This window comes from Eutrigla gurnardus (genome assembly GCF_963514095.1).
Source record: "Eutrigla gurnardus genome assembly, chromosome: 20".
Lineage (NCBI taxonomy): Eukaryota > Metazoa > Chordata > Actinopteri > Perciformes > Triglidae > Eutrigla > Eutrigla gurnardus.
The window spans coordinates 10,839,414-10,982,002 of record NC_139931.1 but is presented as its reverse complement, the minus strand read 5'-3'; the positions used below and the strand labels follow the sequence as shown (position 1 = coordinate 10,982,002).

General features: G+C 45.2%; 1 protein-coding gene across 1 annotated transcript; it reads left to right on the top strand.

Moving 5' to 3' along the window:
• The first annotated feature begins 50,325 nt into the window (after nt 1-50,325).
• Nucleotides 50,326-142,202, top strand: adgrl1a (adhesion G protein-coupled receptor L1a). The gene is made up of 25 exons (XM_084037343.1): nt 50,326-50,550; nt 87,005-87,196; nt 99,708-99,921; nt 101,137-101,246; nt 115,301-115,508; nt 115,719-115,983; nt 117,180-117,507; nt 119,212-119,505; nt 120,895-120,998; nt 122,025-122,210; nt 122,404-122,442; nt 123,962-124,142; nt 124,269-124,391; nt 125,236-125,438; nt 125,538-125,711; nt 126,307-126,516; nt 126,973-127,193; nt 127,502-127,568; nt 127,755-127,846; nt 127,966-128,134; nt 128,360-128,515; nt 129,554-129,650; nt 132,545-132,667; nt 136,706-136,723; nt 136,868-142,202. The coding sequence occupies exons 2-25, from the start codon at nt 87,127-87,129 to the stop codon at nt 137,785-137,787; spliced, it is 4,572 nt and encodes a 1,523-aa protein (XP_083893469.1). The 5' UTR covers nt 50,326-50,550; nt 87,005-87,126; the 3' UTR covers nt 137,788-142,202.
• The last annotated feature ends 387 nt before the right edge of the window (nt 142,203-142,589 follow it).

Sequence of the window (142,589 nt, the reverse complement as noted above, 5' to 3'; positions counted from 1 at the left end):
ACACTCTCTCTCTCTCTCTCTCTCTCTCTCTCTCCCTCCACCTCTCTCTCTCTGCCGTCGGGAGTTTTTTTTTTTTTTTAACCGTCAACTGGCTCTAACGGTTTTTTTTTTTTTTTTTTTTTTTTACTTCTTGCACTGAGTGTCTGACACTTTCTTGCTGTATTGGATAAAAAATAAAATAAAGCTAGTAGTGGTATAAATAATATTAAGCTACACACACGCCCCCCCCCCTCCCTCTCTCATGATCAGTGATACAGAATAATGAGTGACACAGAGAATACCAGTCAGAGTTTTCTTAATTTAAATCCCGCCCACTTTCGGGTTAGGCCCCGTCCACTCCGAGTACAGATACAGATACAGATAATTCATATGGTTAACAGATACAGATACAGATACAGATAATGCTGTACTCGCTCATCCCTAATATGTATGTTCTCACTGAGCCAACTGAACATTGTAACCACTGTGTTCGTAAAAAAAAAAAAGTGTGTCTCCAATGTATGAAGTAAATTACCACAAATTAATTACAGTAATGTGGTTATTATATTATCATGGCCATATGATCGGGTCTTTGTGAATAAGTACTGTATGTGAAGCCACACTGAACCACTAACAGCTCAGCAGTTGCACACTGCAGAGCGCTGATGTCTGTGGCTAATGTGGATTTAAGCATTCGCTACTGTCAGCAACAAGTCCGAGATAGCCCATTTGTCTTGAAGCGAGCCCCTGCAGACCCATTCAACATTTCTAAGTTAATAATCATAGACCGATGCACTTCATATTGTATGAAACACATTGGAACTAGATTATGCAGGCACTTGATTGGGAGCCTTTACAGTATAAATGTAAATGGGATAGCGCTCTCTGAATAGCATGAATAAACAACAACAACAACAAAAAAACCTGCAGGGCTGCTCAAGGGATAAATAATGAAACCCTTATACATGATAACATTGGGATAATTACATTGCAGTATCCTCAATAGTGTAGTGTAGCAATTCATACCATTAGTTGTGTCCATGCATGCATGCACGTGTAAAGGGAATACGGAGTTGCACCCATAGGTCTTCCAGGAGTCATGAGTGCAAAAAGTGTTTGGATCCACAAGAGCGCTCAGGCAAAAAAATAATAAAAAATCTGCTTACCCCATAAAAAAGTAGCTTGGAAATACTTTTGAGTGGGAATGTGAAAATAGTGATACAAGGTGGAATCATTCAGAACTCAACGCCAAATACCTATAACCGACTTAATGAGACCAATTTGTGTGTTTTAATTACTACAAAACAACCACTAGGTTTAAGGCTGTGTATGAATCTGTTTCATTGTTCATTTCCTTTTCTGTTCCGGCACAAAGCACGACTTATTATCAAACCGTACGGTAAAGGAGTGACAATTAGTGTGAGCAAACACCGCTGTAGGTGTATTAGTTGCACTCCCAAATCCCAGATCTCAGTTTGAAAGCTGTATATGCGCATCATTTTTAAATTCCTTTGAGCTCACATCTGAGAAATCATGATGTGTTGATGTTCTTATGCTTTGTACATTTGCCGCTCTATTGTCCCAACTGCTATTCAAGCACCGCAAGCACAAGCGCTTGTCTGTGTAGGATTAATAGAGAATAATTCATTTAGACATCAACGCTTGTCAGAGGAATTGCTTTAGGAGTTGCCTCGAGAACAACAATAGCACAGCTTTAAGTCTCATCAGTGGGCTTTATCCGAACATGGTGCAGTGGTAGGTTAGTCATGTGATCACAACTGAAATGTTTGCCAACTCTAAAATAATTCAAAGCCTGTCAATTCTGCAAGTCAAAGATCCAATTCAGTCTCTCCAGCTTGAGCGTTATATCAGTGCTGCTCAGAATCAGAATGTGCATTCCAGTTTAACTTCAGTCGGGGCTGAGCTGCAGAGAGCTCCTGCTGTAAACGACAAACTGTAGATAAAGCAGGAGTTGGTCAAGTGGCCACATACAGTAGGGGAGGGTGTGAGGCTTGTTGTGCTCGTGCTCAACCAGCAGGATGCACTGCAGACCCATCACGCACCAGCTTTAATGTCAGGAAAAAAACCCATCAAGCTGAAAAGCATCATTTCAGCCAGTCTCAGATGGATATTTATGCGTGTGGGAAAATGAATACCACTTTCCACACAAATAAATATCTGCGCTCAAATTAGAGGTTGGAGAAATGGCGGAGATTAGGGTGTTGCTTAATGCTTAATTTGAAGTCAGCTTCTAATTAGCTTGGCTATTATCATCCAACTTAGCAACAATTCCCTATTTCTAAAAGGTTTCAACATGGCGAGAATAGAATTTGGCCCTGAGAAATAAATTTAAAGCTACTGCATTGTGAAGAATTCTAATCTGTGTCCTCTTGTCACAGCGTCACCCACTGTGACCTCTTTTTAATTCTTATCCTGCTCAACATTAATTAAGCTAAGAGCAAAATCTCTGAATTAATGTGCCTTCAGTCTTTTTTCTTGCCGTGTCACCCTCATTACATGCTATGTGAGTGCTGGGTGTTTTACCTTTCACAAGGCAAATGGAAGCGCTATATCTCCGGCACATTTCCTTTCGCTTTCATTCGCGCTGGCTGAGACAAATGACATAGTGTTTGCCACACAGAATGGAGTTGTGCATGGAGCATTGGGGGCCCTGAATGGACTCCCCGTGGTTTTCATAAGAGTATAATTCCTCTGCTTGTGTCTGCACTGCAGGCTGGTGGCAGCTCTGATTGTGACCATACTGCGCAGCTGCCAGTGTGAATGAATTGTTCCAGAGTGATGTCCTGCACAAATAGCTTACCTGGGAACAGAGTGAGACACATTCGGTTGCGCTGCAGCCGCGCCAGGAATTCTGGACCACAAACACTGGCACACCTGCAAGGTGTTTTCTGGCGCGTCGGACGTCCACAAGCAGCTGAAGCGGCACTAGTGTTTATTGATAATTTCTGAGCTGGGGGGTGACACCCACCCAGTCACCCTCCAACCCACTAAATACAGTATATTCTAAACACCTGTCTGCCTGCAGCTCCCATTCTGCCACCTCATTCTCCTCCAGACCCCCCCCCCCCCACTCACACACACCTCCCTTTGAATTATTGAGCTCTTTCTGGGGACCAGTTCCTCTCATCAAATGTGTAGGCCATCAAGCTTGCTTCACCGCTCTTTCACCCGTGGCTGCAGCCGCCCCCATGTTGCCTCATGACATTGAGGAAATCACTCACACGTCCCTCACTTACTTCTCACTCCCTCCACCACTTTCTCCCTCTCAATCTTTCTCCGAGCTCCCGCCCTCCTAACCCCCTTCTTTTGAATCTCTCCCTTTTGCCCTCACAATTTCCACACCTCTTTTTCTGCAATGTTCCTCCCTCCTTCCTTTGCTCTGTTTTTCCTGTAATGACACGGCCCACTGCTGGGTGTCACTGAGTTGATGGAGGGAGAAAACGGAGGACCGAGGCGAGGGAGGGGCTTGACAGGAGTGTGTGTGTGTGTATGTGTGTGTGTGTGGAAACGTTGGTATGAGTGACGGGGAGAGAGAGAGGCAGAGCGACAGACATTATGCCTGCGGGTGTGTCTTGTTTAAAATGCTCCATTCTGGTGAAAACACACTTAGCAGTTAGTGCGCCACTGCTTGCAATAAAGTCAAACAGCCTGGTGTTTGTGACTCCTCTAATGGTGTTACATTACAGTCTCCCAAAGGACTTCTTTCTGTACATACACACACTCTGTCTGTCAGTTTCCACCATGCCACACCATCTTGTTCCACCTGAAACCAAGTGCACGTTTTGGTATAATGCACATGAACGCTAGCATACTGGTTAAACTCTTTGTAATACTGCATCCCGTGTTTACCGCCTCTACCTGGAAGAAGAGCAAAGCACCCTTTGTAGAAGGAAAGAGACCAATGACGCCTTTATTCTCCGCTCCGTTGTCGTAGGCTCATTTGCGCCACAGAACGCAGTGAAGCAAACCTCTTAAGTATCCCTTTTAAAAGCGATGGAGGCAGCGAGTGTGATCTAAAGCCTAATCAGGCAGACGTGTCAGCTTGGTGCAATTGCAACATTATGAGAGTCGATAGGACCACACTGTTTAATACAATGATGTTCACGTGTCATCTCTCTTTATCTCCCAGGTCAGTCAATAGAATTGATTCAATCAGCGGCTCAGGACAAAACGCAAACCAAAAAAATAAAAAACAAAAAATCACGCATTTAGTGAACATTTCACACCGACAGTAGCAAACATCTCAACCCCACAATGCACCAACACACATGCACGGGGATTTGGGGGGATTTGAGGTATTTATGTGCGTAGGATTTGGACTGTGAATTTGGGTGTGAATTCTGTTTGAGGAAAAGACAGATGTGTGCTCAGCCACCAAGACAGTAAATTCAGCAGGAAGTGCTTTTGGAAAGCCCCCCACAGCTAGTCAAACAGATTAACAGCAACAAACAGCCAAACAAAGCATAATAAAACACTGATAGTGGATGGTGGCCAACTGACCGATGTCAACAATTGATTTATGCTTCATGGGATGTACGTAGTGTACAGGAGGTTAGGAGGTTTGCAAGAGGAAATAAAAGACAAAAAAAGTATTGTGTGACTTCCTGTGTGCAGGATTAGGGTTGAAAAAGGTTTTTGGCATGAGTGAGTGGTAAAAATGCCCCAACTCCTGTGATACGTGATGATCTGAGGAGGAAGTGGGAAGTGGCTGATCCGGTCCATGTTATTAGTCGAGCTCTGTTAGACCATGTAATAGCCTCACAGCGCAACAGGGAGTCGCTGTTCCAAGAGCCGACTCTGCCCAGTATGACATCCTGATAGGAAGATATTCGAAACGGTGCTACAGAGAAACTCTCTGGATGGCTGTGTACAGGTGTGTGTTAGTGTGTGTGTAAGTGTGTGTGTGTGTGGCTAGCTCCTCAGAGTGTTTGCATAAGTGCTGATTCTGCTCTTCCAAACCCTTCAACTCTGCATTTTTTCACAGACTTTCCCCCACCTCTGCTGTGCCCTCATCTCCTCTCCTCTCTTCATCGCCACACAGCTTGCCTCCTCGCCCTTTGCCTCAATTCGTCACACATACCTTTTCATTACCCCTTCAGCCCCTTCCAACCCTGCCAAAAAAACGGTGAAAAAAAAAAAAGCCCTCCCCCACCTCTGCCAACTCCTCCACCAACTCCTTGCAGAGAGTTGCATACAACATGAGGTAGCGGGCATCTAGCAATATCCTCCGGTGGAAAAGTGGGAACTTGACATTTATGCGACAGCTATGATGCTTGGTGATGGTGAAAGGAGCAAGTGTGGACAGAGTGGAGTGTGAGATAGGAAGCAGGCGATAAGACGGAGGGAGGCGTCGAGCCAAGTGTAAGGCAATTACGATGAGAAAAAAAAAACACGTCAAGAGGGGATTAGATAAGATTCTCCTGACAAAGGATAACATGCCTGGTCTACATGATCAAGTGTAACTTGAGGAGAAAATGGTTTTGTATAATGTGAGAAAAGAAAGAAATGAAGAAAATAAAAAAACACAGGCAATTGTGTTTATGAGTCACTCCAGGTCTGCTATGGAGCTCAGGAGAATGTTGATCTTATTTCTCTGGAGAGCAACTCACCTGTTTCCTGTACTTCAGATAACAAGAGGTTGACAAGTAGCGAAGTAGAGAAGCATTACCACTTTTCAAGATTAAACAGGAAGCACGTCTACCCGCAGAAGTTAAAAACGGAGCCGTGTGCAGTTTAACTGACACTTAAAACTTGCTACTCTGCTGGGTTTTCAACTTTTTTTCAATTGTTTTACTAGAGAGAATATTTTGGAACGGGTCTCTTGTACATACACAAAGAAGCTTAGATACTCATCAGAGCATAAACACACACACACACACACACACACACACAGTCTACACTCCGCGGTGTGTCCATGCTCATGCAACCATACAGCATATTTAGCTAAGTAATAAAACAGCATTGTTTAAAGAGAGAAAATACAGCAAATGAATCAATATACAGCCCCCATGCCAGGGCATTTTATGTGGCATCTGTTTTCCATTCCTTTGCTCGGCACAAAGAGCTGGCCGGGTGCCGCGGCACTGTGGCCAATCTCTCTCAGCCAGGGTTGAGGTATGCAATCTGCATTGGGATTCATCTCGTTTGAGCTCACACCAGCCTGGCCCAACATGCCTTTTGTTTCCCAGGAGTTTGGATGTATATCTATCAGAATGGGTGCAGAACAAAGACAAAAAGCAACTATTGAACTTTACAGGAGAACTGTAATGCACTTTACAGTGAGCCGGTGCAGTGTGGTATCATTTCCCCTTGTCCTCTTTTGCCAACATTACACTCCCTCTGTTGTTCTGATCCATAGTCCCTCTTCTTCTCTCCCGTTTCTTTGCTTGCCTGCATCCCTCCCTCCCTCTTTTCCAGAGATTATTTGTCTCCCCTCTCCCTTGTCTCTCTCTCTTTCCCTCATTCTTAGCTATTGTAGTACCACTGGGATCTCATTAAGCCACTAACTTCAAATAAATAAAACAAACTGCAGAGACAAAATGTGGGATCTATATATTACAAAACGAGAAAACTGGGTTGTAATGACTTTTCTTCCCCCCTGTTCTGACACCTTTCTCCACTCTCTTCGCCGTCTTTGTCTCACTTGCTGCCTCTGTCAATTCAATTAATTTCAAACAGGCTTTATTGGCATGACAGAGGCATTTTGAAGGTGCCAAAGCTTTACAAAAAAAGGAAAAAAAAGTGCTGTATTATATCTGCCTCTCCATGTCTTTCTCGCTTTGCAGCCTTAGCGCTTCCCCACTCTCTCGCTGCCAGCATGCAATCACTGTAGCCAGCAGAACGCACAAACCATCTCCTTCCTGCTTGCCCATCTTCCTCAGCCCCTCCTCTGTTTGGGTATTTTTCCTTTATTGTCCATCTGTAAGAGCCCTCAAACAGACATTTTCTATTTGTCTTTCCCATTAGAGATGAAAAGACAGAAGTGTGGATGGTTTGGAAGCTACATCTTTGCTTGTTTCTCTTTCTCCTCTTACACTTTGCTTCCATCATTGGCCTCCCTCCTTTCCTCTCTCAGTGTGTGTGTGTGTGTATGTGTGTGCGCAGCAGCAGGTCTGGGTATTTTACCATCTTATACAGGCTTCAGTCCCAGCTCATCATTTCTTTGTCCGGGGGCGATGAGAGAACTGAAGCCGATCCAGGGGTTCCTTTCAAACACACGAACGGGGAGGCTTGACCCGCTGTTGCAAGGGTCGTCTTTGTTACATACAGATGAACTGGGAGTGGGATGTGGCAGAGCAGAGGTGTGTGTGTGTGTGTGTGTGTGTGTGTGTCACGGAGACAAGTTGAGCATCCTGGGAAAATATCTTATTATTTTAATCGATCAACCTGAGAGGGTGAGCCCCACCAAAGATCTACCAGTGGAGTGACTGGTGCTTGGTGCTCCAAGGACTTCCACTGAGATCAAGAAGATGCCGATGTCGATTGAGGAAAGGGAGAGGGAGAGAGAGAGGAAACAGAGCGGTGGGGGAAAGCCAAAGAGAATAAATAGAAGGATAAAAGAAATCTTGATTTTGTCTGAGAGAGTATTGATTTTTTCCTCTGGGTTGGCCATGTGCACACAGCCTGTTATTAGTTTAGAAACAAAAAAAAGTGGAATGTGGAGAGAGTTGGCTGGTGTGTGTGTGTGTGTGGACTTTTGTACTGTGTTAGAGTTTATGTTGCCTGAGTGGCATCACGTATGTGAGGCGTGTGTGTGTGTGTGTGTGTGTGTACAGAGGCATGGCTATTGGACTGGTGTACGGGCCCGCATGGTTTAGAGCCCCTGGCTGGTTGGAGATGTTGGGATTAGGGGGAGATTAGAGCAGTGATTACACAATGTCTTCGCTCTAATGATCCCAACTGTTTGTTCATCTTATCAGCCACGCTGCACTGGATTCCACGACTGACGCTGATATGAGATAACACGTGCGCATTACTCCGGTGCACCCCAACCCCATCCAGTCCCCCCCCGACTCCAGCCAGGCCAGTCGGGGAGAGGAGTGACCCGGGCAGAGCGGGCAAACAAACCCTCGGGGAGACAGAGAGAAAGAGATGGACATGTACTGCAGGAAATTCATAGACGGAGAGGGTGACTCACAAGGCTGACCTCTTGAGTCCACAGAAGCATTAGCCAGAGTGCTCATTGTTCACTGAGACAATACACTGACCCCCCGGAGAGCCCTTGGTCTGCAGTGCAATGTTCCCACAGAGCCGCAGCATATTACAGCGGGAGCAGTGGGTGGAAATACCGATAAGGTGTCCAATGTTCGCTGGTATACTATGAGGTGTGAGTGAACATTTTCTCGCTGTTGGGGAGAAGTATGATGTTATTAGTGTGCGTTTGTGTACATATTTCTCTGTATTTGGTTTCAGTCAGCGCAGTGGCCTATGAAATAAAAGAGTTTATAATAAAGTAAGGATGCGCAGATTTGTGTGCTTAAGTGGGTTTGCCCAAATATGACTGAGAGAATACAGTGTTTGTGCGTATCAGCATATGTGTGTGCACTTCTCTCCATGCCTGCATGCCACTCTGATCTCCCCATTACAAGGTCGATTAAGCCACTAATCCCCAAAATACACGCGTCCAACAGCACGACACTGGAAAAGAAAAAAAAAAAAAATTCTCTCCCAAGGAAAAAAAATGGCTGAATCTTCCCTTCCCTGTTGCTCGGAGCTTAAGCCACACACCAGTGCAGCATGCTACAGAGCATGAGCACGGAAATGTGTTTTACCTCCATAACCACACAGGCAGGGGATTAACAGGCACCTAAACCCTGGAAAAGCAGCTACTTTTACACTTCTGTGGCCTTGGAAGTAAAAAAAAAAACGAAGAAGAAAAAAAAAGAAAAAGAAATATGAAGCCACACTGACACAGCAGGACATTGCATGATATACATTAGTTATTGTTCACGTTAACTTCAAATTTGTTTAGTTTTGGTCTGCGTGACTGTTTGACACGGCAAATGGATGCAAAAGATTAAAAAACGCTGAGCACGGGTTTGAATGGAAATCTCCCTACACCCTTTTTCCCTCTAAGGCTAGTATGCGCACCCAATACTCTAATCTCATCTTCATGAGTGCATACTGAAAACCAGTAATTACCGTGGCTCTTTATTTATGTATCCCTGTTGTCCTGCCCTGCTCACTGGAGGAGATGTGTAGGAATCTGCATAACCTTTAATTAGATTGCTGCTTTTCGGAGTGGAGGATCCGTCGGGGAGATGGACCAGATCAGCGGACCAGGGGCCCTCGGAGGCATGCTGATTCCACCGCCTACTTCCTAATTTGGCCTGATTCACCTGAAGCCATGCCTTGGCCCTCATCCTGCTCCATTCCTCCTGGTCTCTCCATGTCAGTACTGTGGCTGAATGCCACAGATGTGCTGGATTTGTTAAGTATCTCATGAAAAACAAGATTTGGGTTTATATCAATATTTAGGTTGTTCAGGGTACGTTAGGCGACAACACATTTTGTTTGCCACAAATTGCAGACTAAGGATCACATTTGGGTCTGTATAGTGTAATCACCAAAGAACAATACAGCACCTTAAGATTGTTAGCGATGAGTACTTTGATAATAAATTGTCTCTTTATCCCACACCATATTGCTAAACACGGAGATTTTCAATATGGTGTTATTGCTAGGCAACAGCTTGGGTCCAATGCTAATTTTCCTGTAAGATGATGTCATTCACATACAGGAGAAAAAAAAGTGGGACATATTTTGAATAAATATAGAATAAATAATCTGCACACTCTGAACCTGAGAAACGTTATGTTCATTGCCGTGGATGTTGTTCCAGAAGAGGCCCTTTCAGTGTGTTCAGTGTTAGCGTTCTGTTTTCCTAACGAATGCCAGCTTGCTGACCTGAATGACCTGAAATGTTTGTTTTGCAAACAGTCGCTGGTCTTGCTCAGTGAGGAACTACAGTAAATACAAACCTTAACACAGAACGCTACTATCAGATTGAATCATCTTGTTGCAACCAATCATCATCGTTTTTTTGTACTATGGGACAAAGAATGAAGAACAAACCTCCACGGTATGTACAGTCAAGCTTTCTTCCAAGGTTTTGCAACGATTTCTAACAACAATGGATGACTTTCTACTCTGTAAAGCAAAACAGATTGGTTGAACTAAAATGTAAGGATCAAGTAACATTAAATGAAAATGTAATTGTACTGTACGGAATGTTCCTGCATTGGCATAGAGTAGTTTACTGGCTTTATGCTGGGCACATTTGCATCTTCTCCCCATCCACCACCTACACACAAACTGAACCGATTCACCAGGTCCCCGTGTGTAGTAGTAGCACACAGCGCACTGCCTGTTTGTATGCTCCCTCGGTGTCCCATCGCAGCTGGGGGGTATGGATCTGTTCTGCTCTCCATGGATCCAGTTAACATGGCTGACCTCTCTCTCAGCAGGTTGTCTCAGGCTGACGTTTGGTACGCCACCAGGAGCTGCCCGGGAGAGCCTCTGTCATGACCCCGGTATAATTGAATTGTAATGAATCAGAATTCTTGTTTCTGGCCTCTAATGCATGTATATGTCTGGAAACAACTTCTTACACTTGAAGTGCATCTTGTAGTTGTAATCATATAGATTGGAACCGTATTGATAATCATGATGGCAAAAGACAGAGTTGCCCGTTTTGTGATGGATTAAAATGAAGCATGTGGATGGTAATCAAACTAATTAGCATCTAGCTTACTGAGATAATTAGTATGAAGCGATGCATGCGCAGACAGTTCATTTGTCCTGCTTACTCATGGCCTATGAATGCATAATTAGCCATGTTAAGGGCACAGGTGATGTATTGTAGCTGTACAGGCCCGACATTAATAATGGATATGCATCACCTCTTCTAAAAAATTCTCACAAACTGCAAAGTGAGATAATCCACCAGAATTTAGACACATTAGAATTAAACTGCATGTAAATTATCCAACTCATCTCACAAAAATAGACGTCAGTGTCATTCTTCCTTGTTGTAATCTCCCTTACGTAATGATTCAAATCTGGTGTGACTTTGCTCCATTTTAAATAAAAGGGTTCCCTGACTCGATGGGCTAATGTTAACAGTATTAATTATGGTAATAATATCTTAAAAGCGTTAGATGTATCCCCATCAGTGCTCGATTTAAGCTGAATACCTGGTTTATCCTCGATTATCTTCTAATGAGAAAATAATGTGTTTTTCAAAAACACAACAGACGAGCTCTGGGTCCCTCAATTATAATCTCCCGGTTGGTTTTGACAACCTTAAAAAACATCCTCGTGACAACGTATCCACACCACCGAGCTCAGAAACACACACAAAAAAACACACACACGGCACAATAGTACACACCGTTAAAAATTAAATAAATAAAAAAGAAGGCTCCAAGGAGAAGCATCGCAATGTGCGCTGTGACAGATGAGTACATTGTTTCTATTCAAATAGAATTTATTCACACTTTACTGCAGTTTTTCTTCCTCTCCGTGCTGTCGCAGGAAATCTCCAGAGTCCAGGCGTCGCCTGTGGGTGAATGAGTATGTGTATGATTTTGTGTTTGTTGAGTCGAGCTGTTTTTTTTCTTGTTTTTTTGTCGCGTAATTATAAAGTGCACTTTGCAGAATGGTGCTGCTGCTCCAGGTGAACAATCAATGAGTAATGAGAGACCTGTGAGAGATTGACTGCAACCCGTGTCCCTTCTTCTCATTCAGGTCTTAATCTCAGTGGTCCCGTAGGATCCCATCATGTTTGCCTGGAAATGTTTGGGCCTGCTTGACTCAACAGGGCTATGCACTCCCAACCCCCCTTTCTCTCTCGCTGTTCCTTCCTTCCCTCCCACCTTCCTCCCCCCCCCTGCCTGATGGAAGTGGAAGGATGGAATTGAAGCCAAGAGCTGGACTGTAGCATACCTGAGGGGGCAAAGTGGTTCTAAAATGGAGAGGTGAGGCAGCTCATGAAAAGCATTTTAACCTGAGGACAAAGTCTGCTGGTTAAAATGTCCACTTTCAATTGCTCAGGGTCAAAATGAAAATGGTGCAGAGAGATTCAATGAAATCCTTAATGAAAATCATTGGTATCTACAGGCAACCTTATTCAGCTGGGGCCACTGCTTAATTGCATTTTCAAAAGCCTTTTCATTTGATTGGTATATTTTTTGTCTTCTTGAAGCAGCATGGGGCTAGACTGTAAATGCTGTTCTTGTCCTGTGTAATTTCTTATAAGATTAATATTCATCGCTGGTTCTCCTCTGCTTTTAATCATTCTGGTCGTTATGAATGTTTGGCCTTGGCACACCCACACGTAGCCAACCTCAACGGTTCAGAGAAGCCATTGTGGGATTTCCATTTAAGTATATTTAATAACCTCGATGTAGATTTGAAAAATATCATGATAAAGTATGTCACTGTCATTGCTGTCAGCGCTGAAGTCCCCAGTTTTTCCCACTGATGTGATTTGCTTGGAAGGAAGGAAATAAATGTGTTGTTAAGACTCCATTATTCAATGTAAAATATTGGGGTCAGCTCATATCATAATGCTAATGTGGAGTACATGTTGACGGAAAATGTTACCACAGTAACAGCAGATATACTGCCTGCTGAAAAATAAAGTGGGAGAGGAGAAAGGGAGGGAAAGACATTGTAAAAGTTGCTTTAAGAAAAAAAATTAAGAAGGCATGAAATATTCAACAGTTAAGGACCGCAGGCAGTTTTTAATACACAGAATTAGACACCTGCACCCTGAAAAGAGAGTAAAAGAAGAAGAGGGTGACAAAGAGGGAGGGAGATGATTGAAAGGCAGAGGGGGGGAGGAGGGATGAATAGTGTGCTGCAGTGAGCCAGTCCCTCAGGAGCACATTAAGTGAACAGTTCTTTAGTGTGTAGGTGTGTAATGTCCCTTTGTAAAACCTGCCCTTGCTTCTATAGCAACACGCCTCTGTGGCTCGATGCGCCAACGTGTAAACTCGGCTCTGCATGCTTTTCCGATGGCCACCATCCTCAAGTGTTCCCACACTCTTTCACTTAACAGGAATAACAACACTCTACTCCACCGTGCTTGAGCCACAGTCGCCGCATTGTTGTCCTTTCGAGTGTGCTTACGCTAGCTAATTTGTAAGCACAACTGCTTTGTGGGTTTTTTTTTTTTTGGTTCCCTTTCACTTAAACTCACTCACACCTGTGCATATAAAGATGCAACCATTAAAAAAAAAAAACATCCCCCCAAAAATTCCCATAGAAAAACTTGGCAGTATTATGATAAATGTTTTCCCTTCAGGCAGGCAGTAGGCTGATTTAAAGGTCTGTTAAGTAATCTATGACCTCTATCGACCTCTATTGGCAACCAGCAGGAATTGCAGCAACATTAATAGAACTCATCTCCTCCTACACAGCCAACGCCCCCCACCCCCCACCATCCCAACTGCTCCCTTCATCCAAGGTGGTCTGTAAGCGAAAAAAATGGTGAAGTCATACAAGTGAGATGAATAAGGTGGCTAATTATAAGAGAGATCTAATAGAAATCTGTCTGTAAAAAGGTAATACATCGCTGTTCAACATACAAACTACTGCAATTATAATACTGCGGTGTCATTTGCTTTTTGGGGGGTTTTAGCACAAGGAAGCCAGCCTTTGCTTCATGTTGAAACATTTGTTTTAACACAGCAATATAAAATGTGAGTATATAAAGGAGGTTTAAAAGCCACCAAGGGAAATGATCAGTTAGTCATGCGTATTGATCAGAATAACACCCGCTGTGTATATTATGATCATATTGTAGAAGCTATGTTGTGGGAATAAGACTGCATTTATTGTCCCTGGAAAGTGTGCAAATTGTTAAGAAACCCAGCACGCTCAGCTGTGCTGCTCTGTGACTGGCCAAACATCAGCAAACTGTGCACAATAAAAAAAAAAAAAAAACCTCCCAGAGCGGAGGATGTTATTTCAGTGGAGCTGTCAAATGAGTTTCCTGAGATTCACTCATTAGACAGCTTGAATGTTTAACTGCTGCATGGTCGGTCCCACCGCCACATGGTCAGTACGATGCCTTGAATGTGGAATGTTACAACAATTTAAGGAACGCATTCTCTGTTCATGGCAGATGGGCAGATTGTACACACAAATCTATCTCTCTCTCACACACACACACACGTTCATTGAGTTATTTTTGCTGCTGTGCATATTTGAAATTCCTGAGCTTCAGGCAAGGGGCATGTGAGGAGGAGGGGGGGGGGGGGGGGGGGCTGAGAGGATGTGCAGCAAAGCTTCTGATAAAGCCACTAAAATACTACCTAAGCTTCACGTTCAAACATGTCATCTGGGATTAATTTATAAGCCTTAGTAGCTGAAAAACTATTACGAGGCTCAATATAACTCCCCACTTTTAAATGCCCACATTGGTTCAAGAAGACAAACACAGTTAGTTGATTCAGTAAACAACTGTGAAGGGACTCATACGGACTATGTCCCATTTGGGCATTGAACACCTGTTTTTCTTCTAGAAGTTAAATGATTCTTTTGCTAAAACATTGTCTTCCAAAATTAAGCAAATCCCTCACAAGAATAGACTAAGTGTATTTGAATCCCTGCTTCCAGAGAAAATAAACTGGTTGTGCGGCACCTGTTATCAGCCTACTCGCCAGAAATGTATCACCAGTGTCCATATGGTCACTGCCACGCCACGTCAGTCAATTAAAAATAAACACTTACATTTTTGGAAATATACTTGTAAGTGAACTAAATTGGTGTTGAGAGGGATGATGAGACAGGACAAGCAGGAAGCAAAAAAAAAGTGTAAAAAGCTGACAGAGCACTTATTTGGTGAAGAATGTGTGAAAGCGTTGACTGCGGCAGGCAGATGTGTTGAAAGCGAGCTCGTTCGCCATTTTAATAAACGAATGTGTTTATTTGGAAGGTGAAAAACACAACAAGACCGCGTCACAACCCCAACATGAAAAAAATGAGAATTATACCATCATAAGGTACATACAGAATTTACTGCTGCAATATAACTATAAGATTAAATGCTAGTCTAGTACAGTAAGTACAATATCTCTGCACACTCCTTTCAGTTGCCAGTTCTTTGGGCAGCACAAAGAGGTCAGATTAATTTTCATTACTTTCAGGGTTAAGTGCTTCTCGTTTCATCCTCCTCCGCAGTGCAGTCACAGATCTGTGACAGCTCTGCCAATCCAAGAAAGACATCTTAATTTCCCGTGCTGTTATGGACAGTTTTATCTTATTTTAAGGCAGAGTATAGAAGAAATGAAAAAGACGAGACACACACACACACACACACACACACACACATTATGAATGTGACTGGACAGCTGACAGGTGACGGCAGAATGAAAGGCATCATATCAGGATATTCCGTGCATAAAGATTCTGCGAGCCTTTCATTATTATTAATTGCTCTTGGGGAATTTCACCGCATGTTGGTTCCCTGTCAATTAAGTGCACAACAATGGAGACAAGCTCACCTCCATTGGCCCTCTGCTGCGAGCACAACTGCTTTTATTTTTTCTTCTTCTTCCCAGGAATCAATTCTCAATGGTAGACTTCAGTAAGCTCATTAGGCTCTCACTAGGCACCGACTCCATTACGGCTGTATAATTACCACAGTTCTGCCTTCATCCCCATCTCTGAAAGAAACACCTTCATTCTGGGCCTGACAGTGATTATTGTTATGATACATCACCTGGGAACGAGAGCTGAAATCATTCTTTACATTGCACCATACCGTATCTGCATGCTGTGTGCTTGTAAACCCGAATTAGCCACATATAACAGGCGAGCGGTAGGCACAGTTGTGTGTCGAGTCTTGTGGTTTTTCTTTCTTTCCTCCGTCTAGATTATGTCCTTGTTCATGTTCACTGCTCACGCCTGATATGCCTGTCTTGTGTTCATCAGGTATTCTACCATGCATAAACGACAATAGATATTTATTTGATTTACATATGTTCTTCTGCTCTTGCATATGCGATTGCGCGCGGTTGTACGGTCACATGAAAGTGTGCATTTGTTTCTATTTCCACTGCTTGTGTGTGTGTGTGTGTGTGTGTGTGAGAGTGTGTGTGCTTCCATGCAAACTGTGCATGTGTGAGTAAATGGGCAGATGGGATTCGGGTGGCTGGAGCAGGGAAGACTGCAGTAGGAGCAGCAGCCACGCTTTGCCCGTCTTTCCTCTCACAGGCGGTGCTAAGGAAGTGTAACATGACGTGAGGATAATTAAAGAAGCAGATACATATATATTAAAAAAGCAAAAGGTGGGAGGACAGGGCCAGGAGTCATTAGGATTCTGTCCATAATTTAAACTTAAACTGGGCCTTAGCCAACCACCCTGAAGGCAGAAAAAGCCTCTCAGAGACGTGATATTTCATTACTCCAGTCTGGAGGGACTGAATGCGCCCCACCTCCCCAGCTCCCCGGCTCGATCTGCACCTGCCCCATGGAGAGCTTTGAGACACCCTATGGGACCAGAGCTCACACTGTGCAGCTTCACGCTGGACACTGGACTGGATTTTCAATCCAACCCACACATGTGAGGGTGACTCAACAAGCACTTAGCACTTGTAGATGCTGCTTCTCTGAAAAATGTAATATTAAATGTTACTGCTTGGCCGAAAAGAAAGAAAAAACATTTAAGAATAATCTTTCGCTGGCCAGCTGCTAGGAATATCAGCACAACGGATTGCTATCAGGTACATTTTATTACTTTTAGCTGATTTACATGAGAGAGAGCTGCTGTAAATAAGGTGTGAAACCAGACATCGTGTGCCAGTAAAGCAACAGGGGATGTATATCACGTTGTCAATAATGTGGCGTCAACACGTCTGTGCCTGTCTTGCACATGTGCTGCTGTGAGCGAGAGCAGCCATCACTCTCGCGCGGTCCGGACAAATGCCTGCCATTATCCGTTAAACAGGTTACTTCCTGTATGCATCTTTGCTCTGCTTTGCGTGTGCATTTCCTGAAGTGGACCATTTATGTTGCAGCCTCTGGCCACCCCGAGAGCAAAGGAATTGGCCATGATAACAGCTGTAACAACAGAGTATATGATCTAATAGCCCAGTTGTTCAGAGGTGAATATATTTCTTGAGGGGATGATTAAATGAGAACATTGCAGAGGAGGTGATAGATGAAAAGAGAGAGAGAGATTGAAACGTGTTGGGAAGGAGTGGGAAGGCAGCAGATAGTGAGGGAGAGAGAAAGGCAGGGAAAAGTGAAAATTAACAGGTGGGAGTGGAAGAGCCAAAATAAAGAAAGAAAGAGAGCGAGGGAGGGAGGGAGGGAGGCTGAAAGTAATAAGACATATCATGGAGCGGGAAGAAGGGAGGAGAAGAGTCTGATTGCTGGGAAGAGAAGGAACAAGAACATTAGCTGTTTCATTACACAGAGCAAGAGAGCCTGAATCTTTCCACAGAAAAGGGTATCTTCCATTAGAGGGCTCCGTCTCCCAAAATACCCCCAGAGCAGAGCTCTCCACTTGGCCCTGATTTTCCCTCCCATTCACCATGAAAGCCGGGTCACAGCAGAGTTGTGAGCAGTGCTGCCTCTATGTGTGTGTGTGTGTGTGTGTGTGTGTGTGTGTGTGTGTGTGTGTGTGTGTGTGTGTGTGTGCTCAGTCAATTAATTTAACACGTTTACACAAGTCTACTTTGTAAAACACAAGATCTTATTCTGTGCAGGCAATGTTCCAGGTACTGCTCTTTAGAGGGACAGTTCACCCCAAAATTAAAATAATAATTTTATCATGGAACTAGATGGCACGCGGTTTGTGGTCGTCAAAGTGCCAACCCCCCCCCCCCATGCATCTACTCTACGTGACAGTGGACATAAATGGCGTGCTCTTTGGCTGGCTAGCTCAGTGGTGCTAGGTGAGCTAACAGTAAAACAGTACAGGGATGACATCATTCCTCGGGCAACCCAGGATGTTAGCATCTCTCGATAAAGAGCCAATCGATTTCCATTCGATTTTGGAATCTATTCAAGGAACGACACCCTTTTGCATGAGTGCAACTATACACAAGGCTTTAAACGCGGACTAGTCAACATTTAGTATTCTCATTTAGCCACTTCGCCTTTTTAAAGACAAATAAAGCTTCAAAATTCTTCCAAACAAGAGAGGTATTAACTGACGTATTTGATATTGTAGAACAAAACCTTAAACTCTCTTAAGCTTAACCATAAACCATATTTCAGGCATCTAATCAAAAACCCATTATAAAAGCCAGTGACTATGAGACCAGTGAACTGGAAGTGCAAAAAATGCAAACTATAGATGCACGCCTCCTTGCTGGAATGAAAATCTCTACGGCACTTGGCAACTCACACCGAAACAATCTAGAGTGATAAGCAGCACCACGGGTAAGAAGGAAAATATATATAATATGTGTGTATTTTTGGATTTTCTGGCAAACCGTTTCTTTAAAGGTTGCATGTTAAACAGGGCAGAGATTATGTGGAAGGCAGCTTTCCGCAGCGTGTGTGTGTGTGTGCATGCGTTTCTTTTTTACTGTATCTGTGAAAGAGAGCGAGAGCCGCAGGTGACTTCATCAGTCAGGGAGACAGGTGGGTTCCGTCAGTGTGACGGCCTCGTCAGCGGCCCATATTAAACACATTAAACACTGGGCCGAGCTCCTCATTAATCAGCCCAGAGGGATGACAGCCAGAGCTGCTATCGGCCCCATACATCCACGCATGCCCAGGGCTGTCTGGGCCCCAGGTAATATACCTCTTCCGCAGATAACACCATGATAGATCGATGCAGCCCCTCTGATTGGGGCTCGCTAGTGTAATACCACCTTGTCTGGTTTTATCAGAGAAGCCCATTGAGCAGTCATGGCAGATCAGCTTCTCAAGAGCTTCATGATTCAACTGATTTTTGACTGGAAGGCAGTGTAGTGAGGATCGGGTCAGCTGATTTAGTGTCAGACCTATAGGGTGAGACAAGTATTTTAAATGTACCATCCAATCATAATTGTCACATCCACCCCCTCTTGGGGAGAATAATGACATGCTGTATGCAACCTGTCACATTAATTCAAACAGTGTTATTAACCCCTGAAGAGAAGCTTCAGCTTGAGAGGTGTGACTGATTAATTCTCAGTTTCCTGCAGTTCATGTGATGTTTGGTGTTTTTGATTTCACTTAGATATCCGAGGTGTTTGGGCAGACTTTTCCTCACGCAATTTTTTTTTAATACCACAATTAACAGAAATCATGTTTGTTTACTGACAGAATAGAATAAAGGCAAATGGAAATGGAAGGGTAGATGTTAGAGTAACCTTTGAGCAGGCTACCCCAAAAGCAATCTTTTTTTTTTTTTGCATTCTGAATTAAAGTAATTTCTAATTACACCAACGACCTGAAGGGTGGCTTTTAATCATCCTCGGTCAGTAATATGAGTCTCATTTCTCTTATGTACGACACACCAAGCAGCCACGAAAGCTGGCACCTCATCCATAACCATCGGATCTCTACTTTGTCCGTTTCATCTCTGTTTAAAAAAAAGAAAAACCTCATTCTTTTGGAAAGGAGGCTTGAAGCTGATAGCGAGTAATGTGCAAATCACACCAATAATTGCCGTAGTTAGTGGTTCAATTTGATTAATGTGGCTTCGTTAAAGGCCCTTTTAAGGGAGGAGTTCGTGTGACAATGTTAAGTCAACTGGGGTAGAGCGTCGTCCACGCCGAGAGGTAGAAGGTTTGTTCTGTACCACTAGGTGTCTCTCTTCAGATAGGCTGGAGACCGAGGCTTGGAGCTGACAGGGGGGCTGAGAGAGGTCAGGCCCAGAGAAGAGAGTGGAGAGGGGGGAGAGGAAAGAGGCCAGGGCAACTCCACTTGGCCCTCTGCTTCTCTTAATGCCTTTGTTTTTACACAGACAAGACTGCGTGGTGCCTAACTGTCAAACCTTGCTTGTTGTTTTTCTTAATAATGCTTCAGGTGCATTCTGCTCACCTATTCGCCTCAACTCATTTATGATGTAAAATGCAGGTTGCCTATAAGTACTGCAGAGATAAAACGTTCCTAAACTCCCGAAGCCAGTGAATGAAATGTCTCTTTTTCATGTTTTCATTTACCCAACAAGTACTTTGTATTCATTATTTATCGTCCTTTTTCACCTCCTCAGGCCTTTAGTCCTGCCAAACGCAAATTCTCTTTCTCTTCCTCTCTGGTTCAGTTGAGATATGCTGCTCTGCATTTCCATTCCTTTGTCCTCCCCCTTTCAGGAGGAACTCACACATTTACTCCCTGCTCTTTATTGTCTGCTCTTCTATTCCCTTGTATCAACCGCAATCCTACGCTACAGAGGTTATACCGTTTTGTATGGGAAGGTCAGGAGTGCAGCAGTATGTTCGCCCACGGGCAGCTTATCTCAGCAACGCCATAAGACAAGATTCGAGCAAATCCCAATGAAACCACGTAACATATTCGAGCTTGGTGAAATACTTGCAAGAGTGAATAGGGAGCGGAAAAAAAACTGCAGCACAAAAACATCCATAGGCTTTCTATCACCTCATAGGCAGAAACCCTTTCGTTCCCTGGTGCCTGCTGTTTCCGTGTGACAGTGGCCCATCAGGCCCCTCAACGGTGATTCTCCAGAGTGAGTGTGAACGAGGCCGGTGCAGCGTGCGTCATGGTGCCACAGCCTGCATGCGTCGCCGCCACTGTGCTGCGGAGCAGACACGGAGCCGGCGTAATTACTTCCATTATCATCACGCCACACAACACAGAGCTGCAGAGGCGAGGGGGACGAGAAGTGAGGGCTCTCACAGTGGGGATATATGAGATTTACCTTCAGCTCGTGCACGCCGCCATATTGAGAGAGAATGATGGAGTCAAAGAGAGAGGTAGGGACAGGAGACGGGATGAAAAAGATGGGAAGTGTAAAAAAAAAAGAAGAAGATTCTGGGTTTGTCGCAGTTCGGTGCATGGCCTGAGTGCTTGAGCCTTTTTCTCTTTTTCCATGTTTGCAAGGAGAGGAGCGCTGTGCAATCAGCTTCTCTCTCCGGCTTGTAATCAGCAGGCATGTCAGTAAACACATTTAATGGGGGTGGACACTCTCCCCCTTCTCACCCAAGACCCCTGCAGTAGCTAATTGGGATAAATGCAACACCATGCTTCATTTACCCACACCCTCTCTATTCCTTTCTGTCTTTTCACCTCACGTATCCTCCCTCCTCCTTCGCTCCTACTTTAACCCCTCCTCCACATCTTCTGTTGCTCTCTTTGCCCGTGCTTGTTAATGGCGTCCCGGCTCATTGATACCCCAGATGTTTTTTTTAGAATCAAAACATGAGAAGCGGCAGCGTGGACTTGCCGTCGTCTCTCTTCCATCACGGCTGATTGCAACGAGCCGTTTGCTGTGTTTAACATGGGCCCGCGATACAAAAAACCCAGTGTTATGTTCAGGTATGAGATACTGTGAGCAAATGTTAATACAACTCACTTGTTCCAATTTTCTATGATTGGTGTAATCTAATCACCATACCGAGGGTTCCTGCATATATCCATACTTCGTGTAAAGAAATAACTAGTTGATTTGATATCATTCATTATGATTTATTATCTTGCTGCCATCCTCCTCCTATGCTCTGCGTGTTTTTATATATATATATATATATATATATATGATGGTGTAATGTATTCGTGGGTCTTGCTGCACCATCATTGCTTTTGTGATGTAATCTCTTTTCCCCTGGCTTGGACCCCACCTGTGGGAGAGGGAGAGTGAGCTGTAAGTGCTTGTGTGATGTAAAATGCCTAATTTGGGGGGTGATTGATGGTTTAATATTGCAGCCTGCAACCTTGCTGCCCCCACCTACCCAATGAAGCTGCAGGCAGGCACGAAACCGTAGCACTGTGTGTGTGTATAATGTCACTTTCCATTCTCACATTCAAACCCAGCTGGTGGAATTAAACCAATTCTGAGCTTGTTTGTATTGGTGTGTGTGTGTGTGTGTGTGTGTGCATTGTGGGTGTGCAGAAGCGTTTCTTCTATCGCGGCACAGCTAAAATCCACTTAGATATATTGACTGTGGTCTGGAGTCAGTGGTCACTTATTGCAGCCTTTTCTATTTTCCTCATTTTAACCAATCTTGCCTCATCTTTCCCGTCTCCTCTGTTGTCCCAGACACACACAGTGCGACGTCTCTGTCACCCATTACAGTTCCCTTAATGTCACGAATACCCTCAACTTCCTTTGTTGTCTTTCCCTGTCTCACCTTTCCACTCGTCTGTTTGTTATACAAGGATCCTGCAGATTTCCATGCTCATTAGTGACATCAATCAGATACTGGATCGGTTTGATGTTGCTTTTAACAAAGAGATTAGATTTACCTCTTTTAAAATTACAGCATTGGTTGTTAAATGGAGCCATGGTGTGGCTCTGAGGTTAGGGTGCTAGCGTCAGTCAGACTATTGTTCTTATCCTGCTTCCTACAAACAGATTTATTTCTAACCATGACTAAGATATTTACATAACTTTAACAAAGTCTTTTTTGTGCCTGAACCTAACCAAACCTTTTGCTGCTTTCACGTGGAATCAGGCAGATGGTAGACGGCTAAACGGATATCACTTTAGCAGGATGGTAAAATTTAGTGAGGCTGGCACGGAATATCGTCATTGCTGTCCAAATTATTTAAACTTTTTGTTGACAACCGTATGTAATGTAACTCCCTCACACCAGATACCTTTAAGTTTGCAATAAAATATTAAGAGAAAAGCTGCATTTTATAGCGACTAGAATAATTACATCAATTAGAAGATTTTTAGATTAGATTTGATTGTATATATTTTATTCCACCACCATAGCAACCGATTGTGTGTTTTGTTTTGCTGTTTTTGTCAACTTAGATTAAGCATTAGATATAGAGATGGCAGATTATATTATTATATCAATCATTTTGTAATGGTCATCTGTGTTTTTAGAAAGTACTGCAAACACTGAGGTCCTTCTGGTTTAGAAAGTGCTCATATGGATGTTGGAAGGCAACATGCTTTCTTCTCCAGTTTGGGCAATTTCTTGAAAAGAGTATCAAAGACTATCGGCGCGATCCAAACTAATTTATTCAGATTTTTAATTAGTTCCTGTTGTTCTAAAATCATAACTTAGACAATTTAGGAAAAACAGAATTGAATTGAAGGTGTATATTCCTTCACGTTTAACGGGGAAGGAAGGTTCCCAGAATTTAAATCCAGTGAGTAGCAGGTGTGTAATAGCTGTGTAATACCCCAACTTTAGTTATTGAATTCAGATTTAGGAGACATAAAGTGGAATTATTTGAGTGAAGACTCAATATAAGATGCCTGCTGTTATCTCATTTGTATGGGGATGAATGGTCTCTAAACGCACCGTGGAATAGCAGGCACTGCAGGATTGACCATCAATGTGAGAACAAATGAAGGTTGAAAGATTATAAAAAAATGGAACTTCGTCCAAAAAAGTGCCCAAAGGAGCTGATTTGTCAAATCACAGACAGAGATGCAGGTCATTAAGTTTTTGTCTTCACCAGATCTGAAAGAATATCTGTGCAGAAGGCAATTGTAAAGTTTCTGAAAGTCCTTTTTTTTGGTATGACCCTTCCCACGAACAACAAAAATGAAGCGCTGCTCGGCACATACTCATGCAAATTCATGGAGACAGTGGCGGGTTGCTCATTTACTCAATGCATGCTAACAAGCAAAGTTCGCCGAGGCTTATGAGCACTGACATGCCCACAGCAACTAGCAAGAGGTGGCAAAGGTGACGACTCAATTGGTGGTCCGCTTTAATGCAAAGAATATTCTAATTGGGCAACTTAAATCCTTTTGTTTTCTACATTTGTTGTTGTTTGCGCAGCCTTTTAATCCATCAAAAGCTTTCTTGTTCTTCCCCGTAGCTGACCTCCCTTCAAGTGAAGATGGATGCTTCCTGAGGGGGAGACGGACAAATGACGAGCAGTTTGAAAAGTTAGATAAAGTGCCTTTAGATGCTTCTGGAAGAGTTGATGTTGATCTGTATTCCGTACAGTTCTCAGTGGAGAAATGAATCATACTATGCCTCTGAGTCATCTAGCCGTGCAGAAACTATGGTGTCATTATGTTGATATTTTGTCTACTATTAGCCATAAGGAACAGCTGCTCACGGTGATATGCATAATTCCAGCCAGCGTGGACAAGCGCTAAGAAATACTTGAATACTTTTTGTGAATTTAAAAATGCAGACGCACACACACACCACACGCGAATGTGTGTGGACCCCGGTCTCAAATGGTTGTTGTGCTAATATGTTTTTAATGTCTTTGGGATGCAGTCGACATCTCTAATTTGTTTTTGTCTAAGCTGTGTGCTTATGTGGATGGGGGACATCAAAGCAGTAAAAATAGCATTTCTCATTAACCAGACTTTCCCTCTCATTTATTTTCCTCATCCTCACTTGCCAGTTTGTCCACATGAGTGTTTTTTTTTTTTTTCCAGGCGCAGCTTGTGAAGTTGTGAGGAGGAGTTGCAGGAGAAAAGATAATGGGCCGACACTCGGTGTCCGTTTCTTTCAGCGCCTTCCTGAATGCAGCCCTCAGCCCGGCTTCATCAAAAACTCATCTTCATTTGAATGATCAACCCTAAGAAAGCTTGCCACAGATCCAGCTATATAAAGTGAATGAAACAGCTGGTTTAGCTCTTCAAATGATGGTTCCTGGCTCGGTACGAATAATGTTTAACAACAGCTAAGTGATTTAATAAAGTAAGATCTGATTTTTCATGACAAAGCTGAACTTGTTTACCGGGTTCATTCACGCCATTGACTTTCTTTAACACTAGATGGATTTAAAATCTGGTCTGGGAAGGCCTTGGTGTACCCGAGGAAGAGCTGGAAAACACTTTTTCAACTTCAATGACAATTTTTGTATTGAGTCAAATAGACGGATAATGAGCTTTATTTGAAAACATAAAAAGGCAGTGGGTAAAGAAAAACAAAATCATTTAGTTTACTTTAGCCAAAGTTAGGCTCCAATTCAACCTAACCTCATAAGATGGTTTGTATCATATCTTATGAAAAGGTATTTTGTGATTCTTCATGGGTTTTCCTACAAATGTCCAGCAATGTGAGCGATCATTGCACCTCTGCAAGCCACTGCAAAGTTTAGGGAACAAAATTAAAAATGTAGGTTTTGGAAAAGATCTTGTTAAAAGATGACGCAACTTAAGAATGGAAAATACTACAGACTACCGACTCACTTCACTAGTGAGTGACAAATGAGTCATGTGACGATCGACTCACATGGCTATGGCGACTGAATGATTATAGGAAATGCATGTCAACGAACATTGGACATAAAAACAGGTCTCCTCGACAAAAGTCCTGCATTTTTGGTAAATGGATGCATTGGTTTCCATGGAACTGCAGCTTCTGAATGAGGCTTACAAAAATATACCCGTCTTGGTGACGGCACCATGATGTGGGTGTTCGTGTCTCTGTGAGCTGAAACCTTATGGCTTCATTAGACAATTCAAAATGGCAAAAGGAAGAAAGGACAAGTTGTATGGTCCTACTAAGTTATTTGTCAACCACTCACTAATTAAGAAGAATTAGGACTGCTTTGACATACGCATGCCTGTAGGTTCTCTCATTACCACAGTAACCATTTTAATAGCAGCAGCAGCAAGGATTACTGAACATATGGAATCCATCCTGCCCACCATTTTTGTGGGCAAATAAGATTTCCCCTCTGCCTCACAAACAGCATTGCTGTGGCTGTAATTGTAATAAAAAACAGCCTCTATCAAACAGCCAGTGAGGTTGGGGTGAGAGCTGTGTGTGACTGACTGATTTAGCTGATGATGAAAAGTATCTCAAGCCATTACAGTCTTATCATTCAGTTCATTATGACAGTTTAATGTCATCTCGCCTGTTTATTCTCCATTTGTCTTGTGTCTGCTGCCACACCAGGTAGAGACTCAACAGCAAGTCACGATGTTTAAAATGACCCTTTAAATATCTCCTGAAATCCATCATTTGACTGATTGTTAAAGGTGCAGTGTGTAGGATTTGGGTGGCATTGAGCGTTGTATGAATACTGAATACTGAATCCCCCCTCCACTCATTCCTCCCTTTCTAAGTGACCCGCCAAGTGCAAAACAGTGGTAAAGCCACTCTACCATGATAACACCACTTTAGGAGCAAAGGAAGTCAGGCGGCGGCGGGGTTTACCGCGGTTCTGCACTCTCTGGCTCACGTCAAGTTTCACAAGTGGGTCGGAGAACTACGGTGGCCTTCAAGTAACGGAAAACACGACAGGCTCTAGCTAGACCACCTGTTTGGTTTGCCGGTTCTGGTCTCCTGTAGAAACATGATGGTGGACTCAGTGAAGATGAAGATATAAACGACTCATTCAAAGGTAAGAAAAACACAACAATTCTTGGTTTGAAGTGATTATACACTCATGAAATCATATTTATGGATATTACATTCCATTACTCTTAATGGGTCTCCAAACTGCTTTTAGAAGAACAGCATGTGTCCTCTGCTCTGATCTTTGGTTTTGTGTGGTCAGAGTTTAGCAGGGCGTGGTGAACCTTCTGCACATTGTTTCATTGGTTTTTGTTCGAGCTCCTCATCTGAAACATGCATGGATGCAACATGAATGGTTTTGATGTGATGATCCATTTCACAATAAAAGTCAATTTGTTACATTATGTTTCAGTACAATTGTGGTGAATCAGAATCAAGAATATATGCAAATATTCATTGGTTGGAAGCTGCTGGTTTGCAAGTGATTAGAGAGTATTTCTTGATCTGCTCGCTACTGATTCAGACTGCTTGTGAGTTACAATACGGTCAAATGTTGTTGCTGGAAAATAGTCAGTTCTGAAAGATGTGATCTTGGCCTTAATTTCTGAATTGGATTGGATTTGGTTTCCATAGTAATAGCCACAGACTAGGCCATTCATCATCAAATAGTGCCAGTGGACATTCATTTTTATGACTACTCAGCCAGTCTTTATTTACATTCACATCCCCTCAACATCACTATTCAAAAACTCTTCTTATTTGAATCATACAGCTAAGCCAGTGGCAGGTTACAATCATTTCTGAGCTGCCTTTAAAACAGCAGTGGGAGACAAGGAGTCTCACACGGATGTTGAAACAAAACAGGGTAATGCTAATCACCCCAGCCATAACAGAATAAATTATTCTTAGCCACTTCATGTTGCTGTGGAAACTGTTTGAGTCAGTAGGTCTGCCAAGGGTGTGCAGATAAACATGTCAATGCAGATGTGTGTGTGTGTGGATATTTGTGTGGCTTGGCATACTATGTGTTTTATCAATTGAAATGTTGCACTACCCCACAGTGGCAATGCATGTTTGACAGGTTCATTTCAGAGAGAGGAGAGAAGAAAAAAAAAACAGATTCAAGGAGATTCATGTTGGGTGAGAAAGAAATTAAAAAGTAATGAGGGAGGGAAAAGAAACAGCCAGTTGATGGGGGAGGAAGAGGCACTGAGAATGGCGAGGGACGGAGAGCGAAAAGAACGAGGATAGAGTGGATCAGGAGAAAGAATGAGACAGAGACGGAGAGCGAAAGCTTGAGATATAGAGAGATTAGAGTTGTGACATGTACAGGAGTATATATAGATTGTTATGGGGGCGTGTATTAAAGCCTCACTGCGATGAATTGGCTCTATTAATGAAAGTGTGAGCCGCTGTGTGGTCATGGATCCACGACGCACACACATATAGACACACTGTGCTCCCTCTCCAGGCTCATATCATTACCCATCATTACACCCCCCATTTGGCATCAGCCGGCCAGATCGATCATGGCCGATAACTCTGTCTCACTCCAGGCCGGTCTATCTATCTCTATCTCACCCCCTCTCATATCTTGCTTTCGCCACATCTCTATTTTTCACACCATATCTCCTATGTCCCTCCCTCAACCCCCTCACGCAACTCTCTCCTGCCTACAAACTGTATCACTTTCAAAATTACTTAAATCGTCCGCCTACCCTATCCTCCTTTGCTTTTTAGCTTCGCTCCCTCCAAAGTATCGCTTCATCTCCTGTCGGCGAAATCTCGCTATCTAACACTCACTAATCTCCTGCTGACTCCTCTCTAGGTTCTGTACCGTCCCCCCCCCTCACTCATATCTCCAGCTTTTGCCACTGTGACAGGCATATCAATCACCTTGTATTTCCATTTGTCGCTGACCTGCTTTCAGCTTCACTATAATACGCCTCCTCTCCTTCCACTGTACCCTCCCCACCGCCTTTCATCTTTCTCTCAGTCTCTGTCGCCCATCTTGCTCTCACTCAGGCAGCCCAGTCACACCAGCTGTGTCTATGCACATGACTCACCATCGTTTCCCCTCTTCTTTTTCTGTGCTTTCCTCCCCTCCTCCTTCTCAATCTTCTCCACCACCACCACCACCACCACCTCCTCCTTCTGCTCCTCCTCCTATTTTAACTCTGCATCCCTTTGTTCTCCTTGTCTGCAGATAGAGAGTGGTGCTTACATCAAGACGGGGAGGCTCAAGGCTGGGCTTGCTTCGAAAAGTTATGGGTTCTTTGTGTGTGTGTGTGTGTGTGTGCAGCGTGGTACTGCTTGTGTGTAAACGTGCAAAAAAGGCAACTGACAGTCGGACGCGGAGATGAACACTCGAAGAACTGAAAAGAAGCAAACCAAATTTCATTCATGCTGATCTCATTTGAAGATAAACATGGCCTCAAAGGGAGGAGAGCGATCAGCTGCTTCTCTCCATCACTGTCCCTCACTTTACTTACGTCTCTTGATCTAATGATGCTCTTGCTTGTGTATGTTCCACATTGATTCTAATTCAGTTTGCATGGAGCGGGTCTTTCAGACAATTGTCTGCAGCAAGGGCCCCAGATGGATTTTTAGCTTCTTCTGCGAGCATGAGAGATTAATGGGCAGATAGCCACACTGGACGAAAGACAGCAACAATCAATTCCTCAATAATTCCATATTTACACGTTCTCCTTTAAAGAGAGTTATAAAGAAAGGAGAAAAGGGAGGAGAATGCACCACGTTGGATTGCAGAGAATGGAGCGTTTCCTCTCCTGGGAGAAAAAAAAAAAAAAGCGGTAATGCAGGAAGAAATGAATGCAACATAGCCACAAGGCGAGTCTGTGTTGTTGTTGTTTTTTACAATGACATGCTCCTAGATGCATTACGGTGAATTGATAGTCATTTCTGAATCACTATAAGCCAGTAACACCTCCAAATAGTAAACAAATTGAAGCTAAAATCAGATCAGCACACATGTACTTACTGAGTATCACAGCTTCAGGTCTCAGCAAACAAGCTATTGAAGAAACGGTTGTAACCAGTATATAAACCAAAATATTGTGTTGTTCTTTGAACACCTTGCTAGCCAGCCCATGCAGAGTCAGAGCTGTCAATGCTATCACCCACTGACACGCAGCTTATACTGTAGACTCACTTTGACTGTTGTCTGTTTTCATGGCCACTGCTGTGACAACGTTGCCACAGGGAACTAAGTGCATTGTGTCTGCCTTTGTACATGTATGTAAGCACGCTGTTGTCCGTGACCTGAGGTGTATCGTATCATATAAAGCGACCTAAAGCAGCGCGGGCCCACAGAGCAGCCTCCCTGGCCCCAGAATATCCCCGGCTGTCTGTAGTGGCTATTGTTTTCCTGGCTTTTGCAGTTCTTTGAGCATCTGGCTGGAATGGTCTCTGGAGGCCGTGCTATAAGCCCCAGACTCGCTCCCTGCAGGCCGTCTCACTGACAGGAGATCAGGCTACATCAGTATGTGTGAGAGGTACAGCGGGATCTGAGGGATGGATCCTATTTCAGCTGATCAAGCACACTGAGAGGTGGTTGCCAGACTCACAAAAAAAAACTTACTTTGTGCACCTCTCTCTCTCTCTCTGTGTGTGTGTGTGTGTGTGTGTGTGAGTGGACATGCCTAGTTGTGTGTGATGTGAGTGGGTTTTTAAGAAAAAGATAGTACTGAAAGACAGTTGAGACAGTGTATGTATGTGTGAGAGAGTGAGTGAGAGAGAGAGAGAGAGAGAGAAAGAGAGAGAGAGAATATGTTTGCCCTGTTCACACCGATCTGTTTGTGTGGGAGTGCATTAACATCTATGTGGGCTGGAAGGGAGGCTGAATATGCAAAACAGTATGAACAAAGGCTAATAACTCTGGAGCTGCTGTGCAAAAAAAAAAAGATGGTACATTTCCTTGACTTTTGTGGAAGCCAAAGAGGATTTTGTATCGTTTGGAGGAGGAACACAAGTTTCTGGTATTTGAGGAGTTTAGAGACTTTATCTGAGCCATGGGGAGAAATTGGGCGTCTCAGATAGCCGACTGACGGGTGAAATTTAAACTACTTAGCCTTCACATTTGCATGCTTTCTCTCTAAGCGAGTTCATCTGTTATCCTTTAGTTTAAGTAATACCAAAGATAAAACAACGCTTTATTTAACAGCCAACAGCCTGATAAAACACTATTAAATCCAAGTGTCGATAGCAAGAATGTCAGGCTAACAAGGACTGATGAAATGAAAGTGATAACGCTAATAATTTGAATGAATTTGAGGGTGTGATCTCGAATTATTAATTCAAGGGAGCAAATTAAGTCATTTGAGGGTACAAATTACTAACTTGAGGGAAGTCAAAAAGATATAGAGCTCACAGATGAGTAACTGAGCAAATGATTTGCATTTGATGATTTGTAATTCCTGAAAACATTTCTGTCCAGAACCGACCCGGCTCCTTAGAAAACAGAGAAACCAGCCATTGTTTTCACTCTTGAAATATCTTTTTTATCACTGAAATATTTGCTCAGTCATTCAGCTGAGGAAGTACGAGTAATGTCGGGATTATGTTGCATTTTGTGTAAATTGTGTGTGCGTGTGTGTGCAGGGACCTGTGTGTCTATGTGCTCATGTTTGCGAGAACACATAGATATTGGGCGTAAAAATGAACGTGTGTGCGACTTCCTTTATTTCGGTAGTGGAAGGTTCCTGGCATTAAAGGGATTTGAAAAGTGCGATTTTGAACTTCTTCATGTTAGAAGTCAGTTTGATCAATGTCTGCTGCAGCTCCCACTTGCTTCAGGGCACAGTGAACCACTGATAAATGAATTCCTCTGTGTGAGTCCACGGAGTGATGTGTAGGTGTACAGTGAGAAAAAGAGAACAAAAGCAAATCAAAGAGTCTAAAAGTGTGTGTGTGTGTGTGTCTGCATGCGTGCATGTACACACATAGGATGATATCTACATCTTTTTACTGCGGGAAAAGGTGTGGGTGTTGTGTGTCTGTGAGCTTCTGTGTCTATCTGTGTGTCTGTGTGTGTGTGTGTGTGTGTAGTGTTCACTGATTGAATCACATATTCAAAGCCCCTAATTAGTATCATCTTACTCGTAGACTCGTAGCGGCTAACAAAGACACCAATGAGTCTCTGGACTTTATCAGCCCGTCCAGCCATGGAGTCGGGCTGGCAGTCAGGCCCCAGTGCTTAGCCTGGCCCTGGAGCCCAGCGGCCTGCAGAAGAACCCATGTGCAGAAAACCTTTTAGAGCTCCAGCAATCCGATTAAGGCGGCTCTTTTTTTTTTCCTGCAGCACTGTTGATGCTGAGATAAGTGTTCTAGTGGGCTCCTCAGATCAACTCTAAAAGCACTATTTCATTAAACCAAGAACTCAAATTTCTGAGTGGACCATTTTGGGTTTCTTTATACATTTTGAGGAGGTGAGATGAGGAGTATGGCAGCTTGCATACATGTGCGCGCGCACACACAGACACACAGCAGCAGACATGGAGATGTGAAATAATTACGCTGGATAAAAGGCAGTGAAGCTGCTGCTGACAGAGTGAGCAGGAGAAAATAGGCAGGAGAAAGATGGACTTTTTTTTTTCTACATTTGATTTAAAGAAATAGATTCGGATTTGAGTCTGTGTCTCTATGAGTGTTTATGATTGTGTGGCTTTCAAAGACATGCAGGTACGACTTGAAAAGCCTCCATATTTATCCCTAAGTGTTCTGGCAGAGCGTCAGTAGGATGATGGATGATGTCTTCATCGGTGGCCAATTCTCTAAAGTTGTGGTTTGAGCGCTGGACTGAAAAACAAGATTACATTTAATGGACATTCACTCACATCCAGAATTAACTGCAGGCTAAACACATACAGCTGCGCATAACATGGCGTCCAACAAACCAACCCGGTGTTTACAGAAATGGCGGAGAAACTTTCAGCTAAATAAAATTACTCGCAATTTCCACAATAAAGTCTTTAGTGAATATTGGTTTGAGTGTCAGCTGAATTAAATAAAAAGCAGGCTGATTATTCAAATATTGGTTTCATATTATTTTAACATTAACAAATTGGATATGAAACCACAGATAACCTAGTTGGAAGCTTCTAGTGACATTCTTGAATTTCTTGCTGATGTAATGTAACACCAAACACATGCCACTAAATACTGGGCCACTTGCTAATGTACTCTACACACAGACAAATCGTGTCCTGGGAAGTCAATTTGTTTAGGTTGCATTGTTTAGGTGGTTAATGCCCTTGCACAGCTTGACAAGGATATTGCACTCTGCCCATCTTCTGTTGCCAAGCTGCACGCGCATACTTAACGAACAGCATCATTGTTTACAAACCGTAAAAAGGGTCTGTACAAATAACGATGCCATTTCCATTTTGTGACCTTGTTCGGAGCCAAGGTGGAAACCGTGTGCTTTAACATTAATTCGCTCTCTAAAGAGGACGACAGGAACAGAAAATTCCAATTTAGAACGAAAGTGGTTTTTGTTGTGGACATAAGAAAGGAGATGTTCAGGCATGCAAAGTCACCAGGGGTGAAAAAGGGTGACACTTTTGATTTCCCAAAAGGCCCAGGTACAGGTAACAATAAGCTGTAACACAGCATCTAGTATGCTGAGAAATTGAGGACTCCAACATGCATATCATAATAATAAATAATAAAAGGCTGTGCTACCTGTGGAAGACATTCACTTAATCTATTTCCACCTTGGCTACATGCCATCGTAGATGCCATTTACTTTCGTAGCTGTTTTATTGCGTTCTGCATGTTGTTTGAAAGCAGCGGGGCCTTTTCCCACATCCCATTTCCTTGTTGTGCGTTAGCGTGTTGCATTTGCATTCACACAGCCCACAGCGGTGGAGCAACGCCGACACACCGCCCTCCTCTTATAGGCCACACCACTCTCTCTCCCTCTCTCTCCGTTGTAGCAGACTGGGAAAGCACAGGCAGGTATTCCAGCTCCGGCGTTTCATTTCCAGTCTCCATAGTGTGAATGCCTCGCATGCCAATCAGGTGGTTGTGTTAATCAGCATATGTTGCAAGAAGGGTACGGCTACAAGGTTCCCGACCTTAACAACAATGCTGCTTAAGTGACACAAAGGCCTTGATTACGCATCCAATTAACTTATTCACCAACTACTTAATCAACATGCTCCTAATTGTACCCTTCTGTACAACTATTAATGCACTAATTTCTGAGTAGACGTTAGTCATGCTTTTCTCTTGTTCTTCCCCCCCCCCCGTTTTCCACTGCACTGTTAGCAATCACTACACACAACTGCTGCTTTGAATTGAAAGGGTGCGAACATGTGGATTGACTTGGTAATAAGGTTTCCAGCCAGTTAAGACACTAAATAGGTATGCAGAGCCAGTTGCAGCTCCCTATCTCCATCAGAGGGTGACCTTTAGCATGGCCTGTTCCTGTATAGTTTCCCTCAGGGTGCGAGGTTGTGGGCAGAGCTCGGCTATATACAGTAGGAGTACTCAGCAGGATCAATAGCTCTCTCTAAAGCTGTTCCCAGACACACCTGCACTACCCGAGGTGGCCTTTGTGACACGGAGATAAAGAGAAAACACTCCCCAGGCTGTTAGTGTCTGCCGATCTCCTCCTGTCCCTGCATTCCCTCCTCCTCCTCCTCTTCCTCCTCAACCTGCACAGAGGAAGACGGATAAATCAAACTCCCAAGACAGAGGGGGGAAGTATTGCTAATATTTTCACGATCCACAACAATATCGTCGTGACTTAACCTTTTCTTAAAGGCGAGGGGGGGGAAAAAAAACTCCTCTATCCATCCATGCCGCGGTGTGCTGCTGAGACAGCTGAAAGAGCTGGAGGGCGGGGTCCATGTATATTCACTAACTCTCTGCTCCATTAATCAAAAGACACAGCATGTTGGCTCCACCTGTCTGTCAGTGTCCTCTCACATTCCCCGGCCACTTCCTCTCCCCCGGCCACTCCATGGTCTCCTACACTTGATATGTGCATGTTTAAGGAGAGCGCTCACCTCTTTGTCTTCCCCGACTCTTTTCCGTCCCTGGTCTTTTCTTGCTGACTCCAATCTGCCACCCGTTTGCTGTCTTATTCTCTCAGCCGTCTCCTCCTTGTTCAACTCCTGTACGAAATTTCCCAGTGCTCCCGGAACAGTAGTAGTGTGTAGTGCGAGTGTGCTGTCCAAGCAGGTTAGAGAGGGTAATTTGAGCCTCAGAGGGCGCCGTGGGGCTCGGATCTAGTTTTGGAAGGTGTGCTGACAGTCAGCAATCCGGCACTGATCACACCAAAGTCACACAGATCGGTTAGAAGTGTAAAAACCTGGTGGGAAGAGGGTAGGTGTAAATGAGTTAAGGAGGGGTGCGCAGAGACAGAAGTGATTGTAGTTTCATCCACATAGACAGTCGACAAAGATGTCACTTTCCACCAAGGGCAATGTTAGCTTTTGAGCTGAAGTCCATTTGCACCTGACACGACGGGGGAGCATGTTTTCTGCCTGAATCCACACGTGTGCTGGATAAAGGGTACGTTTTGTGCTTTGTGTGTGTGTGTGTGTGTGTGTGTAATGTGAGTTTAGAAATATCTATCACATTTAAATGTGTGTAAATACAATAACACGTCGAAGCTAAAAGCTTACTTTCAACATCGCCATTGACACACAGTGGAACAGCACACAACTACACCCAGAAAGAAAGAGAGTTGGAGTTGAAGTTTGAGTTTGAGAGGAGTAGACATGCGTCTGGTATAGAAGCAGTTTTAATATGTTAGCCTGTCTCCCTGCTGGCCTCCCCTCCCCCTTTCAGGGACGGCACTAATGCCATTAAGTGTGGGACAGATCTGTTCCATGTCTGCAGGCCTGCCAGTCTACTGGTCTGCCCCGAGACCACTCTCCATCTAATCCTATCCTTTCTCTCCCTCTATCCTCCGCCTCCCCTCCACGCCAGAGACAGGAAGAGGCGGCTGGGAGAAAAATCTAATAAATAAATGAGAGGATGCAAGAGGAAAAAAATATATATAAATTAAGTTCTCCGTTCTCGTAAATCATGTTGCCAACTTCCAGTAGACAGGAGGGCGGAGCTTAGGGGGGAGAGAGAGGGAAACCATAGGAGGAACAGGCAGAGGGAAAGAGAGGGGGGGGGGGTAGAGATTGTGAGAAGGAGAGAAAGAGGGAGTGAGTGCGGGAAGCGTTTCTGTTCCACCCTCAACCTAGGCTCGGCTCTGGAGACTCGGCGGCGAGGTGTTTTTAATTGATTTTTGATTAGATAGACATGAGGACGGGGGGGTTTCCATTAGCATGAGGGGAATGAACCTCTGAGAGGAAGTGAGTGAGAGAGCAAGGAACAGTGAAAGAGAGAGAGAGAGTGGGAGATAAAGAATTGTCAAAGACACTGTGAAGCGAATGACAAGTAAATAAATGCATAATGCATATTTGATACGCACCGATGGGATAGAACATTTTCCTTTAATTCAAACTGCTTTGCAGCTTAATTGACTACTTTATCTGCATTAATTATACCCTATTACCCATGTGTGTAAGGTTTTCCCTGATATAGGAGCATTTTCATACCTGGAGATCGACGCTGAATGAACCATACAGGATACAATCCAGGCTCTTTTACTACTCCTTTGCCCTTCCTGCTCAGATCAACTCTTTTATTGATGTTATACAATAAAGTTCAAATCTATGTATACATTATGTAACTTGATACCAGCCATTGGCAACACCCACCTATTTTCCTACATCGGAACTGCAAGGAAGAGGTGGCTAGTCAAATTCAAGTTCACAAAGAAGGCTCCATGACTCCTGGTGCCTGAAAGCTTCACCTATGAAATTACATTTCAGATGTTGATCCAGAGTGGAATTGACAGGTGGTGAGTCTGTGAGTCCAGCGCATGCTATCCGATCCATGGGGAATCATGGGGTTGTCTTAGCAATGATCTTAGATAGTACATTGGCAACTTGTTACCAAAACTTAAGATGCAATAGGTCATATAAAAACAGGGTGAAGACAGAACTTATAGCAGTTTAAGTTCATAGCACAGGGACAACTGTAAGGAAGCCTTCATTTATTGTATATAAGAAGTGGACCCAGTCATGGTGACATCACTCATTGGTTTGCGGACTATGGTTTTGAATTCATAAACATCAAGAATCAAGTGAGAAGTAGAGTCAACTCCTTGTAGACTACAAGGATAGAATCTGACTTCTTTTTGCAGCTAGAGGAGTCGCCCCCTGATGGCCACTTAAAAGAATTCAGGTTTAAGGCACTTCAGATCCGGTGGTTGCTGACCGGTTTAAAAAAATATAACACATACACACCCATCCTCAATTCAATACACTTAGGGGTCAGTTACAGTATGACAGGGGGCTAATGTTAACCTTTGGTTATGGTCCACATTTCTTTAGTTATAGCCATTCATTGTGATTTACATTCAGAAAATACCTCTTTATACATTTGTTTTCATTGTCATGTTGCAGAGACCACCATTCTGGATTTAAATTAGCTTCAGACGCTGGGGGGGATTCATGGTCGCAATTATTTCTGACTGACTTCTTTATTCTAACAAAGTGGGTTTGTTTGGCTGCGTTGGAAACAGACACAGCAGTGTATTTTTTTGACAAATTAGCTGCTCAAGGAGTGTTAAGTCATATTCTACAAATCAATCAGGACTGAAATCTAAAGGATTACAACTTTAAACATATCCCTCACCAATTGTAAAAGGGTATAAAGGAGAGCTTTACTGAGTGGTACCAAGTGAATCATCCCCAATAAGACTAAAGAGTCTGTAATCTGTAGCTTACACATGTCTGATGAAGTGACTAGCCACTTGTCTGTAGTAAACTGTGAAAGCCTACGATTGTACAAGCAGAGCTCATAAAGAGTGTCCCTCTATCTCGTCGTTAGCCCTCTCCCAGCCTCAGTGCAGTTATTTGCTGTTATTTGGAGACTGATTGGCATTGTTCTAGCTCGTCTAAATGAAACATAAACCGTTCCACCGTTCCAATAAACCGCCTCCAACATGTTTTGGCGTGATCACGCTCTAAGTGTCCCCTCATGGTCACTGCGATTGGCAAAAAAAAAAATCCTCTCTCAGTGCTTGACTGCGAAGGAGCCGAAGCTAAAACACTATTTTTTTGTGATACACATTCTTGATCAATACACCTTACTAGAAACACATTCATGTGTTTGTAAAGCTGTGAATTATTAATAAATCATATTTGCCCCTTTGGACAAATGCATTCGGTATGTTTTGTACTTTCATAAACCTGAGTAAATATTAATTCGTAATTTCATAAATCTGAGGTGCAAACTCTTCTCAATCAGTCAACACAGTTATAATTATTTTTAGTCTTAAGAACTCCGGTATTCAGATGATTATGACGTAATTAATTATGAGTATTTTGTTATTTATTAGATGAGTTTTGATGTCAAATGTCCTCCCAACCTAAAGTGGTAATTTAATTGTATCTTGACACCACCTATGCATGCTAATATTCTGAAAACAGAAGGGAATTTACTGCAAGAATGGGAGAAGAAAATCCCATACAGGAGAACTGTGTAGCCATAAAGAAACAATGAAGCACCCTTGCACAGAAAAAGGCACTAACAAATGACCTCTCACATATTGATTACTGTTCACCCAGACCCTCACACACAGCATAATAACCAACAGCGAGCACAGGAGCGTTGATATTTGTTGTATTTTTTTTTTTTTTCAGATTTCCTATTTGTCCTCAGGTTTAGTTTTAATGGCTGAGCAAACCAAGGAGAGAAACACAACATAGTATTCTCCAACCATAAATTAGATTTGCACCTCCAGCAAACTTTCACTTTGCTACTTGGTAACTTGTCTCAGTTCTCATAAGTTTTCTAGTCTCCAGACGCAGCCCCCCCCTCCTCTCTCTGCTCTCCCCAACTCTCATCCTCCTGGTCAGTGAAACCGGTCCCAGCTGCACTTAAACAGAAACCCAGAGCTGCGGACGTAGACACATTCACACACTCCCACTCCCTCACCGATTCCCTCGGAGGCACATAGGGTTAGAGTAATATCCAAAGTGCAGGTGGGACCTTGCTTTCGTAGCGAGGCTGAACAAAGCAGGGCGAGAGCATGAGACAAGTAATGGAGTGATGATCACTGCAGAGATTGAACAATCAAAGTGGGGAGGCTGGTGGTGCGGGCACTCATGGACTTGGGGAACTTGCACACTAATTGTATCTTATGACTAATTGGTAAATTAGTGAAACCTATTTCAAGGCGCCAGGCTTAGCTTTGGGGGACACCCACAGCTCATTATAGACTCATATTCTGGGTAGAGGAGGAGAAAAATAAAGGAAATTATACAATTGCTCAGGTGAGAATGGCAATTAAGCAAGTGCTTAAGAAGAAGAGGAAATTAAGCCTCATACACGCATAATTTACTATACTCTCTTGTGCTTTAAATCACCGCCGGTCCAGGGCGCATATTTATGGTGGCATGGAGAGGGAACAAACACGGCATGGGTTTTTGTTTGTACTTATTCGCATCAATGTGTGCGTTTTCCTGCGCAGGCAAACATGTGTGCACGTCTTTATTTCCCTATGGGTGTGTAGATGCACAACTCAGGTTGATGTGGTTGCACTATGAGTTTTAATCTATAACTTAAATGCAAATTAATGAATTATTTACTGCCATCACTGCTGGGTCCGTAAAAAGCATGTTTGCCCTCCCAGTGAAAGCATTATGAACTTTCCCTTTTTACGCACATTAATGTTATTATTTTTTAACAGTTAAGGCTGGATTCTGTGAAGATTCCTCCAATGGTGAGACGATCTCATCAAAGAACAAACAGTCGAGCAGGGTAGAGAGATATACTGAATATATGGCTGTATTTTTAGATGCAGGGCAGTCCATGAAGATAGATGGCTGCAGAGATGAGAACGCTAGTTTAACTGGTTTCCCAGCTTTGAGAGCCAGCTGTTTGTTTTCTCAAATATTGATTTACTTGTCGAAGATCACACAAATTACACCTCAAATTCTGTTTAAGGGTAGATTTTCACTGCTCCAGAGTGTACTCATGAGAAAACCGTGAGCTACAGTAAGTCATATCCAAAAATACATACGGAAGTACGAGGCTCTGCGGAGCGAAAGTTAGAAATGTTGGTAAGCAGATAGAGCAATCAAGAGGCCAGATATGTGGAATGGAGCCATCTACATCTTTTCTTTGTCTGATATCGAAAGGTGTACCTTTCAGGCAATCACAGAATGTGCCCAAAAAGCTGTGGAGGTGAGACAAAGTGTTGTTCTGGATGAGTCCTTAACCTTCAGCCCGGCTCATCTTATCCCTTCTCCTCCACAGTACGCCGTAACACACTATTACTGCATGTTGGAGTATTTCTTCACCTGCCTCCTCGGATGTTTTGTGTTCCCTCTCCTCATCACTATTTGGAGGGCATTTTGGATATTTCCACAAGGACAGCATCGATCCCTCCAAGCCCCCTCCCAAACCACCCTCCCCATCCAATTTACCAGCAGTAAAACTAATATTGTCTTAAATCCAATGCAATTAGGCCTGCAAGTTAAGATCTCCTACCAATTAAAACTCATTAGGCCCATAATGTCATTAGGGGAGTCTCGAGTAACCACTGCTTGCATAGGCGGCTCACTCATCACAAACAACGGTGGCTGTGGCCCATGTGAACTGCTTCTTTAAAGGAAGCACAGAGGAGAGGAGGTTCACTCAGTTTAAGTGAAGAAATAGCAATCATCCGTTCAACCTCACATCTCTGCACAACCTCAGATGGACGCGTCGGTCAAAGTAGCAGTCAGGGTGACTTTTTCCAGTTCTAACTGAACGGTTCTTTTTTTCTCTTTTACCCTTGTAACTATAAAGCGAAGCCATTTATATGTTAAAGTTCAAACAGTGCATAAGTTAAAGTCATTCTTCTGGTGCAGTAACAGCATCACAGCATTGCTGTCTGGCCCCGTGTCATTCACCAAATGCGAATTTAATAGAGCGTCCCTTTTGTACTTTTCTATCAAGTATTTTTTTTTTGTTGAAGAAGAATTTGGCGTCAAAGGAAGCAGAACAGATTAATGACCTGAGCTTTTTTTCTCTATCGCATTAAATCATCGGGATATTTTTATAAACCGGTGTCATTTGAAATGTTGCATATTTTTTAACCCTGAACACAAATGCCAGCTATTCTCACAGTATTTCAACAGTGATAATGTTTAATGAATGTATCATGGTGTTAGTCATTCTATTTGGCATCGTTTAGCCTTGAAGTCTATAAATACACTGCTTTATATTCTGATAATACTGTGCTGACACATGTGATATAGATAAAGCCAAGCGCATCCGTTAATATATATATATATACAGACAAATAAAATAAATTCCACACAATATTGGTTAAGCAGTGAGCATAACCTGTGTTGTTTGGAAACAAACGGTATATGCACAATAACGTAATATTACAGTACTGTCTCCATAAATCAAAGAACAAGCATGCAATAATACAGAAGACCGTGTCACTTCTCTAACACCACTAAACAAAAGCAGTAGCGAGGTCAAAATTTACATTTTCATGACTGACTGCGAAATAACAAACTAAATTGATTACAGCTTACAAACCTAATTAAACATAAAAAAAAAACAACGGATGCAAACAAAATGAAAATATATGAAATAACCCACTTTTTATTTTGCCATACAATAAGCTGCTAAAAAAAAAAAATGTTGAACAAACCGAGACGGCAAAACTGCTGAAGCTATATTGAATTTGTGAGTCTCTCTGTCGTGCTCAAAAGCAGTTCATCATTGAGTCCTGTGCCCGCTGCTGACGAGCTTTTCTAAAGCCTTGAGACAGCACTACCTTGAAGTTAACGCGCTAAAGGCACACAGACACGGTGCTCTGGTAGATAGAAATTCATATTATCTCAACACTGCCTTTGAAAGCTCTCAGAGTACACAATTTTCCTTGGCCATGTAAAGAAACCTTAAAGCATATCATTATGTAATTTGCCAAACTTTAAACTACCCAAGCAGGAACCCATTTAATATGTACAGTATGCCGGTGATAAGGCAGGAGGGGCTGCATGGTGCAAAGGGCATTATCAGTAAAGGGGGTTTCACTTCTGTGAGTCGAGCCTGTAAAATGTGTGACACCAATCGGCACTAATTACCGTAGGGGTTTGAGTTTTTCTCCCGCCTCTAATTGGCCTTTGCTGTCAATCAACAAGTGATTTCTGTTCACAATTAAACTAAGGGGAATGATAGAAGCAGCGATGGAGGCATAATTGAAAATAATTGAGCAAATTGCGGATTTGAGAAGTTGGCTTCATCAGCACTGCGGGGGTGGAATAGAAGCATGTGGAGAGAAGAGAGGTGAACAGAGGAAAAGCCAGATCTTAATGATAATGAACAAAACACTCGCCTCCATTTTGCCTCCGCCCCCGAGGACAGACCTGCTTATCTGAATAATCAGGCCCGTACATGTCTCAATGTCACATGCATGGGAGAAGATGAGCACCTTTGATCTGAGCATCCTGAGCCTCGGCAGCGATTCAGCAGCCTGAGGGCTTACATCCTGGCCCCAGTCTGAAAAGCCTCTCAAGCGCAGAGGAAGTATACCTCTGTGGTGCAACTGTGCTGGAGTCTCTGCATTTAATTAAATGTGTGAATTCAGCGCCGGGCATCTGAGCCTAAGAGGGACGGAAAATGTTTACATGTCAATTTTAACGACTCCGGAAGTGTCCACTATTAAGTCATATTGTAAATGTCATGGCTAAGTGGTGCACTTTTTTTCATAATAACTTTATTCGGGCTTTACTGTGTACGGCACGCAGCAGCAGAGATGAACCTCAGTAGAGTTTGTTCCGCGTGAATCTGATAGAGAAGCAATACTGACAAGCTATTGGGACTAAAGGCAGTCCCTCAGTTTCAGTTGTTTGTCATCTTTTCCTTTTCTTCCTCCCACTCTCCCCGTCCTCAAGAGCTGCTTACCTTCCACAGCTTTGAAAAAAGAAAAAAAAAAAAAAAACATCTCGCCTGCAATTTACATTTCCATATGCTGCCAGTGGCGCCAGAGAGAGTGGATAATTGGGTTGAAAGTGGTGACGGTGAGAGTAGGATAGAAAGGGATACAGAGAAGGCCAACTGAAAAAAAAAACACAAGCCATTACAGAATGGTTCTCTTTTTTTTCCCCCTTCACTCGTCATTTTGCCATGCTGCTCTTAACCACTTGTGTAGCTGAAAAGATTTACCTTGGCCTCTCATTCTCTCTCACTCCGGCAGAATCACTCTGTACTTGCCTCCCCCAGAGCCTCACTCCCGCCCTGCTGCTGCCTCATCCATATTCATCCTGCGTCTCTCTCTCTCTCTCCCTCTCTCTCTCTCTCTCTCTCTCCTTTCCCTCACTGTGTCACCCACAGCATGGCGTTAATACACCAATTAGTACTAAGAGCAGATAATGGACTATGTCATATTGCAAAAGGGAAAGCGAGACACAGCGAGTGAAAAAGAGAAAAAGAGAGCAAGATTGAGAGGGTGAGTGAGAAAACGGAGCGAGACGGAGAGAGGGAGATAGAGAGAGACAGAGGGGTGGTGGAGGTCTCTTTATGGATGTGGTCTCTGAAATTGTTGAAATGCTGCATTTGTTGTGAACATCCATCCAATGGGAAGAGCACGGAGGGAAGAGCGCCTCGGCGGTCGCAGGGTTGCTATATAAAAGCTGAGGTGTTACACCAACGCTTTGCTGGCTCCAAATACTGCCGTCTGCTTGGCTTTGTCGGACTTTTAATCCCTTTCCATTTGTTTCTTCCCCTTTCACCACTGGAAATGCCATCCAGTTCCCTTCCCTGCCACCGTTCACATCTACGCCCACAGGCCCTCGTACTCCGCCGCGCTGCGTGTGCGGAGCACGGCACGCATGAAAGGCCACGGAGACTTCTCCCAGTGACGGCCGTTCTTGTAGTTTTTATTTGACCGTAAATAGGATATTGATTTTTCTAAACCTTAATCCTTAGTCATGATTTAACAACACAGCCTCGCTGCGAAAACAAATGCGGGTATTTTGGCACCGATATATAACACAATCACATCACAGGGGTTTGTATGAAACAGATGCATTTGGAAGTAATGCATTGCAGATTTTTAATATAGAACTGATCAATATCAGTCAGTCGTTTTTTTATTATAACAAATAGTTGTGTTTCATCCGTAAAAAATGTGAACTCCTGTTGCCGATTATTTTATACGGCACATTGCAAAAATGCAAAGTGGTTTCACAACACGGATCATAACAAAATAAAATGTGATGTTGTGTTCTGCAGTAAAGGTGATAATTTTTCAATCACTGCAAAACAAGAAGCTATATAACTGTGAAAGTAGGAGCTATTTGCAAATAGGGCAAGGTGTTATGTAAATAATGGTGCTGCATAAGCATGAGTTCTGACTAGGAAAAATTGGCATTAATCAAACATGAGCTAGAACAAATTAAAATATGCCAGCTGTATGACTCCATTTTCTGCTGCTTCTTGGGAGGAAAAAAAGAAAAAAGAAATTTGAAATATTCAGGCAAACAGGACCACTGATGCTTTGTTGATAATGCCTGTGTTATCGTGAAGACATCTCTATTGAGAATATGAATGCAACATGGAAAAGAAGTGACCAAAAAGAATGATTATTAACAATGACGGAAATTTTCACAGTCATGGTCGAGCCTGAATGAATTTATTCAGCGCTAGAACGTCCCCGCACACCAGTACAAAAACACTACAGCTACAGGCAGTGGCAGGCTCTTATCTTGGACTGCCTTTCATTTTCCCCCCATACCCTGTGTTTTTTAACCACCGCATTTATCTACACGGATCTGGATCATTTTATTTGGGCGAATGCTGGAAAGTAATTATGATATGGTGTCTAAAAATTGAAGTCTACTTTATAGCTGGAGCTGCCAGACTTTTTGATCAGTCCCTGATCCAGTAAATCAGTTTCTTGTGCTTTTCTGAGATGCCTCTATTGATTTGAGCCTCGTCAGAGAATAGGACCATAAAAAGAGCAATTTAATGTCATCCTTAACATTAACCTTGAATGTACAGTATACTGATATCTGTTTTGACCTCCACGCAAAATGACAATCACAGTCATCAGCTTAGAATGACTGGAAGGCAGATGATAACGATATCTGAGGACAGTGACCTTTGTACGTGAACAATCCGTATATTTGGAAATATAATAAAGAATATAGTTGTAACTGTGTACTGTTATACAGTGGAGGTTTTCCAATAAGCTGCTCATTGTGTTCAAAGTGTATTTTAAGACCACTTCACGGATACAAACACAAATGTTTAACTTTCATTACCAGAGAACGTGATGATAATAAGCCTTCATTAACAACGTATATGGCGTTGAATTTTTTTTTTATGGTGGTCTTTATCCTTGACTTTCTACAATGATGCTATTTGTGAGTTAAAGCGAGTGATCCAGCAGCGAGCGCTGCGGTATTTGTACTGTAACAAAGCACCACTGCTTGCATTTAGGAGGCCAATCAGCACTTAATCATGTGTAGTCACTACTGTTGTTGCTAAGAGACCGGGGCGTGATGAGCAACTGCTCAGACTGTGCAAAGCATGACTCGATGCTGTAAAATCCGCTGGGTTCTTTATTGGTCCTCTCTGTACAGTGGGCGAGGTGGTCTGCATACGGTCTCCTCCGAGCACTGTGCAATCGCATGAATAACATCTGATCTTGAAAAATAAAATCCTGATAGTGTGTGACTGCCACAGAGCACAAACCACATTATGCTAGCTGTTTATTGGCACAATGAGTCAGGCAGCCCATGAAGGTCAATTGACTGGATTTGAGAGCAGTATAACAGAGTAGGTAGACTACTGTGTGACAGAAGGCTAAGTGGCAAAGGCGTGTAGAGCCCATTCAATAGAGCCCAGTATTAGCTATCATAATAGAAACTGACAAAGGCATTTTCAGAGGGGAAAGAAAGATTGCAACACGCCCGGCGTACCGCTGCAATTATTGCATGTGATATGGAAGTGGAATGATTTCATCCGGCATGTGTAGCCTACACTGTGTTGACCTGGAGACCAAAGACAGCAATTAATCCAGAATTATTAGCATCAGGCAAAGATGATGTAGAAAAATAAATAAACAAAAAAAAAAAAGATACATTCTGGATTCAGACATTTTTGTTTATAGAGTTCAACATATAATTAGTGGGTTCAAAACAGATACAGCAAACCAGTTTCCACGAAAAACATGTACAGAGATGAACAAAGAAAGATATTTCAACAAATTTTCTTTAAAGTGTAACTTTGTAACTTTTTTCTGAACAGCCGCTACGACGACAATTGAAGGATAATAGCCCATTAAATTCTGCTTCTTTGTCCAATTTTCTCATGTTTCAGATACATCTAAAGACATCATAATTAGGCACCATGAATGAAAATAAATAGAGGAAAGTAAACCTGTCTCTTGGTGAGGCTTTCTTTGTTGCCTTCTTAATATTGTTGTATTTTTCTAAAAATGTCTATGAACATAATGTAACAGTTACACAAGTTAAGGAGTGTCTTTAAGTCATTGAATTGACGCAGATGACAGTTTTACATCCGCACAGTTACGACACACACACACACACACACACACACACACACACACACACACACGCCAACAACATGCCGTCGGGGTGAAAGTACTTCAGCGTGATTGAAAAAGACAAAAAGCTCGTCATTTGGCATTAGAACAATCCAAAATAAACTGTGGAAGATGAACTCACTTCATCACTTATTTTATTGTAATTCATTCCCGTGCTTGCTGCTCGGAGTAATTGTGAGCACGTAAATCACAGCCCTGCTGATAAAGGGAGCCAACAGCTAACACTAACAGAGTTTGCATTGCCTTGTGTTATATGTTCAAGCTATTCATTAAAACAGAGTATTGGGTGAAGGTTAATTATAACGCTGTCGTGATGTATTCATAATCCTGCTAAATGTAGTTTTTGGGCGAGAAACTTGAATAAATACAGTTGTTTGAAGGAGATGTTTTACAGTAATACAAAATAGACATTACAAAGGGAATTAAGACCTGTTTAACTTCCTAACAATATATTATTAAAACTATGCCACTAATGCCAATATTGTCACTAAAGCAAGCAACTAAAAATACAATCATTTATGTCCTCATCATTAGAATTGTGTAATTTCCCCACATATAACCACATTAGATGCAAATACATTATAAAAGTTGACGGGATGATTGAAATAATTATTCAGGATGCATGGCAGATAACGGCTGTAGAGCCTTGCTGTCAATTATAGTTCTGGGAATCGGCAAAAATAGAAGGGGCAGTTTAGACTTCGGCCAAGAAAATGACAACGGTGCACCTCTAGTCAAAATCCAGGAGGCCTTACGGGCCCCGTAAAAAGAGAAGGCCAGATAATAGACCTGTTGAGCCACAGCAAACAGGACAAGAGCAGCCTGGAGGGGAAAAAAACTCCAAAAGAAGAAGCACAGAAACAGGCCTATTCTATAACACGGCCTATAAAAAGAGCAGGCAGAACCAGAGGTGGTCATCGACTATTGGAACTGTAAGTCTCCTATACCCGACCTGTCAACAACAAAAGGAGATCTAAGGCCCGGCATATGGGAGGAACACCACCAAGGACGTAGCAGTAAGAGGAGATGGAGGTTAGAAAGAGTTTACTAGTTATAGAAGTTAATTTAGAACAAATGAAATGTCTAATCATCTTGTTGAAATGAAAAGAGAAATAAAAGGACTAATAAATCACCTGGTTTGGTTTATGACTCGACAAGTCCTGGGTGTACGACCTGAAGGTGGGGTTGATATGTAGTTCTTAAATGATCAGTTTGCTGTATCAACGTTGAGATTTATTACTGCAACATTTAAATCTCCAACGGATCTGCAATTATATTCCATCTAAGCAAAGCAAAGTAACATTTAAAAAAACACTATTTTCCTTCAATAATCAGGACTTTTTAACTTTCTTAATCATATGAGAGCACTTATGAAAACATCCACATCCAATCTGTACAAAATAACATAAATTAAGGAAAAGGGTCCTTCCCCAGAACATTTTTAACAGCGCACGTGTCATTTCCTGTTATCTGGCTACATGAGAAATAGTACATTTTGTAAAGTGGTTGGATCCTGTCAGATCACATATTTGAAAATATTAAAAAGCTCAAAATTGATTCCATGACTAATTCAGAGGATCTATTTATGCTTGCATGCGATTGCAATTCCTGTTGAATTAATTTCTGTTGATGTTATCAAGTCAACGAGTTAAGTAGAGAGGACAACTGTAGTCAGAGTACATTCTCCAACAAACGACATCGCCGTTATTCCTTATTATATGCTTTCCCATCGATAATAACGAGTCCCGACAACGTGAGCCGAGCCTCTATTTAGAGCTCATTTTCTCAAGTGACAGAAATCAACATTCTGGTAATTAACAACAATACATGTTGAGGACCAGTCACGCTTTCATTGTTCACAACGGGGTGCATTTACACGCGTTACTGCCCACCTCTGGCAACGAGAATGAGCCAGTCAGAGGCAGAGTAGTGCATCATGTTAATATGATCCCATGTCTAACTGTAAAGCCCTTATATGTGATTTCAGGACATTTTAATGCTATAGAAATACACCACAAGTATACACTTGCATTGGAACCAGGAGTGAACAAATGGTCAGGGCACCATAAGGTGAATAACAACTGCTACAATAAAGGAGGGAGCTGTTGTTTACTAGTGTCTTCACAAGGTATTTCTAAGTCTGGCCACTAAGGGTGCTAGTGAGAAGGTATTGCTGCTTTAGAGGCTTTGGGAAGAAGACAGCTAATAGCTGGATGAATCTCCTCCTCACCAGCACCAGTCTATTCTGATTACGATGTCCTGTATGAAAATAGGCAGGCTAATCATAACCACTCTAATGTGACGACTGGCCTGCACCCTTGCACTGCAGTGCCAGAGTAACAGTGTGCGTGCTTGAATATATATCTGGATGTGTGTTTATGCACCTATTATGTATATGTGAATGCATTCAATGTACCGAGCCTACTCATAAAAATATTCTCATAACTGTATATTGCTTTCTCCTGATGCTACAAATCCCCTTGTGCTGTGGTGGGGTGTATGTGATAAGCACAAAACTGTAAATGATATCATGTGGTACATTATGGCATAAATAATGCATTGGAAATAAAGGATATGTAGTATGTAGCCTGTATGTATATATGTCTTATAGACCTATTATTCTTATATATAGCACAAGGTTAACCCTTTGGTGTCCAAAAGGTACTAGAGAGAAATAAGACATGATAGCTTATTACTAACAACTGTAAGTGAATCATTGATTTGTGAATTACTTTGCGCAGTATAGCACCAACCTGCACTGCCTGTGTTTAAGAATAAGTGGCTTCCGGCCAGTTTTCTATTTATACCTCCAGAAGAAAACTGCAAGTGAGAAGCTGACAACTTAGTGTTGGATGCTCGGAGTTCCAACTCCGCTTGAAACGGTTGCCGTGTGTCATCCGCTCACCCATTAGAGCATCGCGTCTGCGCTGTAGCCAAATCATGTTCCAGCATTGAGTTTTAACTTGTTCTTCTTCTTTGATTTCCTCTCTTTTCCCGTTCACCTTTGAACATCCCGAAAAAGCCACTCAACTTTTAATTTCAACAATCCTTCAGCCCCGTCAGCAACCTGTCAGTGGAAGTGTAGCGCAAAAAAAAAAAATCTTTAGGAAAATCCCTCTGTGCCTCTGCACATTAGAAGGTGCTGTAAAACGAATTAAAAAAATATAATAAATCCATACGAAATATATAAATATGATGTTATGTATGAGAATTCTTGGATCCTTCTTAAATTGGTAAATCTGAAACTCAGCCTTTAGGTAAATCTTACTTCAAACATCATCTGACATACACTATTCAATATGGAGACATACAGGTAGTTGAATTAGCTGTACTTGGTTATTATATATAGTGGATTCATCTTAAATAACCACATATGAATGAATACTGTAGAGTAATATATGAGAATATATGTGGAAGATAACAGTGATATAACAGTTCAACTGTAAATCAAGTCTTCAATATTTTCCTCATGCAGGAACTTTTACACCAGTGGATTCAAACTTTCGCAGGACAACCCCAGCTCATCATTTCAAGGATGTCAGTTTCCAACCCCACCTTGGGAAACCACGTGAGTTAGGAAACTAAAAAAAAAAAAGAAAAAAAAAAAGTAAAGTGCTGGTGTTACATCGAGGATACAATTACACGAGTGGGCGGGCAGAAGTGGAAGAATCTTCCCAGCATTAAGTCCGGGTTGGTTATAAAAACGGTGTTGTTACTTGTCTTAACGCCGCCAAAAGTGTGTGTGAAAAGGCAACGATGAATGCGCTGGGATGTAATAGGCCTGATGCACAACTGCAGTGGGCGAAAGTAACGTGTGAATGGTGCTGATGAGAGTGTGCGCTGCCTGCCGACGAGGAGGGAAACAGAGACGAGTGATCCGCTCGGTGCGTCAGGACGCACGAGACAACTGCAGATGGTCCGTGTAGACTCTCCGAGTCCCAACGCGTCATTTCAAACCGTACAGCTTTCCTTTTTTTCCCACAGAGAGACTACAGCACATGAAGGTGAAGAGTCTGTTTGACAAAGGAGATGTCCCGTGAATAGATAAACAGCAGTCAAGAGTCTGATTCGTCTTCACGCAGACGTTTTGCAACGGTGGCACATTTTTTGCTCGCATGCTCGCCGACGGACGGACAACACGATTACAACTTCAGCCGTGTTCCTATTCCGGCTCGTTTTGACATTTCCGTCAGCGCATGTTATCCCCGTTGTGAAGCAGGACGATGGTGTCGTCGCTGTTATTTATTTTAATGCCCACACGGGCGCATTTTCGTGAGAATCTGCTCTGTCCGTGAGGATTTTTTCCCACCACTCCGTCTTTATCATATTCTTTTTAAGCCGAGTGGATTTTTTTTTTTTTAAACCTTTCCCCGTCTTTCGTCGGTTTGTCTTTAAGATAGCAGGCTATTAATTTTTAATTCTTATGCATCCGCACGAAGACGGGACCAGAGAGGAGAAAACGAGTGATAACCAGAGGGGGGAGAGGAGGAGAAGGAGGCGAAGTGAGGAGGAGAAGCGAGAATGAATGAGACACACTGAGCAATCAAGGAAAAGGAGATTGGAGGAATCAAGGTAGGAACGAGGCACAGTTTCCATGTATGTTCTTAATGCATGTGATGCGACAATAATAGCATGTAATGTGCACCACACAGGCTTCCACTAGGTTGCGTGAGGTGTCCAGCCGTGTAAGCGGATTTATTTATTAATATTTGATGCTTTGACAGATACGGAGTTCGTGTTTACAGCAGTCGCTTGGTATTAAAAAATGCGTGCTGGATGCTCGAAATGAGTCGGATTAGAGAGTCGGAGTCCCGTCTGTGGGCCTATGCACTGCACCGTGGCCTGCACACTTTAAAGATTTTGGACAATTTTGATTCCTACCTTTCAGTCTGGGAAGAGGGAGATGTTTTTCTTGTTTTCCCTGCAAGCAAAGTGGTGGAAGAAATGGTCAGTTTGGCAAATGTGAGCAGGTGACGCGACAGGAACAGGCGGGTTATGAGGCTGTTAAGGAGCTGAATGATGAACTCATTATTTCCTGGACGAGTCGTTCAGCAGAAAAGAGGCAGAGACGTAAAGCCATCATGTCCTGGGGTGTTGGCGACACGTGTGATTTTAGCAAATATCCCTCTCACTGCACTTCTTTCTCTTTTCCTGAAAGTGAGAAAGAAATGATAAGTACCTCATTGAGTATAAAGAGGAATAAATGCATCAGAGGGAAGTGTGCAGCCTCAAAGTGAACTCCACTACCCCCCCCACCCCATGTCCCAGACTACACCATTAATCCTACGCCTCGTCCAGTCACTAACTATAGGCCAGCTGCTCTCAGAGGGGTCTGAGGAGCCCCAGGAGTCATTGGGGGAATGTGGTCCCCACTAAACCGAGACACGGTTTAATTCCACTCAGATTTAACTGATCTGAGATCCCAATTAGAGAATGTATCAGAATGGCTATCCTTGAATAATAAATGCATCACCTAATGACAGTACAAAAACAGCAGGAAAAAAAAATCTCCCACATATCCAAATTGATGAAATGGAACTCTGTCATATTTAGAGGTTCATGTGAGGAAAACTGAGGCGCCTTTATATTGTTACTATTCTGAACTAATTCCCTATTTAATAATAAAACATCTAATAAAAAGGCAACGACAGCCTACATTGTAGTTATGATGGAATAAATTAAACCTTTTTTTCCCTTTGTGTTATTATGATAAAATTGAACCTGAGCGGGCGGACCTGAAACAGCCTGAAAACAGTTATTTTCTACCGGTAAGCCTTTTCCTCATTTCGCCGGGGTGCATTGTGTTTGTCCTGCCAATTCTTGGGGAAAAATTGGCATGTCTACTATTCTGAGGGGGGCTGAATGAAATTCAAATTCTTCAGGTGGTAAAACAGCAATATTGCAACTGTCTGATTGCGTTATCTGGGCATTCAAGAAGCCAGACTTGGAATTGGTTTACTGCCAAACACTCTCCCCGGGAAGACAGAAGGATTTATTTCCCCCTTGTCTGTGTGTCACATCACCATCAGAAAAATTATTCTCGGCTTTCAATGGGTGAATAATAGTCATACATTAGCATGGCATTAATGATCGTCAGACTTTTAATAAGTCACTAATCATAATTAGATTTATTTCAGTTTGAGTTCAGGGTTTTGGGAGGCTCTGCAGTGCTGTGGTCAGGCTTCGACGACCATATCATTCTGTTGGAGGAAATACTGTATACAGAAGCTGCCTGGCGCTCTCTGCACAGAATAACTGAATTATTCTCATTCGTCAAATGCATTTTGTTTTTTGTTTTTTTAAAGTGGGTTTGGTGCGTGTGGGCACAGGCTTGTGCTCTCATATACAGAGCGAGTGCATATGCATGCACACACACACATATGCATGTGCACATGCTATTTTTTATGAATAAGACGAAGAGTGCTCTGTCTCCGTAGTGAATACTCGTATGTTTCCGTTGCATTTGTTACTCTCTCCTTTATCCAATATGAATGTAGCCCCTATAGCTCTTTTGACAAGGCTGACTACATGAATATGTTAATAGAAAATAAGCAGAAAGACGCTGCTATAAATTAAAAAAATGACCTATGATGTTTCCCAGGACAGTTAAATATAACACATGTCCGTCCAAAGAATAATGAGAAACATCCAGCGGATTTTAAAAGATATTGAAAGCTTGCGGTATCATATCAGTTCACGAGGTCTCATTTTTCCCCAGCAAGGTTATTAATTACAGACAGGGAGCGGGACACCTACTGAATGCTACGTGTCAATAAAGGATTGTTGACTTTGACACTGCATGGAGATTTGTCCTTCACCTGTGAAGGACGGATTTTTCTCTTCATGCATAGGATGCTGTGAAATGAAAATGAGCGAGGCTTTTAGCAGCAGCACATTATTCTACAGTTGCAGAGAGGCTTCGGGGGAATGCATGACATTACTCAAAAAGGCAGAAAACAACTGATTATGTACTCCAGCTGTAAGAATGAACTAAGTCCAGGATTCAGTTGTATTTTCTATTTTTGAAAATAATGTCTTCTATTTCTCCATAGATTTTTACCTCACTAGATTTGATTTATGAAAAATGTTAAAGAAAAAATGTAGAGAAGCTGATAGATAGATAACTGAAGGAGGAGTTGTTACAATAATCTCCCGGTTAAAGTAGCTTTTCAGTCAACTCAAGTGTAGCTTTTTCTAAGTGATGGAAAAGTGTCCATTCAGGGAAAAACATACTGCAGTTAAATTTTAGCACACGATAGAAAAGGGTCAATGAATGAATATGAGCCGGCGTACTTTTAGCTACGACTACACAGCACAAAATAAGGAGCCATTAGACTTTTTTTTAGGAGGAAACCTGGACGAGTAAATGAAGAATTGCAGACGTCAACTCACAGTGAAAGCATCGATCCTGTGTCTATGTTTAATGGTAGATAAATGATTTTAAATCTTTGAGAAGTTAAAACTGTTCTAGTACACCCCCATAAAGACACACACACACACACACACACACACACACACACTTATTGTACACACATGCTGCCAGCCTGTTCAACCTCCAGGAGGGAGTGATTGGAGAATCTTTCGTGCCGGTACAGAACAGACTTCTAGAGGAGCACAGCAGCTCATTCTGATGATAAACGTAATCTCATTGTTGTCTTCTGATGATTAAAGGCTCCGAGATATGATATCCGATTAGAACTACAAGCCTTCCAAGCTGGTCTACCAGTCCCTGACTTCTCCTGGTCCATTATTCAGGGGAATTTATTTTTGAATAATCATCTAAATTGACTTAGCGTTATTTTTTTTAAGAATATCCACAAATACAATCCACTCAAAACAAACCTCTGCAAGATTAAATTGTAAATCTGGATGTCAATTCTTGACCCTTTTTTTTTTCCTCTTTCTTTTTTTTTCTTCCAAAATGCTATTTTGACATCGCCCTCAAAATCATGTTAATAACTGGGCTCCTACTGCAGCTGCAACCTTTGCCATCACCATCATTGCAAAATTGTGGACATTTGCAACAAAATAGAAATAGATATACAAATTATCACAATGCTCAAATTGTCTAATGTGGTTTCATTTTAGTGGGTGATCAGTGAGCTCTCTTCAACCTGTTCCATTAGGGTGGAGGTATCCACTAATGGATGTGGCAGTGCTAGGATGCATGCGCGTTCTAATCTTTCATGCCCTTAACAGTAATCTCAAAACGCTATGTCTCTGGGACGTTTTTTCACTGGACTGACCTAGAAACAGTTCATTGTCTAGTGCTAGGTAGCTTTTTCCTCCCTGCTTGCCTTCGTAGGCAGCACTGTTTACCTGGCAGAAGCAGCTCTGTGGTTGTCACCAGCCCGATAAGGCTGGTCCTGACAGGAAAGCCATTATGATTATAATGACAGTTATTGTGGTTCAGTGTTTTACCACTGCCGACAAAACACGCTGGAAACGGTTTTAAACAGCTGTTGTCAGACTAATTATTGCAATCAAAAATACCCTATTATGTTTTCTGAGGCTTTTCGTAATGTGTTGGCTGTTTTTCCGCTTAAATGCAAGATTACATTTCGGGAGCATGAACATGCAATAATGGATTGGAAAGAGAGGGATAAAGGGAGGACAAGAGAGGGGAAGCAAATAAGAGTGTAGGGACGAAGACTGCCGCGTTCAATGGCAGCAGAGGAGAGGTACAGAACGGGCACCAGGCAGGAGCCTTCGCTGTGGTGCTGAGCTACAAAAGGCGACGGGGCAGAGTGCGTCCATTTTGAAAATCGTGGCCTTTGTGCTGTGGAGTTCTCTGTGAATGTAGCCGCACGCACACAGCAGTCTGTAACTGCAGGCTCCGGGCTTTGTGATCTCTGCTACATCTGGACAAAGACTGAAGGTGTGAGCTTGGAGAAGCCAATCTTACAGGAACCCTATAACCACACACTAATTCAATCCAACGGCTGCCAGGCTTGAGCACATGTAGGCGCCAGCGTGGCGAAAATGAGCAGGAGCAACAAGAGCACATGAACAGAGAAAATCAATGAGGACTCTTTTTCATAAATTGAGTGGGTGTTAAATTAGCTGGATGGGCCCATGTAGCAACACATTGGATTGAGTGCCTGGTGTATTTGGGTTGTGTCTATCGACTGAGAGACAACTTGGTGTTCAGCAGTGAAAAGACTCTGTGATGCTCAATCAATGTGACCAATCAGCCTCACCAGCAATTCATGTGGCTTTGCACAGATTTTCCAGGAGGAAGGGGACTCTGAATTGGCGTTTGGAAAGTGAATCACTGCTGTTTAGAAGACCAAATTCTAACCACTGTTTGCAATGGTTGGCTTTGATTGCCCTTTTGAGCTTGCTTGATTTTCCTATTCATGTTGTTCAAAACATCAAATGCCAGTCATCGGCTCACTTTGTCAGTTTTCTTTTCTTAACATGCGTTTAACGGGTTTTCAAGGCCCTACGCCAATGTACAATCGGTAATAATGATCACAGCTCAATATAATCTGGCCCTGCTTGTTGTCTGCCATTTTAGGAAATCAGTAATGGCAGCTCCTGCCAAAAGGTATATGATGGCAAAGGTGCTCTTAACACTGAGATGGGTTCTGGTCCTTGTGCAGTATTTAGTAGGAAACTAAATATAACAGAGAAATGCAGAAATGCCGACATGTGCCACTGCAGATACAGGAAGCAAAGACAAAGACGTGTTTAGAGGCACTAGCAACGGATAACAACTGTATTCCTTCTGACACAAATTGAGTGCTAAATTTACACAGAGACTAAAATCAGTGAAGAGTGGAGGACAAAGAGACTTTGAAACAAAGTCTCACATTCAAAGGGAAAGATGGAGGAGGTACAATCCCACCATCTTAGTGAAACCCTTGTCCGCAAGTAATTGGAGTAGGTTTCCACGTCCAATCTGTCCATCTGAAAAAGGAGGAGCGCACAGATGAAAGGAAACAGGGATCAATTGACCTAATAGCTTGTCCAATCAATCCTTATGTTTTTCTGATAGCCCGGCGGAGGGTGCAGGCCAGAGCGGCGGACGAGACCCTCTAATTGGCTCAGCCGGAGCGGGCAGAGCGGGAGGCTGAGTGGTAATGGCAGGAGTAGTCGTCCCCCTCCTCACACCTGGCACTCTCACTCTTCCAATGTCAATACGGACACCTTTGTCCTCATTACCTTCAGCTTAGTGCCATGTACAGGCCTTTCATCGGCTGCTGGAGGACTCCAATGTTCCTTCATTACACCTCGGTTTACACGATCCACTCCTCGCTTTCTGCCACTGACCCCTCACACTCGATGACTAATACGGGAGCTACTCGGCATCGGCTAAGCTATCAGCGCATTCGGTCAGGCAGCAGAATCAGGATGGACGTGTGTATAAACAGGAACGCCATCTCTCTGTATGCGTGTGTGTGTGTGCGTGCGAGTGTCTGGCTGTCTGGCCCTTACAAGCAGCGATTTTCACCCGAGACTCACCTGAGTCATTCCACAGAGGACGACTCTGGTGGATTCCTATTTGTGTCAGCAGCACTCCCCTCGGAGTATCTGGGGTTGGACTGGTGTGAGCATGTTTGCGTCTCTGTGCTGGTGTGTGTGTGTCTGCGCTGTAAGGTGTGAGGAGGAACAACCCGGGACCAAAGGAAGCTGTTTGTTTGCCCATCTGCCAAAATGGAGGTTGGAGGGAAGCCGGTAGAGAAACGAGAGCGGAGGCAGGGGAGGAGGGGGGGGAGAATAAGGGAGACGCGGAGCTCCTACGCGGAGGTGTCAAAGGGCACGTATATTCATAAACAGCTGCAAAACACCTAGAGCATAATACATACGGAAGGCAGATGCCAGATGAGACAGAAAGGGGGGAGGTGCACCATGATGGAAAAAGTCCATAGACACCTACAGCAATGAACTTCAGGGGGGAGGGGGGGGGGGGGGGGAGAGAGAGCATCCGGAGTGGATTAATTAAGGATTATAATTATGTTGGGACTATGCATGTCTCACCTGAGACTGCCCTGTGCCGCTCCTCTCCAATCCTCATGGCCTCTGCTCCTCTGCACATATGGACACAAACCACAGAAAAATACTACCCACACTTGTGGTATCATAGGTTAACCTCTCTGACACCGTGCGGAAAAAGGGAATGAGCGCAACAGCGTATTAACCTCTATGCTCCGTTTTGAATCAATCCACTACAACGCGGGTCTTATAATGTTTCTGTGTGCACGCCGCAAATGTGCCAAGTTAATCGGTGAGTGCAAATTGTCAGAGTATAATAGGATTTTCTTTGAGGCACATTTAGGTTTATAAAAAATACCATTAACTGGTGTTAAAGAGAAATTAAACACTTCTTTTCAAATTTCAATTTCTCAGGCAATAAGGAGCGTGTTTTTTTGAAGGATTAATTCCCATGTCAATATATTTTATTGAACTGTTGTTTTTGCAAAATAAATTCCGTGGTGAAAAAAACAATTATTTGGGGGGGGGGGGGGGGGGGGGGGGGCACAAGCAAATCAAGGCTTCAATCAATCAAGTTGTAAGAAACAGACATTTTCAAAATGTACACTCCAACGGGGAGGCTCAGTGGTCTGAACCCAGGCGGTAAACTACTCCTTTCAACATTGACAAGGCAGACCTCCTTTCTTATCTTTCACAATAAATGCCCGACACATATGCAGTACACCACGTAGACGTTTACCAGAGGGAACTCAAATTCACTCATTTCTGAAAGAAAACTCAATAAAAAAAGCTTACAGTGGCTTAGCGATACACAATTTACCTCAGACAGACTGCCAGGCGCGGCTCTGGGTCAATAGGACCCTCGTTAGTTGGTCCCCTGCCTGCGTGAATCTATTCAGACCTTTGACTAAAAAAGTGTTGCCACTGTTGCAAATTCACTTCGCGGTATTAATACTTTTGATGCGAAATATTCGTGAGGCAGGTGTGAATTCACATTTTTGCGTTATTATTCATCACACCGCTGGTATGTTAAGGCTTTAAATCTGAGGCACGGCCTGCAGATGGGATTTAGGTGTTAGATTTTGACAAAGATAGTATTTAGGTTGTAATGTCCCGTGACATTGTGGGGGATAGAGCTCCGTGTTTCACAGTGAAGCTGCACAACCGTCAACAACTAGCATGCAGGTGTGGATTTAACAGCGTCACTGAGAAGTGAGATGCTGCTAAAAATGACCATGCATGCTCAGCAAATCCAGTTATGTGAAGTTTTTTGCTCGTTTGTTTCTAAAAAAAAAAAACTACAGTGCAGAGCAGAATGACTCAATGCCTCGCTACTTTCATTTGAAACAGGGACAAGAAATGACTACTGCTACTGTTTTTATCAAAAAATTATGAATAAATAAATGATGAGCACCATGAAAAGCTACATGGTGAATGGTGAAGGATATATATTTGTAATAAAATGCACTGGCTTGTTTGTCGGGACATGAATGTGCTTATAATCCAATAACGATTACGATCACGCCGCTTGTGCTCCCGTCCTGCAGCGCTGTTAAGAGTATGAACATGGACCATGCGTCGTACGTCATCCGACCACAAATGACACTCGCCAGACCACAGTTTAACCTTCGGTCATCTCACAGCGCCAAGACAACACAAAAAAGACACACACACACACACACACACCATAAATTGACCACCAAATGCACACACACACACACACAAACACGCACATTTGCTGTGCAGCCACAGACACGAGGCATTTAGGGAACAGAATGGAAAAGGATTTAATTGAGTCTTTGATCATTATAGAATTACCATGTGCCTTCTTGGCACCCTTGTTATTGTTTCATGGATTAATCATTTTCATTCCACAAATTGTGGAATCCACACAGCAAATCAGTGTGCCGCCTGCATGACATAGATACGCAGTTGTAGCCAGGGAATTTTAATGTGTTCTCGCCCTCCAATTGGCTCAAGCCGCCCATGCGACTTGATTTATTTGAAAGATTGGTTTTATTGATTTACTGAATTAATGTGGTGCCAGTTTAATCAGTGTGCTATGGAACTATGCAGAATTTGACATCTCTGTGAACTCAGATGAATTGAGTGTACAATATTGATCTGGTTATCCACAGTATTTATTCAGCTATTTGTCTACGAGCTGATTAAGTCAGTGTGTACAAAATACTGTAGGTATGTGTTTATGAGGCTGTGCGAGGGTTTGTGTGTCTCCATCTCTCTCTCTCTCTCTGTATATTTGCGGAACTGGTAATTGCATCTGTTATGGACTGCAGGTTTCACCCCTTGTATTGGAAGAGCAGCATTTGCAATTCACACCTTTTCTTTTGTGTACATGCAAAAGCGCAGCGCTATCGTATGTTATGAAATGACACATCGCATTCAGGCTCGGCACACGCTCGTGCAGCATTACTGCACATGTGAACATGCAAACATACAAACACTAAGGTACCATGAATGTATGTGTATGCTGAGGTATGTTGTATCTATACAGCGGTATGTGCTCCATATTGTAGGGCTGGAGCAGTGTTTAGCACCAGTGTGATGATTGAGCAGTATCTGTCAAACAGGGCCAGAGGAGGGAGAGAGGTTCTCCAATTAGAGCTAACTCGGGATGGATATGGATGCTTTCTGACAGCTGTCTCATCTGATTCGCCTGAATGTGGAAGAAGAACATTAGTTTGAAGATGTTTGTTTAGGCTCATTATGGACAAAAACAGAAGCTTTACACGTCTCTTTCCCCCCTATTCCATGTGTAACGGAGGACCACCCATGTTGATATTACACGCAAGACAATATCAGCGGCCATTTGGCTGCCTGCATTCATGGAGCTAGTTCCAGCCACAAAACATTGTGCCGTTCCTCATCCTGCCAGGATATTTAAGTACACGGGGGTTAAAACACTTGACTGGAAAAGTATGACTTTGCAAGGCTCGGCATGGAAGTCTAGAATAGTATCCTCACATTAAATGATATTGTGCTGCATATATTATTGTCGATCCAGCGAAAGCACTAGCTTGTTACTGGAGGGTAAACTTACCCGTGTATTGAAAAAACAGCTCATTTTAACTCCTACGCCATGTATTTATTTAATCATGTGACATGGACTGCAGCTCAGGTCATAATTACCATACGAGTTCAAATAAATGCAAAGGGCAGCACTCTATTCTACTGACATTTCTGCTGGCATTATATTATAGTCTATACAGTTAATAAGATGAACGACTGGAGGTACTCAAGGAAGGATCCTTGCGTTTACAGGCAAATAGGATAAAAAGCACTTCCATTTTGTAAGAAGCAACATTGATTGCACTTCATTAAAAGCCATGTTGCATTGGTAGAAAACATAACGTGTGGATTCCTTGAAAATTCTTACCTGCCTTTAAAGACACACAAGCAAACACTAACCTTGCAGCACTTTGCAGCATCTTCACATGATTTCCTTACAGAACTACTTGACACTCGACATGAACTTCATTATAACCAGATTGAGGCAGTACTCAAATGATTGCAGCTGTCATGTAAACATGTAAACTGGATTATCTCAGTTGAATTAAATCCAGAATTGAAGAAAGGATAACACAATTGTCTGACCCCGAAATCAATCTTTCGCTGTACTCTGGCATACAGCGTTCTGATTTCGGTTTTGATCCTGTGCAAAGCGGCGTCTCTGTACAACGGCGGCATGGCCTAGGTGTGTGCAAAACAAAGGGAAGCGAAGGACGATTTGGGACGACAGAAAAGTGGCTTTCATGTTCCTGTAAATTCATCATCACAATAAAACATTTTCCCTCAGTTTTTCCTCGTGGTGCTAAAAAGATGACTGGCATCAAACAAATCATGTAAACAGCAGCTACCGCGCGAAGCCAGTTACTGCAAATCACAAAACGTGCAATCGCCTTGAGGTGGTTATTTACAGTAAACAGGTTAGTGTGTATTTAAACGAACTGTCTCAACACAGATCTACTGCTGCAAAAACTGTGAGATTATTAAGCTTCGTCTCGCCATAAAGTCGGCTGTTTTTGATCCGTACTAACACTTCATTACATTTTCCGTTACCCTCGGAACAATTTATTTTGCCCTCACAGGCCCTATTTGACAACTAGTGTAAATAATTACGCTGCTTCAGCCCACATACATACCTGTTTGCTCACCCACCATTTGCAGTTTACAGACCTAAAAACCCACTGGTTCTCCTTATGTGCGCCGGTTTACGCTGTCTTGCCCCCGTACGCTGCACTTCCACATGCATCTGTGTGGACTCCCCTTCCTCTGCGAGTATTTGCCCTACACTCACCTTCCTTCCTGCTCATGTGCCCCCCTCACTCACGATCCGATGCTAGCAGATATGGATGGAAATACAAATGACCCCTGATGAACCCAGATATTGAGCTGTTTTAAAGCTGGAGGCTTGAGACGATATCCCTTCCTTGCTCCAACGTGCTGGAGAAGGAGGGGCCAGGGTTTCTCCCTACATCGGGGTTTTATGGGATTTATGACCCCCGTCCCTTGCAGCTATCTCTTCCTCTGCTGGCACTTCTCCAACTGGCTAGAATTAGCAGGCAAGGAAAACAAACAAATTACAAGGAAACACACACAACAGTTAATAAGCATGTAGTGACATGAAGAGAATGCTTTCAGCGGGATGCAGACTGAGAGAGAAAGCGAGCAGGGAAGCAAGGGCAGTGTATAATCTTCTCTCCTCACCCGCCGTCTTCTGTTTTTGCATTCCCCTCTAATTTCCTCCTGCCACACTGTCCCCTTCACCCTCTGCGGCTCGCCGGTGGGGCTTTCTGAGGAGATCATCTCCGAGCATGGGCAGTGTGGGACAGATGGGCGGATGATGGATCTGACGTGATAGACAACGGGGTGATGGATGGCTGGCTGGCTGATAGGGGATTAATGCAGTGCTGAGGCCGCTGCAGCACAGCGGATGGCTTAGTGATAGATAGATAAAACTGACGAGCAGATAAACAAGAGACCGCTAATCCACGCCCCCTTGATGGACAGAAAATCAAAGTGAGGGAAAAGGAACCACCGAGGGAGCGGTGGACCTTTATATTGCCATCACAGGGGTGTAGGGCTTTCATGAGAGGGAATGTAAGTGGGCACAAGGTGAGACGAGGTAGGGACCTCTATGGAGAGTAAATGAGGAGCATCATGTTGTAGGACTGTCTCGGCATGGGTCAGCGATGACACCAATGTGTCGAGCCGGGCTTGGGGCTGGGTATGTATTGGACGTGGGCCGGAGTTTGGTGATATGGCGTGGCGGCCGACTGCGACGGCTGGTGAAGCTATTTCGAGTGATGGCGAGCAGTTTGACTGCAAAAGAGAGATTGGGCATAGCGGTAAATTGGCCGTAGCGGGATGTGATGAGATGATTGGACAGCAGAGAGTGTACTGGTTGGGGATTGAAGATAGGAGTGCTCGTTGTGTGTGTGTGTGTGTGTTTTTTTTTTTAATGCACTTCTCTCAGCGCAGCAGCTTAACCTTCTGTGTAATGTACGAAAATAAAGGTTTTGAATCTCTATGTTTATGCAATTCTGCCAACTGGCGAGTTGAAAAGGCCTGTCATGATGAGAGAAAGAGAGGGGGGGGAAAGGGAAGGGAGTGGAGGACAAGCCCAGGGAGAGTTCCTCTGAAAAAAGGGAGCAAGCTGCCTATCCCTGCATTATTATCGAGCGCTAAGCTTTGTCTCTGTTCACCGTTTCAGGGGACCCCAGGGGTTCTGGCATCGATCCGGTGTGCTCAGAATGCACTCCGGTGTCACCTATTTAAACACAGTGAGCCGCTAGCCAACAGAGACAAGCCTTTATTTATCAAGCCTCTGATTTTGGCTGCACGGATGACAACCTGATTAGCACTTAAAGGAGCTCTTAAATCTTTTATTGGAATGGGTGGAGGCAATCTATAAAGAGAGGGAGACAGCAGTCTTAGCCAGAGAGAGTTATGGAGGATGAACAGTGAGGCGAGGTGTCATCCAGGGGGGTTAATGAAGGGGTGGGACGGACTGGATGTGTGTGCCTGTGACATACAGTGAGAGAGGAAGGGAACGAGAGAAGAGTGTGTGACTGGGAACAATGGGTGAGAAGTAGAAGGAGTGAGCGGGTGACAGCAAGAGCGAGCGTGTGACTGAGGAGTGGTGGCAGAGATCAGGGGGGGGGGGATCAGATGAGTCAACGTCGAATGAGTGGGTGAGAATATTGCGATCAAGTGACAGCCCGAGCAAATGAACAAATTGCTGAACAAAGAAGCGGCTGCGTGTTTGTGTACGTCGTGCGCAGGCTGCGAGGTGGCGCTGGTGCACGTGTGCGTGCAAATGAATGAGTGAGGAGCGGTGGAAGAGACCAAGCGAGCGGGTAATGGGGGTTAGTGATGGGTGTGTTGACAGAACGTGTCAGCTTTAACCACACTGACCCACGTATACACGGCTGCATGCACAAGTGGCTGCATTCGAGTCCCGGCTCGGACGTGAAGCGAGTGTAAAATTGGACGGTGAATTCCCGAGCTGAATGCGAAATGAATGCAAATTTGGAAAAAAAGGTGGATTGGTGTTTGCACATCTATCTCAATGTGTCAGTCTCCTGTTGCTTCTACATCATTTTCGATGAGCCCAGGAGATGAGCCTCTTTTCAGCCTCTCTGGCACATAAACGCAGCTATTTGACCACATCAATCCATGTGCTGTGTAATTACAGCAAGTGGGACCGCTCTGTGTTTTATTTTTCAGGGAGCATCCTTGCCTCTCGTCATCATCAGGGTACCGGAATTAAGGTTTGTATTTTTAGCTCGGATCTAACTTTATTAAAACAATAATCCCAACCTTCTTGGCGCGCTGAAACTGGGAATCATTCTGTGTCGTGCAATAGATGAGTATATTTACTCTCATAGGGAGAGGAACACTAAGCGATGCCAGCGCTCCATTAGAGAGGCGCTGCAACTAGAGAGCTGCAAGATAATTTATTCTTGCTCTCTTTCGCCCGCGATGCCAATGGCCGATTCACTTTCAACAAGTGTGTGCATACATTTGTTTATGCGTGTGACACCGGCGGCGTGTCCATGTAGGGATGTTTGGGACAAGGCTATTGTTTGTCCTGCAGCCTGTGCTATGCTCAAATCCTTCTCCCCCTCTCACCTTGTCTCCGTCAGGAACGGCAGCAACAAAACAATACTGCCTGTGAAATGTCAAGAGAATTAGCATGGCATAAATGCACACACATTGTTAACTGCCCCCTCTCCTCTCCAAACCTTTCACTTTTCCTGCTCGCCTGTTCTCTCACCTTCTTGTCCGGCATGCCTCTGTCTCCTGCTCTCTCCAGCACCCTTGGCAGCAGCATGCTTGTCTGACCCTGTCCCAGTCTCCTTCAGGGCCTGTCTCTTGGTGATCAGGCTCCATTATTTATGCTGTATCGTGTTTCACCATCAATTCCCGCAATGGAACAATTGAGACAGATTTCTGACTGTCACAATAGCAGTGAGCCTCAGCAGAGGTTGGAAATGGGATTAGCCTTAAATGGAATTTAATTTTCACCGTTGTTGTCTCCGAAGCCTGTCTACCACCCAGACGCCGTGATGCGCTTTGGTAGTGCGTTCACCATTGTGTGATGCATGTGTGTGTGTGTGTGTGTGTGTGTGTGTGTCAGGGATTACTGCTGCACAATGGCAAGTGTAGCATTTGTAATGTGATGCATATATGCAACCGTCTCTGGATTTTTAAAGCAACTAAAGATTGTAAGATGTGAATGCCTCAATCCACAAGGAGCATCGCAGTTTTTTTCCACAAAAAAAAGAGACTTTGCCCCCCAAGTTTGTGTCCAGTTAAACAGGAGAAATAAACTCCTTTCTCCTGAGTAAGTTATCAGACTTCAGTCTCAGCAGATGGCACTTGCTTGCTTGGGCGATTGAATGAGTAAATGGATAAATGAATAAGTGCTGTCGAAGTGCGAATCAATGCTTATGGATCGGTATCCAGCGACCTGCTGTGCTGCACATGAAATGAATGTAGTGGCAGTCGTTGTGTGTCAGCGTGCCTTCGACAGTAAGATGCGGTGTGAGCTTTTTTTTGAGGCTGCTTGAGTGTTGCTTCTTCAACTGTATAGGTGTGTAACTATTTGTATGATGTGTGTGTGTGGTGTGTGTGTGTGAGCAGTAGTTTCTTTTCTTTTTTTTTTGGCATAGACGCCTTTATTAGCAGTGGACAGATAGGAAACATAGGAGAGAGAGGGGGTGTGACATGCAGGAAAGGACCTCCGGCTGGGATTCGAACCCTGGTCTGCTGCGTGTGTACGTTCGTACATTGGCATGCGCTCTAACCACTCCACCAACTGCGCCGCGAGCAGTCGTTTCTGATGAATTCTGTTTGGGTTTTTTTTTCTGACTTCCCTGCTCTCTTTTTCCTCGCTCTTAACACAAACATGATCAATACTTGAATTAATGTCTAAGTAAAGAGTCAAAACATGTCACCCTGGCCTTGGCACAGGCTGCCGCCCCGCCCCCACCCAAGACAGCCTCCAACCCAGCTGGGCCGAGAGAAGTCGAGAGCGAGAGTGAAGAGAAAGAAAAAAGCAACAGAGCGCGTGGAGGAGAAGAAATAAGTGTTCATTTATAACGAACACATTATGGTGGGTGAATTGGAATGCATTCAGCTTTTTTTTTGCTGCTGCTGCTGCTGCTGTATTAATTTGACTAATTATTAGTTGAGAGGTAATTATGTCTTGCTGCATGGGTGATGCCTCTTGTCAAGGAAAGCAGCGGTGTGGTGAATGACGTGTGCACTCCAGTGTTGCAGTAGCATGTAATGTTGGGGTATAAGGAGCAGCGACTACAGAACGGCTAGACGGGCCACAGGTGTGGGTGTCGGCTCAGGGGTGTGTGTGTGTGTGTGTGTGTGTGTGAGAGAGAGAGAGAAAGAGTCAGTGTTTGTGTGCGAGTGACAGGGTGTGAGGCTCAAGGCAGAACGGTGATTTGTGAGTATTGTATTCCTGTAATCTGCTCAGATCAGATCAACCAGAGCCAATAATGCAACACTGAGCCAAATACCACACTGCTCTTTCTTCATTCCCCCCACCCCCCCAAACACACACCCTCTCGCTGCCTTTTTGCTTTCCACTGCAGTGGGAGCCAGCTTTGCTGCAGAGGGAAAGATGGAGTAAAGATGAAGAGAGAGAGAGAGAGAGAGAGAGAGAGAGAGAGAGAGAGAGAGAGAGAGAGAGAGAGGGAGAGAGAGCGAGTAGAGAGATTCAGGAAGATGGATGGTGAGAAATGGAGATAGGACTGAGAAAGACACTCAGAGAACAGAGGAGGAGATGCAAGGTGGACGGGATTGAACAGTAAACGATTACTGCTCTGCTTGTGTGTGCTCCTGGTAGAGCCTGATACTGAATCAAACAGTGTTCCTTCTCTCTATTGACACACACACACACACACACACACACACTGGCCACAAGCATTTGAGTTTGTTTTTGGCCAGTGCTGGGTGGTGCTTGGCAGAAGAAATTAAGCCTAACAACCGTGGCATCTGTCTCAGCAGCAGGAGAGTCCCGCCTCCCCACCCACACATGACCTGCCCTGCTTTCATTCACTGAGCTGCCTGCTGCCAGCCTCAGGATGGGCCGATGCCTCCGCCACTGCCCGCCACCCCCCTCCGTCCTGGCCTCTCCGCACTGCCAACCACACGGCGCCCATGCCCATGTTTCCCCCCTCAAGCAACAACCAGGAGCCTAGCGATATGGCTGCTTCAAATATTCATAACAGCCACGCTGCAACACGGAGCAAAGAGCTCCCCGCTGCAGCCGCTCCATTTTGAGAGGCAACTCTGCCGAACACCGTTTCCGTTCTCCGAGTCAACGACTCTGTGGTCGGTGTGTATAAAACAGTACGTACTATAAGTATTAAGCAGGGCTTTGAATCATCAGTCTGGCCTCTCAATTGCGTGGAGCTAAATATAAACACTCTTTGCCGCCGTCCCTCCATCCACATCCCCCCACCCATCAGCCAGAGCTGAGCACAACCAGCAGCCCGCTAAAGGGCTTGTGCCGCTTCATACTACACTGTAACCCTGCCGGAGCCGGGAAAGAGCAAAGTAGCACACATGCAAGAGAGACACAAACGCTATACTTAGACGTGCACAGGAACACCACAGGCGCACATACTGGGCCAATGTGTAACACATGCGAAGACTATGAGGCACAGACATGTATCTGGACTTCAGTGCACACACAAGCACGCCGGGCCCACAGAGTGATGCGAGAGGAGTGAAATTCTACTACGTGTCTCCCAGGAAGCTACAGGCTGGATAAACATCCATGTGGAGCAGCAGCAGATGCCTCTGTCTCCCTCTAATGCCCGCTCCTCCCTTCCTCTCCTCTCTCATCCCCTCACATCCTACCACCTACACACATCTCACATCCCTCTCTCTTCCTCTCTCCTTTCGGGCTCCTTTAATGAAGGACCCCCCCCCCACTTGTTCTACCCTTCCCTCTCATTCAGCCACCTCCCCATCTCTTACTCTCTCCCTATGTCCCAAATTCTCTCCCCGTCTTTCTGATATTCTCGCTCTCCTCTCATCTTGCAGGCCGCCCGCTAGCCCTGGGCCCCGCCGCTTATCCTCCGCATTCGCTCGTTGTATCTCCAGATTAATTCTCAGGGGGGCATCCTGTGTGTGCTCTCCACCACACTGTGTTATCTAGCTTATCAAATGGGTTGGAGTGGATCAGAATGAGTGGGGGTTGAGGCTCGGTGCTCTGGCTTGTGGCAAACAGGTGACCCATAGGGACGAGCGCTAACAGCGATAAGTACAAAGGCACGGAGGAGGATGGAAGCGGTTTCTATAGCGATCCTTTCTCAACTGGCACGGTTTCTAAACAACGAGCTACTATACGTTATGGCTTGACATCAATATCATGAAGTTGTGAAGCTACACAATGGGCCCACCAACTGCAAGTCAGCTACGTGATAGATGTGATGGCTGCTGGAACTAATGTGACAACTGAGCCTCAAGGCATGAGCTTGAATAATATCTGGCTAGTTGTAGAGCTTGCCTTTGTGTGATTATTTGAACGGCGTTGGTGCACCTGCAAATTGGCATTGATCATTGTTGGTTGGCTGGCTTTTAACGGCTGGGCCACTGTTTAATGTTCCTGTCAGGGAAGGTTATCATGTAACCCGTTTCTCCTGTCTCCTGTCCTCGCCACTGCTAAATGGCAAGCCATCTTCCTAAGAGAGAGGGGGAGAGAGCATGAAAAAGAGAGTGGTGCAGCACGGAGCCCTTATTAAAGCTGTCCTCCAAGGCTGCCCTCTGACTGATTCCCCCTGTAAATCTCCCCTTTAATTGGAGAGGGCACAAGAAGAGAGGTGCAGTCTCTATCACAAATGTATTCTGGGTCTTGAAGGATGGATGAGAGAGAGAGAGAGAGACAGGGAGTCAAACATACATAGAGGTCCTCTGAATGTGTGGGTGGACACCAAAACAAAAGTCAGAGATATAAACACGTTGAGGGCTTGAGGAGCGAGATGACATATTTACGTTCGCCCGGGAAGTGGGAGGTGAGAAGATGAAAAGGTAGCACAGTAATGGAGAGAGACGGGCAGAGAGGTGCGCCAAGGGTGATGCAAGGATAGGAGGAGAAGGACAATGGGAGAGGAAGAGAAAGTAATGGAGGGAGACAAATAGAAATGGCTGGCAGTGAAAGAAAACGAAGGTGTGTGTGTGTGTGTGTGTGTGTGTGTGTGTGTGTGTGTGTGTTTGAAAGAAAGAGAGAGAGAGTGAGAGAGGTGGAAAGAGAGACAGGCTGATTTCACCAGAGTTGCAGCCTGAGTGTCCTCCCTTAATGGGGTTGCCATGACAACAGTGTATAAGAGAGTCAGGCTCAAGCAGAGTGTGTGGTATGTGGTTGTGTGTAGTGTGCGCTCTGCTCCTCAAGTGATTGATTGTCTGTGAGACAATATACAGTATGATGCCGTAACACAAGTGCACCTTGGGCATTTTTTGTTAAAAAAAAGGTGGGTGGGAGTTTATTTCCTTCCACTGTTTGTTTGGTCGTATGTCCTTGAATGACGGCGGGAGGGGTGGCAGGAGGGAGAAGGAGCAGCTTCTCTGTGTCACTGAGCCAAGCGGGTGTGCAGTAGCTGTTGTGTACGGGCCATGTCCCACTGGCAGCCATGTTGAATGGGGTTAGGTGATGTCATGCCTGGTCAGGTGACGTTGTTCGGAGGGCCCAGCTGTCACGGAGCAGAGGCATTCCCACCGGAGCGCCAATCTGTCATCATTATATTAATGACACGCATAGCACTGCTAGCAATGTCATCTCTTGTGTGTGCCAAAGCTAACGAGCAGAGCCCTAATTGTAAAATTAATTGAAAAACATTTTGATTAAAGACCACCCTCCCCACCACGGCCCTCCTCCGTCTTCATCAGCTCTCCTCTCCCTCTCCGCTGCCATCCTTCGAGCCCCCTGGTTATGTCCTTTTGAGTTTCCTCCGTGACCTGCAGCAGCTCTGGCATTCACACTGTTCTCACTTCCCTTTTTCTAAAGTCTCCTCCCACATTTGAATCTCTGACCTTCCCCTGTTTTCATCTGTGCCATTTCTCCTTCAACCTTTTTCTAACCCACCTACAAGCTCCATAGCAGGTTTCTCCTCCCTCCAACATACTAATGTTCTTCTATCTGTCAGACTCTATATCATTTTGCAAATTACAACTCTTTTATGTGTTCCATATCCCTCCTTTCCCTCCTCTTTCTCTTTTCCCATCAGGCACCCCTCTGCGAAAGCATAGCGCATGCGTTTGTTCGTAAGGTGGTCGTCTGTGTCCAGCTTTGCCTTTTCACTGCACACCCAACTCCCCCCTTAGCCCTTTGTAGCCTCAGAGAACATCTCTCGTCCCCGACTGTCATTCACTCACACACTTTCTGCCTCCCGTCTCTCCGGCAAAGCTCCAGCGCCGGAGGGAATGAAGGAGAGAGTGATATGGCTAGTGTACATCTCCACTGGTCTTTTATTCTCGAGCCTCCCGTCTCATCTTGCCTCTCCTTCTGCTGCTCTCACTCTCCATCTCCCCCTCGTGTGGACCGAGGTCCGGTTTATCATTCGGCTACAGACTCCACAGCAAGATTTCTGCCTTTTGAGCAATTGTGTGTTGTGTGTGCGCATGTGTGTGTACACACAGACACATGCGTGTGATTTCTTGCACATGCCATGTTCTAATTAAGTTGATGACACATTAGGTATTTTAACTCCCTGCCCGTGTGCCTGAGAGCTTACAGTATGAGTATGTGTGAGTGCAAAATTCAAGGTGGAGAGAGTGAGTATATATATATATATATATATATATATATATATAGAGGTGGAGATAATTAGAGCACCAGGGCTCATTAATGTCACTGGTTGCAATAATGATGCCGACCAAGAGGAGACATTGATCATCAACGGACGATCAATAATGGGCCGCATCGATCGGAACAACAGTTTGTCACCAGGCAGGCCGGCGTCCCTGCAGGACACGGGGCTCCCAGGGGAGGGTGTTACAGCCTCACCACAGGCTCCTATGTTCATTTAATCAAGAGAATCAGAGGCCCAAACAAAATGCCACTCTGATGAATGCCTGTTTTGTGCATAGTTAGGCAAGCATAGCTCTTCGTCAATAGGGGAATGGATTCATGAATTAGAACTTCCTCCGTGTGTAATGCGTACTGAACACGATTATTGAACAGCACAAGAGTTTGCCTTAAATCCATCATGTTAGCTTTAATAGCCAAGTGGAGGGAAAAGAACGATCAGCGGAGAATATACAAAACGATAATAGGCGGAGAGACTTGAGCCTGCCCTCTTTTCCAACTCCTTTTGGCCCTTTCTACAGATCCAAAACTGTCTCAGAGAATAGCTGGCAGTGAAAGAAAAGACAGCAAAGTGACTGTAACACTGGGTGAAGTGTTGCCATGGAATCGCAACGTCACAGCTCCCAAGCAGATAACACATTCAGTCCACATCCAAGGGTGGAGCAGGAACAGGTGTGATCAACAGCTTTCTTAAATATTAAAAAGGAAGGGTGCGTTTGGCTCCCGGTGTGACGTTTTTCTCTCCAAATTTAGAACAAAGCTTGTTCTGTAGTAGCGACGACCTCTGGGGAAGGGAGCGAGAGACCGGTCTGAAGCCTCGTCGGCACGCATCAAGATGCAATGCAAGGCGACGCAAATGGAGGCACAGTTGCAAAGCACGTTGTGGTAATTCAGTTTCTAATCTGTTACTTCCTGCTCATAACTATTTCATATCAAACACTGTTAATTGCGAGCGCTTGTTAACTGTGACCGTCATTTCAATCCTATCCCTTCCCGTACACACCCTCCCTTTTTACCCTTTCTGCTTTTATAGTCTAGAGAGAAGGAGGAGATGGCAATGTTGGACAAGATGTTGAATGTGTTCCTCTTCACAAGTGTGCGTGTCTGTGTGGGCCTGGCCCAAAGGCAGATCACCAAACAGCTGTGTGTTAGTGCCAGTGAGGAGACATTTGGTCCACTCGACCCATAACGCTGGCACACAGGGTAGGGAACGGTGTCCAAGTCCTCCTCTCAAATCCTCCGTCCATCCGTCCATCCCCTCTCATTGTGCCCGGGGCAGCAGGCAGCCCCAGCTAAATACTGATCTGCTTGAAGGGCACAGGTGCAGCAGGGGGTTTGTCCCACTGCCAAATGTTGTGCTTCTGTTTCCTTTGGGCTTATGAGTGGGTTGTGCAGCTCTCTCTTTGGCTTCTGGGGGGGGATTGAAAAAGCTGCAGATGCAAGTGTTTGAACAGTCTGCCGATATAACAGGAAGCGAGAGAGCGAGGAGAATGTGCATAAAGAAAACAGAAGATATTAAAACAACAGAGTGGAAATTGTCTGGAGTAAGTAACGGCAGTGACACGGTTGTTGCAGTGTTTCAGCGTTGTGCAGCTCTGGGACTCCCCAAATATGTAGCCGAGGTCTGGTCGAATGGACGGACAGAGCAGCGTGCCTGCAGCTGTCCTGAGGGAACTGTGTTTGGGGCGGATGTGTGTGCCAGGGGTATCTTTAGAGAGGCACGCTGCAGGCGTCCCTTTGGGAATGCAGGAAGGGGAGGGAACAGAGGAGTGCTCTGGTTTCATGCCTCAATCGCGAAAGCTTCAGGAGTGCCTCTCAAGGCTCAAGTAGAAGCTAACGTCCATTTGTAGTGTATTTAAAAGAGAATGCATGCACTTAAGGGCTACTTATTGCTTCATGTAGCCGAACAGAGACAGTGAATGAAAGTAGATACATGCGTAAAAGCCTTGGTACACTCAGAGACTGACACATAGCACAGCAAACCTCTCTCACACTCTCTCTTTGAATGCCCTTGCTTTCTCATTCACTTTATGTCTCCCAGGACAGTGCTCAGAAATGTTGAAATGGGGCCTAACCCACGAAGCAAAGAGGGAGAGTCGTTTAAGCTAAGTTAAACAAGGGCACTTAGATTTTAAAGGGCCATAATCTTCAAAAAGGGGTGCTTTAAAATCAATTGACAAGACATATAAAAGGTAAAGACAGATTGAGAGGAAGGTGTAGTTGTTGGCAGTGAAGTGATTTATTTTTATGAATGAGCGTGTTTAATTGTCACCGATACGCCGACGCGTGTCTTTGCGTATGTGCGTGTGTCCACGTCTGTAAACGAATGTGTTTGCCGGGCAGCGCAGGTGGGCTGGATCCGTATCCAGAGCAGCACTGAGCCAGCGATTCAGCCTGCACAGTTTGGGCCAGAATCCAATCAGGGCAGCCATCTGGTGACCAATCAGGGCCCTGGCTGTGATGTCATAGCAGCGGAGCTCTGGGTTCCATGGGAGTTGGGGAGGGGGAAATGCCATGAATCACATTGGACCTCCATGCTGGTAATGCTGGCTAGATGGGCTGCAGAGCATACTAACAGTTCATAGCTATGCGGGCGTCAGCGCATTGGATGATGAGGCGTGAGGGGGCGAACTGTGCTGCTGACCAGGATGCCGGGTCACTGAAACCAGGCTGTTGTGATTTGTGTGCCTGGAAATGTGGGAAGCAGTGTTTTTGCTTCTTTACTGACAAGAAGGAATTGTTGGCCTGGACACAGGCTCCTTCTTTATTCATGGAACAGTCTAGTACACATATTTTTTGCTTTCAGTGTGTTTACAGTAGATGTCTTGCTGGGAAAATTAGCATTTTTGCCTTTTTTACTGTGGCCCTTGCAGTTTCACAGGGCACAAGGACAATATACTGTATCTGGTGTGATTGACAGCTCCGTTAATTCTAACGCGATTAATATTTCAAGGCTCTCCTCCGTGCAAATGCCTCTCTAATTTTTGAACCGTCTCAGAGAGCGCAACCCAGTGAGTCACCCTGACCCAGACCCACAGCAGAAATGTTCCCGGCTTTCACACCGCGCGGCTAGCAGGCCAGAGGGGTGACTGATGGCTGGGTGACAGAAAGAAGGAAGTCTCCGGAGAATGGCTGTCACTACCGAAAGGCCCTCTACGGGGCATCAGAGGGGAAACAGCACACAAGAGAGTCTCGGTGAAAGTTGACCTTAAAAAGCTTCACAGCGCCAGATATTGCTGTAACACTCACAGGTTTGTGAATATTTCATCAGCCCTTAAGCGAGTTGTAGAATATAGCAGGTCGGCGATGGTGGTACAGCTATAGTAATGCAGCGCTATGCTGCAAAGTCTCATATTATGTCTCGGGCTATATAGAATAAAAGGGTTTACACATTTATATGGTAGCAGAGTCCAAACTAGCCTACAGTATTAATGCAAATCCCTGAGATGTACAGTAGCATGTGGATAGATGGAGGGCGGATGTACCGTTGTGATTACTAAAACCAGTTAAATCCACCCTCCTTCCCTCTGGTGCTTATCTGATCATAGGAACAACCAGCTCCCCTCGCCCCACCCCACCCCCCCCCACCCCCACACAGGATTTAATATCAAACACAGGCCATAAGCCGTGTTCAATAGGCATGACAAGGATAAACATCAGTGGGAACACGCAACGTATTGCTGGCCTTGCCTGTATATATAAGGGCAGCGGGGTGGTGGTGGGGGGGGGGGGGGGGGGGGGGGACGAGCACAGCGTCTTGACATCAGCACTTACGCAAGCAAACAGGGGAGAGCCCACAAGCTGGACCTCACTAATACTTCACACAGAGAGCGTGAGTGCAACGAAGAGAATGGAAATTAGGGAGAGAGCAAAAAGGAGAGGGAGAGGTGGAGGCAGCCATGCAGAGAGAGGCGAATCTGAGAGCCTAGCATGGGGGGTGCAGGAGGTGGGAGGTGTGTGAGCTTGTGGGACTGTTTGTGTGCGTATACTCTGTATGTGAGTATGCCCGCTCTGTCGCCCCGGTGACTTCAGGTGTTATCTTCTTAGCCTCCAGACGTGACAGTGAGATAATTAGAAATGTTAACACTCACTGGAGCTTGTACTTCTATGAATTCTCGGTTTCTTTCTTTCTTTGACTCTCTCTTTCTCTGCTATTTCTGCCGTCTGTGTGCCATAAACACACCCACATGCACACATACACACTCTTAAATTCTATTATCTCCCTTGGCCCGTGTTATGAATGACACACTTAAAGCCTGGAATGACTTGGGCATGCAGCAGTGGATCACAATTAATGTTAACGCGAGCATCTGTGGAAATAATCGTCACTGCTCAATTTTAATGTGCTGATGACCCATTTTTCCTAATTTTAATGCAAAATACTTATTTTAATTCACATCTATTTTTGCATAGGATTAGTCATTTGTTCAGTGCATTCGTTGCAAATTAGCCCATTCATTTGAATTGCAAGAGGCAGTTGATATTTACAGTATTTAGATATATTTAATAATAATAATATTAATAATATAATAATAATATAATATTTTATCATATTATAGGTCATTTCATATCTTGTTATTGAGATATTTTATAATTTATTTGTTTGTATATTCCTGTTAATTAAATACATGACGTATTAAACATATTGAGTATTTTCTCCTTTAAATAAGAACTACTGGAAAATTGAAAAAACAAAAATTTCAATCTGATTTTGTTTACATGCATGCACACAGCTACAATCAGATTAAGATAATACTGCAATTTAAAATTTGTACTTGTTATTATCAGACAATGTAACCATCAATCGCAATATCTTGATATATGTATTTATATTCATCGAAATAAAATTCCATTGAAAGATGATAAATCATCATATTGATTTATCGCCCAACCTCAAATCAGACTGTAGGATAAAAATTAAAGATGGTAAATAGTTGCATTTTCTTTTCTTTGAATAGACATAGACATTTATTGTTGGGGCAGGCAACAAACAGACAGAGACCGGTTTACTGGAGCAGTAGGAGGACATTGTATAAATTCTGACAAATGTCTTGGCTCAAGGAAAGGGAGAGCGATACAGAGAAAGACATGCTCACTGGAGTGTTTCACGTGGAAAAATGAAAAGTGACAGAAAGCTGACGGAGGGATGACAACCTTGTTTGTCCTTTACTGGATGATCAACATGTGTTACGAGGATATGGGTCCCCAAGGTGGACACGGGGCGGCTGATACAGAGGGTTCCATGCTCCGCTGGAAATCCCCTGCCTTTAAATTAGCATCCTAACTCCGCTTACTCAGCTAGCGGCACAAGCTGTGGAGCAGTGTGTGAACACCGGCGATAATGAAACTGCACACCATCGACATCATTAAAGATAATCTTGGCTCATTTTGTGCTGGGACATATAATCCTAGGAAGATGCGGTGAACAACAGGAAGAGCTCAATTTTTGTGCCTTCCTACTGTCATCTCACTGGCACTGACTCTCACGCCTAGTGTGTGCGTGTGTGTGTGTGTGTGTGTGTGTGTGGGTGGGGGGGGGCAAAGAAGAACTATAGGTTGGTTTGCAGGAAACAGATCCCAGGTCATGGCAAAGGCTTCTCTAAAGGCGTCTCCAGCGTGTGTCTAATTGAGCGCTGTGTAGTTAATTGTTTGTGCGTGGGAGAGGAGAAATCAATCTGTTTTCTCACTGCCGTGACTTCTAGGCCCTGGGGTGAGAGACTGGAGCTGGCAGACACCGACACACACACACACACACACACACACACACACACACACGCAGCCCTGCCAACTATCCCCCAAAACCATGCCGGCCCAAACCTTTCCTCTACTGGCACACGCGCTGAAACACGCACATGCACACTCACTCCTCAGAGGAAGAGGTTGTGCATGAGGGGTTATCGAGTCAGGGTAAAGTCGGATCCATCTATCGATCGGCTGCTTGCTGCGAGAGGAGTCAGGAACGTGAGACCTGCACAGGTCAGAGGGCCAAGAGACAGAGGGGATCAGACACAGTACTAGAGAGAGAGAGAACCCTACAGAGATCACAGCTAGAGCCCCCCCCCCACACACACACACACACACCCATCCTTTCTGAATGCAGAGCCAGTCCTCTGCTTTGACGTGCATATTCAGAGAAGCTCTACTTTCTAATTCATGAACATTAGAACGGGATTTCTTCAATTTGTGACTTGGGTCAGTGCCATATGTCAGATCAATGGGAGAGAAAGAGACGCATTAAAGACAACTAATTGTTACCCTTATCTTTTTATCTGTATCCGCCGCTATAGAAGATTCTATACTTAATGTATAATGCATATAATTAATCTACAGTGAACCACCTTGTCAATTAACATATAAATGCAAATAATGATTCAATTTGCATATTCACCTAATCAGCTCAGCTCATGTGTTTAGTTATCATTAAGGGTGTTTCAATTTATGACTGAGTGCGAGTGCTACTGTAGGTGAAAGCTTATTTGCATTTTAAATGTTCCTCTCCGTGGAGAAAGAAAACACTGTTGACTCCGATGCACCGGTCTTCTCCGCGGAGCAAAAACACGGCTGTGCTGATTTAGGGGGAATGGGAAGAAAAACAGTGTCACCTGAATAATTTACCTTTCCTTTCAATGGGTTCAGAGCACTGGCTCACATCTGATCTCATTGGAGCCACCAAAGCTCCCTTTCCATTGGCCGACAACAGCTGGTGAAATGCCTGTAAGCACCCCATGATTGGCTGAGAGTCATTTATTTTTCACCAAGTCAAAAACTCTTCCATTATTGATGGGAATGAAGCAAAGTGGGATATATATGATGGGATGCGAAACAATGGGATGAACTGCAGAGGGATGGAGGGAGCATGCAAGTACAAAAACGGCAAGGTGGGGTATGGAGGGGCAGAGACTTGAGGCTGAAGAGAGATATGTAGAGGGGGAGGGATGATAAGGTGGATGAGTACAAACAGTACTATCCTTCACTTGGATAGCAGGAGCAGGCGCCATGAGATGTCTGTTGATTCATCTCCTTTTATGCGCTTGGTTCCCTTTTCTCCACCGAACCTTTTTACCCGAACAAAGGCAGGCGGAGGGAGTGATTCAGAGTGACCAGACGCCCGAGACTCCCGGAACAGTGGGGGAAAAGGTCACATGAAACAGAAGGCTCCATAGAGACCACCGACCAGAACGAAATGTTTTCGACGAACTGATGTACACGGGCCTCCGGGGACGGAAGGAGATGGAGGGAAAAATGAGTAATCGGAAAGAAAGGGAACGAAAGTGTGGGTAGAGACAGAGTTCTGTGTGTGTGTGTACATCGGTGTTTTTGGGTGTTTCTTTGGGTGTACGTGTCTCAAGGCGTAATCATTCCACCATAACACGCACACAACAAGCGAAACGTGTGCTTTTTTATGTGTGTGTACTTTCTTAGCTTCAGACTAGCAGCAATAGTGGAGGGTGGGGGGGTGGTGGGGGGGGGAGACTGTCGGCCCAGACCCTCTGGATCCTCTCCATGCACTAATGGGTCTTCACCTTGTGTGGATCCCAGCAAAGCGTTTCCAGCATCGCGCTGTTTGTAATTAACAGAAGCAGGCAGTGGAAAGCAGCACCTGTTACAGCCTGACTGACTGAAGCTCTGGGCTCTGGGCTGTGTCTCCCACTGCTCCCATCTCATAATCAAGACCACCGCCACCAGTCTTCCTTTCGGGACCTCACGACGCTCGTGTTTCTGTGTGTCTACGTTTTTTTTTTAATCAAAAAAAAAAAGAAAAAAAGGAGGAGGTGGGGACAAAGAAGGAGAGATTGTAAAATCGTTTCAGCAGTAATGGTAGCTCCACACATAGCCCGAGGCTCTCGGTGTCGGCTATTTCCAGCAATGTGTGCATGCTATTGTCAAACATTTACCCGTCTGGTTCCAAGACAACTGAGCAAAAGACAAATGCAAAGGCTGCTGTGTAATGATTAAACTATTGTTGTGCTAGAGATTTCATTTTACCCTTCTAGTGTGAATGTGTCAACGTTTCTATTTTTGCCACCTCTGTTCAGACTTATTTATACAAAACACTAGACATCTCTGCGGCACTCATTCATTTGTTTCAAATTGCAAGACAAATAAATGAGCATGACTTGAGATTGACTGCACGCTCGCTGGTATGTGCATGCGTGGACCTTTATTTCTCCTGTTGTCCTTGAGGAGCTATGAAGGCTGCTACTGGGCTGCATGTGGGACCGTGTCAGTGTGCCTTTATGGGGGGGTGGGGAGACAAAGGTAGGCAGAGGGAGGAAGTGAGTGACAGCCATGTTTAAAATTGGGGCATGTCAGCCAGGCCTGCTGTGTCAGAATCTCCTGATGCCCACTCTGCCCATCCTAAAGCTGGATAACCTTGGTAGGCAGATTGAGGTCACTACTATCAAATTAGATACATCACTCACACACACACACACACACACACACACACACACCGTTGGACAACACAAATCACAGCGACATGTGCATTTGGGAAAAGGTAGGCATTTTCGCATCGGCATAAACAAGCCATCTCCTACACACGGCGCTCTTGCAATACATGACAAAATCCTCTGTGTAACTCCAGAACAGATGTAGAGGGTCAGGGAAATGTCACTTAAAGTTGGAGTTCGGTTGAATTGCTAAAGTTCGCCTAAATTGGGGTCTCTCCTGCCCAGCTGTCACAATGACAGAATGCACTGGGCTGGTAAAAATCCAGATACACATCAGAGGTTTAATTAACGTGCGCTCACATTAAAGGCTAGAAGCATGGAGGCGCTCAGATTGCAAAAATGCTCCGTGCCTGAGTGTGTGGGCCGTTTACATGCTGTAGTGAAGCCGGCATGAGTGGTATTGCTAGTAAACACTACTCTCAAGCTATCAGGCCAGAAATCCCTGAAAACAAACATAATCCCAGCAAATTAATATTGATGCTGTCAAAAGGACATCATAGATTTTTTTTTTTTCTCATGTCAATAAAAAGGCTGCTCTTTATCAGCCGGCCGCTGACTCGTTCTTACAAACACTGAACGCACCGCGGCACAATAACAATGCCAGCTTCATGTTCAACGAGCGTCCCGAAGCACACTTTTAAAACCAAATGCATTGAGAGGGATGAGGCATGTTAAAACTCAATACGAAGTCAAAGAGAAGGAAACAAATCATTTTAGGGAGAATAAGATACAAAACACATAGAGACACTCCAACTGCTCGGCTCACTTCACGGTCACACTTCATACACTTCGCCCTGAATTAGATAGAAGATATTTATCGGAGGCGCTGATGAAGAAAGGAACAATCAATTTGGAGTTTTTGTTGTGTCGGACACTGAAACCAAACCTAAGCCTGTATTGAGTGGATCTCTATAGAGTGGCAAGTTCAAGATGTGACCGAATAATTAGCGGATGGCGCCACCGACACAAAAGATAGATGCCTTCATTGTATGGCGTCTCAGCAATGAGATGAAAAGAATGTCAACCTATTTTTAAAATGTCACCGTCTTTTTTTTTTTTTTGTTCTGAATCCCTGCTCTACTTTGTGCCACAGATCTAAACTGGGTCAACATCACATGTGGTGCCCTGGTGGGCCCTTCTGTGTGCATGTGTGTGTGTGTGTGCGTGCCAGTGAACATGTATGTGAGCATTCAGAGTCATGTGACCATGCACCGATATCATCACTTAGGAGCGGGTGTCATTTGCTGAATAAAAACAAAATTCCACATGTAATTATTGCCTATTTCCCCCAATTAGGAGTGAGCATGATTTATCTACAAATTGCTTGAGTCTGTCGCTGTGCTCATTATTGGAAAGAGTTGTGGCTAGGTGCGAATGTAAAATGATTATGTGTGTGTGTGTAGATGCACACGTTGCAAATTGCTTGCGTTTGTGTGTGTGGAGTGTGCGTCCTACTGCGTTTTAACATAGCTTATGATTGGCTACGGTGTACTGTAGCGCAACAGTGAGGCGGGGGTTGCCCTGCTGGAGCTTTCAGATTAATAGATAGACACCGATAATAACGCACACAACTCACAGCGCTTCTGTCCTTAATGAAGATGGATCTAGCCGGGGCCCGGCGGTGCACAGGCACTCGGGGTGGCAGCCTGCCAGTCACAGCCAAGTGACATCTGGGAACAGCTCAATGCAAAGGGCGGGGAGGGAGCAAGATTCACCAGAGAGTACAATTTCATAACATTATCATGTTATATCATAATCCATTGTTGGTGGCTCATAAGATTAATGTCAGGGCCGGCAGTTATCACTCTTGTGTAGACTTAATGGTCACAGTGAATTATTCATTTCCTCCTATTGATTTGCGACGCAACTCGCGCTGACAAAGTTGACAGCGCAGGTTGACTGATATGAAGAGTGCATCTAATTTGACTGTGAGGTTGGGACGCAGGGGAAAAGAGATGGAGGAGAAGAGGGTGAGAGAGGGGGGGGAAAAAAAGTCAAACAGGTAGAAACAAGAGGAAGTTATGTCTCGGTGGAGACTGATGTGGCACGTCCTGGCCTGCTCAATTTCCTCCGCCCTCTTCCAACAACGATTCCCATGTATTTAGACAAAAAATGACATCTCACGTTTGCATCGCTAAATTGCAACGTTCAGACTGAATTAATGTCTCATTTTAACCACTGGTTAGTGATTGGTTGGCAAATTGGATCAGAGGTTCCATCCCTGTAAGATATTAGATCCCATTAGAGCGGGGCTACAGCCACTGTTTGTGTTCGGAGACAGGTGGGTGCTGAGGTCACTTCCTCTGGCAGCTGTGGCGGGCATCACAGGGCAAGCATTGATGGGTGGCGGCATTGCCTCCTGTTGCATCAGCGATAATGAACAGTGACAAGCTCTCCGCCGCCACAATAAATCACGGGCCACACTGGAGACGCTGAAGACCCGGCCGGGGAGCACGCTCTGTCTGCTGTGTGGTGTCGCCGCTGACGAACAGACTGACTGACTCGCCGGCTCGGGGGCAGACTATCTCCATCGCTCATTCACAGACGAAGCCCTCGTTATCACACGCAGTCAACCCCCCCCTTCAGATAGCTCGTGAGCTCTGATTAGCATGTACAACCGTCACTCAGGAAGATTGGAGTCTCACTGGCTGCTTTATAAGGAGTGGACACTTTTTTTTTTTAGAACTACTACTGTTTCGGAAACATATAATAAATGTAGACTCTAGAGACGAGGAGGTGTGTGGGTTGGGGTTTGTGGAGAGCTGCAGCCGATGGCGCATGCTGAAACAGGAAATAGTGTTACAGGAGTGTCTATTGAATAAAGTGAGTGGGGATCTCGCTCTACCCTCTTTTCCTTTACCTCTTTGACAGCCACACTAGCCCTGTTTGATATCCCCACGCTGTGTTCTGCAGCTCTGCAGATTCCCTTGTCTCATTTGCATTCCCTTAAAGCACACTTCCATTAAAGTCTCTCCCTGTTTTTTTGTCTCTTCCCTCTCTCCTTCGGTTTCTTCAAATAGGTCTTTTTTTTCCCTGGGTTGCTGTTTTGGAAGGAGCCTTATTCCCCGTTGACTACACAGCCTATCCCCGCTCTCCCTGAGTCAGTAATCAAACACATTGGCCCTAATACACAGGCCATTACAAGAGCTCTGATGTTCCATCTGCACACAGCCGGCACAATGGTGTCATTATATAAACAGCCCTGCTGCTGCAGCCAGCGAGATACTACCACACCAGAGCTCCGGCCTTAACTGACCTACCCCAGTAAATGGAGAAGTGTTGGAATAATCTGACCTGAATGTGCTTGTGTAGTCGCTGCTATCTTAACAACATTATCCATCCTGAATGAACGCTCCAGTGTTAACATTACAGTCCCCACTGTGACCGGGGCGTGTTGAGCATCAATGCAAATGTAATGGAATCAGGTTGTTGTGAAGGAATAATATCTAATGCTATTATGTTGCCTTTGCTAGCGATAGCCTCACCAAAAAGGATTATGGAGATTAGCGATAGGCCCAACTGGAAGATAACGATGACGGGGGGAGGGAGGACGGCGGTTTATACAAGCTGGTATCGGTTTTTGGGAGGGTTTTTTTGGTTGCAATGACATTGATTTAATCTTGTTTTGGCATCTGTTAAGTGTACAGTGGTGGGATTGAACAATTTGCAGAAAATGATGTTATTTAAGTTCGGAGTTATAGGACATTAAATGCTAAAAAGGACATCTTTCCTGCTGTTTTGAATTTCATAGATAACGATGTCGGATTGTGCCAGCCGCCGCACTTGATGTCACTTTCAGCGCGGTGATTGAAGCTAACACTTTCTCATAATCAGAGTGATCGGATTCCATGGGCGCCGTTAATGGGGGGCTTTTAACACACCCACACCGCGAGTGGAAGTGTGTCCGAATCATCACTTTGGCTAATTTGAATAATCATTGAATTAAATTCGACTGTCATACCTCGGCATCCTGGAAGGCAGGTTTGACAGTAAAAACACAGCCTCCCACTCAGCAAAGCTTGATCACAGATGGCGATGGTAATGCTATTTCATGGTATGTCTGCGACGTTTTTCTAAAGCAAAAGTAGGATAATTTGATTCACTTTGGCGAGTGATTAGTTTTATGGAGGTGAAGAAGTAATTAATGAATTCCATCTCATCCTCGTTTATTGTTACACTCCCTTGTATTGCTCCCTCTTGCCTAGCTCGAGAGAGCACAAAAGAGTATCGAGTGTGACAAAGCTTCAGCGGCGATGAGTCAGAGGGAGAATTACTTAGAGGCCTCCAGGCGAAGCATACGTTTTTGTCATTCTCTGCAGTCTCATCAAACTCTAATACTACATGGCTAGCCTTCACTGAGTCTAGTGACGCTCTCCCCTGAAATAGAGTGCCTGTCTCAGACCTGAATGAAACCACATCCCAACAGCACTTGTGAAAAAAAAAAAAAAAAAAACTTTATTCCAATTTAAGTGGATGTTGGAAGTTTATCCAAGGTGAATTTTGACTTGATTCCAAATATTTAACGGAACCGTTTTGCATCACTTTTTGATTTGTAAGTGAGATGTGATTGCCATTCAGTTTTGCACGCTCCACTGTGTCGGTTGCTAGCAGGCAATCATTTTCTTCATAGCGGGAGCCTTGCCACTGAACCAACTATTTGTTGTTGAAGCATCTGAGGCATAAACATCAATCCTAATAGCATGGGAAACGCTGGTGCTTCATTGCAGGATGCAAATACTTCTCTTTGCACGGAATAACAGAAGGTCAGACGTTGTGATGGCAGTCAAATCTTTAAACTCAATCACAAGTGTTTCCCTTGCCAAATAAATGTGCGCGTTTGTGTTTTCCCGCTCCCCGCTTTGCTCCCCTTTGCCCTGCATGATTTTCACTTCATGCAACATACCACATCTTCAACATATATTGAAATGCTAATTAAGAACGTTATGCGTGCAAAGCATCTTTGGCGGGCTCCTAGTAGCATTTTTCCTTTTAAAGCTGCTTTGTCAGTCCAATCAGCAGTGTGGATCTCTAGCCTTTTGACCACGGGGCTGCCGAGTCACACTTATCTCTCCCACCTTGATATCGGGGGGGCTTGAAGCTACAGCAGCTGTGAGAGTTGCACCAGCCTTTTCTAATTATGCAGCAAAAACTGTCTATGTTAACACTTTTGTTCCCCCTCCTTTTCATTCTGGTCGGGTAATGTTCCTAAATGACGCTCTCTTCTGTGCAGAAATAATTTCCGTGATGGGGTAAACACGAATGGCTCTTGTGACAGACACACAGAGTCTTTACCAGTACCCCCCACCCTGTATAACAAGGACTCCTGACACCCTGTTCTGGGAGAGCATGTTGGCTAAAGCAAACAGATCCTAATGATCATGGTTATTATTGTAATGATCTAATAGAAGTGCATAATGAGGGGATTTGCTTTGCGTCGAGGCAGCCTGCAAATGAATGGTTGAAGAATGGGCGGCCAGGATCCTCAACAAGATGACGGAGCTGTGCACTTTCTTCCGTTAGACAGCCGCGCGCCCGCCGTTGTTTTGATTCAACCGACACGGTCATTCCCCCTCCTCACCTTTCCACGAGTGCGGTGAAATTGCTGGCCATTCTCCCATTTTGTGGGCTCGGGTCTCACAGGGATACGATATTCTGCTCCATTAGGAGAGAAATAGTGGTGATAATAATGGTGGATGTGATCAGTGGAAAAAAGGTCAGCCTCTGGCCTCGGGTGGGTAACATCGTCCAAGTAGGGAGAGGACGGAGGGCAGAGACACCCATCTCACACCCTCCAAAGACTCCTAACCTTCCTCCACCTAGAGGCACACTGACTCATATACACAGGCAGAAGATATTCTCCTTTTGACATTACTTCCTGCTTTCTTACTATTCCTTTGCTATTTTCAGCAGCTTCTCCTCCCACTGCCTCTTATTTATTCTGCAGAAAGTCATCCTTCTCTTATTTTGTTTCTTCCTTACTTCCTTCGCTCCTTCTGTTCCTTGTTTATCAGTTACTCAGCTTCCACTCTTTTTTGCTCCATTGTCCGTCATTTCCTTGTTTCTTCTCTTCCTCCATTTTGGCTGCAACGACATCTTCTTTCCATCCTTCCATCCCCCTTTTCCTCTCTTCTCCCCTTCCTACCACATTGAAATGAAGTGTTGTGTAATGCTAGTTTTCCCTTTGTCACAAAATGAAATCAATTTATCCACCCTGCACTTTTCTCTCCCTCCCTCAATCCCCGACCAGCCCTCCCTCCCTGCTCTTTCTCTGGGCTGTCTCATCTTCTGAGACCACAGGAGAGCTATTGTTGAAAAGTACAGACAGAAGCACAGTCAAAAGAAACAAGAGGAAAGACAGATTTTTCTTATTAAAACCACAAAAGTTAGAGAGGGAGAAAAAAAAAACCCGACAGCCTGTCACCGCACAGGAGGGGATCACTTTTAGACCATTAATAACACAGCGAGAACGGGGGCGGGAGAGGAAAGGCCGTGAGAGAGAGCGGTGCCGCCAAGGCTCCTACAGTACCACATCACATGTCTATTGCTATTTGTTTACAGCTTTTCTACTCTCTCTTTGTCTATGCTGGCCCTCCCTCTGAGCGTGTCCTTTTCTCTCAGCTTCTGGTCATGGAGGGTGGTCGCAAACAAACTCAAATTAAGGCCTGGGCTGCACCGGTGCAGTGGTTGTTAGTTTGCTCAGCATATCATAGAAATAAACATCGGTGTAAAGAGCAGCTGCTGCGGATGTGCTTTGTGCTCTGTGCTTGCGTTCTCTCTCTCTCTCTCTCTCTCTCTCGCTCTCTCTCTCTCTCTCTCTCTCTCTCTCTCTCCCTCTTCGCAGTTTGCCCTCCCCCTCTTGCTCGCTCTGTGTTGCTCGTACTCGACGACATCCAACATACTAAACCACACAGCGACACACAGGCAGGTCGGTGGCTCCGATCCGGGCGTTGCCACCGGGGAGGAGGGTAAATATCAGAGAAGGTCAGGAAGAGGAGGGGCTGGCAAAGTGGAGGGGAAGCCAAATCAGTGATGATGATGATGATGAGGGGGGGGGTGATACCACCCAGTCAGTCAGGATCTGCCATCTTGACTGCCAGGAGAAGCTTGGCCATGCCTGCCGTGTTGATGTGTGTGGGTTGGTGAGCGGACATACAAGAATCAAATGATGATAAAAAATGCATGCAAACATCTAGTAATTTTCTGTCATCGGAAAAAATGTTTGGCTCTGAAAAGATCTGCTGGCTTGTTAGCCGAACACAAATTTCCAGAGTTGGACCTATTTAATAGTTAGTGCGCTAGAGTGGTAATTGTGCAGGTTAGCAGAAAATGTTCAGGCTCAGAATTAAGAAATTAATGGAGTCGTTGAAAAGTTCTGTATATTAGCCGGAACCTGTGTTTAATTATATAATCGCATCCTTCAGTACAAGATGTAAAGATCAATCAAATATAAGAGATTGAGCGTTGGAGAGACCAGAGGAAATCCTCTGAAGCACATTCCAAAAAAAACAAAAAAATAAAAAAAAATTGCACAGACAGATGCAGTCCAATCTGTCTGTTTCATCAGCAAGCTCAGCAGGAAGAGTATTAGCTCTAACAATACCGTCTCTACTGTTTTCTGTCTTCCAGCCCCCAGAGGGGCAGAGCAGCTTCTACTGTCAAAAAATCAGAGCTTAAGTTCCAGATTATGATTTATTTCATTAGGCAAATGAGATGTGTGCGGGCCCTACGGTGCTGCTGACTGAGTCACAGCTTTTCACCGTCTCGCTTTGTGTGCACATGCATGTGTATGTAAACACACACAAACACACACACACACACACACACACACACACACACAACGTGCATTTCTCACATGTTGAATATAGCCCCGTTAACAGCCCCAGAACATATGTAGCGTGTCTGATTCAATCAAGTGTTCAAACACTGTAGAGTGATGAGCTGGTTGTGGTAACAGCTGTTGCCATGCCATCCTGCACAAAATGGCCTCAGATCTCCCCGTCTGATCATTATACCTGACCACCACAGGGGGAGCCTCTCCTCTCCTCCCTTCCGCCTGCTCAGATACCATTTAGTATGCTATGCGACTCGTGAGCCGCTCGCTTTTTTTTTTTTTTTTGTGCCGTTATTATCACATATTCCAGTGATGAATGCGGAATGAATTAGTCAACGCTGCCTAATTTCAAACGCCATACTGAGAGGGTTCAGAATGAAAAACAGAACAGTGGTATAATTGCTCTTTATGGATATACACTTACATACAAATGCCTCTTCTTTTTCTCTGCAGGATCACCCTCCGGGAGGGTGTAAGCTGAGCAAGTGCCACCCTGCTCACCTGTGTCTGCTGACCGCCTCGACGCTTTAGCACCACCCCTTCCCCTCCCCCCCCCCCTCCACCCAGCCTCCGACATGGCTCTAGCACTCTGGATCATCTTCACCTGTGCTGTGGCTTTCAGCAACGTCGCCCCGTCCTCGCCAGGTGTGTAATAAATATAAAATGTCGCAGTGTTTATTATTTTTTTATGTCCTCACGTTGCATTATAAATCATTTAACTCATGTCCATCCACACTCAGTATGTACACCGTGTTCGCTGTTAATTTCTATACACAGTAACATGTTTTATTGTGTCTTGCTCCGCTGAGCCAGCTTGTAAAGTAGCACATAAGCTACTGTTGCCTTCCCTGTGCTTCGGAACTGGCCTGACCAGGTTATTGCAAATGAGGATGTATTATTTATACGTTAGCTACGTGATGAAGGTTGTAAGTATATTGACTTGCTGACCAGGCTAGAAACACTGCACTTGATTAACCAAACTGCCTCTGGAGGAGATGGAGAGAGCTTGTGAGCGAGGTAGCGAGCGTATGTGTGAATGTCAATAAAACATCTTGTCATCTTGATGTGAGGTGGAGCATGGCAAAAAAAATACAAGGGGGAATCCGTGCATGTAATGGCGCCATATGTGTGACCTCCTTGAATGTGCCACGTAGCATAAAATATTTCATTGTGTTTATGTGTGCGCTAGCTGTTAGCCTGGCAGCAGGTGACCTGGTTGGGCTAAAGTGATGCTGGAGGGTGTGTGTGTGTGTGTGTGTGTGGTGGAAGATGTGTAGGAGGGAAGGCGCCTGGAACGCAGTGGGATGCAGAGGGCTGAGGAGGGAAAGGAGGGGCTGTTGGGTGTCCTGCTAGTGGCCTGCCACACAGACAGCAGCGCACCATCTGCTGTACGCTCTCAGTCAGCTCTGTGCCAACGAGCCGCTGGGTGATAGACATCTAGGACGAGCAGGGGGAGGAGCATTAGGTAAGGGGCACAGTCGCCACAGGGAGGGGCTGGCGGCGGAGCAGGAGGAGTCGAAGACACAGAAGGGTGGAGGTTGAAATAACAAAATGCGTCTGTGTCTGCAGTGGTTTAACGTTCCCTCCGTGTGAGCTCTGATTGGTCAGGTGCAGTTCTAATTTGAGGTGATGCTGTTTTTGTTTTTTTCCATCTTAATTTGGCTGCTGTTGTAACACTGGATTTGAGTAGCGTATGCTCTGTTCAGTTGGACACATTTGGCCTCCGGCGCTGTGTTGCTTCCTGTTTGTGTGCGTGTGGGTGTGCGCATTTATGTGAAAATAATTCAACTATCTGCATGACCTGACACCTAGGGGGTATTAATAAGGCATTAATAATCAATTGACCGTTATCTGTATTCAGCCCCGAAGCACAGGCGCAACATTTGGTTTGATGAAATTACGAAAAACATTTTTTTTTCTAATAGAATCAGGCACACACACACATGCACACCCACACCGCCTTTTGGTGCTCCTAATGTTGGCAGCTGATTTTTTTGGTTGGGACATATTCTCTTTATTCCACTATTAGTGTGATCAGAGAGCAGGAGAGAATACGAAAAAAAAAATGAGCAAGGGGAGGTAGAATCTAAAGTAAGAGGGCAGGGCCTTTGATGTGACGAGAGCTGCTGAAAATCACTCTCGGGCTAATCAGAGCTCATTTGGAAACCTGCAGGAACATCACACATGGCTTCACAGTCTAATGTGTACCCCTGCTCCTCCTCCGTGTCCCAACTAATCTGCCGTGCTTTAACCTCGCTCTACTCCTGGCTGCACATTCTAATATTTACCCATTAACACTCACACCGTTATTCTCCTCTGGAACCGGCTCTTTAATGCAAATGTTCCGAGCGGCGCCTGAGCTTTGTGGACAGACCCACAAACCTCACTCGCCTATCAATCCCATCAGATCCCTGCGCAACAAACTCCCACTAACCCAGGCGAATAAAGTCATGTTCCTATTGGCATTATGCAAACCCCCCTCCACCTGCCTGGCCCGTCAGTCTCCCATGCAGTCTGACATGCGAAACCCTGACAAAGCGGAAGTCCCGCTGTTTCCACAGAATGCTCGAGAATGTACAACCCATCGTACGTAGCGTTGTTGTCCCGAAAGCCCATTAGGCTTGCTTAATGTGGCAGGCATTGCAGGCAGCTGCGTCGTACGTGATGAAGCCCTGACACAGAGCTTTCATTTAGCACAGCACAAGCATCGGTGTGTGTGTGTGTGTGTGAGTACACCAGTGTTGCAGACAATAATAAGGCCACTTGCCTGGCGTTTCAGTCTATAATGCATGTGAGGTGTGTTAATTTACATACATACTATGTGCGTGTGTGTGTGTGTGTGCAGCAAGTCCATGAGTGTGAAGTGAGTGCAACAGTCTGTATGGGTTTTTGCATTTGCAATGAGCGTGTTCACAAGTGTGTGTGTGTGTGTGTGTGTGTGTGTGTGTGTGTGTGTGTGTGTAAGCATTATGCCAGCTGACTGGTGGAATCTGTTCTCATCTCCCCTGTATTTAAGCCTTTGCTCTCAGATCAGTGGTGTGGAAAGGCCCCTGGTCCTTTAGTGCACACGCAGACATTTTTATCTGTCTTCCCCTCCTCTCCCCATCTTTTTTCCTCCCCGTGCCTTTTCTCCTGAACGGTGGTTATTATTTAAGGATGGGGGACTGGCTGTTTTTACACATCTTCTCAACAAAGTGCTTTAGTCTCTCGACCGTCCTTGGATGGCGACAATGTCTGAATGGGGACTGATCTGGATGCAATATTTTGCTTTCTATAATGCAGGGCTGGGTAGTTATTTTTCACGCAGGGCCCCATGAAGAATTCACTAGGCCTCTCCAAGCCAGATGTTTTTTTATGACTGAGCTGACAGTTATTTTCGGGTCTAAGTGTTGCTCAAAGTAAAAAAAATAAATAAAATACTTGACCTGAAACTACATCCAATATTTACTTTTTTGCACAGACGGTAGACTTTCCCGCAATACTGTAATATTAAAAAGATAATTTCAAAACTGCAACCTACTCACTAATTCATAAGAATTGATTCCCTGACAGGCTTGTAGCAATAAGATCTTGAGAGGAGGCAATAAAGCGATAGTGCTGCTAACCTTCCTAGTGTATGTGTACTTGGTTTCGTGTTGTATAATTTGCTGAACGGCATATTGCTTTAATGTGTGTTTTGTAAACTCTCAGCTCTACACTTTTGTAGCCATCAGATAGGTCTGGAAAACTGAGCACACTGCAGGCGGAGCGCTGGATTGTGAAGGGTGTTTGCCAATCAGAATCTGTTGACAAGTAAATGAGGTGAACTTTATAACCTGAAAGGCTCGTACGTGCTGCAACTGCTGGATTCTATGATTGCTTACTAATCATACTTTGATTTAATTTGTGAAGATTTTTTTTAAGTGTATCACCACCAGAAACAACAGTACAGTTTCCTTTTATAAAACACCATGTGTTTATAGACCATCAGTATCTAGTTACGTGTGTATTCATAGCGACAAGTAAATGCTCTCTGAAAATGACCTTTTGAATATGTTTTACTATGATTCCTTTCTTTGCCATAAAGCTGAAATCCACAGGCTTCACTGAGACTAATTGCTAATCTTGCAGCTTGTGTATATTGCTGCGGATCATTTGGATTTTGCAATAAAAAACTGCTGTAAAGCCTTTTTCCCCCTCCTTCCCTTTCTCGCGTGCGTTCTCAAGCTTCCATCGCCTCTCAACAGTTGCTGCATCCTCACTCGCCTCTCATTTTCGGCTTTCTCTCCCCTAACACCTCAGCTATTACTCCCCCTTTCTGTGTCGTGATGTCCTTTTGTCAAAAGAGCCTCTCTCTCTTTCTATTCCTTCTACCCTTATTTTCCTATGCTCTTCCTTTTTCCACCTTTCCTCGTCTGACCATCACCTTATCCCACTCTCCCTCCAGCCTGCCTCTTCCAGTTCCAACCCCCCTGGCTCTGCTTTCCTTCCCTTCCCTTCTGGCTACTCTGTTAACGGGGACATCTCTTCTTGTTATCATTCCCTCCTTCCCCTTTCCCTTCGCCTCTCTCCGTCGTTCTCCCGTCTCTCATTTGCTACCTCCTCTGCTCCCTACCTGGTGCTGGGGGTTGCTTTGCTCTTCAAAGCCCTTGGCTGAGAGCAATAGATCACAGAGAGGCCTGTGTGAGTGAAAGGTTAATGGATGGCCTTTGAACATATATTGGTAGTCGGGGGCGGGCGGGAGAAGGAGGGAGAGGCCAGGGCGGAGTGGCGGTGTGTTCTTTTCAAACCCTCCCTTTGAAGATGACGCAGGCTGCTCTCCTGTATGCAGGGGCGCCGCCTTTTTGTTTATCCATTCGCTCGCGGCGTTGGTGCACGTGTGTTTGCGCGCGTGTGCCCATTTTGTTTGTGTGTTTGCGTTTGCTTGTAGTCGTGTGCGTCGGGGGGTGCGTTGGTTTGTCTATATTGATTTGTGTACCGCAAACAAGCTCCCACATAAAGGATCGGGGGACGCGTTCCTGTTTGTGCAGTCGTGTGACTGTGCCTCTTTTCTCTCAGGGCCTAGCTGCGTAACTTTGAGGCTTTTTTAGCCGTGAAGGACTGTGTGTGTGTGTGTGTGTGTGTGTGTGTGTGCGAGGGCACGTTTTACCCGCCATGTGGAGACATAAACCTGATGACACAGTCATAATGTGGAGACTCGCCATTTTGGGGGGGGGGACTAAATGGGCATAATTGCACGACCCCATAAAGTATATCATTACATTCTAGGAAATGAAAGCCAATGTAATGTCCCCAAAAGTCATGGAAACACAACGTGCGTGTGCCCTGGAGTGCTGGTTCATGAGTGCCAAGCATGTCATGTGCTCGTGAGAGAGAGAGAAAGTGTGTCTGCATTTGCTTCTCGTGTGTTTTGCGGACTGCAGATTGATAATTACCAGCAGCTTACGGCCGGCAGCCAAGGGCAGAGAGTGTGGGAGAGAGAAACGCATGCAGAGAGATGGATGAGTGGAGGGCACGCAAAAAAAAACTGTGAGAGGGGGTGAAGGAGAAGAAAAGGATGGGAAGGGAAGCGGGGAAAACTGGAGGTGAAGGGTCGGGACGGGAGGGAGGAAGGGAGACATGGAAAGAACGAGGGGAAAGCGAAGAGGACGGGTGGGGAGGGTAAATGAGAGCGTTTCCGGGTGGATGAAATTGGATGAGGGATCGAGGGATGTTGCTGAGGCGAAAAAGGAAAAAACACACGAGTGGAGGTAACATACAGCATACTGTATGTTCAATGCACTGCAGGTGAACAAGATGGCATACCAGAAAAACAGGGATTCATTCGCATTTTACAGCCAAATATCGTCTGTAAAAATGTATTTTAAATGTGTATGTATGTATCTATATATTTAAATAGATACACAGATATGATTCGAGCTTTGCGACATGCAGCATCATGGCTGGAAGTAACCATCACAGGATGGGTACACAAAGGGATGGACATGATCAGCAACAATACTCAGGTAGGCTGTGACGTTTAAACAATGCTCAGTTGGTATTAAGGGGCCCAAAAAAATGGTCCCCCAAACCATTACAACACCACCACCACCAGCCTTATACAAGGCTGGATGGATCCATGCTTTCATGTTGTTTACGCCAAATTCTGGCCCTGCCATCCGAATGTCACAGAAGAAATCGAGACTCATCAGACCGGGCAATGTTTTATTGTCCAATTTAGTAAATAGTAAAGCCCGGGTGAATTGTAGCCTCAGTTTCCCGTTATTAGCTGTCAGCAGTGGCAACCAGTGTGGTTTTCTGCTGCTGGACCCATCTGCTTCATGGTTTGACGTGTTGTGCGTTCAGAGATGCTCTCCTGCGTACTTTCGGTCGCAACGAGGGGTTATTTGAGTTACTGTTGCCTTTCTATCAGCTCCAACCAGCCCGGCCCGTTCTCCTCTGACCTCTGGCATCAACGAGGCATTTTTCGCCCAGAGAATTGCCGCTCAATGGATGTTTTAGAGAGATGGTTGTGCGTGACAATCCCAGTAGATCAGTAGAGCTGCTGAAATACTCAGACCAGCCCGTCTGGCACAAACAACCACTTGACCATGTCTACGTGCCTAAATGCACTGAGTTACTGCCATGTGATTGGCGTGCAGTTGAACAGGTGTACCTGATAAAGTGAGTGTATATATTTTATTTTATGAAAAGCACAGGAGCACTTGTAGATACCTACTTCCAGGCAGATCGATCACCTCATAAATATGCACAGTAAAAATACACACAAACACACACACACACACACACACAGTCCACATATCCAAGCCTTTGGCTTAGTGTATAAGGAGGTTAATTAAGTGTCTAATGCAGTGGCAGGGCTGGGCTTTGACACTCATCTTTCTTAACTGGTCTCTGAATGCGACTTGCAACTCTTCCAAATGCACACACACACACACAAACACACATCTTCCTGACAGCAGGCCTTGCATGTTACTCACCCAGTCCTCCATCTCTCCTTCACACTTTATTTCTCACACTCCCTCCCTTTTTCTTATCACTTTATCCTCTTCAGCCTCTCACCACCTTCCTAACTTTCCTCTCTCTGCCTCGCTCTCCCCCTGCTTCTCTCTTCTCCCCTCACCCCTGCGGCTGTTTCCCTGCATCACCTGCAGTTTTACTCCACCACAATGTTTATATGAATCTATGTCTGACTCACTGTCTGCTGGCCTGCCTCTCGTGATATGTGCTGCAAACAGACAACAGAATAGAGCTGTGTTGGGCCTGTAGCACAGCTCCTGTCCCCGGGGAGATGGAGGATAGTTTACACCAGGTGAATCTCCTACTTTTTAGGCAGGCTGATTTTTATTTTGGGCTATGCTGTTTCCCCCCGCCGAGGCGCTTTTATTGCATAATTAGGCGCCAGGGCCAGCAATGAAGTTGTTTGACAGTATGAGCACGTCCCGTCTCGCCTCCTTCCTCAAGTGTGTGTGTGTGTTGCTCTGTGTCTCAGTGGCTTTTTAACTGCCTGTCTTGATCTCTTTGCTATGCCTGCTAGTTTCCCCCGCCAGCAAAGTTTGTCAACACACACCGCTAGTTCCTGAGGTTGCAGGGGGATGAGGGTTAGGGCTTGTGTGTGTCTGCCGGCAAGACTTTAGGTGTGTGTGTGTGCATCATTGCAAATGCATTAGTATGGGTTGCGTGTGTGTGTGTGTGTGTGTGTGTGTGTATCGGGGGCACGTTTAATTCTCTTGAATGATGTAATGTTATGGGCTGTGCTGTAACTCAGTTCAGTAAGAGGGCTACCAGGAGAGAGGCCCCCGCTGAGTGGATCAGAACAATAGGAGGTCCTCTCTCCCACAAATCTGTCCACCTCACTCCTGTTATGTCGCTGACCTTTTGCCGCCACGAGAAAACATTGTCGTATCCGTCTATTGCCCGCATCTAGCTTGATGGTTTCTTCCCATTTGCACTGTTACCCTCTACCCTGTCTAATTTGCTCTGCCGTTCCGTTTGGCCCTCCCTCTGTGCGTTAGCTCGACTCGGCTCCATCACAGTGGATGTGTGTCATTTTGGCACTGCTTTGCGTTCTGACCTTACAGCACGACTGGTGACTCCCCATACAGTCGCTCCTCATCTCATCTCTGTCTCCTTCGCCTGACAGGCGGAGGAGTCAGAGGAGATGAGATAGCATCCCAGCTTTGAGGCCAGTGCTACCCTGCCCCATCAATATACACACTGGCACACACACACACACACACACAGTCCCACAAGCTCACACAGCCCCCAACCCCTGCTCCCTCATGTTAGGCCTTTAGGTTTGTCTCAGAATGTCACTTTGTCACAACCCCTCAGCTTGAAGGCTGTCTAGGATGTGACAGCTCTGGCCGCATCGCCTCAGCTCGTCTGAGGTGACAGGCCACGCTCCAGCGAGTCATTACACTAACTCGCATCGCTAAATGAGTCGCTAAGATGCAGCACTAAGCTGATCAAGTACTGGAGATATTGGTCGGGATTATTCTACGCTAGAGAGGGATTCTCATCACTGATACCTCTCAGTTCTGTCCAACCACTGTACAATGACTCATCCTTCTTTGCCACGTTTACCAAGGGCCTAACCCGAAACTCACAAGGGACTTAGCTATTTTGTCCAATGCTCAATTCAAGGGCATGTGTAGATGTGTGCAGTATATTTTTATAGTAATATTACACTACTATCTCCGGGCGAAAAGCTGATATTCCCCTATTAACCTTAACGACACTCAAAGTTAATTTTAAGGACGGTGATATTACAAGAATCATACCTCATCAGAAGCATGCCCAGTGCCTCAACTACCGCTTGGCGAGAACACCGTCTGGCACTATGCTTCAATGATATGCTGATGAGTAACATTAGGAGCCGACTGCTGGAACAGACAGACAGGCTAACGGGCTGATCACATTTCGGCCCCCGAAAGACAGTCAGCCATCCAGCTAACAAGTCAGCCTGAGGGCCACGGAGCTCCACAAACATAATCTCTCTTTTGTGAGTCGATTGCAAAGTCGCTGTCATAATCTCTGGCTAGTGGCTACCTGTGAGGCCAAACCTTCTCACTCAATTATTTCTGTGAAAACATACTCTAGAGTGTCAGCGATAACACAGTTCAAGGTCACATGGTCGGAGTAAAAGCGCTTCTATGTTTGAAAGCACACGCCTGATCACGGAATGTTTTTGGTCATGTTTTAATGAAGAGGAATCTTTGTCTATCCATGCAGAAGTCTTCAGAATATTCTCTCTCCAAGTCAGTCTGGAAATACTGAACCAGATTTTCCCCTAGCATTACTTAAGTGCTCGTTGTTGCAGGTCATGCCTCCTCAAGTCTAAACTATGTTGAATCTTGGCAAGCTTTTGTAGACTCGGAATGGCAGAGAATGAATGAGTGTGTGCAAAGACTGGCTTAGCTTCTGCAAAAAGATGTTCTTGTCTGAGGGTCCAAGCATCCATCCACCCTCAGGCTTTAATTACTGTGTGAGGATAATGAGTCAAATCCAATCAGTTCTCTCTTTTGCTCTTAATTTGTATGGAGCTTCTATTATGAAGCCAACCGCTTCAGCCTCTCACACCAGCTGCCCTGGAGTGACACCAGGCGCCTGTGTGTGTGTGTGTCTAAGTGTGTGTGTCACCCGTTTCTTACACTCTACCACGTCTATGCATATCACCTCATAATTATCGAATTGGCACCTCCCGCTAACAGTATGTGGGCCAATTGGTAACCGTTTCTTGCGGTTGACAGGTATTAACACAGTTTTATATACCACGGGAGATGAGTCATAGTCTCACAGAGAGGGATTAGATCCACCTATACATATGGCTGCTGCTGAGAAAAACACTTTGTCATCCAGCTATTATGAGTCTGACAGGCACGACTAAATGTCCACTTGTGCATCTGTGTGTGTGTGTGTGTGTGTGTGTGTGTGTGTGTGCGCGTGTTGGCTGAAGAGACCCTGAAACCTTAATGGATTCCTGCAAAGCGAAGGACAATCGTAGCCCATGGCCAGTCCAAGCTTATCCTCTGCTCATCTCATCTCAGCTCAGCTCAGAGCCAGCCACGGCTCCAGCTAGGCCTCAGGCCATCTGGCTGACACAAAACCGCATACACACACACAAATACACACACACACACACACACACACAGACACACACACACACACACACACACACACCGAATCCCTGAAGTTAAGTGCCACGCTTGTTTGTGAATACGCTATTCAAAAATCTCTGCGTAAATCAGTATGTAAGGCGCATCCTGCTGTATTTACACGGTGTATTCCACCTTAAACCTGGAACTTGTCAAACACTGCAGGTGTGAAATATGTAGGTGTGAAATGTGATACAATATGGCAGGAGTAGGGAGCTGCAGTGGTGCCAGAAATAGGCTAGTTATGGTTGCTGTCAGCACTGAAGTGTGCTAGCTCAATAATGGCTGCGCTCAATTATGGCTAAATTTATACTTTAACAGGTAGACCAGAAAAAGAAATACCTGAAAAAGATAAGGGGTTCAGGTTCATATGTCATAATCTGCAGAATTGGGGGTTCTTTTCCATTAACTACCAGCAATGCAATGGTCTATTATCGATCAAAAACAGAACAAACAAAAATAGCCTTGTTTTAACTCAACCAACAGCCAAGAAATAAAAAACAACTGGCTCTATGGACTGTTTTGCACAAGAGCTGAGCCCTTCCACTGTAACTATTTGAATTAGTGCTCAGTGGCGTAGCAGTAGATGGCACTGAACAGCCAGAAATTGCTACCATATAAATTGTGTTTGGTATGTGAAGTATGTTTAACGCGTGGCCTGCCCCTTCCGATAAGGGTTAAGTGGAAGGAGTGTGATCACTCCTGGTGGGTGTCTCTGTTTTACACTACTCTTGGCTTACCCTGCAGTTCTAATCGCCGGCCAGCTGTACACTGCTGTGTACTTACACCACGGGGTAGTTAAGAGAACAAGGCCACACACTGACACAATGCATTGTAATCCCACTGTGACACCAAGACTCTGTGCAAGTATTTGTGTGCTCGACTGCGAATGGGCACACTCATCTGCCCAGCACGTCTGCCTATGTGCTAATTTGCTTGTGTGGGTTTTTTGCATTTGTGTGTGGATTTGTTTGTCTGGCCTCGCCTGCTGTTTGCATCTCCGTGTGCTTTAATTAGTATGCGCTTTTGCATCTAGGCCTTTGTGACTTGGCACTGGCACTGCGTGCTGGCGAGGCATACCAGATTTGAAGTCTGTGCGAGTCATTCAGCCTTAATGGCGTTAGTTACACAACTGAACTCAAGTCCCCGCTGCATATATGGGTAGCATTTAGAAATATGAGCAAGTCCGATGGCAGTGAATCATGTAGCGCACCGCTGCGGAGCATGTCGGGGATGACTGACGTTGACACTGACCCAGATGGGCACTCCTCCTGAATGGACAGCGGCTGAAACCTAAGCAGTGCTAGCTCAGTGTCAGGAAGAGAGAACAGCCCCGCTCTGTGGGTTTCAGCACTAACAGAAGTGGGGGAGAGGGGCTGACTCAGACTCCTCTGCTGCTGAGCCCGTCTGGCACTGGGAAATGCTGTGCAGTGAGAGCATCGGTTTATAAAGAACTTCTAAATTCCATGCTGCCTAAGTGGCACAAGCACTGCTCTGTTTAGATTTGACGTAATGCCCACCGTCAGCCTAAAGTGTGTCATGTTTCTCGTCACTGACAGTGGAGGGGGAAAGCTCAGTCAAAGCCCTCTCCTCCTTCAGGACAGCGGACAGCACCTTCCAGTCTCTGATGCAGCAGTTATTTCCCCCAAAAGGAGGTTTTGTCAGTTCAGGACCATGGACAGCGGCTCTCACAGTCGCTGGCATTAGTCTCAGCACAGAGAAACACTGGCTGTCCTTCAACACCACAGAATCCTTCACTGCCATATCACTCACTCTGCCTCTGCTTCTATTCCGTCTCCTTGCCCCTGTCTCCACCTGTGTTGTAAAGGAAGTTGGTGTGTGTGTTGTGTGTGTGGCTGAATATAGAGAAGTTGGATAGGTATGCAGTTATAGAGAGAGCTGGGTAGACAACAAGTGTTTCTCTCAGCACCTCTTAGCAGCCCTCTTTCATGCTACTCAGCCTGGCTGAGCGATTAACCCAGAGTACCCCGCTGTCCCTGCTAACCCTTCTCTACATAGAAGCCCACTGCTGGTCACAGTGGTGCACTGACATGCCTCAGAGACGGCTGATTAACAGCAGTGGGTGGGCAAATGGTGTACACACCAGAGGTCAAGGTGTACAGAGAGACTAATTCTCTTTCTTTGCTTGTTCTACCATGACTTCCTGTCTTATTCAGAGGAAACGCTAAAATGCAACTCTGACTAGGCATGAGACTATATGAAAACTTCATGATTATCATGGCAAAAATAATAGCGTTTCATGATATTATCCCAATAATAATCAAACTGTTAAAATGGAACATAAACATGCTGGAATAATGTTACATTTAGATACGAAACAAATATTTGTATTGCATCACAGAAGATACGAATAATTAAAATAATCTTAAATTTGAAAATTATCATAAATCATAAGGTCTTCCTGCATAAATAAAGGATTAATAAATAAAAATGTATTTTTCCCCCCACTTCTCTACCATGATAGCGAGTCACTCGACAATTACAATTACCACGATCAATATATTGTGTTTTGTAATCCCCATTCATGATGAAATCCTACATTATCTCTAACACCCAACTGAGGTGCAATACAGTAAAGGATGCTGGGATAGACACACAGTCCTTGCCTTGTGTGGGATTGACTATGATAAGCTGCTGCCTGGCTGTGTGTAGGAGTTTGTTAACGTTTGAAACTGTCACAGTTTATTTCACAAGTGGTGTGATATCTTATTGGAGGAGCTGGTAGGGCTGCAAATCCATCACGCCAACATGTTAGCTGCGATGTTCCAATGTGAAAACTGAATCAACAGTATTGAAACATTACTGGTCGGCGGAGGCGAGTCGATAGCAGCTCATTTGTGTTTTACATGAGGACAATAGGAACCCGTTTCATTCTGCCTGCTCTTGTCAAATATTATACATCAAATTTACAATGTGGTCGAATAACAAAGTGCCTCCTAAAAGTATTAAAGTTAATTGAATCATCAATAACTTTGCCTCTTGCCCTCTTTCCATTCCAGCTCTGAGCCGGTCAATGATGCCCTTCGGCTTGATGCGTCGAGAGCTGGCGTGTGAAGGCTACCCGATCGAGCTGCGCTGCCCTGGAAGTGATGTCATCATGATTGAGACGGCCAACTACGGCCGCACCGATGACAAGATCTGTGACGCGGACCCCTTCCAGATGGAGAATGTGCAGTGCTACCTGCCCGACGCCTTCAAGATAATGTCACAGAGGTAACTATTGATCTGTTTGGACCTTGTACGTGTGTTTGTACAGATGGAGCCTGTTATTGGCCGAGGAAACAAGATACTATTTCACAACATCATTCGTCCAGAGTTTCCTGCTTTTCCTCCTGAGGTGTTGATGTCTCGTGTGAAATACTGAACTCCTTGTTCTGTGCAGAACTCTGAGGCGTCTTGGCGAGACACGCACGCGTATGGCGATGTATTATGTGTGCACATTAACGTGCGTCTGTGTGTGTGTGTGTGTGTGTGTGTGTGTGTGTGAATGCGTATGCTTTGGATTGTTGCGAGTGTGTTTGTAGGGCTTCATACAGCTGCTCTCTGTGTTTGCACTCGGCAACTGCTTCCTCTGAGCTCAGATCAATGGAAGCCCTCGCCCAGCTATCCATCACGCATGTAATGGAGGCAAAGGGTGCTGGCTTGGGGAGACAGCAATGGAGGGGGGAGGAGGGGGAAGTGGCAGGGGGTGGAGGGGAGAATTGAGGGGGTAAAGGAAGGAGAGAGACTGCTCAAAAATGATGGGATGATAGAGTGAGTTCAGAAGAGATTTGAGATACGGTGGGAGTAAGAGAGACAGCACAGGGGAGAAATGCTAAAAGCTGGATCGGGGAGGATTATGTGATGAGAATGAGTGAGTGAGTGTGTGTGTGTGTGTGTGTGTGTGTGTGTGTGTGTGTGTGTGTGTGTATCTTCGGTGTGTTTATGCATGTTTCTCTGGGTGTGCAGACGTGCGAAGGCATGCAGCGATACAGTTTAGATGTAGGTGTTATGTGCATATGAATGTTTTCCGTGTGCATGTGGTGTATTTGCTTTAGCCCCTCACGTCCTTCCCTCTTCTCTCACCTCTAATTGCTCCCACTCACAATCCCCCAGGAGAGGAGCCTCTTACGTCACTCGCCCTCTCTATGCCTCTTCCCTCCCTCATTCCTTCTATTTATCCTTCAGCCCACTCCTGTTTCCCCCCCCCCCCCCCTTCCCTCTCAGTTTCCCACCTCCCCTCGGGTACAGCTGTCACATGATCTAGTCTAGTGTGAAATTACTCCCTTCCCTACCGTTCCCTCCATCTTTCAGAGCCTGAAGATGTTTTTTTATACCCGCTCCTCTTTGTCTTTCTTACAAAAGGCAGTTGTCATTTTTCTTTTATCACTTACTTCCTCCATTCTCTCTTTCACCTCCCTTCCTTGCCCTGTGTGTTTCCTCTCACAGGTGTAATAACCGCACCCAGTGTGTTGTGGTGGCTGGGTCGGACGTGTTCCCAGACCCCTGCCCTGGGACCTACAAGTACCTGGAGATCCAGTACGAGTGTGTCCCCTACAGTGAGTACTGAGACCCTGTCACCCCCCCCCCTGCAAACCTCCCCAACCCCCTCGCCCCATTCACCACCCCTCCCATCCCTGCCCTCCAACCCTACCCCCTCCCCGACCTGAGCCTCCAACCCCTTTTGAACCCCACAAAAACCCTCGACCAATGACATTCACACCCTCACATGTGCACACTTGCTCTCTACGGCTTTTTTTTCAACACAAGCAAAACAAAACAAGACAGTCATCTTCACCTGCTTTCCCTCTCTCTCTCTCCCCCTCGGCCTCTCTCTCTCTCTCTTTTCTTTCTCTCCCATACACTTATTATGCACGGACACACACATGTACACACTCACACAGAGCGCTAAATCCTTTTTTTTTCTTCATCGACAGAGCAACGCAACAGTAGCTGAGAGGGATTTTCACATGGGGGAAGGACAGAGTCCGATAAGCACTTCGCGCATACACCCACCGTACATGTGGGGTCGGCCCTTGTTGGCGATCACAGCAGCGTAACGCACACACCGCCCCACACTCGCACGCCGATTGACCCAGGGGCATGCCGCTGCCTTTATCGGGTGCCAAACACCTTTGCTGTCCCTCTGATTTCCAATAAAAATTAAAATTGGGCGCAGTGAGACTGGGAGGCAGGGGGGCGTTGTGTGTGTGCTGCACCTCACAATAGGAATGTTAACACAAACAGCAAAGGGCTTATTTTAGACCACGTCACCTGGAGCACTACACATTTCAACGTCCCCATGGTAACGGCTGACTTCCACACGGCACTACTCAGACCGCCAGGGCAGGTGTGACATACACACACGTCTACCTCACACTTACAAAAGGGGGACACACACAGTGACTCCCCTCCCTCCTCCCTCTCTGACTCGTCCTCCCCCCCAGCAAGCATGCACACACAAACAAGAGCACACTCACGCAGCCAAAGGAGCAGACACACAAAAGGATTATACGGCGTCGTGTTTATCCTCGTTCATGTGAAAATCTCCACTCAGTCTCCCCTCCTCCCTCTCATGTATTTCTCTCAACATTGATCCCCTCACTGTGCAGGAACACCTGGCTGGAGGGGAGGGGCAGTGGCGCTCCCCTCCACCAGGCAGAAGCGGAATTGGGGGTGCAGGAAGGGGTGCAATGACAATTGAGGGTGTTGGGGTGGTGGGAAACTGAGGGGGTATGGGTCTTCTTGGGGTGCATGGGCTGTTTGATTGATAAGGGTGGGGATATGGGGTGTTTCTCTCTGCTTTTTCCTCAGGTACAGATGTTTGAGGCCAGCAATGGGTTGGAGGCGTCGCCAAGCCGCTAACCTCCTTCACCCTCTTCTTCTTCTTTCATCTCTCTTCTAAAGTCTCTCACTCATCCCAGTCATCTTTCTCTTCCTTATTATCTCTCAGTCAATATCACCTGTTTCATGTCTCTTCACTACTCTACTGCTCTGTTCTGCTTTCCTCCCATTCTTCTTCTATTTATACTCTCCGTCCATGCAAACTGCCAGAGTATCTTATCATTCCATTCAGTCTCCTTCCTGTCCCTTTCTTTTTCCTTCTTTTACAGGTGGGACACAAATTTAAATACCCAACCATCTACCTCTGATGGAGAGGCTCCGAGAAACTCAGGGACTTCAAAGCAACTCTTTGCCCTTCCTCTGCCCTGTGTTTTTGTGCCCTCGGTTTACCTTTCGAGACTGTTGAGTCAGGTTGCAGCCACAGTCACAGATAAGAAGTTAGCCGAGTTTCTTGCCATTGGGGATCATTCTTTGGTGGGAATCTTTTCTTTACTGCCTTCCAAGAGGCGATGAGTGTTCTTCTCGAGTCTCCTTTGCCCTCCGTCTTTTAGTCGATGTTAGCTGTGGTCAGACTGACCCTCTCCAGGCATGTGACTCTTTTTGCTGTTCTTCTGGAAGCCCTGTGCTGTAGCTCGGTGCCCTCTATTGTACAGTCCAGAGAGGGTCAATGTAGCATTGCTTGGTTGTACCTGCCTCCTCCTCCACATGCATTCTAACCTTGTTTTTTTTCTCCCTCTGACTGCACAAGGGAGCGTGCTCTCTCTCTCTCCGCGAGGCAATCAAAGGGATGATTAAATAGCTGCTGAGTTGCATTTTTCACCCCCTCGTGTTTGGAGGAAAAAAAAAAAAACATTCATGATTGCATCTGAAGTATGGCATGGCATAGAAAAATTGGAAGCTGATCCCTCCGTGATGAAAACGTCCTGCGTCTCTGAGGTGACAAAGAAGAGCCAATTACCCCCGTCCGCCGCCACTCTCCGCCACTGGAGAAGCATGACCACGCCGCACTCACTCACACGCAGAAACAGAAACAAGTACACACAGCTCATACCGCAGGCTGCTCTACATGTGTGTCCCGATCTGACAAAGTAAATACGACCTGACACATTCAGACGCCGAGCTGCAACTGTTCATCCCAAAACCTAGTCACCGTCGCACCACACGCCACTCAACTTGGCCACTTTTAATTACCAGGAGAGGGGGCGCGCCGCTCTCTTCAGTTCTGCCTCAGCAGAGATTTGTCAAGATTAATTGAATTTGCTGCCGCTAATCGCTCTGGTAATGCCCCATCGTTCACGTCTAGCTGGGGAAACGCTGGGCACTCTTGGCATCACCCAAGGCTGATGCGTATTTTTCATCGGATGTCTCAACAAAGAAGGTGAACAACAGCGGGAGATGATGTGCTAAGGTTGTGTGTCACAGCAGCCGAGATGGTGTGCAGCCACGTTGATGGCTGTGTGTGATGTTAACGTCTGACAGGGTCCTCGATGAGCGTGTCACAAAGGCGCCGTGTTACCAGTCACCTGAGACAGCGAGGTGACAGCTGAAGCCAAGCAAGCAAACACACACAAACACACACACACACCACTGTCAGTTGAGCTCAAACAACGGTCCGGAACATGTGTGTGTTTGTGGCCGCGCGTGGGATCGCCTTGGCAAAATACAACATCCGCCAGCAAGTCAAATCATATCTCATCGAGCCAAAAAGCCCTGCGAGGCCTCCCCGCCACACAGCATTGTTTTTTGCCAGCCAGAACAGAACAAGACAAAACGGCTCAACAGAACTCTCATTTTGCACTGTCACAGCCTGCTGTAGCCTGCTGGATCCCATTAAGACATCACAGATCCATGCACACAGCTGCGGCGTGTATTTACTGCAGTGGAAACCCTAAACTGCAGTCTTAGCACAGATGTACACCAAGTCAAAGTAAATCTATCCCCCCCAGAGAACTCTACCTGTCCCCCCTCCTCCTCCTCCTCCAGGACACTGTGCTACATCATTATTGACTCCTAATGCTCTCCACTCGGCCTAGCCATGCTAGCCATGCCAGAGCCATTAGACATAGTGTTGTGCCCCCGCTACTTCATCAGCTGTAATTCCTCTTGTTGATATGCACAGGGCAGGGAGCTGAGGAAACTGCCTTTAAAAGCACCTACAGAGGCTGTATATCCTGCAGAGGTAACTCCATGTTCTCCCCTTTCACATTCCCAGCTTGTACCGTTGCCACTGTTTCACGTCATGAAATTGATTCCTCCCCCCACAAATGTATTCAGCGCTACCTATTCATTATGAGACATCGGCTTTTCTGGACACTAAGCCGCTGGAAGTGATAGTTGACTGGTTGGGAAGAGTTTGTCAGTAGAGAGAATAATGGCATTGTAATATGACACGTTTTGAGGCGAAGAAAAGGAAACACTTTGATGTAGCTGAAAATGAAATTCTATTAATATGTTCAGGGTCACCATTGAACGCGGGACTCGCGGATGTTTGGTGAATATGAAGCAGGCGGCTTTGCTCAGGATGTGCAACGGGATGGCTCTTTATCGTGAGAAATGGAAAGGGAGAGAAGGGAAGAAGGGGAAGGGAGAGGACGGAAGGAGCTGGAGAGGACATACTATCCCTCAGCGCGGTGAAAGAGACAGAGGAGGGCCAAGTTGTCCTGCAGTACAACAATGTGTGTGTATTTGAGAGTGTGTGTTTCTAGCTGTACTCATTAGTGGGGGAGTAATTGATAGGGTTGTAGAGAGCGCAGAGCAGAGTGATTAAGGGGAGAGAGGGCAGTGGCTTATTTCTCAAAAGGGCCCTGAAAAGAGAAATGCTGAATGAATCAGACAAACAGCCAAGGTGGCCTTAAACTAACCCCCCCGCTCACTGTGAGGACAGTTTGATGAGTTTCTGTCTTTTCTCTATGTCTGTGTGTGTCCTTAGGTGCGTGTGATGATCTCATGTGCGTCTGTGCTCAGTGTCTATTTTTCAGGGCAACCACCAGCAGAAGAAATGAAGTCAACGCTCTTCCATCGACCCTTTTTCTTCTTCTCCCTTTCTGCAGCCTTGAAGAATATTCTTTTTATCTCTCTCTCTTTCTCTCTGTCTACATATCACTTCTGTGCATCACACACATCATTTTGTCCCATTCAGGGTAACATAATCAGTTGTCCATTTCTGACATTTAGAATAGCATCTTTTGAGGACACGCTTGCATGAAGTGGACAAGCTCTGCTGATGTCTAGGAGGGAAAAAACACTAGCAGTTGTTTCAGTGAGGATGAAAACTGGATGTTCTCTGGTCGGTCTCCCCCTATCCTAACTTTGGAGCTAATGATTGCCCTCGCAGTTGGTGGTGGGGATGTAATGCTTTCTTGCCCCCTGCCCCAGCTTCACAGGACTCGCATCCGTAGCTTTGCCATGTTTACTCCTCTAGGCTGAAAATGGCTACCGTTCCCCGGGTCTTTGTGGGGGTTGTTTGTCCAATTTGATCTTGGCATGAGATGATAAATGATCAGCGATGCTGCCTCCGCTATATCGCCGGCAAGAAGCGAGGCCATCCCCCGCACAGATTAGGCTAATGCTACTAACTCTCCCTTTTTATTTTGCTGGCTATTTGAATCTTTACATCTCTGTCTCTCGCTCCCCCCCCCCCCCTTTTCTTTTTTATGGGCAACACCGCAGTGTGTCGTGACAATTTCTCAGGGCTCCCTGGGGATGTCAGACTTCCCTCGACACATACATGACAATCACGCCCGCGGCGGGGATCCACCAGTCATGTGCCTTTTGACGCGTGTCTTCCCGAGAGACATGACAGTCCACTCGCACGCCACTCGCGCCTTGGCAAACACAGATGTTCCCGCGCTGTAATGCGAAAGGCGGGGCCGAGATCCTTGCTAGCGTCCGCCTTCGAGTGCCCAGGTGCTCAAAGACCTCCACGGGTGTGGAGGCGACACAAGCGGGGGCCGAACACGGATGTGGAGGGAGCCACGCCTTACCTGCTGGAGTCGGCAGAGCCCTCGGTGTGACTCGACACGCCAACCTATTGATTCGTGTGAGATGAGCCCACTGTAGACATTTCTCTCATCTCTCTTTTGTCTCCACTTTTTTTTTCCCTCCCCCTCCCCCGACAGTGTCTGTTGGTTTCTCTCTGTGTTTCTGAGACGTTCCACTCTGTCAAGCCCTCCCTTTCCCCTGTTGTTTGTTCTCTTTTTCTTTGATGAGCCAGCATCGGCCAGGCAAGCCGGCAGCTCCCCATTGATTGGACGGTCGATGGGTTGAGTGTTTTCGCTGGCTTCTATAGCGAGCATCCTAACTCTGTAAATTGAGCAAAGCCAAAAGAAATGCTTTCTTTAGATCAAGGCGTCGCTCTAATATCAACACAGACTGTACATTGAGAGAGGAGGAGGAAGAGAGGGAGAAGGCAACTAGCCACAGATAGAGACATCCTCATCGCCACCTTTCCATCTACCATCCCGTCATCTCTCTCTCTCTTACTTCCACAGCTGAAGAGGACCGCCACGCCAAGACGCCCTCCCTTTTGGTTTCTCTCTCTAACAGGTTCCCGGAGCTGCACTTTGGGGTAGCAAGGGGAAGTGGGAGGGATGTGGCAATAAGAGGGGTGGAGGTGGGGTCGAGAGTGTGTGGTTGGGGGAGGATTGTGTTGTTGGGGGATTATTGATAAAGCTGAAATGAAATGGAAATGGATTTAAACTTAGGTCAGGCCATTTCCCCTCCTCATTTTCCATTTGAGCCATCCTTTCTCTGAGTAGCCAACCATAACACAGACAGATAGCTTGCTTAAAAATAATTAAAAAAAGAGAGCGAGAAAGAGAGAGAGAGAGAGAAAGGACAGCATTTTATTTAATCTCAATTTTCTCTTTTTTCCTGCACCTGTTTTTCTTTCGTTCTCTTCACTTTCCCTCTCTCTCTCTTCCTTACTGTCTCTCTCTTTTATCTTTCTATCTCCTTTTTCCGATGCTTGAATAGAAGTGGATCAAAAAGGTAAAGACCACAATGAACATAAAAACCACAGCTCGCCCCTTCCTCCCTTCTCCTCCTCCCTTGTACCCCCCTCCCCCTCCCCCCCATATCCCCTCCTAACCCAGCACCGTGTGTTGTGGTCATGTTTGATGTTGATATCCCTCCCTCCTCTTTCTCGATCTCTAATCGTCTCCTCTGCCCTTGTCTTTCTATCTATCTTTGAAATATAACCAAAAACTCTAAAACCCTTCTAGATTTCCTCCTTGGTTCTGATGACACCAGCCTGACCTGCACGCACGCACACACGCACTCACACAGACACACAAAACGGCATCATGGGAGGTCAGTCCAGTATCTATGAGAGATAAACGAGAGATTAACTTCATTCCTTTCCTGTGCAAAAGTGCATCTCAGCCATTAGTTGCAGTTAAACCTGTAGACAACATGCATTCATATCATCTCATGGATGGCAAATCCCTCCTCTTTTTTTCATGCCCCTTCCAAAACTATCTCACACTGTTGCCTCGCATACACATGACAATTCACACTTCTCATTACATTTCTCTAGTATCTTTCAGCTCATTTCGCTATTGCGATTTATTCGTCCCTCCAGATCTAAGAGAAAAAAAACCTCTGTCTCTCTACTTTACCAAGCTGCTCCTTTTTACAGTATCTCTCCCCCTCTTCTTTTGGGTTCCCAGGACCAATTCAAAGTTTGTTGTTGCTGTAATCTTGAAGCAAAACATTGTGTTAAGATAACACAGTTACTGGCCAACGTTGCTCTCTGTATCATTTTTACAGTATCCCATTTCCAGGTGCTTCAGTGTCCTTCTCTCATTCTGTCTCTCTCTTCCTTTTTTAAATAAATCACACTTCCATTTAACTACTTTTCTCACTGTCTCCTTACTCTTTATTTTTCTCTGTTGTGTTCCTCATCCTCCTTTTCTATTGTTCTCTTTCTCCCGCCTTCCTCTGATTGGTTTATCTCTCAGATCACATCTGGCCATCACAAGCAGCTGCAGGCTCTTTTGAGCATCTCTTACACTCCTCCTCCTCCTCCCCCTCTCTTCTCCCTCTCTCCGTCTCGCTTTTCTGAAGTTTGTCTGCACATGCACTGTGAACTTGTGCCCCCTCCCCTTGCTAAACCCATCCACATCAGTCAATCCCTCCTGGTTCCTTATGTATTCAAAGAGGCTCCGGAGGGGGGAGGAGAGGGGAGGGGATGGGGGAGGTGTATCCCCTGTATGGAGTGCTCCGGCTTCTTGTAATGGCCTCTCTGATACAGCAGAGCCTCGCCACAAGCACTCCTAAAGAGCCCCAATCAGCAGGGCCAGGCACCTCAATCACTCGCTTCTTAAAGAGGAGAGATAGAGCTGACCTATACCCAAGGTCACGGTGAGAGAACTGGCCATCAGCGCCAGAGTCCCAATGAGCCTTAACTCCCTCTCTCGGGTCCTCAACCTCCTCAACTCTCTCTGACCCCCCCCACCCCCCCACACTTACATCTGCCTCAGTCATTTCCCTGTCTGGCCCCATGGCTGGATCCATATGTCAGAGGAATTAACTCCTATAGAGATTGCCATAAATGGTTTACGACCCCTTGTCCAACCGTCTGTTGTCGTGTCCATGGCTTTTCATTAACATGGATCATTGTCTCACATTTTTCTCCCACCGCAAGCAGCCATTTTAGCTTACCGAGAGTAAGCACCGCTTGCGGTGGAATAGCAAGCCACAAAACCATCCTCCTCCTCCTCCTTCCGCTGCTTCAGCCTCACCCAACTAGTTATTTTTATTTACTACTCTCCCTCCCACTAACACTGATATGAATACCCCATTCCTCTGTCTGCACTCCTCCCCTTACCCACCTTAATCCATCCCCCCACTGCTGCTCAACACACCTCCTTTAACTGTTTATGGCTGAATTAACATTCCAGACCTGTGTCTTGTCCGTGTCTGTCAAATTAATCCCCACTGATTGATCAGCTGATTGACAGATTTGGATTGGGATGACGTGCGCCGCGCGATGATGATGTCACACGCAGGAGATCCTGTTCAATGAATGTCCAACGCTTTGTCCACCTACCTACTTTAGGCTATTTTAAGACTATGTCGGCGTCAGCCGCCTCCCCTTCTACGCATCACTCCCTCTGTCCCTTTTCTCACCCTTTTTGCTGACAGTCAAGCAGAGTGCACAACCCACATCATTACGGTATTTCCTTTATCACTGCTGACAGGACCAAACCAGTGTCCGCTATATTTTCTCACCTCCAGTCGGTTTGCTTCTGAAGAAAGAGAAGGAAGCAGTGTGTTGGAGGGGAGGGAGGGGGTCATGCAAGGATAGAGTCATCGCTGTGGAAAAGTGAGGGAATGAGTGAGAAACCAGTCCATCGTGTGACAGGGAGACAAAGAATCACTGCAAATGGAGGGAGAGAGGGAGAGCGGTCGCTATAGAGACGATGAGTCAGGTAGCATCGCCTCATTAGGAATGACCCACAACACACAAGCACGGTCATGTGACCGAGGCGGTGCAGACACCCTATTCAATAGCACAGGGAGATAGTGAGGAGCGTGGGGATTGACTGTACATGCACAAGTCACATTGCATTCTTCCAGCCGAAGAACAGAGAGGTGAGTGAGCGAGGCAGGTGGTCGTGAATATAAATCACGGCCGCCGGTTTCAGGACCTTTATGGAGAGACAGCACCTCTAGGCCTGAGTCTCCGTAGGAACATGCAGGGCGGTGGCAGGCTAGGCTAATGTTACAGCCACGCAGGCTTACCGTTACCCCACAGCTCAAATCTCAGTCTCTAGCCTATATTGTACTGTCGTCTACTGTATCTGCAGCCGTGTCCCGACCAACTTCCCTGTCACTCAGTGTCAGCTTCTCTCCGACGCAGATAAGACTTTGCTTTCAATGGACGCTATCTCTAGCTGTTGCCAGCTTTTTGGTCTCAGTGAAGGGTATTCTCTGGGGTGAATGTTTGGGTTGATAAAAGGTGCCAGTTTGACACCTGCCTCTTCCACTGTCTGGCTGGACAGTGTGTGTACGTGCGTGCATTGTCTGAGTGTTTGTGTGTCCTAAGGGTGTATGTGTATATATGTCTGTGCACGGCTGTTTGTACTGTATTGTGTCTTTTTACTCCCATGACTTGACCCCCTTGTGGTCTAAAAGGAAGCAGAAACACAATGGGAGCCCCTCCCGTCTCCTTCATCATTCCTCTCTTCTCTCTCTCTCTCTTACTATATGTCAATCCTCAACAGATTAACTCACTCCTAATTCTCATTTCACAGGAAATAACCTATTTACTCTCTCTTAGTCCACTCCGCTCTCTCTTCTTGTTTGCACACACAGAACACGCTCACATCCTTCTTCACGCTCTCTCTCTCTCTCTCTCTCTCTCTGCACACATGCATGCCCACACATACACACAAATACACCGTAAGACACAGCGGAACACACTAATGGGCCGATGAATGCGCACCAACATACCATCAGGAGACCAACTGCACACACATTAACCCTTAAAGCCCATTAACTGTGCAGCATGGACGCGGGGTACCATGACATGCTCCATTGTGCCCCCTGCTGCCTACGTGCTGCACCTGCCAGTAACAGGTGCGGGATTCAATTAGAGCAGCATGCTCTCAGCAGTTAGCCCTGTGAGCAGGCCATGACTATGGACTGGGCAAAGGCTCAGGCCAGCAGAGACCTCAGATCCCCCTCCCCTCCCAAAAAAAAAACCCAGAGGACGCCACTTTAGAAACAGCTGCCAACCATTGGCAGGGGGTGTTTAGATCATCAAAGTTGTACATTCGCCATCACCACGACGCTGTCACATCAAACATAAAAAAAAAAAAGCATGGATTGCAGAAGACAACCAAAATGAAAAGTCTAAATTTAGCCTAAAGCTGTCAGCGCTCACTTTTAATTGCGTTACCAGTCGATCACAAATTGCAGCGAGACACTAATGGGAGATATTTACTGTCATTTTCAGAAAAGTACTGGCGCTTTAATCATTTTATACTGCAGCCTCATATTGACAAGTACCAGCTGACCTGTGCCTGGGAAGGGGATTATGGAGATAAATAGTCAATTATTACAGCACTATTTCCCTGTATGTGTGGCAGTAATTGGCATGCTAGAGTATGATAGCTACAGCCTGGGTTTTAATCCCTGATAAGGTAAGTTTCATTAGCCATCTGGCTAGTTTGTAGGGTAAAGAAGGGTTGCGTCTGCGCTGCCTGATGACTTCACTGGGATGATCATGACTACAAGATTTCCAACCGCACCGAAATAGGAATTAATCTAACTATCTCACATAATCCCAGATGGCTCTTACTCCAGCTAACCTGCTCTAGCCAGGATAGGATAACGCCTAATCTCAAGATTTACGCCTAATGTCTAATGCCTAATACCTCATTCATACTGTGGCCATAATAGCCCTTTGTACTACAGACTGTACTGTTAAGGTTTGACTACTCCGACTTCCCAGCTCTCCGATCGCCCTTCACAGTTAGCAGAGAGAAAGAGGCGGAAAGAGCTGGTAAACAGGAAGGCAGCCGGGAAGGCTGGGGAGCGCAGGTCAGAGTTAATGAAGCCCCCTAGGCAGGGTTTGCAGGGTGTGAAGCGTGGCCATTGTTTCTGTTTGGCCTGTGAGAGTGTGTGTGTGTGTGTGTGTGTGTGTGTGTGTGTGTGTGTACAGTACAGCCTGGAGGCCGCTGATGAGGCCCTTTGACACCGAGCCCACCCGCTGGCTGGTTCATTAGAATAAACCCAGCCTCGCCGATCGGCAGCCGGCAGGGTTCGTGTGCGAGAGGAGGGGTAGAGAGTGGAACATGGAGGAGGAGGAAGGCAGAGGAGAACAGACAGACTACGCTGCGCCGCAGTGTTATTGTGATGATGAGCCCAATAGAGTACAAACTGCTACCAATTTAGGACAGGACCGGAAGGTCAGGTGCAATAATGAACAGAATCGTGTGGTATTTTAGGGGGAACGCTGCGGCGGGCAATATGTGGCGACAGCAAATTGCATTGCAGACCGCAATAACTATTTTGGTGCCATGATAGATTGCAGTGCATTCGTGTCTCTCCCCTACATGTTCTAGTCATGGCTCATGAAACTTCATGGCCGCTCTTCCTCTTAAGCTCCAGATCAAATCCTCACCTTTTATCATCGCTTATCAAATTAGAATAATGTATACAGTAATTTAGCAAAATGCTACATAAGAATAATATAAAAGAATAGGATTACATATTTTACAGGCTATAGTTAAGACAAGCTAACCAGGCAGCAGCCAATGTTTGCATTCACTGTGAGCGAGTCGACGATAAAATCGTGTTAAATATTAGGAGCTCAAATTCATTACTAATGTTGAATCACGTATTGAATTACTTACTCTTCATCCCCTGTGGATAAAAAGGTCCCTCCATCACATCGTGTTGCTGGCAACATGCTGCTCCACTCCCCATGACGAGTGCATCTCGAGCAGCAGCTCCTCCTCCTCACAAAAAAATGAAACAAATGGGTTTTGTTCTTTTATTTCTGTCACTTTGAATGATTTTAACTTACGATGATGGAGATTGGATATGACCAGGACGGTCTCCATTCCCTTTCATGATGGTTCAGGGAGGAGGGTTTCACCGTGGCAGCTAAGAGAAGTTGGATGCTAGCGTTCCTATTAATACTTTTCTTTAGTTGTCAGCCTTGTTTTGTGACGGGAGGAACGGACTTGCATGTTCGTGTTTCTTTGTCCTTTATTCTACCTTGAGGCAGGGTTTGTTTATGGGTCACCTACATGCGGAGCCGCTGCATTGCTTTCTGCATGCTGTTTATTTCTCTATTTACAGTATGTACTTTTGAGGCAGTGTCCTACTTTAAGTGTTTTTTTAATTTTTTTATTCCCTCTATCTGCTCTGATAATACCTCACACTTTATGGCGTTTATTTTTTCTTTGCAGTAAACTCGTGCTGTTCGGATTGATAAAAATGTCATATTTATTAGTCGACATAAATGTAAGTCAAGAAATTCATTGTTCAGCCATCTGAAAGTGCAAGATTTAACCATTCTTTGAACATTAGTTTGCATATTTCAGTCACCCACGTTCATATTTGCAAAGCAAACACCTCAGGCATCCCTGCTTTCGAGGGAGCGTTTTGGTTCGACAACGGAGCATGACAAGCCTTCTCCCTGTGAAGAGTTTGTATTCAGAGTGTTTGTTTATGCCTGAGCTTGATTAGATTCCTGTTTGGCTGCCGGTCTCAATCCCTGTTGGACACTCTCAGAGAGAACAGGCTGATTCCTAAGTGGCCCAGCACCACATATCACCAACCGCTAACAACAACAGCAGCGCGACGACAGGCAGCGGAAACAGAAAAAAAATAAAAAAATAAACTGGATTTCCAAAAGCCTGAAGCTCCTCCATCTCTCTATTACGATTCCCCTCCTGCTCCAGACTCCATGCAATATTCAAGACGGTTTGAGCCTACACTGATCCATCACTCTAACAGTCACTGTGCGACAGCGTATGTATGCGTGCATGCATGACGTGTACTATCCTTGGTGTGTATTAGGATGGTGTGCGTGTGTGTGTGTGTGTGTGTGCATCTGTGTGTCATCTGTGTCCAAATGCCCCTGCAGTGTCCAATTAGTTCAGAGATATGTTCAATCATGGGCTGACCAGCAGGTGTCTACTTCTGTCGCAACCCCAAGCCAGAGAGCCACATAAATAAGTTGGCAGAGGAGACGTGGGGACTCCTCAGCTGTTTTATTCTGTAGTGCCTCCAACTCTCTCTCTCTCGCTCTCTGTGTGTGTCGCTGGTACCACTGTGACGTCAGTGTGGCGAGGATGCCAACAGCTTCCCTCATATATCACCTGACATGCCCAGTGGTCCCAGGGCACTCTCTCTGTCAGGCAGGAACACAGTACGTCAGCCAGCCAATTTACACCAGTCCCAAATGGATGACCCCCCCACCACCACCTGCCTCCAGTAGACATCCCCTGTGTTTTCTGCGTGTTTCTATGTTTTCCTGTTGGGTGTACGGATTGTATTTGTGTGTGTGCATCAATATCTGTTTGGAATAGGGATTGTTGTTTATGTTTGTACTTGTGTGTGTGTATGCGTGTGTGTGCATGTGTGTGTGTGTGAAGCCAAGTTTCAGGTGCGGAGGAAGGGGAGGTCTAGCCAACCTCACATCTTTACCCCAGGATGCTTTTTTTTTCCTTCTTTGAGGCATTACTCTTGACTGAGAGCCAAATTTGAGTCCTAATAAAACAAGCTGCACAATTACTGTTTTACCACCCAGAGCAGAGCGGAGCAGCAGAGGCCCTTTGAAATAGAAAATGCACAATCAAATAAAAAGTAGGCCAAGATAAATTAGATTAGGGGCTACATCTAAGCCGCCGCGGCAGCCAGAAATTTCCCATTTATCATATTCAGACGTTTTTTTCCGACCACAATGCGGATGTTCTACAAATGAGCTTTTATATGTTCCTTCATTTTAAATCTGATATTGTACCTCTCCTAACTCCCCCACTCTCCCCACTTCTCTCCCATTCTCCTCCAACTCTTTGTCTCCTTTTCAATTCTCAACTTACTTTTATCTACTCACATCTTCTTTTCCGTCTCCTCCACGTTGTTCTATATTTTATGGTCTTTGGCCTTTTCCCCATTTCCTCTCTCCCTTCCCTCCCCCCCCCCCGCCATCTCCATGACATCTTTCATTTTTACAATGCTTTGTTTTCATTTTCTATCTCTTCCTTTCTTCCCTCCTCTCTGCTCCAACACACCTCCTCTGCTCCAGTCTTTGTGTGTCCGGGGACGCTGCTGCGGGTTCAGGCAGCCAGCTCTCTGCAGGAGGCGGAGCATCAGGCAGGGGCATGGTGTAAGGACCCGCTGCAGTCCGGGGACCGTCTGTACGTCATGCCCTGGACCCCCTATCGAACCGACATGCTGTATGAGTACGCCTCCTGGGAAGACTTCAAACAGAACCGAGCCACCACCACCTACAAGTGAGGGCGCCTCCCACTGTCCCGGATGATCAAATAGCATCTGCTGTTGTATTGATTTATTGGCTTTTGATGTGGATATGGATGGTGATAGCAGGGAGCGTCCCACTTGCTCACAGTGTGACCATCTTGTAGGATTGTGTCAAGCAGGGTGAATGAATTGACTCGTTTGCCTGAATTTCTTCACCCCACCGTGTGATTCTCTCTCAACAGGTTGCCCAACAGAGTCGACGGCACGGGGTTTGTGGTGTACGACGGCGCCGTGTTTTACAACAAAGAGCGAACGCGCAACATCGTCAAGTACGACCTACGGACGCGCATCAAGAGCGGCGAGGCCATCATCACGAACGCCAACTACCATGACACGTCGCCATACCGCTGGGGAGGGAAATCGGATATCGACCTGGCGGTGGATGAGAACGGCCTCTGGGTGATCTACGCCACCGAGGCCAACAACGGACGACTTGTAGTCAGCCAGGTGGGAGAGCGGCGCTGCACAGCAGGGGGTGGGATGTGGATTAGCCTATATGAGTTGAGGATTATATCAAAATCTCATCTACTACTCGGATGAAAGGTCACCTGTCACACATGAATTACTTACTTCTGAGATAACAAAAGTGCACGGACAAATGAGATGCTGCTGGCCGAGTAAGTCATATAAAAATGATCTGCAAACGGTTGAATCTAAAGTCTAATCTTCACTAGTAAGGTAAAGAGTTTATGGAAGGTTTCTTTCAGGCTTTGAACATCATATGATTCACAACCATAAAAAATGTGGCAATGGCCGGTTGTCTACCCGTTTGTACATCAATAGTTTACAATCATATAATGTGCACACTGTTGTAAACACATCACATTACGTTGCCCTGTTTAGTTGACGCACTCCGAACACAATCCATCACCGTGAACTTTAGAACATTCATATTTTAACACCAGTTGGCTCTCCGTTTCTTAACAAACAAAACTGCAATCAGCCAGCAACTTTCCACACAAACAGAGTTTGAATTAATGTGTTGTTCAGATAGACGGGTCCCATTTATTATCACTATCTTTGACCTAAGCATGAAATTGTTTTTCTAACTGTATAAGTTAAGCTATCCATCTAAGATATCAAAACCCCTGCATGAGCGATGAGAGTGTGGAATAATGGAGCAACAGAGTAATAAATAAGGATGTGATCACTTTCATCATTGAGGAATTGTTTTGGTTGTGGGGAGATTTTGAGCAACAAACACATGGAGGTCTTTATTATGCCTCGCCATACAGTTTGTAGGTGGAGTAAATTGAGTGAAAAGCAGCTTTGCATTAAAGCAAAGAAATATCTCTTCTCCCAAGCTTAAGCCGTGGGTTTAATTACTTTTTGAATGTTTTTACAAGCGATTATAAATCTTTACATTACAATACAGGAGTTCCATTTCTGCTGCCGTGAGCTCATTTAAACATGAGTAATAATGGTAATGTTGCATCCAATCGTTTTCAGAGTTTAATGATACATAAAACTGCACACGTAGAAAGGATATCAAGAGATCTTATACAAGTAGACTTGCTCATTTATTCCTGAAGGCATTTGACTTTGTACTTTAATGACTTCTTAAGCCGAGACTCTGAGAGATAGTATAACCCCCCCTCCCCAACCCCAGTATGACCATTTCAACATTTCCTCTTTGCCCATAGGTGAACCCTTACACCCTGCGTTTCGAAGGCACCTGGGAGACCAGCTTTGACAAAAGGATGGCATCCAACGCATTCATGGCGTGCGGTGTGCTCTACGCAGTGCGGTCCGTCTACCAGGACGACGACAGCGAAGCGGGCGGCGACCTGATTATGTATGCCTACAATACCAACCGAGCCCGCGAGGAGCCGGTCAACATCCCTTTCCCCAACCCCTATCAGTACATCTCTTCTGTGGACTACAACCCTCGAGACAACCAGCTTTACGTCTGGAATAACTACAATGTGCTGCGCTACCCACTGGAGTTTGGACCACCGGACCCCACCACGGGTAAGGAGTGATCCCAGCGAGTGACACAGAAACACAGTCGCAGAGAAGCTTGTTAAGATCGACAAGGTTATATATATGTCTGGGTATCGTTTCAATAATGACAATGCCAGTACCAATTCCAGTACCCTCAAAGTTATTCAGACACAAAAATCCAAAACGCCAAGTAATGGAATATTAGATGACAGAACATGGAACTTCAAAGTTGTTTTTTCTATTAATTGAAAATGTTAAAATATTAAAACAATTATAAAACAATTGGGCAAATATTAGGCAAATATTGGGCAAATATTGTACTTTTTACTTTTTTGACAATAGAGATAATTACTTAAGCAACTTTGCATATTCACATTCCTACTAGTATATTTTGATGGCAATACTTTTGTACCTTTACTTCCATAATATTTTGAATGCAAAACTTGTAATAGAGTGTATTTACAACGTGCTAAATCATTTAAATCACATTGATCGTATAAATATGAATGGCGATGACGAGGCAAAAACAGTCGCACTCACAAAGAATGGTAAAGGAGACAGGTCTGTTTCCAGATGGGTCGGGTTGGTTGCCGCCATCGTCGCAGAAACTGTGGCGGGGCAAATTAGACATTGGAGGGCCGCCACAGTCGAGGTAATTAATAGGAAACACTGATGTCAATGGAAGCTCTGCGGGTGTTCCACTGACTAGCTAATCACAGCTGCACTGCACAGCACTCAAACAGCGATTACCGCTGATAACGCCGTCCCCCAACCTTGCATATTAAAAGGATCTGCACAGATTTGAGTTCTGGATCTAGTTTGCTAGATCTGGGCACAAAAAACGATCGACTGCAGGTATCATTTGACTGTATTCACAATGACATTTCCCATGATTATTTCATATTCGTAGAACATTCAATGTTCAAAAGGCAAATGCAGAATGTGTTTGTGACGTATCTTATCTGACATTTGGATGCCTCAGATATCATATCATTGTATTTCCATCCCCAGCCATGGGGATGGAAATACAGTAAAGAGCAGCCTCTCAGGTATGACTGCTAGAGCACTTCATATCAACTTCTCTGTGTCATGGATAATGAAAAAGTCATTCTGAAATGATAAGGGGGAGGATGAAATGAGAGCACCCCACTCCATTTTGGCAGTCCATCAATATGAAGGGAGGTTTGGCTGGATTTTAGGCCTGCATCTGAGCCGAATAAAGGCCTGTATGAAACTAGAATTAGGCCCAGAGAGAGTAGAGAGGCAGAGACGCACGGGAAGAGGCATTCAGTGTGCGCGCTGCCTCTGCGTTTGATCAGTTAGGATTTTGTAGTAGTGATGTGTTGCTTTTATCTTCGCATTAGGTTTGGTTGTTAGCGATGGTGACTCTGATACATTTGATCAATTATTTACTTCTCCCTGACTTGTAACGATGCGTTCTCTCCACCTCCTCCCCTGCTCCTCTCATCTCTCTGGAGAGCACGCTTTGAGAGGCTCCAAAAAAGTATTTGTCACCCCAATTATTGTCAGGCTAACTTTTGAACTCAACTTCAGAGAGACATCTAAAATTCATATGCATGTGTACTTCAATCTCTTGATATATATATATATATATTTATGTTATTTTTCTGTCGGCTTTTGCTGCTCTCTAATAAATCCCTTGCATCCTTTTATAACTCCATAAATGTCTCACTCACTCTGGGTCTGGCCTCTTCTCTCTGTGTTCCTCAGGCCCTCTGACCACCACCCAAGTGACCACCACTCCTCCAGCCAGGCCCTTCACCTCCAGCGCCAACCCCACTACCGCCCGCCCTCTGGCCCCCACATCACGCCCGATCGGCTCCATCAACAAGCACCCTGATCTCCGCCCAATCACAGCCACTGTGCCCGTCACCCGCCGGCCGCCACGCCCTCCTCAAGGCCCGGAGCCCCACGTCTGTGAGGCCAAGCTGGTCCGCGGTGTCCAGTGGCCCACCACGCAGAGAGGGGAAACCGTAGACCGCCCGTGTCCCAAAGGATCTCTAGGTGAGGCCATCTGCATGTGTGTATTTTTAAACCGGCGATGGATGAAACATTCGGCGTTTCATGTGGAAGTAAGCTAATATGTGATGTTCCTCCATGCATGTGGATGTTTTTTGTGCTCGCAATATCTCTCTCAGCATGTGCCCAAGTGATCAGCATGTTTGTGCTTGTTTTCTTTCCACCGGTGTCCTTTTCTGTCCCCGCGTTGGTCCCACCAGCAGGCACCGTCCCCGTGGACTCGCACATGAAAGCCCGTCCTCCACACACACGAAACGGCTCATCTCCCAAAGAAACCGAGCTGATTGAAAGTGGCGAATAACAAACCGATAGGCTAGACAACACAGGCTTCAACTCCCTTCGTGCTAGTTCCCATACCTCTGAAACACGTAGCAATCAAAAAGACATCTCGCTTCATCTCCCTCTCCAACGCCGTTTTGCCGCCGCTGTATGTTCTCTCCGTGAACGGCGGTAACATTAAATTAGCAGCTGGCTTAATTGCCGCGTGTTGGCAGCGCTCTCAAACCCAATCTGTGGTCGATGGAGGAGTACAGAGAAAAGCGGGCGAGAGGGGGAAAAAATAATCAGTGGGAAAGAGAGAGAGAGAGAGAGAGAGAGAGAGAGAGAGAGAGAAGGCAGTATGAAATGCAACACCACATCTGCTCTGATCCCTCTACAACTGTGAAGCGTTGCTGCATTGTCTTTGTCATCTGCTCTTCCGTTCTGCCCCTCTCTCTCTCTCTCTCTGTGGTCTCTCTTCTCCTCTTTTCCCTGCCTCGTCTTTGTGACTTGATGTCGGTTATTTGTGTTAGCAGCGGCGTATAGATTCTTCTCTGGTTTTATGCCCGCATGGTGTCCTTTCTCTGAACCCACGTAACTAGAGAACGCTAGCTGGGAACGAGGGCTGGCGGAAGGTGCTTCACTTCAGGTGTTTTTTTTTCCCCATTTGACAGCGAGGGTATCATACCTGATGCCTTTGGTGTGCGCGTCTGCATGCGCACAGTAAATGCCGCGCGTTATGTCTGCATGTGTTCCTCAAACCACTCCTTTTTAGAGCATGAAAGCTTTTTCCGCCCATGCTGCCTTCTTCTGCCCTTTCTCTTCCCTTACTTTCTCACTGCACTACACTCTATTATTGAACCATTTCCACTTCTGACCCATTTTTTTACTCGACCTCCTCCTTCCCTCACATCTTCAAACACTTATTACATTTGAAAATTCATTTCATTCCGTTTTTCTTGGCTAGGAAAAAAAAAAAGAAGATCTCTCACTTTTTTTTTAGGTGGTCATTCCTCTTCCGCCACACTTTCCTCTTTAATTGCAGACACCTAACGCTTATTATCTCTCCATTACTTCCCCCCTTCCTCCGTTTCCTCTCCCTCTGCTCGTCTCCAGGCATCGCTTCGTTCCAGTGCTTGGCGGAGCAGGTCATGTGGAACCCGCGGGGTCCTGACCTGAGTAACTGCACCTCCCCGTGGGTCAACCAGGTGGCCCAGAAGGTGAGACCTGGAGCCGTACCCCCTTGCCATGGGTCCGTCCCCTTCCTCTGCCCCCACTGCCACGGCCATCCTCCCTGTCCACTTCCACACACACATTAACATATCTCTAAGGCTGGCCTGATTAAAATACAGACTCATTTCAACTGGCCCTTCGTTACAAGGCATCTGCTCTTGATACTTAATTAACTCTCTTTTTTTTAATAATATTCTTTAATCACAGCTCGCTTGAAGGATCTTTAAGAATCAGGCTTCGGGGCCTCACAGCTTGCAAAGTTCTCCGCCACTTCAACTTCTCCATCATTGTCTCATGTGATGCATTATATATGTGCAGTGGCTAAACATCATGGTTTCTAGATGATGCACAATGATTTCAACTTCACTGGCCGCTAATTAAATCGCCAAATTGTGCGTGTTGCTTTGTACACTGTGGTAATCTGATCAATCCCTGAATTGGCCGTCAGATCAGATTTTCGTCTGTATAAATGAGCATAAAAAGTACGCTGGTTAACGTGGCTTCATTTCTGCGGGAGAAAACCCTTCATTATTCAGCCATGCCTACACTCAATCGGCTTTCTCACGTGCCTGGAAGGGAAAGCAACATCCCGGTGAAAAGTAACATCGTTGGAAGAATCCATTAGACCTTCTCCTTTTGGCAAAAATCAATTGCAATTGCAAAGTGGTTGCTAAAGGTGTGATTTGCAAGTGAAACAGAAATAGGGAGCATAAAAAGTTCACGATGTGTTCTACAAGGTCTGTCTTTGTTTACAATGATGCAAGAGGGGCTGATAATACCCCCTTTTTTGGGGGGGGGGTGGCTCTGGGGAAATCTGATCGCTAAACAAACAGTGAGTTTGTTGTTTGTACTGGAACTAACTCAAAACACGGGGTTTCTTGTAACGTTAGTGTGCGTGTGAACATTTAACAGGATTTGTTTTTTTCTCGCTTTGAACGCGGATCCCCTTTTATCCTCCTCATACCGTCGCCGCATGTAAAACACAAAACGTGTCTGCGCGTGTTCACATGCAGATCAAGAGCGGTGAGAACGCTGCCAACATAGCCGGAGAGCTGGTGAACCACACGCGGGGTCGGATCCAGGCCGGAGACGTCAGCTCGTCCGTGCGACTCATCGAGCAACTGCTCGACATACTGGACGCCCAGCTCCAGGCCCTGAGGCCCGGGAACAAGGAGTCGGCAGCAAGAAACTACAACAAGGTAGGAGAGAAAGTGCAAACATACGCATAAGCTCAAGCCTATATTAAATTCTCGCATTAGAAAAAGGTGCTGAGGTTAATGTCAATTTACCCCCCTAGTGCACATGCAAGGACGAGTGAGTTTTTAATTTACGGATTCTTTTTCTTTTTTTTGTTTAGCCATTTAATTCCGTACTTTGTTTTCTCCCTTGCAGCTCCAGAAGCGAGAGCGGACCTGTCGGGCGTACATCCAGGTAGCGTTTCTCTTTTATCTGCCTGCTTTACATGCCTGTGGAGTAGGACTGCTGTTCGACTTAAGAATAACGGGGAGAAGATAAATCCTTGAGTAGACTACATTTGTGGATGAGATTCCTTTGGCTCCCTGCTCTGTATTATTATTAATATTGCCTTTGGAATCATCACTTATAGAATTTTTGTAGTGTGAGTCGTTTCCATGTGATTCCTGGCAGGCACATGTTGGTGTGGTGTTTTCCCAGAGAAGCTGATTTGTAGTTTTTCTCATGATTTTGGACATGTTTGAAATCTTGGTTCAGCTAATGTTGATGTCATCCGTCTTTGGCATAATCTGAGCTTTGTTGGGCTGTGATTTACCTTAAGTGCATAATATTGGCCTTTGCCTCGTTGTATTGCACATTGAGGTACAATATCCGTGGCTCTGAGAAAATGTAATTTGACGTCGGCGCTGTATGAGAGGCAACAGTTTGTGTTACTACAGCCTGCTGTTCTCGTCCAATATTTGTGCAATATCTCTGGTTCGGAGAAGGCTGTAATCTAATATCATGAAAAGACCTTGTACATGCTTCTCTGTAATGATGAAATGCGTCGCTCTGCAGCACACGGTCTTTTGTATATCTTGACCTGTCTGCAGCAGCGTACTGTAATATGACACCACCACATCTTCTGATCTCGGTTGACGCAAGATGAATGTAAGGGCTGCTGTGTAGTGTGCGACATACTACGGTGTTTTCTCTTGAGTACGGCTCGGAGGATAAACCAAAAACACCCGCCATCTTTTTCTTTCATAGAGCGCATTCTGATGCCGAATTCATTTTCTTAACAGCAATGCTCTTTATTGCACGCAGCAGTCAATCCCTCATTTTGAGAGGCCTGAGCAAGAGAATTACATGATTCATCAAGCAGGCTACTCCAATAAATTGGATAGCTGATACAACCATCAGAATTGCCATTAAATGAATTGTAAGTGTGAAATAGAAAGGTAATATGTCTGACATAGCGCAGTAATAAATGTAGTGCAGGGGAGTGGGGAGTTTCTGGGAAATTACAGTGGAATCGTGGCGACTTTGTACTTTAACATGGTCAAGTAACACAGTTTCACTTAACAGTATGGTACAGTGGGAAAAAAGAGTAATTAAAAAACGGGTGATAAACAAATCAAGATTTAACTAATGATCACTACATAGCTAATAAATAGCTAACAGCAAATTTCTGAAAACTGGGAGCAGACTAGATATCTGTGAATTATGTGCTTAATTAATTCTTCTCAATGTACTTTCCGAACTGTGTAATGATCAAAAACAGCATAATATAAATCATAAAATAAATAATCATTCCTACTATAAAGAACAAGGTGTTTTTATGTCCCCTCTTGTGCAGTAGAATGACTCCTTTAATACCAGTTAGTTTCTGAGTGGTTTGCTTCCCGTTCCTTGTCACCTATTAGGACTTTGTGTACCTCCTTGTAAAGTCTTCTCAGTAATAGTAAAGAATGCTGCGCCTCCTTGTATGTGCCAGGCGGTGGTGCAGATAGTGGACAACTTGCTGCGTCCCGAGGTCTTGGAGTCCTGGCAGGACATGAACAGCACGGAGCAGGCCCACACTGCCACCATGCTGCTGGACGTCCTGGAAAAAGGAGCGTTCCTGCTGGCCAACAACATGTACGGGAATCGCTTTACAGACCGGGCGCCCAGCATTGGTAAGAAAAAACGTATCGATGGTGCTCAGTATAGTGGATGTATATACAAACCACAGTTTGACTTCTTTTGCATATTTGACAGCGTGGAAGTGTTTTTTTGACATTTGCATGCTGTGTTTCCACCAGATCTGGAGGTGCATGTCCTAAACACGGAGATGGACCTGCAGGACTTGTCCTTCCCACAGAATTACGCCAGCGACAGCAGCATCCAGCTTTCAGCTTCCACCATCAAACAGTACAGTCGCAACGGTCAGCAGCCCCCCACCCCTCACCCCGAAGCCTGAGAGATTGTCCTGTCCTGTGCAGCCCACGCTTATGTTCTCATTTCATGCAAGCTTAAAGCAATCTGCGTGCAGTTGACTAAGTTATTGGTTGATAATAATAGGCTAATCAGATTAACAAAAGTGCTGAGACAATTTCTTTTCTTGATGGCTTCTTAACAGCAGTCTTAATAGAATAGCTGGGGAGGTGTGTAGATTACAATCGGCCCCAGTCTGACAGAGCAATCTCAGCATTCCCTCTCTTCTCTCTTTCCCATTCCATTCCCTCGCTCCGTCTCCTCGCCATCTTATCCCCCTCTCTCATCTTTCTTGTTTCTAACCCTCCCCCCCCCCGCCCTCCCCCTCCGAGGCCCCTCACCGCACACCCCTTTCTGTTTTCTGTCTCTGCTCGGCTCTGCAGTGGGAACGAGATTAGAATGATTGAAACAAACGCACATGAAATATTCATATGGAATAATAAGAGATCTGTGAATGCTTGAGGGATGAATGTTCCATTGCCCTCCACATTAAATCTCGCTCTCTTCCACCAGTCAAAATGAAACGGTCCTTACCATCATTCTAACCTTCACTAACTCTCTCTCTCTGTCTCCCTCTCGCTCGCCCTGTCACTCCCCACTCTCTATCTCTGTCACTCTCGCTGCCATTACCATATTATGCCCCCCATTTCTGTATTTGGTCTTTCCCCCCTCCTCCTCCCTCCCTCCTCCCCTTCCCTTCATCGTCGTGTCTGCATCTCCCTTTTTCATATAATGTCTGCCTCCTTTTCTTTTCGCTCCTCAACATCCTCCGTCTCTTCATCTCTCCGTGTGCAGGACAAGTCAAGGTGGTGTTCATCCTCTATAAAAACCTGGGATCCTTCCTGTCCACCGAGAACGCCACCGTCAAGATGGAAATGGACGGCCACGACAAGAAGCGCCTGGCGGTCAACTCCCACGTCATCGCCGCCTCCATCAACAAAGAGTCGAGCAGAGTGTTTCTCATTGAGCCGGTGGTCTTCACACTCAAACACCTACAGGTGGCCTGATCCTGTCCATCTTACGCTCAGTTCACGTATTGGCTCAGATCCACGTTTTCCAATCCTCCCTTTCTCTTTTTTTAAATTTTTGTTTTCCAGCTGGAAAACTTCTACACACCAAATTGCTCCTTCTGGAACTACTCGGAGCGCTCCATGACGGGCCAGTGGTCGTCGCAGGGCTGCAAGCTGCTGGACACCAACAGCACGCACACCACCTGCTCCTGCAGCCACCTCACCAACTTCGCCGTGCTCATGGCTCACCACGAGCCCGACGTGAGTAAACAGGGGCGTGGCAGACGCGCGGCTTTAAAATGGAAGCCGGGCTGATTTATGCAGACGTTCATTCGTGCGAGAGCATTAGCGCTCAGTCACACACGCGCGCACACACACATGCACATTAATGTACCCTCTCAAGGCTGACAAGCTCTTTGTTTTGTATTTTCTATTTTCCTGCTTTCACTCCGACATTCAGGGAGGCACATGCTTACAAATTCACGTCCCGCTACTTCTAGCTGACATTCACATGAATTTGAATGTCATGTTTTTTTTTTTTCCAGGATGTCTCGTCTCTTGTCTCTACACTTTAGCTCCTTGCATATATTTACAAATATTAAATAAAGCAATTTTGCTCTCTCTCTCTCTCCCCCTCCCCCCGTTCTGTCTATCTATCCCCCTATTGTTTCTCCCTTCCACTGTTCTCCCATCTATCTCTGCACTCCCCCGTCTCCCATTGCACTTCTTTTCCTATATTTTTCACTCTCCATTTGTCCGATTCTGCCGGTTATCTCCGTCCTCTGTTTTTATCCCATTCCCCTCCACTCTCCCAACCCCCTCCATCTTTGTTCATGTGACACCACCCGGACCTCAGTACCAGGGGCGAATGCATGAACTGATCCTGTTTGTGATCACCTGGGTGGGGATCGTCATCTCCCTAGTGTGTCTAGCCATCTGCATCTCCACCTTCTGCTTCCTGCGGGGCCTGCAGACCGACCGCAACACCATCCACAAGAACCTCTGCATCAACCTCTTCATCGCCGAGCTGCTCTTCCTCATCGGCATCGACAAGACAGAGTACCATGTGAGTTTGTCGTCACGTGTCCGACGCCCACCAAGGATGTTGCCGTCACACGTGAATTGCCTGTTTCCTTGGAAAGGAAATACTGCTCTATTTAAAAAATAACTGCTCAGTATATCACACACCTGTGGCCCTTAAGAAAGTGAGTCATGAGGTCACTTTTTGGTATTTTCCAACTAGAAAAATGTATATTAATAGTGAAGCTAAAATTGAGGCTCATTACTGACTCTATAAAACACTTGAGTAATAAATGATCACTCAATAATGCACATAGCCAATCACCCAGGGGGCAGCTTTTCATTTTTCAAAACTACGTCCTGATAGTGACTCTGTTCTGTCCTCTTTTTTCCAGTCAGTTATTTCAACTGTTTCTCCTCCTTCATTTAAATATTCTCATCGCTCCTCTCCTTCTCCTCCCTCCACTCTCTCTCTCTCTCTCCCTGTCGCCACTGTCCTCAGATTGCCTGTCCCATCTTTGCTGGCCTTCTGCATTTCTTCTTCTTGGCTGCCTTCTCCTGGATGTGTCTGGAGGGTGTGCAACTCTATCTCATGCTGGTGGAGGTCTTTGAGAGCGAGTACTCCCGCAAAAAGTACTACTATCTGTGCGGCTACTGCTTCCCCGCACTGGTGGTGGGCATCTCTGCGGCCATAGACTACAGGAGCTATGGGACCAAGAAAGCGTACGTGTGAAGACGGGTCTTTTGCACCTGCAGATTGAGAAGTAGGATTATGCTATTCCCCCAGCTGGAAATGTAATATGCAGCGCTGTGTGAACGGCTCTTGCACCTCCCCGCGGACTGGCTTTTCTGAACACACTTAGCCAAAGCCTGATGATTAGCCTTCATAAGATAATCCGCTGAGACAGGGAAATAGTGTGTGCATGCCTGCCTGTGTGTGTGTGTGTGTGTGTGTGCGTGTCTGAGTGTGTGTGTGCACGCTTGTGTGCTTAGTTGTGTGTAACTCTCTCTTCCCCTTTGTGCCACTCCAGATGCTGGCTGCGAGTGGATAACTACTTCATCTGGAGCTTCATTGGACCCGTTTCATTTGTTATTATGGTATTAGCCTTACTGTCAGCCAGTATTATTCCCCTCTCTGTGTTGATATCACCCAGTCAAACCAAAAGCACATCATCACGCTTTGCTTTATGAGGTTATTAGCCCTGCAAAGTCAGGATTTTTTTCCGGCGCGGACTGTAAAGTTCACCGCACGTGTGTTTGATTCTTGCCGTCTTCCGTCTTCAGCTCAACCTCATCTTCCTCATGATCACTTTGCACAAGATGATCCGCAACTCGTCGGCGCTCAAACCCGACTCCAGCCGCCTTGACAACATTAAGTGAGTTTGAATTATTCGATCGGGAGTCGCGTGATGAATAAAACCCACACTGTCGGATGGACTCCAAATTAATTCATTTTCCCATGTATCAAGCTGTTCTTTGTTAACATTTCCATCAGGTCATGGGCTCTGGGGGCCATTGCTCTGCTGTTCCTGCTGGGGATGACGTGGGCCTTTGGCCTCCTCTTTATCAATGAGAACACGGTAATCATGGCCTACCTCTTCACCACCTTCAACGCCTTCCAGGGCATGTTCATCTTCATCTTCCACTGTGCCCTGCAGAAGAAGGTAACCATACAGGACTTTCAAGACTTATTATGGGTGTATTTATGAATAAGCAGATGAAACGTTGGATGGATGGATGTCTGATTAACATTCAGCGTACATGTTCAGAGTGACTGCCGTGTGTTAAAAGCCTCCGTTGCTCCACACACACTATTGAAAATAAGTGTTTGTGTTTATGAGTGGCTTTAAAAACCCTCCCGCTGTGTCGGTGGTGTTATTTCTTTACAGGTCCATAAGGAGTACAGTAAGTGTCTGCGTCACTCCTACTGCTGCAGCCGCACCTCCACCACCAGCTCCCACGGCTCCCTGAAGAACTCGGGCCTGCGTGCCAACAACCGCTACTACAGCGGCAGCCAAGCTCGCCACGCAGCGGCCCACCGACAGGTGCAGGCAGGACAGACCCACACACATACAACACAAACCAGTACACATACGATGCAGGCGCACTCGTTTTGTTCGTCTTTACACATCAACCAGGCCACTGTAAATTGTATTCTTCTTTGAACACAAAAATGGAAAGTAAATCTGCCAGTCTGCAGCGAGATGATTTCAGTGGAAATAAGCTTGTTTCTGGGGAATGAAACGAAAGAAATCAATTTTTCTTGAATCAAAAGACTCTTGATACCGTCTGACTTCTTTAGAACACTGTCAAAAAGGGTGTTAAAACAAAATAAATAGCTTTGGAAACAGGGGACATTATCGAAGCCGTCTGGTATATTTTCCCCTTGTTTAAAAGATCTGTTATGTCAGAGGACAAAATGAGTGCTTCTGATCAATAAATGACTCGCCCATAACTTTGTGAAGCGCTTGGATTTACTTAACTTTTCAGCCCACGGTCACGTCGTTTTTTATTTGCCAATTAAAAATTCAAAAAAAGACTGGTAGCGAGTGAAACCCCAGTGTTACAACACATGTTGTCCTCATGCACTAATCAGCCAGAGTGCTCACCTCCGTTTTCACCGTTTCCATCCACTACCGACAGCACATGACTAATTAACAGAGATATCCTTTGAAGTCCACCTACTACATACAGACACAGGCACCGTACCAAATACGCAGCAACACCGCGACACGTTCTCAACACACACATCGACACTTAGTCCTCGCAATCAACAAACCAGCTTCCTCACACTATAATAATACGCTTCCGAATAATTGTATCAGCTAACAGCAATCATGTCTTACACATCTCCAGTTTATTAGCCCCCCTCGTGATAACATGACATAACCGCGTGCCTCTTTACCCGACGCCTCAATCTCTTTGTCTGCCGTGTTTGCCTATTGTTCTTTGCGGATTAGAGCGAGCCCTCGCAGTTTTGATTACAGCAGCCCCGCTGAGTTACAAAGTCTACCCGTCGCCTTTTCTATATTTAACTTGTTGTCTGTTTGCTGCCACTCACTGAGCTGTGCTCCTTCTTCCAGAGTCGGATCCGCAGGATGTGGAACGACACGGTTCGAAAGCAGACGGAATCTTCTTTCATGGCGGGAGATATCAATAGCACCCCGACGCTCAACCGCGGTGAGGCCTCCCTCTATCACCGCTCTGCCTCCCCTCCATTAAGTCACGCACGCTCAAATGCACACATAGGGGCCTCGGCACACTCACTTATGGGACAAAGAGAAATAAAGCATTGGAAATGGAGCGGACGGCGCCGAGGCAAATTCAGTGTTAAATGTGCACATGCCACAGTATGCAGGATGATGAAATATACCTTCTCATGCCGGGCGCATTAAGGTTAACTAATGATTGAGATCGGCTGACAGCCAGTGGGCCAGCCTGCAAATAGCTGTTTGCAGCAGTAATAGCTCAAATTGATTAACATATGGTTGAAGGCTGGTTGGTGGGTTTCTTTCTGCAGTGCCGTAGCAGCGGCTGGTCAGCGAGAGCACTTAAATACATAGTATAAACACTGATGTGAATGTGTGTGTGTGGGTGGGGTATAATAAACTCATATTACTGTAATTAAAGTCAATTAAGTAGCATTTAAAATAAATCATACTATACTAATAACGTAAAGCTAACTAATAGTGTAGCCACATCGCAGATCACATGCAGTATAATTATTTTCCGACTCCTCCAGAAATAGTTTGCAGCCGGATGCAGGGAAGTAGTTCATCATAGAAGATGAGTCATCCGTCTTTGCTTTATTTGTTCATTTTCTTTTGTGATTTCCAGTTATTTTCAATTAAAGGAGAAAAAAAAAAGCAATTTGAACAAGGATTGAAACAAACAATCAATATGACAATATATTGTGTCGTTGCCAAACACAGTTTTTTTCCGACCAATATAGGTTTGCTTTGTTCGAAATATGAAGCCTAAAAAATAAAATGAACAAAAGTCTTCATGTGTTAATATATCATGCATCGTTATGGGAGAATATTGAAACAGCTGAGAGTTAACCTGAGACCGCCAGGCCTACTTTGAATTCCGTCCTCAGCCCTTTTTATAGTCTCGTGGGATCGATTGCATCGGTATCTTAGCTGCCCGAATGCGGTGACGCATGCCGTCCCCACTGAACGCCACGCAGCACATGAATAGTGCACGAGCGGTTATTTAAGAAGTGAAGAATGTGTGAAGCGTCACGGATTGTCTCGACCTCAGCAACTGGTGGCGTCAGTCGGTGACACGGAGACGATGGAGGTTGGCTGGAATTGTGGTGGTGGTGTGTGTGTGTGTGTGTGTGTGTGTGTGTGTGTGTGTGTGTGTGTGTGTGTGTGTGTGTGTGTGTATGTGTGTGTGTGTGTGTATGTGTGTTTGTGTGTGTGTGTGTGTGTGGGGGGGGGGGGGGGGGGGTTATTGATGATGACATCACAGGCAGTTGGTAAATCAGCCGTCACTCTCTATGCTAATTTCATCCGTTTTTTCTAATGAACTGATTAGCGTGTGAATGAACAGGGGGTAATTATTTTAATTGAGGAGAGTGACAGAAGCAACGCATGGGTTGAGGAAGAGTGTGCTAGGAGTGTGCTGTGTGTGTGTGTGTGTGTGTGTGTGTGTGTGTGTGTGTGTGTGTGTGTGTGTGTGCGGTGGGGCGGGTCAGTTTGCGGGGCTTTCCGTCACGACAGAGCAATCGCTGCCGGAGACGCACAATGCGGATCATTTCATGTTGTGCTGTCAAACACAAACAACTGTGCTGTGAAGCCTTTATTTTCTCTGCTTCGGAGAAAAAGTTTGTCACTTGGCAGAAAGTGAAAGACGCAGGGGAGGGAGGGTGTGGAAAAAGCGAGTGAGAGTGAGAAAGAGAGAGAGGCGCTATCATGGAGGAGTAATTAAAGAGGCCAAATCTGCAGAAGAAACGCTGCGTAGTTATCACTGGCATCTCGGATGGCTTTGATTTCTCCACTTCACTTCTTTATGAACCGCAATCTCTTCCTGACAATAGTAATGTGTCCAGAAGACACACACACACACACACACTAACCCACACACACACACACACACACGCAGGCTCCCATGATTCCCTGTGCCCTACTTTCTATTCTCCACTTAAAGCCAGTTCCTTTAATTTCTACAGGATATTCCTATGGGGTACGCACACAAGCAGCTAATCCCAACTAATTTGGTGTTGTTTGTAAAAATCTGGCTCGAGGAACTGAGGAAATGTGGTCGAGTCAAGACACAGCAGAACGAGCCAGAGAATAGAGGGAGAGGGTTCTGTGTGGCATGCCAGAAAGATGGACAGGGGAAGTGTAAGAGGAGGGGAAAAATGACAAATAAATGTGCGTATTTAATTTTTTTTTTTTGGGAGAATTCGCTGTTCCCTCGCCGTGTGATGAACGGTAGGCGGGAGACCTGAAGGTTGCACTTTGCCTAGGACTACTCTCCGTCATGCTGTCCTATTTTTAATTTCATGGCATTTCTGTTTGAGTTGCCTCAGGCTGGAACCATACATGGGCATTATACAACATTCCGCGTGCCATTTCTTTGAATTATATTTGTCTTGTAGTGGCATTCGCATTGCACTGGGAAATTAACTGTGTTTCAATGGCTGCACCCCTAGACTACATAATGGCATGCATTACTGTTCTACCCCCATCTGACTACATTGTCAGGGGCCAAAAGGAGAGAAAAAATAAATAATGGCAATGCTCCAAACGGCACCTTTCCCCTGCAATTGTATTTTTACTCAAAGGTTACAATCAGCAGTCATAAACATTGAGGGGAACACTGTGAAATGCATTACTCCATAAAGCAGCAGCATAACAAAAATAACCCCATCTGAATAAACAGTAAATATTTTTACGATTCCAGATGTTATTACCGAGTCGGGAAACGTGAATTTCAGAGCGTTACACCTATTGCGTGTGTGTGTTTCTGCTTGTGATTGCATTGCATTCATTTGAGATGAAGATGAAGTCTATTTATGATTCTGTCTGTTTGTTTGTTTGTTTTTAAATGCCCGTGACTTGCAGCGACCATGGGCAACCACCTTTTGACGAACCCGGTGTTACAGACTCGCACCGGCACCTCTCCTTACAACACGCTGCTGGCTGAGAGCTTCACCCCGCCCTCACCCGGCGTCTTCAACTCCACCGGTTAGCTCCCCATAAACACTCCAGTCTGTGTGTGCAGTCTTGTCAGCCTGAATGTTCATATTGTTCTGATCATTGTAGCCTTCTTATAACAATCTAATATGAAGGGATGGCGTACATTCTGTTTGTTTTCCCTGATGAGCAGAAATGAAACACTTATTTATGCACTTATTTTATCTCAATTATAAAGTATTTGTCATGTGTGTAATGTTTTCATTAGGCATGACACAAAAGGTTCAAACTTCATCTTTGCAAAATCAACGTTCTCATGATTTATAGATAAGGCCTGTTGCGAAACACATCACCATGGTTAGTCTTTTTAAACAGTTTAAACAGTTTTAGAAAGTTTGGGAAATATAATCTACATAAGTTAGGTAACACATACAATGTGCTGAAGAGAGAGACCAAGAGAGCAGTCATGTCAGCGTAGAGAAGAGTTTATTCACTCCTACCAGACGCACCACAGCGCACCCACACGCAACCAACATCTGGCGACGGCACACCAGGAAGAAGGAAAAAAATCTCGGTGTCAGCGCACCAAGCGAGAAAACAGCGTAGTCGCTCCTGCAAAATGCACAACAGCACACCCACACACAATCAGCCTCATTCACCAACCGGGCTCAAGAAGCAGTCTCTTCTTTAAACCCAATTAAGTCGTTTGCATGAAGATTCTGACAATTATTAATGTTTTCTCATTCGGGACATCTGGGTAAGAACAGACGCTACGCTCACTCAAGAGTGCTGTGCAAAATAACTGGTTAGTGCTTTTTTGTGGCAAGTCTACAGTTTTACAATATATTATTTTATTTTATTTATTATTATTATTATTATTATTATTATTATTATTATTATTATTATCATTAAAAACTATAATATAAAAATGTAAATAAATTACAAGGATATATATATATTTTTTTTTTTCAATAATTATTTTCATTAAACCAGAAACTGATAGTGATCGACCGCTTGTATGGATCAGAAAGCAGAATCACTATACAAATTACTATATTAATTTGCTTACATAAATTAAGTAGTCAGCTTACAATCTTCATTTTGGCTCTTGTCATACGTGACAACATATGGAAAAAACATCTAATTTATATTAGATAATGATATCCCACAATTTATTTTCAGGCCTGTTGAAATTACAGAAATGCACTGAAAACCTTCCATTTTAGAGGACAATGAGATTCATCATTATGAAAACACAGATAGGAAGAATTCCGCGGTTTAAGAACATGTCATGAAGCTGGTGTAGACCTTTTGCAAGAACAAAATTAAGAAAACACTTTGGCGCACCAAGATAAAGAAAAAAGAGAAATAAATCCCGGTGTCAGCGCACCGGTAGAAAACAGCTTATTGTCTCTTACAAATCCTGCAATAGTGCACCCACACACAATGAGCATCTGGTGACGGCCCACCAGGATAAAGAAGGAACAAATAAAGAGAGAGAAATCTTGGTGTCAGCCCATAGTCGCTTGACATCATACAACACACAAAGCTGCACCGAATGTCATTTTTAATGTCTGTCGTCACACTTTACTATGTCATCACCATAAACTAATTGGAAACACAGGAGTTTGAGTTAGTGTGGGGGATATAAATGATATTTATGGTGCTGTAAGATTGCTGCTAGACCGCCTTGTCAAGCCGTTGTTGTTTCAAAGCTCAGAACTATACATTCGGTTCAGCCCAATTAAAATAAATAACAAGAGGCACTTACTTTGCCTCTCCCCCTGGATGTGAACATGTCAATGACTTTGCTGCAACGCTGCTCATTGTCAGGTGTATCGCTCAGTTTCACAAGCCTCTCCTCTCAAGGTCCTCTCCACAGCTGGTAGGATATAAGCAGGTACAGTTAAGACCAGCTTCCGACATGTTTGTGGCCTCGGTGCACTCTCCTGCAGATCAATGTCAATGTCAGAAAGTCAGAAAGAGTGTCAACTCCACTATCAGACCAGATGAGACTTTAATGGAACCAGATGAATTAGAATTGTGCATCTGGACAGGCTCTTTTATTTATTATCTTGCAGCCAGCTAAGCCAAGGCTGTCAGACCCTGCTGTCATATGCACGGTGATGGATATGGTATCTTCCTGTCGTCTCTGGCGATTCTCCTTATTTCTCATGTTTGTCTGTCAACATCATGCAGTCCATGCACGGCAAAGCTACAACGCTACTCCCTGCAAGGGAGCTCTTGCTCGGCTAGTAACAGGTCACATCCATCAGGTTTTCAAACAATATTTCTGCGTTGTCGTTTACCTTGGCACCGCGCGCGCTGACGACGTGGAGCCTGACATCCTTGGGAGCTCTGGGTCAATATCGCACGGGAAATAAAAACGCGTGCTAATCGTTTGGCCCTTGCGTAAACTATCCATGCTTACCGCTACATGCTATTGCGCACAGTGCGCAGCAAGTGGCGCCGAACCGGAGCGAAAGGGAGCGGATGTAACTTTACAAGTGACATGAGGCAGGGTCAAAGGTCCGGGTCGGCGCGTTCACGATGAGAACCGACTGCGCATGCGCAAAGTGGTCACGGTCATCCAAATTAATTGCGAAAATTGAAAATTGAAATGAATATGTGTATTGAATGGATACTGAATGTAGAATTTGAATTAAATCATTATAATGTATTATTATTTAATTATTATTTATATCGGTATTGGTTGAATTTCTACTGAAATGATGAATTGTGAACGAGCCCATCACGTAATTTATTTTTAGCCTTTATTATGGCGCTTACTACCTTGCCTATACCCTGACCACACATGCGTGTGCCTGCTGACTTTGTAGCTGTCAGACAGATTCACTAGGCTGAGCAGAACAGAGCCAAACAGTGCTCACAGCCTAACCAGCCATCTGGTCAGATCTCCAATCTTCATGAGAACAGCCACAAATTGATTTCGAAGTTTAGCTACAGCTGTGACTGCCAGAAATCTTGGGGACAGTTTTTCTGTTCCCGGGCAAAAAAAACAAAAAAAAAAACGGTCTAAATCATCACGGCTGTGGAAAGGATCAGACAGCTCAGTGGCCAGAGACAGTCCATCTGGGTGTAGGTCATTCAGGAGCCCTGGAGTGCCAGTGTATGTGTTTCTACTGGCTTCTATCGCAGAGTCTCTTTAAACAGCCCTATGGCTTCTTAAAGCATTGCTGCATTCCCACACCCCTCTTTAGATGCACATAATTACTGAATTAGACATGTTCTGGTGATTTCACCAATATTCACATGGTGAGGAAGGAACTATGACTGCCTGTGGCTGCTTGCTGGCTGAGTGTGCACCCGCAGTGTATCAGGCCCTAGTGTCTGAGGACTGAAATTTAAGGCGGCGTTTCTGTTAAATATTTTAAAGCCTCTCCGCACAATAAGTCAAGCCTGATGGCCACAGGCTTGGCAGCCGAGACATTTTTAGAAGAGAGTGGGAGAGGAAGTAGGGAGAGCACTTCATTAGAATGTCTAATTACCCGCACCGCCACCGAAGAACGTTGATTAAAGTCACACTACGCATTCAATTTCAAAAAAATGAGCACGCTTCTCACTTTGTGCTCAGCTGTGGCTTTTTTCTTTGCTGTGTGATGGTAATTTGGGAGGAAAAAGCACAACATCTGTGGCGTGTCGGAGAGAAAGTCGTAAAATAAACATAACTGCTACTGCACAAGGTTTCCGTATGAATTATGTATGTATCCAGGTATCACTGACAGTAGTAAATAAATACCCGCAGTATTTTCTGTGGCTTGAATGTAAATGTTATTGCGATACGGTGTCAAGCAAACAAGACCAAGTCTGCATAAATCAGAGTTAATGTGACTATGCATGTGTTTGTTCATGTGGTAAGAGTTGGAGGGTTTCATGTTGAATGTGAGAGAGACAGGGAGAAAAAGAAAAGTAGCCGATGCACAAGGATGTGTTTTATTCACTTAATGGTTCCCTTTTGAAATGCCTTATAAATGAATAAATCAACTTAATGTTACGCCATTAAAGAACACTTACTGACTAGTGGCTTTCTTTTTATTCACTCCACATGACTTTCTCTGGAACGCACAGGAACCTTTCGTGATCCAAGTAAGTGTAAATTTCCCCAGATCGCATCGTTTTACACACATCTGATATTTTTTTTCCCCCTCACTGACACTTGAACCTCTCTGTATCATAATAATGGCAAAATCTCCGTCTCCTGTTCTCTCTTCTATTTGTGTTTGGGTCCAGAGAGCACGCTATCAAAGGCCCGCGACCCCTGTGGGATGGAAACCTTGCCCTTGAACGGTAACTTCAACAACAGCTACTCCCTGCGCAGTGGACCGGTGGGTGTGGGCGGGGGCAGCTGTGACTTCCTTGGTGGTGGGGGCGGAGACGGTTCCCCACCCCTCCTCAATCCCCGTGGCTCAGAGGCGCTGGGAGGAGGTGGAGGCATCCGACGAAACCTCTCTGATGCCGCCGCCTTCGAGAAAATGATCATCTCTGAGCTTGTTCACAACAACCTGAGAGGTGGCGTCGGAGGAGGGAGTGGAGGAGGTGACGTCGGGGACAGGGTGTGTGGCAGCTTAGCCAGGGGACGTCCTCACGGCGGGGTTGGTCGGGGGACGACGGGGGCCGGGCCAGAGCCGTCTATGAGCATGGATGAAGACGAGGACTTTCTGAGAGAGGGGCGGCAGCGCACCCCGCAGGATGTGGAGCTGCTCTATAAAGCTCTGGAGGAGCCCCTGCTGTTGCAGCGAGCCCAGTCCGTCCTCTACCAAAGCGACCCAGAGGAGTCAGAGAGCTACACGGCCGACCTCACCGAGAGCCTGGGCCACAGCGGCCACAGCGGCCAGAGTGCTGGTGGGCAGGCGGGCAACAGAGCGCCAGACTCCCCTGCCCGTGACTCCCTGTACACCAGCATCACCAACCTGCGAGACTCACCTTACCCCGACAGCAGTCCTGAGCCCCTGGAGGTGGTCCCCCGTTCGGCCCAGCCCCCTGAGGAGCTGTACTACAGCTCCGGGAGGCCTGCCCTTGGCTCTCGTGGGGCCCCAATGCAGACCTTCTACCAGGCTCAGCACCGGAGGCCGAGTGGGGAGGGACACCCAGCTCAGGAGCCCGCCCACAATGAGGGAGACGGACAGATGCAGCTGGTCACCAGCCTGTGACTGGAGCCTCAAGGAGGAAGTTGGAGACTAATGTGATGGCCAAAGCCACCTCCTTGTCCGCCTCGCTCTCTCGCGTCTCTCCACTTTCTGCTTGTTTGGTTGCCTTTCTTTCTCTTGACTTTCATTTAGCTAACAGATGAGCAGAGTCACCTCCCGGTCGGAGTCGTGGCTGACTCTGCAGAATCAGCCTTTATCTTGAACAATCCCCCATCTTAAGGAGATGAGTGATGGGTGTTTTTCTGCTCTCTCCAACCCCAGTCCTCCCCGGTTCCTTTGGTACCCTAAGGCCAAGTCCAGCACTCTGAATGTACCGATCCACCCCCTTTACCTTCAGATATTTAAAAACTTTAAAACTTTGTTAAAGTTTTTCTTTTTTTTTTTTTTAAATGTAATTTCTCTTCAGACCTGCCTCTGGAGATGGGGATATCATTTTTTATTTGATCTCATTTCCCTTTCGTACCATCCATAGGTCTTGTTTGAGTCATCATTTGATAAAAGTAGTTAGCTGTGGAGACAGGGAATATAGTACACTATTATAACCTAAAAAAACGTCTCTCAGAAAGCTCTTCATTGTTGCCAAAAATATCTTTTATTGAGCCAGAACAGAAACTAGAACATCCATAAGGCAAACACACGCACACACACACACGCACACACACACGTTCACTCATCCAGAAGTGCTCATTACTGAACATCAAAAGTGAAAACAGCACTCCATCTATGTAAAAGGGAACAAGAGCTTTTGTTCCAAGCAGGCAGTGGGAGCTGATTCAGAGTAGTTGCCTTCATTTTCTCTTGCCGTGAATCGACGACTATGTACAGGAGTGGAGTAGAGGCAGAGACGGAGACGGAGGAGTCGCTGCGCCGCCCCCTCCAGAGCAGGACGACCTGCATCCATAAGACTGGCCAATCATCTCCACTGTTCTCTCTGGTTGTTTGCTTCAGGCATTTGAAAAGTTAAATGACTGCCTTGCTGTTGTTTTGAAGAGAGTATTCAATTTGTTGACTTTTGGTCTGCATCCTCCGGGGGCTGCGAGAGCGGACCGGTGTCGCCCCCCATCCCCCCCCCTCCCCTCCCCCCCTGTACTTTGCTGTTAGAGCCTAGCCAGTTGAAGTGGACTCGTTTCCTGTGTGTGGTTGTGACAAAGCAAGACTGTAAACACTGCAAACGCACTGGTCGACCGATTGGTATAACTATGTACATATGAACCACACATGAATCTACTTTATTCCTACTATGTAAATAAAGACACCAGATGATCAAAAGCAACAAAAGGTAACAAATACTATGAAAATGACTTCTTGTACTGCAACAAACCAACAAAAGAAAAAAATAAAAATGTTTTGGAGTTTGTGAACTGAATGATAAACTCTATCTCTCTCTCCCCCGATCGCTCACTCTCTCACTCTTCTGTGCCATTGGTTGAAAAAAAAAAAAAAATCCTTTGTGATCCAATGGAGAGAGAAAGGCAGAGCGAGAGAAGGATTATAATGTGTAGTAGATTTTATTTATACAAGTGAGAAACGGAACAAGAAAAAGAAAAAAAAAAGTCCTGGCACAATGTTTATGTAATATAATCTGTTACATGTTGTCAATGTTTGACCTTTGACATTCCCGTGATGGAATGGCAGAGGCAGCGGGAGGGTGCGAGGCGAGCAAGAGAGACGTCGTCATAGTGTGCCTCACAGGCACGGTAAACCATAGCGGGGCGAACGACAGCATCCATGAAGAGATTCGGTTGGTTCTTGTATTATTTTGGGAGATATAAACAGATTACGTACTTTTAACGACATGGGTTTTAGCATGTATGGTAATGACGTTTGTTTTGCTTCTCAGAGAATATTGCATTTCGCTGTTTCTGGAAGACAGTTTCAGCATTAATCCAGAGCCTAACGTGACATTTCATTCATTTCCTGTGTGTCAGTACGAATGTGTCTGAACGGCTGGTCGGTGTGTGAGAGTGTGTGTGTATGCCGTGCACCAGACTTTTTGTATGTGCACACACATTTGAAAGGCTATTTTGTGTGTGTGTGTGTGTGACATGACTTGAATGCTCATCACACAAAGGAGGATACAGTCTCAAATGGGAGTTGCTCTCGCCGTGGCGTTCAGGTATCCTACCAGGAGGACAGGAGAAATCAGACCGCCTCGGGAGACGCGCGATAACCATATACCATGAAAATGACAAGCAGGGTTGACTGATCTGGAGGAACACGTTTCCAATATGCCACCTTATGCAAGCGATACATTTGAGAAATTAGCTGTCAGAAGAGAGCCGCACATGAGGCTCCTTTCATCCAGCTGAAATCTGTCTGACCTTTAAAAAAAAAAAACTTGAGTTTGCCTTCTATATTTATAGGTATTTGTTATGGTTTATTTACCAGCTTTTTTGTACGTTTTCAGAATATTTATTCACATTGATTTATTCATGGCATTGTTTTTTTTAATATTTTTACTGTCTCCCTCGTAAACCTGCGCTAAGCGACAGAGTGTGATGTGTGGATGGAACGTGAGCAGAAAATAGATGCACCCACTGCAGTGTGACATTTGGCTCGAGCCCGGCTGTCCCACTTCTAAGAGAACCCCGAGGACGGCTTTTAGCTGTGGCTCCTGGGGCTGAAAGAGAGAAAGAGAGAGGGTTAAAGACAGATAAGGGAGAGGGATTACAAGGATTTGACACCATTTATTCTTGTTATTCAAATCACTTGAGCAAGTAACATTGTATGGGCCGCGGAGCGCAATGAGCCTCAGAAAGACGGCCCGGGTGTCATCACTTGGGGGGGGGGGGGGGGGGGAGACATGTCCAATACTGCTTGGATAGTACATGACTTGGCTTTGAAGCGGAAGCAGGGAGCTGTCTGTGTTTACAAATGAAAAGACAATATGCACATGTATTCTGCTCTGCTGCAGTGCCGCACACAATGTGAGGCGTGGATCTCACGGCTCGGTGGTGAGGCACCGTGTCGAGGCGGCGCTCGCCGGTCAACTGAGGACAACTGAATGTATTTTAACAAGCGGGACTGAAGATGAAACAATTCACTCTCCGGGGCAGAAGTGTTAATGGGAAACACAAGACGGCCATCATCATCTTTATCTCCCATCATTCTCATCACCATCATCATTAACTCCATCCCTCCCTCGTTGCGTTTGACATAATGTGCTGATGCTGATCTCTACTGCTCAGCTGGGACCCCCTGCCCCCCCCCAGGGGAGAAACACTGTTTAGACAGGCACTCCCCTTGAGAGGAGGAATGTGCGTCACCTTGGGCCTGCTTGTTTTTTTGTTTTTTTTTCCAGCACCTCTCTCCTCCTCTTCTTTCCCTCCCTCTCCCCCGCATCTCATCCACATTTTAATATCAATCTCAATGGACTCCATTAGCGCAGCGCTTCTTTGAGAGTGTTAATTTGTTTTGTCAAAAGCTTTGTTTATCCCAGATTAATATCTCAATAAACAGAGGAGTGCTGTACTGTGGTAAATGATAGTGATTAGAGAAGGGCCGCAGCCCATGCTGTTGGACAGAGGCTCACGCGACGGGAGTTTCTCCACCATTCAAAGCCCTCCAATTACAATAATAACACAGTGGGTACTAATTTACTGCGGTGAACTCGCCCTCGCTGTCATTTTTCTGGCTCTGTCGGCGAATGTTTAACAAAATTCCTTGCTTTTTCCACGCGCTGGTGGCGAGCCTGACATGCTTGTGCTCCGGTGGTTAGGTGGGAAGTTGTTTAAAAGGTGGGACGCCCAACCTTTGACACGGTGCCGTCTCACCCCTGCAGCTCAGTGTCAGCGGAGAGAGAGCTGTGGCATTGCTCGCTCTATCATTAGACAGCGGAGGTCCCAGCAGGGCCTATTTCCGTTTACTTGTAGTTGACCCCATTTTTTTTTTTTTTACCAGTGATTCGTGTGGCCCGCATCACACTGGGACTGGGGTTGAGAGGTTGGCGTGCTGGGTGAGTTCAGCAGCAGCAGCAGAGGAGCAGGGGGCCATTATGTCTGCAAAGGCTGGGGGGACAACATAGCAGAGATGTCACAGACGTCTCCAACTCATAGCCATAGGCAGCTTTAGAGAGAGAGAGGAGGGTGGGGGGTCGCAGTGGGCCTGTGCGGGGTCGGATCTGGAGATAAGGAGATGGATGTGCTGCCTTGTTTCAGAGGGCTTCCTGTTGGTGGTTTGCAGCTCAGAGGTTATCACGTTATTGTTTAGAATGGATCAAGCTGGCGCGTCAGATCTCACGTTTGTTTCGCTGGATAAGACGAATCTGTCCGTAGAGGAGGATGTGATTGTTGTTTAGTCTAATGGCTGCTTCCTTAAAAAAAAAAACGACAAAAAATGTGAAAATGAATCCACTGCCGCATCAGCCGATTAAAGCGAGATTTTTAGAGTGCTAACAAATTCCTACACAGATTTTTTTTTTTAAAAGCAAATGTAAACAATGATAAAGTAGTATTTTGTTATCGGTCCGCTGTTACGTGTCGACATGACTACCGAATACTTATAGAGTAGTTTTAAGAATATGTAAGGGTACGGCATAAACCCAGTGACGAGGATTGTGCCGTTTCTCTTTCGTGGTGAATTATGTGTCCGTGGAGCCGTGTCAGCAATGAGGCCCCTTCTACATAGAGACCCAAACCAAAACATATCCTTTGACACACAGACGTACAGTATATATACAACACACACCTTCAGTCAGGTTGGGTAGTTTTATACGCTGAAGTGGAGAAAGACATGTGTCTGCCGTTTACCTGTTAACCTGTATATACACACACACACACACACACACAGCAGGAGCAGGCTGAATC

Excerpts from the sequence above, each read along its gene's own strand:
- adgrl1a (XM_084037343.1), top strand. The coding sequence starts at position 87,127 with ATGGCTCTAGCACTCTGGATCATCTTCACCTGTGCTGTGGCTTTCAGC. Across the intron at positions 87,197-99,707 it reads CGTCGCCCCGTCCTCGCCAG|CTCTGAGCCGGTCAATGATG; the intron begins GTGTGTAATAAA and ends TTTCCATTCCAG. Across the intron at positions 124,143-124,268 it reads AGACCGGGCGCCCAGCATTG|ATCTGGAGGTGCATGTCCTA; the intron begins GTAAGAAAAAAC and ends TGTTTCCACCAG.